General features: G+C 40.0%; 1 protein-coding gene across 3 annotated transcripts; it reads left to right on the top strand.

Annotated features, from left to right (window-relative positions):
• The first annotated feature begins 39,239 nt into the window (after positions 1–39,239).
• Positions 39,240–141,310, top strand: znf385a (zinc finger protein 385A). 3 transcript variants are annotated; one of them, XM_052106383.1, is made up of 8 exons: positions 39,240–39,684; positions 92,194–92,339; positions 102,475–102,585; positions 112,797–112,968; positions 130,709–131,038; positions 134,934–135,118; positions 135,276–135,368; positions 137,654–141,310. In XM_052106383.1, the coding sequence occupies exons 1-8, from the start codon at positions 39,675–39,677 to the stop codon at positions 137,879–137,881; spliced, it is 1,275 nt and encodes a 424-aa protein (XP_051962343.1). In that variant the 5' UTR covers positions 39,240–39,674; the 3' UTR covers positions 137,882–141,310. The 3 variants fall into 3 exon arrangements, with proteins under 3 accessions (XP_051962343.1, XP_051962345.1, XP_051962344.1); XM_052106385.1 differs by lacking the exon at positions 39,240–39,684 and adding an exon at positions 85,554–85,705; XM_052106384.1 differs by lacking the exons at positions 39,240–39,684; positions 92,194–92,339 and adding an exon at positions 98,620–99,172.
• The last annotated feature ends 2,869 nt before the right edge of the window (positions 141,311–144,179 follow it).

Genomic DNA, 144,179 nt, shown 5'->3' with positions numbered 1-144,179 from the left:
GCTGTACAGAAGATCAGGCATTAACAGACGATAAAACTATAATGTCTATAATGTCGATGAATCGAAATTACGACGAAATTAGATTAAGATTAAGTAATTAAATAATAATTGTATTAATAACCCCAGTGAGCAAGCTGAAAGCGACTGTGGCAAGGAACACAAAACTCTATAAGATACTGAGTAATGGAGAAAAATATCCTTGGGAGAAAACAGACTCACTGTGGGGGCCAGTTCCGCTCTGGCTAACATCATGAATATAATGTAAATATTACTTATGTATAGTTAAAGTCACGGTTTAAAATTATTAAACTAAGTAAGTGTTAAGGGTCGGTGTTTAAACATCGATTTTGTTTGAACTGTAAGATTAATGACCAATTTCTTTGAAGTTCATCTTGGATTAACTGCAGAAGTTCACATAGATGCAATTGTCCTTGTTAATTGGCTGATGAAGGCTTTTGTTGGCAATTGTTAGTCTATGGATTCCATTTCAAGATCGTAGTCCATCAATAGACCGAGGTGATGCAGGCAGAAATCAGGGATATGAAACGCAGTTCAACCTGGCCGGTAATTACGGTGAGGTTCGGTGTGGTCCATCCTAAATCCAAGGTTCAGACAAAGGCATCTGAAGTATCCCAAGTCTTATGGTTGGAGTTGGCATCAGCTCATCCTCTGAAGTCCATCATAATAGACTGAAGTGATGTTTGGCTGGCACAGGCTGCATTTAGTCATCATCATTCAGCGACACGTAGCAGTGGAGTCCAACACGAAGAAGGAATGGTGCTGGATCCAGCCGGTTCTGGTGACCTCAGGATAGGAGTCCCGAGGTTGAGACAGGGAAACAAATAAAATAATATTAGCACAGATGCCATTCAATTTATTGCAGAGTTATAAATCACGATCAATGTTTCTGATTTCTGGTTCCGGCAGACCCAACTAAAGCAGCCTAATTGTGGGTTGGAGGATAAATTAGGTGTATGCCTGGCTAAATAGATGGGTCTTTAGTCTAGACTTAAACTGAGGGAGTGTGTCTGCATCTAAAACAGTGTTAGGGAGACTATTCCATAGTTTAGTAGCCAAATATGAAAAGGATCTACCTCCTTTTGTGGATTTTGATATTCTAGGAACTATTAACAGGCCAGAATTTTGCGATCGTAATGAACGTGATGGAATATAGCGTGGTAGAAGGTCACTTAAGTACTGCGGAGCTAGACCATTCAAAGCTTTGTACGTAGTTAACATAATTTTAAAATGAATATGGAATTTAACAGGTAGCCAATGTAACGATGATAAAATGGGGCTAATACGATCATATTTCTTGGTTCTCGTTAGCACTCTGGCTTCTGCATTTTGAACCAATTGAAGTTTATTTATTGATCTTGCTGGACATCCTCCCAGTAATGCATTACAATAATCTAGTCTTGAGGTCATGAACGCATTAATTAGTTTTTAGGCATCAGCAACAGAGAGCATGTGCCTTAATTTAGCAATATTTCTTAGGTGGAAGAATGTTGTTCTACAAACATTGATAATTAGATTTTCAAAGGACAGATTGGTATCAAATATAACACCTAAGTTCTTCGCTGTTGAAGATGATGTAATAGTGCATCCATCGAGAGTCAAATTATATTGTAGTGGCTTATTTTTAGAGTTTTTTGGTCCAATAATTAGTACCTCTGTTTTGTCAGAATTGAGTAGAAGGAAATTTCTTGCCATTGAATCTTTTATTTCATTGAAACACTCTGCTAATTTCGAGAATTGTGAACTCTCATCAGGTTTTGAAGAAATATAAAGTTGTGTATCGTCGTCATAGAAGTGGAAACTTATTCCACGATTCCTGATAATATCTCCCAGGGGAAGCATATACATGGAGAAAAGCAGAGGCCCTAAAACTGATCCCTGTGGCACTCCATATTTTACTTTGGTTTGGTTTGACAATTCCTCATTTACATAGACAAAGTGGTAGCGGTCTGCTAAATATGACCTAAACCATGCTAATGCAACTCCACAAATGCCAACATAATTCTCTAGCCTATTCAAGAGAATGTTGTGATCTATCGTGTCGAATGCAGCACTAAGATCTAAAAGCACTAGAAGAGAAATGCAGCTGCGATCAGATGATAAGAGCAAGTCATTTGTAACTCTGATAAGTGCAGTCTCTGTACTGTGATGAGGCCTAAATCCTGACTGAAATTGTTCGTATATACTCTTTCTCTGTAGAAATGAACATATTTGGGAAGATACTAACTTTTCTAGTATTTCTGACATAAACAACGATTTGAAATCGGTCTATAATTAGCCAGTTCTCCAAAATCAAGTTGTGGCTTCTTAATAAGCGGTTTGATAACTGCCATTTTAAAGTTTCTTGGGACATGTCCTAAGCATAGCGAGGAGTTAATAATATTTAGAAGAGGTTCTGAAATTACAGGAGATACCTCTTTTAAGAGCTTAGTTGGTATAGGATCTAACAAACATGTTGTGGCTTTTGATGTTTCGATAAGTTTTGTTAGCTCTTCATAACCTATGACAGAGAAGAATTGAAGTTGCACGTGAGGAAAATTATTAGACACTGTTTTCTGAGGTGCTATGACAGATGATAGCATAATTCCAATTTTATTTCTGATTATTTCAATTTATCTGTAAAGAAATTCATGAAGTCATTACTCTTGTGCTGCGATGTAATATCTGGTTCTGTTGAGGCTTTATTCCTAACCAATTTAGCCACAGTACTGAATAAACATCTAGGATTGTTGTGGTTATTTTCTATGAGTTTACTAAAATATGCTGACCTGGCAGCTTTTAGTGCCTGTCTGTAGCTACAGACACTATCCTTCCATGCACCACGAAATACTTCTAATTTTGTATTTTTCCACATGCGCTCCATTTGAGTGTGATCATTGTACCATGGTGCAGGGCTTAAACAGAGGGTTGGCCTCCTACCCGTGGGTAGAAGGTGTAGTGCGGGGGGTGGCTAGAATGGCTTTCCCGCAGAAGAATGATTGTCACGACCACAACTTTGCCATGGTTATATTCTCGCAATGAGAACATGAACCATCCACAAACACTGCCTCACTGTGATCGCTGCCCAGACATGTGAGGCAGCGCCCGTGGTCATCTGATGCGGAGAGATAATGACCGCATCCAGGAATCACACAAAGATGGAAAGGTATCTTTATAAAGATGCGTCTTTAAAAAGACGTTCAACGTCAATGTGTGTGCTCTAATGGAGAAAATATACTCTTTAGCAGGAATATACACTCTTTTAGCACTGTCGAAGTGCCCATGGGTGAAATCTGCACTCGACCTGCAGAAGGAGAGAATGCCGCTGGAAATGCGGCATATATCCAACAAGAAAAAATGCATGTGGGGCACCATTGGCCCAAAGAATCGAGATTTTTGGAGTTTCCTAGTGTGACGCTGGCTTAAGATGCAACTGTACCATGGTCGTCTTATAATAATTTCTGTGGCTGTTGTAACACTAGAACAGCTTCAGTTACTGCAAGAGATAGTTAGATGTTAGATGCTCCTGGCAGGGTTGCTCTCTTTCCCCATTATTGTTCTGTCTTGACCTGGAACCGTTAGCAGCCGCGATAAGAAGGCAAGATGATTTTCCAGGGGTGGTGGGAGGTATGGTGCTTTTAAAGCTTTTGCTTTACACAGATATTTTATTATTTGTCTCTGACAATACTAGATCTATGCCTTGCCTCCACTGAATTATCAATTCCTTTTCTAAATGTTTGGGATACAGAGTTAATTGGTCTAAATCCGAAGCTTTAGCTCTAACTACGACCTGCCCAGTAACATCTTTTCAGCCGGGTGCCTTTCAATGGCCCAAACAGGGCATTAAGTATTTGGGTATTTTATTCCCAGCAAATTTATGTGATATAATATTGACCCTTTAATAAAAAGGTTTTCAAGCAATGTGGGCAGGTGGGCTTCATTACATTTATCTATGATTGGGAAGGTTAATTTATTAAAATGAATTGTATTCCAAAAATGTAACTACCAGCTACAGTGTCTCATGTAGATGTTCCCCTCTCTTATTTCAAGCAATTTGATAGCATAGTGAAGTCCTTCATTTGGAATGGTATGTGGCCAGGGAATATTTCATTAAGTTACATAGGCCGATTGACAAAGGTGTTTTAGGCCTACCCAAGATTTTGTTTTATTATTATGCGTTTAGTCATAGACATTTGGCCCATTGGTCACTCACACCTGAGAGAGACCCTCCCTGGTTTCGTATTGAACAAGAAGTTCTTGCCCCATTTCGCCATTGCAAAGCCTTTCGATCAAATTAATCAGAGAAGTTAAGTCACACCCCGTTATCTCGCATTTGCACTTGGTTTGGGCAAAAGAGTCCAGAGTGTTTAATTCAGACATTTATTGAAATGCTGCCTCAAGTATATGGCTGAACCCAGGGCTGGACTGGTAATCTGGCATACGGTCATTTTCCCGGTGGGCCGATGCACTTTGGGGCCGATCAGGAAGAACCGAGCATGCCAGTGGGTATTTGGCTTTTTAGGAGGGTTCTCGGAGAGTGGCTGTGGAGAGGGATTTGTAGATTTGTTGGGTATGTGTTTTATTGATTTTGTTTTAATTTTTTTATAATGTATTTGTTGTATTTATTTTATTTTGATGAGCTAGTTTTTTGGTGACCATAGTGCAAGGGATACAACATAAAACAAAATGTATGTTGTGTTAGTATGTTTTATCTTTGGAATTAATTAGATTGTTAATAAAAAAAATAAAAATACATTTGATTTCCAGGACTGTAAATCAAGGAAATTAATACAATTATAGTGAATAATATTTGTATATAAAAAATAATTAAAAGAAGTGCAGTCTGAAACCTTTTTCACTCATCTCTTGCTATATTTTTTGTCTCTCTGGCACTAATCCACAAACCAAACAACACAGGCTACTACTAAATGAAAGGTCCTGATCCATAGGGGGGAGATGGGGGATAAAGCATTGTGATTAAGATTGTATTAATGGGGCTGGAGTGTTTTAATCAGTGTCTGTGCTGCCATAATCCCCTGCCTTTAAGCTTCAGCTAACACTGTGATCCTCCTCCTCATGAGTCACATCACACACACTCGCGCAAACACACTGGATGGTCCGGAGAAGCATGAGGTCAAGGTACAGAGTTGGAGCACTATGAAACTGATAGAAACTTTAATGGGGAAAAACCGAAATCTCCAAAATGGTTGGTCAAGTTTATAATCAATATATTTTAAATCAGCAGTAGATTCTGACTACACAACTTTCCCTGTTTATATAGCTAATGCACATGCACATTCTCGAGTTGATATACAGGCAATGTCTGTATTTAAAAGGTGATTGGCTCTTTTACCTGTAAGTTGGGACTTCCTTTCTAAATGCATTGACTGTTGGGCATTTCAATTTCTCCCATTCATTTTAATAGGAGTGACCCATCTCTGCTAAATAGTCTCTGCCCTTAACATAACCATGATTTTTTATAGGAAAATAAGGAAACAAGAGAAGTGTATTGCAGGTTACTGACATTCATTTGTATTGCAAAAATAAATAATGAGTAAATTAGTAAAATGCACCTCTCTAATCAAAAACTTTAACCTTAACCTGACCAATAGTGTTCTAAAAGCAAATGAGATGTTAACAAAACAGACATCCTTTTTGTTGCATTATGATGCATTAGAGTAAAAGTGTTTTGATATTAAAACATAGCAGTGTGTGAGTAATAAAGAAAAAAGTAAGTGTTTAAAAAGTCATAATCAACCTTTGTACTCATGATTTCTAAGAAGGTGAATAAAGCGCACAGTTGTTGTAATGCCTCTAGTGTAAATTTCACCAGAAATCTGCAGCAAAATGTAGAATGCAGCACATAAAACTAGGTTTTTCCCCTTAGTATACTTGCTGAATGTGCAGAGGCAACTATAAAAATGCAATGAAGTAAAACGACAAATTATACTATATTATTGAGTGAGACATTTTTGGATGAGTAAATTACTCTGAGTGGCCTGACATACTTAGCAACAATGGCTTAACCAATGGAGTGTGTATGGGGCAGGATTACTTGTCTGACCGACCAATGAAGGACAAGGAATGACTTCAGGAAACCTGTTTAAAACATTTATATTTGCAACTCCATTTGATGTCACTAGTGGCACCGAAACGCTTCCTAACTAAACACTGACAAAATGTCAGTGCCCAGTTGCAATTAATCCCTTTTGAAACTCTAAATAATAGTTTTAAGGATATTATTATTAACTGTTTTCTAAACTTAAGGGGTCTGTTGCAACTGGCTGCAGGTGCTTAATTGTCTAATGTTTCTGCCATCATTCTTCCTCTCTCTAAATTCTGCTGGATCCGAGAGGAGATTTCCACAGCAAACAGAAGTGCACCTGCATGCGAGCTCAAATTCGACTAAAGAGTGACAGGGTGAGCAAAATTTTAAAGATGATCCACAGCAGTGGAAAGGTAAAGCAAGGTTAGAGTTCACAGAAGGGTGGAACAAGCCATTAAAATGACATTGTGAGGCAAGACTAGTCTCTGCAGAGCTTTGTGAGTGTGCTGGCTTGTCAAAGTTAAAGAGCTTCTAATAGGATGGTGATGCTGTTGTGTTTACCCTTCCTCCCCCCTCCACACGCCCATTGCATTGTGGAGGTGGCCCGGATTTGTGCCCCCACAATGGCTAGAGAGAAGGGACAGATGGGGGTCCCTATGGAAGCAGGCACAAAAAGAAAGCAAGATAGGAGGGCCCCACTGTGTGAGAGAGAGCCTGCAGTTCGCTCACACTGATTGCCATGCGAAGTAATGGAAAGTAAAAGAGAAATGGATGGGAAAAGTAAGGAAGCGATGGAAAAGGGGAGGGGAAAGGTCACAAAGAGATTTATCGAGATGTATAATCATCTATAAGCTATGGAATACAGTATAAGCCTGAATGTTCTAGAGCCCTTTATGAGTTTGAGGAAAACTCAGTGGAGGATGATGGGGGTTGCAGACTGTAGGATCAGGGCCACTATATGGAAAAGTCTTTAAGCACTAAGCTAGACTCATGCTATTCAGTTGATATTTGACAGAAAATGCCAATAAAATAAAAAACTAACAAAAAACACTTATCTGATTATCAATGATCAGTAAGGATTCTGAGTATGGATTCTAGCATTGCTCAACACATCTCAGCATGACATCAAGTAAACTGATGTATTAGATTTGGCTGAATGACCAAAAACAATCTATATGGCAAATAATGGTGTCCCTGTTTTTTTCTGCTTAGTCTAATACAGCCATTTAAGAACGGTCCTAGAAAGGATTTGCACACTTAAAACCTCTAAAAAAAGGTATTCATATACACAACTGATGCCAGATATGTTCTTTAACCTTTAAACTGGTCAACTGGCTTCTGTAATATATTAAATCAGCTATCCCCATGTTCACAAAGGTGCCCAAGCTAATATATATAAAATAAAAAAACACTGTTTACACATTTACTATAGACATGTTTCAGTCTTAAAACCAGGAAGTCCAACTTTGAAAAAATAGTTATTGCTTTATAATTGAATCCTAACCAAATTCTTCTTTTGTGTGTGAAATTTTTTGCTTAAAATGTGTGCTTGAGCTATCTCTTAAATAAATGCTGCCTGGTTTGATATTATTTTATTTAAAACACAGTGACATTCATACATTTTGAATTGGCTTTGGGGACTATATACTTTTTGGTGCCACTGTACAGTACAGTATATCACACAGGTTTTTCTGCTGATTGATACATGTTGGTTCTTGAATTATTTATCTATATTCTAATATGCTTTCTGCAACCCATCTATTTCACACATTGGTAGAACAAGCTTTTTTTTTTAAGTCTCTTTTTTTTTTTCCTGCATCAGAGTTAATCTAGGCCCTTCCAGGTGAGAACCCCCAGCATTAATTTGGCTCAGTGTGTCATAAAGGCTGAATGGGGTGGGAGTTGAATTATGTGTGAAAAAAAGGGGATGCTGAGCGGAGGTGAGGTAGGGTGTGTGGCGGAGCCTCTTCTGGTGTAAGATGAGGAGCGCTGAGGGGGAGGACCCGCGCAGAGCAACAGATGGGCCCCAATGGCGCTCTCAGGTTGTAAACTTTCTGTTGGGAACATCTGTCAGTTTGTCCATATGCCACATTAGGAGGGAGGAGAGAACACAGTCAGTTTGAGGGTGTGTGTGGAGTGTGGACACCTGTCATTACACTCTGATGAGACTGGAAGTGATGGACTATGTACCAGTATTGGTACATAATGGATATATTCGGAATAGCATCCTAGCATAACTCTTACTATGGCTGCAGTATAAAGTATAGATTATTTAATGCGATCAATGTAATGAAATCATGCCACACTGTAGCATACTTCTGTTTGAAAAGTTTATGGGGGATAATAACAATAACTACCATTTGATCGACTATATTTTAAATAGTATAATATATATATATATATATATATATATATATATATATATACACACACACACAAAAATAGTGATCCGCAATATCAGCCGTAATCATGTTCATGACTCACTATTTGCTTGTGATGCCAAATGTTAAAATATTTTCAAATCAAAAATATATAAATCAAATCAGGTTATTGTCACAACCATATACACAAGTGCAACAGTGGGTAAAAGTCTTGGGTGCAGTTCCGAGCAACATAACAGTTACGACAGTGATGAGACATATACAATTTACAATAAACATCAGATTTACACAACACATATTACAAAATAATATACACATACCAAACACAATATACAAATAATAATATACAATGTACAGTATACATACAATATAGAATACACAGTATATAATAAAAATAGTATATATAAAATATACTGTAGGTTGTATCGTGCTGTATTGACATTCAGGCTGTCGGCTGTTGCCAGTGTGTTGTTAAAACATAATATAATTTATGACAGTCCATTGTGAGATTAATAAAGTGCAGTGCTGATGTATATTGATCGTGAGAGATCAAGAGTTCAAAAGTCTGATTGCTTGGGGGAAGAAGCTGTCATTCTGATGCTGTGATACAGCCTGCATGATGGTAGCAGTGAGAGCAGTTTTTTCCCACACCACCTGGTATAATGTAGCATACTACTGTTTGATAAGTCTGTGGAATAATGGATACCATTTCACATACTATTTTTTTTTTCTAATTCTCTTTCATTTACAATTTGTGAAAGAGAAAGTTCCACACAACGATGAAACTATGCGAAACCATGGTTAAGGGGTCTACTCTGAGCTCCACCTCTAGCTGAGTGCTACATAAGTTTTTGTGAAAATGTATTATTTTTCTGTTTGCCCTGTTGAGAGCAGATAAAGAAAAATTAAGCAGTTGATCGGAGCTCAGTGTCCAGAGTGTTGCATTAGACTGTAATCCAGGGCATAGGAAGGAGGAGATGGGATAGCATCTCTAATCCCTCGCCTAACCATCTCTCTCTCTCTCTCTCTCTCTCTCTCTCTCTATAGAAGGCCTCACACACTGCTTTTTGCATATGGTACAATATTTGTATAAGAAAATACATTTCATCATAGATACTGCTTTCACCCACCCTACATCAGAACAGACAACCTTGATGTCCTTACTGCCTTGTGTATTTTCTGGCATTATCAGTGCACCAGCACTCCTTGATCGCAAAACCCACCAAACCCCCTGGTGGTAGACATTGTCTTTACCCACAGTTCTCCCTAACTCTACAAGCTCCACAGTGACAGATGTTATGGGGCAACAGTTGGTATTGAGAGGGAAGGGCTTAGGACCATCTGCCCAGGGTCAAAGTTTGGATGGAAGAAATTCTCACAAAAAAGAAAAAAGGAATAGTTGCAAGTTGAGCGACATAGCTAGAATAGTATTGAATGAATGTTCTGTACTGAAGGGCTGCGGTCATACTTTTGAGATAAGCAGAGTCATAAAACCCAACCTTCAGGGATCCTGCACAATGTGTCAATTAATACATGTGTGCTCTATATGACATACCACTATGTGGTCTAAATTAAAAGCAATTGAGTCTGAAGCATAAAACAACTGTTGACACTGCATTAAAAAAATATTTTTTTATTTAAACCAATATGTTATTTTTTCAGCACCATTAAAATACATGCAGCATCACTGGATATCAAATTAAACTTCTCCACCTCATCACGAAAGTGGGCAATCTTCATGTGAGCAATCTTCTTCTGGGTTAGGGGTAATGAGGAATAACAAACAAGCTACATTATAACTTTGAAATGATCAGCAATAAGGATGCATATGTCAGTATTGAGCTGACCTGTAATCACCTATTTGAAGACTATGGAACATTCAGCATTTTAAGGTGGCAGATTACTAGTATCAATATGCCTGAAATCAGTGCAGACGCTTTATAATGTACATACGAAACCTCTCGAGTTCCAGGTGAAAAAACTCAATGGCTGTGAGCTCTTCAAAGGTCTTTTTCAGGTGAAGAAAGCCACAATTGGGGGAGCGATTGGTATGCTCAGACCTTAGTGACAGGGACACTTGTTATACACATTCAAGTGCTACATTGTTCCCCACACAATTAGACAATGAAAGGAGTGCTCAAAAATAAAAGCTAGATTATAAAATATGTGTTGCAGAATGGAGCTCACAAGAGGTTGTCATCAGGTTCCCAGCCCTCTATTTCTTTGAGGCAGAAGAATCATCAGGCTACATTTGGCTCATTCTCACAAGGGCAGTGGACAAAACCTGCCTTGGCCATCTTAGAAGAGTGGTGGTGGTGTAGTGGTCTAAAGCACAGAACTGTTAATCAGAAGGTCGCTGGTTCAGTCCCCACAGCCACCACCATTGTATCCTTGAGCAAGGCACTTAACTCCAGGTTGCTCCGGGGGGACTGTCCCTGTAATAAGCGCACTGTAAGTCACTTTGTTTAAAAGCGTCTGCCAAATGCATAAATGTGAATGTAAATGGGAGAAGAGTAAATGGAGATGCTTTGCCTCCGCTTTCGAGACAGTCAATCCATGCAGCTTATCACGTGGCTCGCTGTGCATGACACCATGGAGACTCAAAGCACGAGAGGCTCATGCTACTCTCCGCGATCCACGTCGAACCTGCCCCATTGAGAGTGAGAACCCCTAATTGTCTCCAAGAGGAGGTTACCCCATGTGAATATACCCTCCCAAGCAAACGGGCCAATTTGGTTACTCAGGAAAGCTGGCTGGGGTCACTCAGCACGCCCTGGATTTGAACTCACGACTCCAGGGCTAGTAGACAGCATAAATACTCGCTGAGCTACCCAGGCCCCCAAATGGAGACAAGAGGTCCTTCCTCAGGGGAATTTGCCAGGGAGTGGCTGTCGCGAGGAGCGTGAGATCCAAGAAACAAGTCTGTGTGGGTCAAAACTGTGCCAGTAGAATGACTTGTTCCTCGTCCTCCCTGACCTTGCACAGCACCCATGCAAGTAGACTGGCCAGCTGTGTGCCAGCGTGTCTATCCCGAGGAGAGCCTCTGCTAGGTAGTACCAGAGCAGGTGGTGGGAGGTCTCTTGGGAAGCAAACAGGTCTACCTGTGCTTTGCCAAACCACTCCCAAATAAGCTGGACCATGTGGGGGTGGAGCCTCCACTCCCCGCTGAGCATGCCCTGTCATGACAGCGTGTCCGCTGCCGTGTTTTGCTCGGGACATGAGTTGGGTGCAATGACCTGAGTCACTGCTGGCTCCAAAGGAGGAGATGTCGAGCGAGTTGGACATGTGACAAGAGCGCACGCCACCTTGGCGATTTGTTTACGCTATCGTGGTGGTGCTGTCTGAACGAATAAAGACAGGCTTGTCCCAAAGTAGTGGGAGAAACCTCTGCAGGGCAAGAATTACAGCCAGCAACTCTAGGCAGTTGATGTACCAACCCAGCTGGCGCCCCGTCCAGGAGCCGGCGGCTGCGTCCTTGTTGCGCACGGCGCTGTGACCAGAACACGTCGGGACACCTGCTGTAGGGGGCTCCTGTCTGCAGAAAACAGAGGTCTGTCTAAGGGTTGGATGTCTGGCAGCAGAAAGAGGTGATGAACACACGGTATGTGCCGTGGCGTCATGCCCATCTCGGGACTCGAGTCTGAAGCCAGTGCTGAAGCGGTCTCATATGCTTCAACCAGAGCGGCGTGGCCACCGCTGAGGATGTCATATGCCCCAGGAGCATCTGTAACTGCTGCAGTGGAACCACTGTGCCGTGTCGGAGCAAACTTAGGCAGTTAAGCACAGGCAGCATGTGCTCGTTTGTGAGTCTAACTCCATGCCGAGAAAAGAGATGCTCTGAACCAGGGAGAGCTTGCACTTTTCCCAGTTGACCTGAAGCCCTAGACAGCTGAGGTGCCAGAGCACATGGTCCCTGTGGGCGCACATAGACTCTCGAGACTGAGCTAGAATTAGCCAGTCGTCGAGGAAATAGAGTACGCAGATGCCCACTTCCCTTATCGGGGCAAGGGCGGCCTCTGTGACCTTCACTAAGATGCGAGGGGACAGGGATGAGGCCGAAGGTGAGGACCTGGTACTAGTACGTCGGGCCGTCGGACGTGAGCCGTAGGAAGGGTCTGTGCTGAGTCAAAAGTGAGATGTGAAAGAATGTATCCTTCAGGTCTGCTGCTGCGTACCAATCTTGATGCTGGACACATGTTAGAATAAGTTTCCGTGCAAGCACCTTTGAACGGAGTCTGTGTGAGGCCCGGTTCAGAACTCGCAGGTTCAGATGGGCCGCCATGCACTGCCGGTCTTGGGTACGATGAAGTGAGGGCCGTAAAACTCTGGCTTCATTTCGGCTGGAGGGATGGCTGTATCGCGTCCCTGTGGGGCGAGTGCCTGGTGAACTAAAAATCGCGTCGCTGAGTCTGATGTTCCGGCCAGCCAGCACAATTGGACGCGTTCAAGCTCCAAGCAGGGGGCACTAAGGGGACGATCAAGTATGACGTATCTGGTGGGGCTTCGCAGCGGGTGAGCAAGTAATATTATGTCGGGGAGCAAAGCTCAAAAGCGCTTACCTTACTCCGTGTACCTGGCTTGGGGCGGGAAAGTGACTGAGGAGGAGGTCATATGGAGGCGTCCCCTTGACTCATCAGAACCGGCCTGCCGGGAGTCTACAGTCGAAGGCATGAAGGCGAGGGGACCGCTTCCATGGTGCCGTGACTGTAGGTGTTTGGCGCTAGACTGCCGTGAGAATGGCGTGTGGGTTCCGGTGTAGATAACCGAAGGAGTGAGGGAACCGCTCTCTTTTTCCTCGCAATGTGGGTACCACTGCCCGGGCGGGTAAGTGGTTTCCCTCCCTGCCCTCCACCGGGGGATCGAGTGGTCCATATACCAACTCCGTAGAGGCCATCTCGCTCCTTGGTTTTTCGGAGTCCAGTCCAGCCCCGTGCTCGCGCCGGCCCAGGTAAGCATAGCGGGCATCTGCGCATCAGGCTCAGACTGGACGAGCAGACCTGAAGTTGGCAGCCCAGTCGAGTCATCAGCATCAAACGCCGCTGTGTGGGATACATCAGACTGGCCGTGGGGCAAGCCGGTCTTGTGTCGGACCCGGAAGGAAGCAAACGAGCGTGCTGGGGGCGGGTGGTTTGTGGGGATTTACCCGGCGAAACAGAGCCTGGAGCACTCCCCAAATCACCTTCACATCACCAGCCGTACCGGCCCCAATCCCAGGGGAGTGGCTGAAGTGGCTTTCTTTCGCACTGAGAACATGAACCATTCATAAAACGCTGCCTGCGTGTGATTGCAGCCCAGACACGCGAGGCAGCTCTTATGACTGTCAGAAGCAGATTAAATATGTGCCGCATCTAGGAACTACACAAAGGCGGAAAGACATCATTAAAAAGACGCCAATGTGTATACTCTTTTAGAGGCTGAAGTGCCCAAGGGAAAAGCTGCACTGCCGTGCAGAGAAGGAGAAAGCTGCTGATACGCTCATAGATCCAACAGTAAACACTCTACAGAGGTGAGTGGAACAGAAGTGATCTCAGCTCGCTGATCGCACAACTGCTCAGTTCCAAAGAAGAAATCTGAATTAACAGATCAAATCAGAATCAGAAAAAGCTTTATTGCAAAGTATGTTTTTTACGCATACAAGGAATTTGTTTTGGTGTTGTAGGCGCGTCACACATTCTCTAAACATAAAAAACAAGTATTAAAATATAAGCAATATAAATATAAATATGTCCACACAGTACATTTTAAAAGTAAGAATAAAAATAAAAGAGCAGCAGAGTAAGTACAGTGGCATGTAGAGACAGAGGTGGAGTGTGGAGAGTGTCAGGGTGGGTACCGGGCCTTGTTGATAAGGCAAGTGGCGGATGGGAAGAAACAGTTCTTGTGGCGTGAGAGTTTTGTCCTGATGGACCTCAGCCTTCTGCCAGAGGGGAGTGTCTCAAAGAGATTGTGGCCGGGGTGGGAGAGATCAGCCACAATCTTTCCAGCACGCTTCAGGGTCCTGGAGGCATACAGGTCCTGGAGCGGCGGCAGATTGCAGCCAATCACCTTCTCTGCAGACCAAATGACACGCTGCAGTCTGCCCTTGTCCTTGGCAGTAGTAGCAGTGTACCAGATAGTGATGGAGGATGTGAGGATGGACTCGATGATGGCTGTGTAGAAGTGCACCATCATTGTCTTTGGCAGGTTGAATTTCTTCAGCTGCCGCAGGAAGTACATTCTCTGTTGTGCTTTCTTGATGAGGGAGCTGATGTTCAGCTCCCATTTGAGGTCCTGGGAGATGATAGTTCCCAGGAAGCGGAAAGACTCCACAGTGTCGATTGTGGGTGAGCGACAGATGGGGAATCCAAGTTTTAACCCTGCATCTCCCCCTTCATCGCTGCTTGACTTTGGTGAAATTAAGCTGTCACATGAAAAACATAACTTTTGTTGAATGAAAAAAATAAATTTTGGCTCTGGCAAATAAACAGCAGTACCACTTTCAAAAACGTATAAATAATACAAAAATCTTTGCTGGGTTTTGTCTCATTGCACAGTGCAGCACACTGAAGCTACTATATGGAGTGTAACAAACATGGTGACACGGTCATACACTGAAATGGTTGAACTACAACATTATGATGGCAAAAAACACATTTCCCCATTGACGGCCTTTCAAAAGTAACCATGACTTCAGGAAAAATGTTACTAAAGCTTTTTACTATATTATTGTAGATGTTACTGACATCGTTATTGGAGGGCCATTAAAAACATAAAATTGATTTTGTGTGTCCTTCAAGTGGAGTCGAAAATATTACGAGTTCTGAGGAAATGAACGATCAAGTGAAGTCGTACTTACATGTGGAAAACTCTGAATTCTAGATGTGAAGTTGGAAGGGGTGTGTCAAAAGGAAAGACGATGGAAACCAATGATTTGCAAAAATATTTCAACTTCTATATTTTACATAAAATTAAGTTATATATGACAGTCAACTAATGACTCACCCATCGTGGTTTGTTTTAAACAGATAATTAATAATTTGTTAGATACAGTGCATTAATAAAATCACACGTGTTGTCCATAAGTGATGCAAGTTTATTCACTTGTTTATTTACTGACAAAAAAAAAAAAAGAAAAAAAAGGCCTTTGCCATCATTCATAGTGTATTTAAGTTTAGCTTCTTCCGTATTTTGTTTCTCACTTAAATGAGTGACATGTCATTGTAACCAATGCCCAACCCAGAGGTAAGAGCTTTCCAGGTCCACTTGAAGGCTGCATTATATTCTCACTAACTGCCATTAGCTATGTTTCATCAACATTATAATGAACATTTTGGAATATCACATAAAAACTGCTAGATAGAAACACCAAGATGTGAATAAATCTCCAAAATGTGCATAACAAAAACATTTATACGCTCGCTTGAGGTGGATATTTTTTTTTTTTATATTCGATAAGTAGAAATGCACATAAACTATAGAAACACATTTACAGAATAAACTAATTTATTAGGAATAAAAGATACACATAAAAAAAGATGTGGCCGAATAGCTTGTTCATAACTGGACTAACCAGCGGGCCATTAACCATCGCATCTGAAATGATGCTCTGGTCATCTTGAAATAACAGTGTCTAGAAAATAAAGAGTTTGCAAATTAGTCAAAAAAAAACTTGAAATGTACAGAAGCTTTTTAACACTTTTGAAAAATATCTTATAGATCACAGTCATAATGAACGCATATATATATATATATATATATATATATATATATATATATATATATATATATATATATATATAGTGCTCCCAGAAGTGTGATGCGCTGTGCTACCAAATATGAGACAAGTTCTTTACAGTGTTTTGTCTGCATGCTGTAAATAGACAGTATTTTCACAACACATAACACTCACAGTGGCTACAATTTCTTCTGAAGTGACCATTTAATTATTTTGAACACACATTGGATGGAAACGTGGCTTTATTCGCACATTATGTTTGCGATATGTGTTTTTTCTTTTTTTTTGCACAAATTCACAACTTTGATGGAAACTTATGCTGTTCACGCCATGTCGTAATTACCGTAATTATGTGTTCACGTCCTCTTAGAACGTATCGGTTACCTAACGTAACCTCGGTTCTCTCTAGATGAGGGAACGAGTATTGCGTAAGCTAGCTTACGCTACGGGAAAGATTCATCTTTTCGGAGATATTGAAGCCAAAAAATTATCCTTAATTTTTGTATCCATTGTCAACGCAGTGCGGCAGCTGCAGACCTTGAGCGGGCTAGCTAGCGAGCTCATAGGTTGCTCTGCGGCAACTGCTGCAGCCTATAGACGAGCTTGGGCTGAACTCGCATCCAATGAGAGGCGTCCGCGCTCACTGCAACAAAGCCCGCCAAAATGGGCGTGACTAGAGTGCATATAAGCGTAGTTCGTGAGGCTGGAACCCTGGTTTTCATTGACTGAAGCGAAAAGTCGCCGCGTGGCGCGAAGCACGGCCGGCTACGCAATACTGCTTCCTCATCTAGAGAGAACCGAGGTTACGTTAGGTAACCGATACGTTCTCTTACGAGAGGTTCTCTCAGTATTATGTAAGCTAGCTTACGCTACGGAACCCATTGTCAACGCCGTCGCGCCAAGCATCCACTGTATGAGCCCCAGGGAATTAAGGGGGGACCCGTGGGAGCCCTTATGAGTAGGGAAATAATATTTGGCCGGCAAGAATGCGGGTCATTGATTGTGTAATACATAAGCACATAGTGGGAAGGAAACGACAGAGCGGCGGTGCCGGTCTGTGTGGAATGTGTCCCATCAGTGCAGCTCACCAGGGGAGCTGTAGCGTATTAAACCGCTAGTAGTTTTGCCTGCAGAGCGGGCACTTCCATATTGTAAAATCTGACAAAGGTGGAGGGGGAAGTCCATCCCGCTGCCACACATATGTCCTGAATGGAAATCCCGCTGGACCATGCCCACGAGGATGCCATGCCTCTAGTGGAGTGAGCCCTAATGCCCAACGGGCATGGCAGGTCTTTTGACGCCGTATGCAGCAGCAATAGCGTCCACTATCCATCTAGATAGTGTCTGTTTCGAGGCGGCGAGACCTTTGGTGCGCCCTCGAACGAAACGAAAAGCTGCTCAGAGCGTCTGAAAGCGGCGGAGCGCGCAGTATACAATCTCAGTGCTCTGACCGGGCAAAGGAGATTGGCGTCGCGTTCAGCTAACGGATGCTGGCAGCGCCGATAGGGAAATGACTTGTGCTCTGAAAGGAGTACCGATCACCTTGGGAACATAGCCGTGTCTAGGCTTTAAAATGACCTTGGAGTCACTTGGTCCAAACTCAAGACACGCAGCGCTGACAGACAGCGCGTGAAGGTCTCCCACACGTTTGACTGATGACAGGGCAGTCAGAAAAACGGTTTTGAGTGAAAGGTATTTCAAATCCACGGATTGAAGTGGTTTGAAAGGGGGGGCTTTCATAGTTTTGGAGAACTATAGAAAGATCCCAGATAGGAACCGATGGAGGCGCGGGGTTCATCCTTCTAGCTCCCCTGAGGAAGCGGATGACCAGCTCGTTTTACCCCATGACTGGCCGTGCAGGGGTTCAGCGAACGCCGCAACGGCCGCCACATACACTTTGAGCGTGGATGGGGATCTGCCCTTATCCAGCAGCTCTTGTAGAAATACGAGCAGCGACGACACCCCACATGTCCGCGGGTCCAGGTCTCGGTCGGTGCACCATTTTGAGAACACAGACCATTTTGACGCATAGAGTCTTCTCGTGGAAGGGGCTCTAGCGTGTATGATGGTGTTTATTACTCCTTCTGGCAGAGCGACGGGTAGTGGTTGATCACCCACGCATGCAGCCCCAGCCTCTGGGTGGGGATGCCAAATTGTGCCGCGAGCTTGAGAGAGGAAATCTGCTCTCACTGGGATGGGCCACGGCGCTGTCAGTGACAGCTGCGTAAGCTCCGGGAACCATGTCTGATTCTCCCAACGCGGGCTATGAGGAGCACCGAGTGACGCGTTTCCTGATCCTCTGCATTACCTGTGGCAATAGCGAGATGGGAGGGAAGGCGTAAAGCGGGCATCTGGGCCAGTCCTGGGCCAGCGGCGTCCTCGCTTCGAGAAAAATATTGGGCAGTGAGAGTTCTCTTTGGACGCTAAAGAGGTCTATCTCCGCTCTGCCGAATAGGTGCCATAACGTCTGGACTGTTTGAGCGTGCAGGGACCATTCCCTGGGGAATATTGTCTCTGGACAGTCTGTCCGGGCCGTCGTTCAGGTGGCCTGGCACGCGCGTCGCCCTCAGCGGCGCAGGTGGCACTGGGACCAACTCAGTATGCGTTTCGTCAGATGGAAGAGGTTCCTGGATCTGACACCGCCCTGACGGTTTAGGTAGGATACCACAGATCTGTTGTCCGAACGGACCAGGACGTGGTGACCCTGAATGACCGGGAGAAAGCGCAGCGCGCGTACTCGACCGCTATCATTTCCAGACAATTTATGTGAAGGAGCTTTTCCTGAACTGACCATAGGCCGAAAACCGAGAGCCCTCGCGAGACCGCTCCCAACCCGTGTTGGACGCGTCTGTCGAGATGACTTTTCGGCAGATACAGCTCCCATTGTCACTCCCCGCTGATACCATTCGGCCACTGTCCAGGGCTGCAGAGCTGAAATACAGGTCTGAGTCACCTTGATGGGCTGGCGGCCTGTGGCCCAAGCCCGGCGAGACGTGTGGGTGTTTAGCCAATGCTGTAGCGGGCGATGTGCAGTAAACCCAGCTGAAGTACTGCTGCGGCTGAGGCCATGTAGCCTAGCACTCTCTGAAATTTCTTCAGAGGTGTGAGGCTGTTCATCTGAAATGACGCTGCTAGTCGCTGCACACGCGCAGCTGTGTAGATAAGCGAGCCGTCATTGCCACTGAGTCTAGTTCTATTCCAAGGAAGGAAATTGCCTGACTGGGCTGTAGTGAGCTCTTGGTCCAATTGACTGCAAGGCCCAAACTGTTCAGATGACTGAGGAGAACTGTCCTGTGAGACAGAAGCTCCGTATGTGATTGTGCCAAAATCAGCCAATCGTCCAAATAGTTCAGAATTCGCAAACCCTGACTCCGCGAGGGGTGCGAGCGCCGCGTCCATGCACTTCGTGAAAGTACGGGGTGCTAAGGACAGGCTGAACGGAAGGACGGTGTATTGATAAACCTGGCCGTCGAAGGCGAATCTCAAGAATGGCCTGTGACGGGGATTTATCTGAATCTGAAAGTATGCATTTTTCAGATCGAGAGAAATAAACCAGTCCCCCTGGCGCACATGCCAACACAGGCGGAAGTAGTTCTGCAGGCCTTAGACGGGAGCACCAGCTTAGACCGCCATCTCGCGGAGGGCGGGCAAAGGTGCGGCGTGGAGTCTGTTGGGAGCCTGTTCAGGGGGCGGTGACCACTCGAGCCCGAGGCGGTCGACAACCTGTGTGAGGAGGCGCGTTAGTTCCCCTTCGACTCGGGCGGGTCCTGCTGGATTCCTGGGCCGAGGAGGAGGCGTGTGAGCCTGACCACTCCTCGCTGTCCGAAGCCATGATGGAACAGCCCTTATCCTCCGCTTCTTCGTCCGAGATGGCAGCAGAGCAGCTGCTCGGCGGCAACTGCGCGTCCCGAGTGGGCGGGGAGGGTGAAGGCGATGCTCGAGGGAGGGGCTCCGGCGAGGCAATCGCTTCTACCACTGGTTCCGGCAGCCTTTGAGAGCGGCGCTTTTACTGCGCGGCTGAATGGAAGGCGGCGCGGCTTCGGTCCTGAGCGCTCGAGTCGAACCCGCAGGGTCGACATCGGAAGCTCCTCGCAGAGATCGCATCCGCCTTCATCGAGGGGAGCTCTGCATGCCCCAGTCCCAGGCAGAGAGCGCAGATGACGTGGCGGTCTCCGGTGCTGAGAGGGGCGCGCATGAGGCGCAAGTGGAGCGAGGCATCTTTAAAAAGACGCTCAGTACTCTTTTGTGAAGTTCATAAGAACTAGCTTGCTTTAAAAGGATACGTCGCCGGATGGCGTAGCTCGCAGGACGGCTGAAGGTGGCGAAGACGGCCGGCTTCTTCGAGCGCTGTCCACGCTTGCTTGATGCCCCTCGAACGGCGACGCGGCTTCCAGTTCAGAGATGCGAAGAGCTCGCTGAAGAGATGAAAATCAGGGTTCCAGCCTACTGAACTACGCTTATATGCACTCTAGTCACGCCCATTTTGGCGGGCTTTGTTGCAGTGAGCGCCGGACGCCTCTCATTGGATGCGAGTTCGCCCAAGCTCGTCTATAGGCTGCAGCAGTTGCCGCAGAGCAACCTATGAGCTCGCTAGCTAGCCCGCTCAAGGTCTGCAGCTGCCGCACTGCGTTGACAATGGATACAAAAATTAAGGATAATTTTTTGGCTTCAATATCTCAGAAAAGATGAATCTTTCCCGTAGCGTAAGCTAGCTTACGCAATACGAGAGAACCTCTCGTAAGAGAACTCGTTATTACAACTTGTAAACATTGTAAACAAAGCTCCAATTTGTACCACAAATGCAAAATCATGCTGCAGCTTCAGCAATAGTAGTTAAGTAGTTGTCTCTTAATATTTCTGTGTAATAATTAATATAATTGACTATTATTAATATCTTAATAATGCAAGATTAATCTGAAAACAAACGAAAGACATACAATTTAATGTAGCTAGCACAGAGTTGGATACCATCTAATGTCCTGCTAAATAAACAATACATTTATTAATAAGGCATTTGCATAATGACTGTTACATGTTATTGCCATAGAAACGAAAAATTCCCAGGGCGTGAACAGCTCGGAATAGAATAGTGTAATTAGGGCATGGCTGAACCTATCTATAACTAATGTCATGTGATAATGTTCTCATGAGCCAAGATGGCAGAACATGGTTCGCGTAGGTTACTTCCGAGGGTACATGCGCCGTCAAGCAACTGCCAATGAGATGAATGGGACAATCAAAGAATGACTCTCTCCAGGTATTACACCTCCAAATAGACTAATTGCGCCGCACTATCTTCATCTTAAGAACCCAGCTGGGTGTGGCTGTTTAATTCTTTGGGTGTTCTTCGATGATGAGCCAACAGCTGATAGAGCTCAAATCTATAAAGTGCTGTAAAACAAAATCTTCAAACCTGGTTTTAATTACAATGAGAAATGAAGTAACCTATAATATATTAAATAACAAATATAAAGCAAAAAAAAAATTACAAACTTTTACTGTTTGCCAAAACAAAATGTCAATTTACACATAAAATACTCCTCACATTTACTTCACTGCAACAAGTTTATTTTATGCGATATATTTGAAATTGCAGGTTCACGACTCCCTCTGCTGGACGAACATAAACGCACAGAGACCTTTGATTGATGCTTTCCTTTCATATGCAAATGCTTTGTTTTCCCAGAGACATCATTTTAAAACATAAAGTGTGAATGACAAGTAAGGATGATATATATATATATATATATATATATATATATATATATATATATATATATATATATATATATATATATATATACACACACACACACACACACAAACAGTTGAAGTCAGAAGTTTACACCTTGGCCAAATACATTTAACCTCAATTTCAATTAAAAGTTAAATGTACTTTTTCACATTTCCTGACATTTAATCATAGAAAACATTCCCTGTCTTAATTCTGTTTGGATCTCTACTTTATTTTAAGAATTTGAAATTTCTGAATAATAGTAAACAGAATTATTTATTACAGAAATGTATTTCTTTCATCACAAGGTGTGTCAGAAGTTTACATACACTTGGTTAGTATTTGGTAGCATTGCCTTTAAATTGTTTAAGTTGGGTCAAACATTTGGGTAGCTTTCCACAAGCTTCTCACAATAAGTTGCTGGAATTTTGGCCCATTCCTCCAGACAGAACTGGTGTAACTGAGTCAGGTTTGTAGGGCTCTTTGCTCACACATGCTTTTTCAGTTCTGCCCTCAAATTTTCTATTGGATTGAGGTCAGGGCTTTGTTATGCCCACTCCAGTAACTTGACTTTCTTGTCCTTAAGCCATTTTGCCACAACTTTGAAGGTATGCTTGGGGTCATTGTCTATTTGGAAGACCATTTGCGAAGAGCTTTAACTTCCTGGCTGATGTCTTTATATGTATGATGCCATGTATTTTGTGAAGTACAGCAGCCCCTCTTGCAGCAAAGCACCCCCACAACATGATGCTGCCACCCCCATGCTTCATGGTGGGGATGGTGTTCTTCAGCTTGCAAGCTTCATCCTTTTTCCTCCAAACATAACGATGGTCATTATGACCAAACTTGTGTTGTTACCGTATAAAAATTTCAGCCGTCACAGATACCTGTGAAATTTCACAGTTCTCGATACCAAATTTGATACCACTAATGTGCTAATATGGTAATGTGCTATTGAAAACACTTCTTTAGCCTAAAGTTACATTTCAAAGTAAATAATTAATTAAAATATATCCATGTTTCCTTCGTGTTTCCATCGTGTTTCTTTTTGTGAAAAGTTTGGAAATTGCTCCCCAGTATGAACCAGACTTATGGATGTCCACAATTTTTTATTCCTGAAGTCTTTGCTGATTTCTTTTGATTTTCCCATGATGTCAAGAAAAGAGACACTGAATTTTAAGGTAGGGCTTAAAATAAATCCACAGGTACACATTCAATTGACTCCAATTATCCAATTAGCCTATTAGAAGCTTATTGGCTAATCGCCTAAAGGCTTGACACAATTTTATGGACTTTTCCTCTACTTAATGGCTTGGAAATTTTCAGAGTTAAGAGTATGTAAACTTCTGACCCACTAGAATTGTGATATAGTCAATTAAAAGTGAATCAATCTGTCTGTAAACAATTGTTGGAAAGATTACTTGTGTCAAGCACAAAGTAGATCCTAGAAGTAGTAGTCCTAAATTACTTGCCAAAACTATAGTTTGCTAATATGAAAATGTACACATTTAAATTGAATAATTTTTTTTAAATTAAATTTCAAATGTTATTAAATTAACTAAATGAAATGAATAAAGCTTAAATTTATTCAAGTTTTATTCATTTAGATATGTTAAATATTAAACAATTAAATTGTGGAATTGTGTTATGAAATTAAAATTCTTAAATCTAAACAATAGGCTAAACTAATTGTTGAGCATATTAAAAGGAAAATAAAGTTATAAAAATATACTTTAAAACATATATACCAAGTTAATAGCAATGTAATATGTGTATTCATGTTGATTTAATGTCAAAGGGTTTGAACAAAATGGGGTAAAAGAGTGGTTGACATGGCATTTCAAACACACTGCAAAAATACTTTCTGTGTTAGATAAGTCCTTTATTTAATAACAAAAAGGTTATGCCAAACGTATAAAATGTCATTGTGGTATAAAACTTTTGCTGCCTTGACATTTTTGTTTTACTTTTTGCCCCACAAAAATCTGTTTGTATCAATTGCAGTTATATTGTAGTTTAAAAAAATCTGGGCATGAAAATGTACATCATGTCACTGACCCTATATCACATACAGTGGCAGGATTTTGTTATTGCATAACAGGTTATAGTAGTAACCCTGCTTAAAAATCACACAGCAAATGCTTTGCAATGGAGACCTCATGGTCTAATCCTTAACAAGCCCCATAAACATTCCTGTGTTATATAGGGAGGAGGGGCAAGACATACATTAACCATAAAGTGAGATCATTGTGAGTGGCAGACTTTAATGATTTGTGGTGTGAGAGATTGGAAGCTGTTTATAACTGGTGGGTAGGGAGATGCCTTGTTGCTGTCACCATGTTCCTGTAACAGTATCTCACTCCGCCTGGCGGTCAAAATGTGCTTACTGCTTCAAAAATGGGCTCCTCCACCCCTCTTTGCCCTTCTTCTGAAGTGAAGCTGCTTGAGAGTGTTGGGTTGTGCGTCACAAACACATATTCTTGTCAGTGTGAATCTGTTAAGCAATCCAGAAGCTGAAAGTGAGATCACTCAAGTAGAATGCTCATATTAAATCCAAAGAAGTTTTTTTTAATCATTTGTTACTTTCGAAGAGTTGCAGCTGCTTGTTTTCTGTTTTATGGTGATGGGTTGACACTTAATATTCTGTCTAGAGTTTCAAATTAGACATGACATTTCAGACGAGACCCCACTCTGGAGCTGTCACTCATTTCCAGTCACTCACTCTGGAATTATCATAGATGTAAAGTGGAAATACATCGCCATCAGCTGTTGCTCTTCTTCTGTCTCATCTGTTTTCTGTGATTTGGCTCCAAAGCTTTGTAAAGTGAATTCACATGGCTGGATTTTTTAATTGTTTTATTTGCTATTAATTAGGGAAGTGGATGGAGAGAGAGGGGGAATGGGGTCAGCCGAGCAGGATTCGAACCCAGATCCCTGTGAGCACATAAGCTCCCTATATGTTGTGAGCAACACACTGTCCTCTGTGCTACAACTCCAACGTGAATGGAATTTTTCTGAATCCTTCTCCAGTTGCAGGATTCTGAAAGTTCAGGGGAGTCATCGACAGAAAATAAAGCGCAGTGTCTCCGTTTATTACTTTGGAGCTCTAATCTGAAAATCGTTTCTATGTGCATCGGCAAACTTGTCCATATTGTGAAATAAGACCTGGTCTGGATGTTCCTGTTGGATTTCATTGCAGCTAACCAGGGAAAGAGCTTGTATAGCTCCAAGCCACTCAGGCCTGCTCCATCTTCCCACCTGTTAGGTATGTGCCTCATGCTCTCTAGCCTGTGCCTCTCTCTCCATCCCAGTCCATGTTTTAATAGACTCTTTTTTTCTCCTGTTCTGTTTTTCTTTTCTATTCTGCTCTCTCTTTCCTGTTTCACTCTATTTTTCCTGTTCTGCTCTGTCCTACATATTCTGCGCTCTCCTACCTGTTCTGCTTCTCTTTTCCGTTCGACTCTCTCTTTACTTTTTCTTTTCTGTTCAGCTCTTTCTTTCTTGTTCTATTCTCTCTTTTCTGTTATATTCTCTATCCTTCCTATTTTGCTCTCTGTTTTCTGTTCTACTCTCACTTTACTTTACTGCTTATTCTTTCCTGTTCTGTTCTGAACTGAGTTAGCCTAATTTAAACTTGATCTGTTCAAATAATTCCATTGAACTTTGCAGTTTGGTGTTAGTTAGCAACAAGCACATTAGTATATTATATTTTTTACACAGTATGAGAAGTATGGTATTGCTGAGAGTTTACAGACGAATCAGGAAATGCTTTTGAGGTAAGCAACAAGCACTGATATTTCAGTAGTAATGGACTCATCTTTGACCTAACCAGAAAATCATCTATATCCCAAAATAACAGAATATTAATCACTATCATGTCTGTTACTTGTCTCATTTTGTGTAAAAAAATACATTAAAATAACACTTATTTTCAAAATTGACTGTCCCAATTTAGTCAAGTCAAGTCAAGTGGTTTTTATTGTCGTTCAACCATATACAGTTAGTACAGTACATAGCGAAACAAGACAACGTTCCTCCAGGACCATGGTGCTACATAAAACAACATAGGACAAACAGAGAATCACATGAGACTACACAGACTAAATCATATTTCTACATAATATTTCTGCATAAAGTGCACGTGCAAACGTGTGCAAAAAAGTACGGGACAGTACAATAAATTACTAAAAGGAACAGGACAATAGACACAGTAAGAGACAGTGCATGCCGACCAGTACACATTTAATGCCACGCAAAGCTTGCTGTGAAATGTAAATCCCATGCTTGTTTTGAGTAATACATTGATGGACAACTATTATTCACATAGTCCAAACACAATTTGATTAACTAAACGTAGATGGATTGTACACAACTAAATTAAATTGAGATCAAATTCTAAAGAATTGTATTGCATCAACTTATATAAATGAAGTTAATTGAGCAAGCAGTTAAAATCACGTTGAGTGAACACCATCCGCTAGAAGTCTCAATCCATTTGTACGTTTCATTACAATGTAATCATATAACTTTTTCATGACTGTGTTGAATTTCACTTGGACATATATATAATTACATTGATTTGAAGTGTACTGGTTTAGTATTTTCAGTAGAGCTGCATCCCCTTTTTCAGTGTGTTCAGCTCTCTCTCTTTACTGATCTGCCTTTGTGTTCTTCTCTTTGTTTTCTGTTCTGCTCTCTCTTTACTTTTCTGCTTTTTCTTTCCTTTTCTGCTCACTCTTTTCTGTTCTGTTCTTTTCTTCCAGTTCTGCACTCTTTTTCCTGTTCTGCTCTCTCTCTCTTTCCTGTATTGCACTTTCTTTTCTGTTCTGCTCTTTTTCCATTTCTACTCTCTTTCCTGTTTTGCTGTCCATTTCTACTTTTTCCTGCTCTCTCTTTCTGTTCTACTCTTTCTTTATTTTTCTGGGTTTTCTTTCCTGTTCTGCTCCCTTTTTCCTGTTCTTCACTTTCTGTTCTGTTCTCCTCTTTCCTGATTTGCTCTCTCTTTTCTGTTCTGCCCTTTCCTTTCCATGCCCCTCTCTCTCTCTCTCTCTCTCTCTCTCTCTCTCTCTCTCTCTCTCTCTCTCTCTCTCTCTCTGCTGTTTTACTCTCACTTACTTTTTCTGCTCTTTCTCTCTCAATTTTCAATTTAAAGTACTTTATTGGCATGATTGTATTTGTGTTTTCATAAATATTACCAACGCATTAATACACAAAACAGATAATGACAAGACAAATAATAATAATAAAATAGTAACAAATAACAATAAAGATAGAATTAAAATAAGGTGCCAGGAAATGAATCAAATAAAAACTATAATAACAATATACACTATACAATCTAAAATAAAATAAGCCTTTAACACAACATTATGAACATAAGAAAATAAAAGTTTCTCTCTCTCTCTCTCTCTCTCTCTCTCTCTCTCTCTCTCTCTCTCTCTCTCTCTCTGTCTCTCTCTCTCCTGTTCTGCTCTCACTTTCTTGTTCTGCACTCTCTCTCTCTCTTTCTCACCCAATCCCTCCTTCTCGTTTTCATCCTCTCCCCTTCCTGACACTTATTAAGTCCTCACTTATTAAGACCCTGGTGTGATTAGCTTCTGGAAACTCTTAGCTTGTGATTAGCTTGTTCTGTATTCTCAGTGTGGTGAGATTGAGAGGGGGACAGTGGAATGGACCAAGAGGTGGAAATGTACTTCTCAGTGACTCTGTGACTCTGGACAGGAGACACCTTCTCTTTGACTCCCATAATTGACCAAAGTTCATTGGGACTATATTTGCTTCTTACCCAAAGATCTGGAGTCTCATATGAGAATCAAGCTGCTCAGACGCACCATTGTTCATGCCAGCGAACATTCCTACAGGGAATTTGTGGTGTCGGGGTGCAACTGGAAAGACACTTGACGACAGACAGAGGAGAAGAAAAGACAGAAAGTGGCAGAGGAAGAGGATTTGATGTGGGGCACAGGTAGGGACATTCACTTATACCTAGTTCTGTTTGCTGTGTCTAGTAGACCTATATGAGAACAAAAATGGTTGTCCTTGGACCATCCCTTTTGCTGCATATGTAGAAATGTTCTGCAATACAGAATATGACCCTTTAGTGTGTTTACAGTGAGTGCCCAATCAACTAACATAAAATAACATTGAAGCTGAAGGGTAATGCATCATAATAATTTTTTTCAAAGCTAAAATTATTATAGTACTATGGCATTTACAAACATAGCAAAGATGTACTGCAGGACATAGATTAATAGTTTAGGAGATGTGATACATCTTATTAAAAACCCACAGTGCTTTAGTCTATGGCCAGCATCCAGTCCTCCTAATTTAGACATGTCAATCTTGTTATTAACAAGATTGTATTTCGTTTGAAGAAGTGTATACTTGAACATTCAAACAGACCCATCAGTAGTACTGTTTCTTCTACAAGCCAATTAGCACAGCCTAGCTATAGTTAAATTGTGTATTTGTGTGTATGTGTCCGCACATGCCTGTAGGTGTTTTGCCCACATCCATTAATATACCAATTATACACTGTCAAAAGTATAAATGGCCTGATCTTTTAAATGTACCTTTGTTCATTAGAGTTCTTTTTCTTCTAATGTGAAGGACATAGACTATAAAAAAGCAAAGGAAAACTTAGACTATCAGAACACATTCTGTGATTTTTTTGGGATGTATGTGTGTACTGTATATGTAAAGGTGTGTATGCGTGTAGGTGTCTGTATGTATAAGACTGTATATTTGCTGAGATGGATGGCTGTAGACATGGTATTAGGAGGCTTTCTGTCTTCTGCTGAAAGGTGTAAAATTAGCATCCCTGTGTGAGAGAGTGACTGTCAACTTCAACATTCCCCTCATACACAGAGCTGGAAAAGCACACAAACTATCTCTCGCATCCCTCAAGAGGTTCTCTGAAATCTTCTTATTGCAGAGGCACCTAACTGATATGGATCCACTCTTGATCAATATTCTAATTTTAGTGTGATCATCCATTGTCATGCAAAAGGATACTCATATACCGGCTGCTGGCTATGTGCTTTTCAAGGGCATTGAAGCAGAATGGTAAAGGGCTCACAAATATTTAATGAATATCAAAATTAAACCCTTCAACCTTGTACTCTACATGCATTATTATTACACTTTTCAATCTAAATTAGATGTATCAAGGAGACAATGTTGAATACACCAAATAAGGTTATATTGAAGTTATATAAAATCTACACATTTGATAATTGTAAATGTCAATTCATGCATGACTTCTATTTAACAGTGTAGGCAAATGCATGAACTATATTGTAAAGGTCGGCTCAGACTTTTCAAATAAACACCATGATTAACATAGATTGATTACAATTCCTACTGATAGATTATCGCTGTTGATCCTCTTTCAGTATTGGTCTGGGTTTTTATAGATATGATGGGCTGGGCCCTGGCTGTCCTTTGACCTTTCAGTACAGTCTCTAAATTCACCACCCCTGTGCCAACACTCACACTGCTGATCATATAGGTATACAGTATGTTCTCAGAGCACATACACTGTGGCTCTCTCAATAGATAAAAGCCAAGATCAGTTGAAGAGTGAAAAAGGAGGGAAAGGAAAACCTTCCCCAAATGGTTAACGGTCAAGTGTACTGAACAGAACGTGGCCTGTATTAAATCTGTGTAGGCGACATGAAAGGAAAGAATGATGTAGGTTTTTTGGTGCAAGGTGTAGATTTGTGTCATTTTAGTGCTTTGGAATGGTGATTCAAAGAATACATGTGTAATTATTATTAATTTTTATTAGAAATTGAGGAGCATACAATAATTTTGATTGTTATTAATTGGTGGCAGTGTATAGTATTCAATGCAATGTTAGCAAGTAAACAATACAGTTGTCTTGCAACTTCCAGCTTTGAAACTAAAAGGTGATGTCTGTCATTTTTTAGATGTTAAAATGTTTTTTTCTCCTATTTCATCTGAATATGAATATGCAGAGAAAGTTATTTTAGATGATTTCCTAAGTACATTTCCACTTGAGCACGGTTCTGCACGGAACAATTAAAAACCATTCTCATCCCAGATTTCTTGGCATGGTTAGCTAACGGTGGAGTGGTTTTGGTGAAGTTAATAACATTCAATGAAAATTAGGATTTGTTTAGTGTATCTTCATTGTTTTAGGTATGATTTAACACATTTAGTAAATAATTTTCTGCATGCTTTTTAAAGGTTATTAAAACTCATATTATGCATCCAGTATATTATGCATGCATTTTTGTAGTAAATGTCCTTTTTTAGTCTGGAAACTTTTACCTTTGTATGTGTTTGTGTCCGGTAGCATACACAATCCTCCAGCATATGATGGTAAACCTCTCACCCTCTTTTCTCTTTGCTTTCCTTTTTGTGATCTGGGCCATGTCTTTTCTGTGCTTTAGCAAAGTAAAAACCAGGGGAAAAAAACAGTCTTTAGCTGGAATATGTGATTGTCCTCCATAGATCACTCACACCGATGTTAACCTTTCACATTCTGATCCTAATTTCGCAGCACCACAGTGGAAAAAGTCAAATGCCAACTGGCATGGAACTGCACAGTTTCAAGAACCATTCAGTTCAATGGTGGAAAAGAATCTGATTTCTCAACCAGTGGTATGAATGTGGGGTGTGAAAATCTGTTTGTCCAATGCCAGATGGAGGAGATTTATTTATTATAATTTTTTGCAATTCTTGTTGTTCACACAAGTAGGGAAGAAATTACCTGCTTCACCTTTAAAAGTTTCCCAAACATTGCACCATCTGCCATTTTTTCATCGCTAACAAGTAAATGAATTAATAGAAAAATCAACTAGTCCGTGGCAGAAGGATTTAATGATAGTTTTATTCTTAATATCTCTTCCTGACTATTTTGCCTTCTAGCTCTGTTTTCAGCCCAGCAACGTGGACACTTACCAAAAGGTGCTACCACTAACACAATTAATAAATATATGTTCATTGGGAATTATATTTGGTCTGTTAATCTTCAGTGGGTAAAATAAATATTGAGAATTGTTGAAGAGGATGATGAAAGAAGTGTTGGTACACAGATTTTACAACTGAGCTGCACCCTATCCCTAGATATACTGTATCTATGTCCACTGCACCGGCCAACTCCAAGTCCATATTTAACGTTCTGCATTCTTGTGTCTCGTTAAAGCACATTAAAAATACAACCTCAGTATTCCAATATACCTATGGGCCTCAGGCCAGGCAGGGAAGCTTTCACAGAGTGCTTTTGGCACGTCACGTAAGCTCTCTTTATCTCCCTCGCTAGATGTTGCAGCATCTGAGCTGGTCCTGTATACAGTGTTTCATTTTGTATGCTAATTACAGGTTTGGTTAGCAGGGTTTGTTTGTTTCCCAGGTTTGTATCCCTGTTTTGCCCAGAAGGAGGTGGCTTGGTGCTTGCATGAGAGGCTTAGTTTGCAGGAGTAAATTTGGAGTCTGGAGTCTTTCCAGGCTGCTGTGCTACATAAAAGTATAAGTTTGCCCAGTGGGGTGTATGGGATGTGACACCCCAAGGCTCCATCTAAAAACAGTTCTCTAAATAAACAGTAATTCTCAATGTAATTTATGTTTTTACATGGATGTATGTGTTTCACTTCAATTTATGCTGTTTAATATACAGACTTTAAATGTTACATTTACATAAGCATCATTCTGTATAAACAGGCCAGAAAATAGCTATAGAGGAAGGCTAGATTTGCCATCTCTCCATTCAGAATACAAGAAAGTTATGCAATAATGGAGGATACATTATTTAAATTTATTTTTTTGACAGTGTAATTGTTAAGCTGATTTATGTTGCGCTTCTGTGTGATATCATGTGTGAACCTGCAGAAGGCAGCAGAGAGCTTTTCCGTTTGCAATGGTCAAGACTCAAGGAAACAAGAACCTTGAGGCTGTGTGTCACAGTGCAGGTTCAGTCTGGCTGTGGGCTTTTAAGGTTGAATGGTGGCAAGGATAGATATTCCAGGCTCTCTCTATTTTTCTGTTCTTCCATCTGGTTGCAGGGATATAGACAGATTATAGAGCTCACCCTTCAGCACCTGATGTACACTTACTCTTAGCCTGGCATGGCCCGGCACGGGCCTGTGTCCTTATTAGACATCTGCTGGTCTCCCAACTGAACCTGACAAAGTATCAGGTTTCGGGCTGCGATCAAATCAGGAACTTCGGATTTGTGTCAGGCTCATAATAAATGAAAATATAATTTAGCTATTCTTGTTGTGTTTTAATTTTAACGCTACACATTTTGTACACGCACTGATACACTCATTTATATAGGAGTCAGGGCCTGTAATAATGTGATCAGAATGGAAATACTAGTGTACAGCGTACAGCATAATCCATAGGATCTACTGTATCCACAATTTTCTGAATGCGTAAGTGTTTCACGATTCACTATGAAAGACTGTTTTTGCTCTCTGGTCAGTGGCAGTGCTTTCAGTTGCATTGGCACATGTTTTTAGTGGAAAATGTAAAGTGTAGGGTATTACATTTGTATTACATGTGAGTCGCTATGACCATCTTTTAACAGCGCCTCACCTGAGTGGGTTGATGACATGAAGCGATAGCCCGAAGTTATTTATGTTGATATAATTTCAAGTTGTTATTACTACCAACAGCTGCATAAGTTGAGCCTGAACAAATTTTTTACTCCAAATAAAACTTGTAGTTATTATTCTCCATCTGGATTGGTAATTTCCGTCATTTTTTTTTACTTTGCTACTTATGGAGACTGAAACCAAAAAAATAGTCCGGCGGCATTCAGTATCATTATCGTGCCATCTTCTGGTTCATTCGACACTCTGGAAATCAAATGTCAAATGAAGCACATTGTATTCTTGGAAACAATATTCAGAGCAGTGTGCTGCCAGATCTGGTTGTATACTGCACATTTTGGCAAATGTAGTCACTCATCGAGATACCTACGTAAATGCATACTGAAAATATGCACTCTGTGCATAGTTTACATACCGTATACTGCCGAAATGGTAAGAGTAATATTGTTGTATGCTATTACATAGACAATATTTGCATTTGTGCCTAATGGCTTAGGAAATAAAAAGAGAGGGAGTGCTTTCTGGTTTTAGGTCATAGGGTTTAGTAGGCTACTTAGTTTTGAGCATTCAATTTAATGCTTGTGCAGACCTGTAGTCACTAGTCACTATACACATTCCAGAGCCTAGGACGTCTATGTGTCAACTAAAATTTCTGGTCATAATAATAAATACAGCTTTTAAAAAAGCACCTGTTGAAATTAATGGCTGTACAACATTAATGCTATGTCTATGTGGCATTTTTTTTACATGCTTATGAGTTGTTTTTTTACTGAAAGAGTTTAATGTGTTTTTAAGACAAAGGTATTTTTTATGAAAGCCAGGTTGAAGCAGCTGTGTAACTGGTTTCAATTTAGCTAAAATGTCTTGATTGGGGTTTTAAGGCAGGTGTAGATTTAAAGAGAAGTGTAGATTTTGTTTTGGTGGCTGTGAAGGTGGAGACACGCTCCCCCTTCACCTCTCTGATGTTCACATGAAACCTACACCACTGGTTTAGTGGCAAGTTCTAATGTGACAACTTGCCTCATGTAGTGTGACAATATGGTTGATTGGGGCATGTTGTCACAAAAGGTCAACATGTGTTCAATGAACTGAATAATTTTTCTTGGGCAGGAATAGTGAAAATGTACAATAGCTATTTTTGTAGCAAAGACTTCAAGGTATGGAGCTATGCAGAAATTACATTTTCCGGTCTCCACTATATACAATGGTGGCCAAAAGTTTGGAATAATGTACAGATTTTGCTCTTATGGAAAGAAATTGGTACTTTTATTCACCAAAGTGGCATTCAACTGATCACAATGTATAGTCAGGACAGTAATAATGTGAAAAATGTAAAAAAAAAAAAAACTTTTGAACTACTTCAAAGAGTTCTCATAAAAAATCATCCATGTGCAGCAATGAGAGCTTTGCAAATCCTTGACATTCTAGCTGTCAGTTTATCTAGATACTCAGGTGACATTTCACCACACGCTTCCTGTAGCACTTGCCATAGCTGTGGCTGTCTTGTCGGGCACTTCTCACACACCTTACAGTCTAGCTGATCCCACAAAACCTTAATGCGGTTAAGATCCATAACACTCTTTTCCAATGATCTGTTGTCCAATGACTGTGTTTCTTTGCCCACTCCAACCTTTTATTTTTGTTTTTCTGTTTCAAAAGTTGCTTTTTCTTTGCAGTTCTTCCCATAAGGCCTGCACCCCTCAGTCCTCTCTTTACTGTTGCACATGAAACTGGTGTTGAGTGGGTAGAATTCAATGAGGCTGTCAGCTGAGGACATGTGAGGTGTCTATTTCTCAAACTAGAGACTCTGATGTATTTATCCTCTTGTTTAGTTGTACATCTGAGCTTCCACATCTTTTTTTGTCCTTGTTAGAGTTTTTGAAGACTGTAGTGGAACACCTTTGTATGAAATCTTCAGTTTTTTGGCAATTTCAAGGATTGTGTAGCCTTTATTCTTCAAATCAATGATTGACTGTCGAGTTTACAATTTTTGACTAAATTTACCTTAAGACATGCCAGTCTAATGCATACGTTGGCAACACAAAAACACAAAGACAATGTTAAGCTTCATTTAACAAATCAAATATCTTTCAACTGTGTTTTATATAATGGCAAGTTATTTTCTAGTACTAAATTAGCAATTTAGCATGATTACTCAAGGATAAGGTGTTGGAGTGATGGCTGCTGGAAATGGAGTCTGTCTAGATTTGATAAAAAATTACTTTTTGCAAATAGTGATGGTTCTGTTTTTACATCAGTAATATCCTGATTATACTTAGTGATCAGTTGAATGCCACTTTGGGGAATTAAAGTACTGATTTCCTTCTGAAATGGAAAATCTGTACATTATTCCAAACATTTGGCTGCCAATGTACATGTAAATTAAATTTGTGTCTTGGAAACAATGGTGTGCCTATGTGTTTCCTCTGGATTTGACAAAGCCTGACAGATATTTATGAATGTCATATTTACTTATGTCCACTTATTACACATTTATTTCCCTTGGATGGTACATGGAGGTAATTTTCCCAGTTAATTTGGAATCATTTTCAGAGGGTCCTTGTTGCCCTAGATTGGATTGCCCCTTGTACATTGAGTTTAAACCAACAATCTTTCCATTACCAAACCAGACCTTAACCCGCTATGCAACATCATTCCTGATTTCAATATTAGAATTACCAAAACTTACCAAGTTTTTCTCAGCTCTAAGATTTTCTTATAACAAGACTGTTGACCTTTACTTAATAAGTGTTTGAATTATTAGTCTAGGATGTTTTTCCTCCTTTTAGAATCCTGGCCAGTCAGGATTAGACCCTGTGGTGTCAGAACTGTAAAATACACAAAAGACTTGACTGATTGAAGATTGATGGAATCAAAGTCGTTTGGGGTGGGAAGTCTCTTAATCTGTTCTTAGTACTTCCTTCCTTCCATCCATCCATCCATCCATCCACACCTGTTCTTTGCCACGTTCCTAGGGCCACCCCTCTCTCTCTCTCTCATGCACACACACACACATACATACATTTTGGTACGGCTATCCTTATATGGACTCTGTAACGTAAAGCAGACGAGGAGTGAGGATCTACACGCAGGTTTATTAATCAACAGTGGGAACAAAACAAACAGGAACAAATGAAACATCCACGATGGGAAAACAGAAACTAAAACACGAAAACATTCAAGGGCACATGAACTGGGATGAACACGACAAGGACAACCACTTCCGAACATGAACAAAACATCAGAACAACGAACAACAAGTTTAAATACACAGAGACATGATGATAACAAACGACAATCAGGTGAGAACAATGACACCGTGATGAGGGTTGGGAATCATGATAATTGTGACGGCGACACAAGAAACACGGGGCAGACAACCAGGGATCGTAACAGACTCTCCATAGACATCATTATTTTTACACTGTACGGACTATAGAATCTATCCCCTTACCCTACCCCTATACCTAACCCTCACAAAAAACGTTCTGCATTTTTACATTTTTAAAAAAAACGTAGTATAGAATTTTTTCTAAGTGATTTGAATTATGGGGACACTAGAAATGTCCTCATAAACCACATTTATAATATAATACTCTAGTAATTGCCAGTTTGTAACCTAAAACAAAATGTCCTCATATACCACTCAAACTCACCCACACACACACACCACACACACACACACACACACACACACACACACTAAGCCAGTGGGTGCAAGAGGATCCCCATTCTTGGATTTCCCCCTCTCATCATGACATCCATTAAAGTCCTGCTGGGTCCCAGTCCCAAGTGGGTAGACAGCACATTAGCGCTTGGACCATTGAGCTCAACAAGGCCCAGCTCTGAATTATTGATCCCAACACAACTAATGAGGAAACCCTATCCCCTCTTTTGATGAGACACACACACACACACACACACACACACACACACACACACACGCACGCACGCACACGGTCACACTACCTTGTGCCGTCCAAACCAATACACTGTCCAGTGTCCACCCAGCCATCACTCAGTCTGCCAAGACAGGACCACCACACTCAATCAACCTATTTATCATTGCTTTGTAGTGATGTTCAATTCATGAACAAATCATAACTTTGAGTTGATTCTTTTCAATGAACTGGTTGAACGATTTCACAAATCAGACGGCATGTTTAGTTCGCAGATTGGTCTGATCTGGTTTAATTGGTTCTCGAGATAAAAACTTATGAAATTATCTTTAACACATACTGTAAAATTATAAATACATACAGTAAAATTAATACAGTAATTAATATAACTTCCAGGTCCAGTTGTTCTTTCGGAAATCAAATTTGCAGTATTCCTGTGTGATTTCAAGCTGACTCGTCTCTCTCTCCACTGCCTTAAAACAACTCTTATGCATTCCTAAACATTAAAAGCTCAGTCAGAGCTTTCTCTACTGTAGTGTGTTGGAGCCCTAAAATGTAAAAATATAAAACTATAGAACAGGTGTTGGTTTTACATAACACCGTTTAAAGAGTTTTAAAGGGATAGTTCTCCCCAAACTTTTATTTCTGTCATCAATTACTCACCCTCATATTCTTGTTCCAAACAGGTATGAATTACTTAGTTCAATTGAACGCAACAAAAGTTAGGCACAATGTTAGTCTGAGTCAGCATTCACTTTCATTGCATTTTTTCCAGACAATAAGTCCGTAACATCTTCTTTTGTGTTCCATGGAAAAAAGAAATTCATATGTGTATGGAACAACATGGGGGTGAGTAAATATTAATAAATAATTTTTTGGGGGGTGAATAATTCAATTTAGTAATACACAGCTAAACGTGTAAAACATCTTCTGGGAACATGTGATGACGTATAAGAACCACCCTTACAAAAATTTAGAATTCTGGCAAAATTGCGGCAAACTCTTCATTGTTGCCAATGGTTTGCTGCAGGTTCACTACTACTGGTAAATCATAAGCTCATTTGCATATGAAAATAATGAGTGGGAAATGTGTGGCAAGTTTTTCAGAACTCTAGATTCTTTGTAAATGAATCTGTTTTCCGACAGATAAATTTGAAACAAACTGTAAAAAAATAAAAATAAATAACAGTTCACACAAATGAGTTTGGACTTACTAATTCTAGTGCTTTGACATTTACTGGCTCATAAGGTCAACAAATGTGCATTTTGTCATTCTGTTACACAGCCAGATGCTTTGCATTAGCTTTGTTGCCATTTGCATTCACAGTTGATGAACCACGATGCGTGACCTTCCTCCTGACTTTTCCAAAGTGAATCATTAAACAAAGCTCAAATAATGAGCAGTTAATCAGTAAAGATCTGTATGAAGAGCTTCACCTGTATCAGTTTGTTTACCCATTGACGTATCAGGGCACATACACACCAGTCCATCCTCATTATGAGCTGTTTGCTCAGGTGCTGGTGTAATAGTGTGTATGAGTGCCCTCTGTGATCGGATGACATGCATGTGAGTGCTTGTGTAATGTACCAGTAGTCTTATGATAATGGAGCTTATATATCCAATTCTCACCCACCCACCTTTATTTTTTCTGTGTTTTGGTCTCTGTGCAGCATAGTATAGTAGAGTTGGAGTGACACATAGAGTGTGTCAGCCAACCTCCTTAGTATTCACCTCCCCTCTCACTGACTTACTGCACAAGACAGAGACAACAGAGAGAGGGGGTAAAAAAAGGAAGAAACAGGAAGATAAAATAAAAGATAGCAATTTTTCTAGCCTCTGGCTCATGTGCGTGTGAGCCCGACTGTGTTTGTGGTAGAATATTGCTTTTGAGAATTCCTTTATTGACACCTCTTTATTCTCTAGCTCTTGTAAAATGGTAGATTCTCCACTGCAGTGTGTCTTTTCTAAATTGGCAAGGTTGCCATCAACTCTGCCTGCAATGCTGTTGTCTGTGCAGTGCCGAGCCAAATTGTTTACATACCAAAGATGTTCTATTTTGAATTTCTTTTTGAAGTGATTTTTGAGGCGCATTTTATCCAGAGAATGACACATTCTGAAATTGGCCCTGTTGTACTAAATAACTGTGACTGCGACTTATGTCATTCTTTCTCCTCTTTTCTCACTGTTTGTCTCTCTCTCTCTCTCTCTCTCTCTCTCTCTCTCTCTATTTCTCCTCCCTTTGTTAGGTCCTCTTTTTCCTCCCAGTCTTTTCTCCTTGTCACTCCACGTCATCCCACTGTCAGTTTGAATTTAATTTAATCTCTCCTCATCCTTTTCCTCCTCCACTCCGTCACTCTCTATTCCATCTCTTCCAAACTCTACTATCCCTTTCTCCTCTCTCCCAGACTCATCTTTCTCTTCCTCTTTCGCTTTTGGGAAATATCTTGCAGAATTCGTATTCCTGCAACCGAAATAGTACATTCTAAGGAAAGATGAAGCTTGAGGGAAGAAATGTGGAGGGGTTCACTGTCACACAGTGCAGGAAGGAAGAGAGAGACAGAGGAGCAAGAGATATGGAGAGGTGGCCGCCATCCTGACAGCCATAAACAGACCAATTATGAGAGGGAGACAAAAAGAGATGGAGGGAAAAATCGAGAGAGATTGTAGCAGTGCTTCCATGCTTTCCAATCTGCAGGATGACAAGCGGGTGCTGCCTCTCCAATTGGTTGGGAGTTCCACCAATCAGAGTGCAGGCAGGGAAGGTGCCTTTAGGTTAAACCCAACCCCAAAAACAAGAAGAAGCGAGCAGAGAGAGAGAGAGAGAGAGAGAGAGAGAGAGAGAGAGAGAGAGAGAGAGAGAGCAGCGCAGACACCAGCTTAACTGCTACTAAGGCATCCCTAAGAAATGTTCCTCTTGAAGGGAAACTGTTCATCTGCTGTCTGCTCTAGAAAAACACTGTGCATCCTGGTCGGTCTGCAGGGAAACTGGCTCAGTCACTGACTGGGGCTCTATAATTTCTGACCCCACCACCCCCTCCCCAATCAGTTGCCCTCCCCCCACGTTGCCCTCTGACTCACCTGAGACAAGAGAGCAGAGTACCCGCAGATCCCTCCCCTCTGAGCACTGCTCGTTCACCTGGAGAGAGAGGACATACGAGACACAGGATGGACAACAGCTATGCTTTCTCTCACGCCGTGCTGGCTGCTTGACTCACTTCGGTTTGGTGGAGAAATACAGAGGAGCGCAGAGAAGCACTCGTGCTCTCCAGGATTAGAATTTTAGCGAGAGCCTGTACTGATCGCAGAAGCGAGGTTTTGCAGGATGATCTTGGGTAAGTTCTTCTTTAGTTCTTCTCCAGAGCTTTGGTATGGTGCTACTACTCACTTCAACCATGTTGTTTTAGTCAAAAATGAATTTAGAATGTTCAACTCTTTTTTTGAACATTTGAACTCCTAACTTCATTAATTCCACTGTTTTTAACTTGAGAACCTCTTAAGTGCAATGCTTGGGGTAAGCAATTTCTTCAAGATCAATTTGGGCTGACAGGGAAGGTCATAGGTCTAGTAGCGGGTGTCCGACAATAGAAGACTTTTCACCCTTTGGCTAGACTCCCATTGCCCTTCCTCAGAAGGCTTCAACATGCAAAAATTGTACAAGACAGGTTTTAGAGTCCAGGCACCAAAAGAACCAAACTTCTTTAGTTGAACTCCATGGTGGTACTTTATAACAGGATTCTTTGAGTTATGGTCAGGTTGTGAATATGTTAATTCGTTGGCTTTTTGCATACCTCTTTGCTTATCTTTTTTTGTATGAGATAGCAACCCTTTAATCCTCTTCAGCAGTTAATGACTTGTATATTTGATAAGTCTGTTCTGAAATTAAACCTGTACCTCTACAACTTATTCAAGTACACCATGAGAGGATTTACAGCTGCAATACTTGTCTTTTTGTTGCTTCTGCAGTTTCTCCATTTCTGTGAGGCTGAAGATATGTGTGTGTGTGTGTGTGTTACTAGAGGCTGCAGAATCTGAGCCAGCTCACACTCCTACAGGGGTTTTGTGAATTAAGCCTCTGCACTCTATTGTAACAACATAACTGTGTGGTGCGTGTGTGTGTTAGAGAGATAGTCGCAATAGTGCAACATATTTTAGATCATGTTAACTGCCTGTGTGCAAGTCTGTTTTAGTCTACTCATATGATACCTGATGTCAGAGTGTGTGTCAATGTTATGGAAGTGTTGCTGAGTGTGTGTTTATTTGTGTAATGCTCTGTGAGGGAACACCAGTTGAGACCACATTGTTTAACGCATGCCTGGGCTAATTTAACAGCCGGGCTGCTACACTTCTCGCCGGCATTTTCCTCAGGGCATGTTTTTCAGAGAGCCAAGAATAATGATTATAGGGATTGCAATGTGTGATCTGACTGTTTTCTCTCTCTCTCTCTCTCTCTCTCTCTCTCTCTCTCTCTCTCTCTCTCTCTGTGTTTGTGTGTGTGTGGGTGAGTTAAAAACTGTTAGGTTAAAAACTGGTAATTACAAGGGTATCGAGCTATAAATCAGGTATATGAGAAAATGTCTAGTGTCCCCATAATTCAAATAGCTTAAAAAAAACATACTAAACAATGTTTTTTTTTTTATTTGTAAAAATGCAGAAAGTTTTTTGTGAGGTTTAGGTTTAGGGGTAGTGTTAGGGGATAGAATCTATAGTTCGTACAGTATGAAAATCATTATGTCTATGGAGAGTCCTCATAAGGATAGCCGCACCAACATTTGTGTGTGTGTGCATGTGTGTGAATATACAATAATTACTACAGACAGAAATAATTTATAGTTGCGGTATATGGTTCTGCACCATAGTCAGCCTCCCGTTGCTGTATTCTCTACAATCGCTAGTATGCAGCATGTGTTGGCCTGTGAGATATCATCAGTCTAGAATGCTCTTTTCATGTCCAACTTGTTCTGTCAATGTCTAGTAAGAGAATTCACACACATCATAACACAAATGGTGCTGGCAACACCAAGGCCATGGGTTCAGTTCCCAGAAAATCTGAAACTGATTTGTATACTTTAAATGCACTATAATTTGCTTTGGATAGAAGCGTCTGCGACAATGAGTGCATATACATGCAAAACATTAACAACGCTGATAACTACCAAAAATCAGCTCATTCAAAAAAATCACCAGAAACAGATGTTTACATGAGATTTTAAAGCATTGTGTTATTTTCTGCTGTTGATGTAAAAAAAATATACAAGCATGAGCACAACACTCAACACTTGCGCACTTTGGATAATCTGGTTAGAATGCTGGTTTTGGTGTTTTCATGCAGCAAGTAATGCATGTGTGCTGATCGGTTTATGACCTTGACCTGATTTAAAAAAACTAAGACATTTACATGAACTTACACATTGTTGTCTTATTAAGCAGAATCGGTGCACATTAAAAATCAATTCTTGATTGCTTCTTAAATTTTAGACTCTTCCAAGTAAATTGCATTCCATCTTAAAAGAATAGTTAACGCTAAAAGGAAAACGATCTAATAATTTACTCACTCTCATGTCATCCTAGATGTGTATGACTATCTCTCTTATGCTGAACACAAATGAAGAATTTTAGAAGAATATCTCAGCTCTGTAGGTCCATACAAAGCAAATAAACGGTGACCAGAATTTCTACTCACCAAAAACCACAAATTGGCAGCATAAAAGTAATCCACACAACTCTAGTGGTTTAATCCATGTCTTCTGAAGAGATCTAAATATAGAACAGACCAAAATATAACTCCTATTTCACGATAAACCTTGACTTCAGCAGTCTCTAGGCAAGATTTAGATTTCTGGTTTGATTACACTTCCTAGGGCCATCTTGCACTTTGAGCATGTGTCAAAATCACAGTAAGTGTAATCTAGCTTGAAATCATGATCGAGCCTAGAAACTGCAATGGCAAGATGTGCAGTGAAACTGGTTATAGTTTGGTCTGTTCTCACCCAAAATCGATTAGATCACCTAAGAAGACATGGATTTAACCACTGGAGTCCTATGGATTACATTTATGCTGCCTTTAAATGCTTTTTTGGAGCTTCAAAGTTGTTGTCACCATTCACTTGCATTGTATAGACCTACAGAGCTGAGATATTCTTCAAATAATCTTCATTTGAGTTACATTTACATTTATTCATTCAGCAGACACTTTTATCTAAAGCGACTTACAAAATGAGGAAGATACAACACAAGTAATTAATCTTAAGGAGGCAGTAATACAAAAAGTGCTACATTACAAAGTTTCAATTAAGTATTAGCCAAGACAGATATTTAATTTAATTGTATTATTATTATTGTATCGTCAAGAGCTCTAGAAAAAGTTGCGTCTTCAGCCGTTTTTTGAATACAGAGATATACACCTTGGATGGCATGAGTAAATGATGAGAGAATTTACAGTTTTGGGTGAACTATTAGTTTAAAGGTGTGTGTGCTTTTACTTATATGCAAGGAGTCATGGAATTGTAATAGAGTGCTTGAATTTGGCCTCATTGAACAAACAGATGAGTGCAGACGTGCCACTCTGTTCCCATTAAAAGAGGCTGGAGTGATGTTTGTGACTGGAATGATGGGCTAATAGCTTCATTAACCTGTCTGATTATAGCTGTGTCTCTCCAATCTAACCAGTCACGTCTGACAGTGAATATTTTCAAGTAGGTTACTCAGTCTGACAAAGGAATGTTTTCAAGCACTCGTTACCATATTTCTGTCCATGTTGATTCTATGTTCCGTATGTTCCGTATTAATGGCATTCATAAGTGATTACCAATTATCAATGCAAACGTGCATGGTGCTGTTATGACCTTCTGTTGTAAGGACATGTCCAAATGAGGTTTTAAATATGTAGTTGCTTTGCAGACACTTTTTAGCTTTGTGATCATATTATGCTGTTAACGTAGACAAGTCGTATTACTTTTTTATTGTCAGGTCTCTGTTTGTATGTCATGCTGAGTTGTTTTCTGACATTGCTGCTTTGATGTTTTAGCTTTTTGATATTTTGAGCAAAGATCTTTGTCATTGTGGTGACCTTTAGATTGCAGATGCAGTTGGATCTCCACATCTTTGCTCTATTTTACACGCCAGTAAACAAAACCGATCTTACACACTCTGATGAACAGCACGCTAAATAACAGAAGGCGTTGTTAAATACTGATTAAGGGTGATTTGCTTTTATGAACTTCCCTTTTTGTGCCGTCAACATACTGTATGTGTTTCCAATGTGTGACTGCTCATTGACAGTCCTTATCTGAAGGTACTCTAAATGACCTTGACCAGATCTCTTTTCTCCTTTTAATTCTGCAGCTGCTTATAGCCCTTTACTTGACTTTTATTCTCTCATATGGTTTAATTCTCTCTCTCTCTTCTTGCTTCATGTGCGTGTGTGGGCACTTGAACGTTTGAAAAGTGAGCAGGTTGAGACATTTGGCCCCATTGGTGTTGATGACACAGTTGACTTTGATAATGGGACATAAATGTTATGCGGTGTCTGCAAACCCCCACACTCTTACTCTTATTTTTGTCTTGTTTTCCAGAAAAAATATCTAAACATTCTTTAGATATAAAAGATAGGCCTACATTTACTTGAGCGGCCACAATTTCGAACTACCACAATTTCTGCATTTTACAAAAATATTACCACAGTCATGTAATTTTCATGAGATCAGGCTAATAAATTTCACTACATTTTGTTGGATTTATCAGAAAACTAATACTTAGTATTGAAGTACTTAGTAAACTTATTATCTTATGTCAGTATCTCAAATAAATGCATCTTGTTTAATAGGTGTTTTGATGTTTGGACTGGAAAACAAGACAAAAATATAGATTAAGTGTTTTAGTGTTTTAAGAATTTCAGAATTTTTTGCAGTGCTGATAGAAGTACATGAACACACACACGGACTGTCTGGAGCCATGGCACACTGCCTGGCCCCAGTGTTTTCATTGGCAGGACTGAGACAAAGAGTGGGGTTGGCTGCTGAAGGAGAGGTGAGTCACCCGAGCAGCAGCAGTGCGATGCGCATTCACTGCCGCCTGCCTAGTGTGGAGTTTCCATTGTAGCCAGCAGTCAGAACATCCCCCACCCATACAAACCTGTACACCTGTCTGAACACACAGATTATAAAGTTCTTAGAGCCAATAATTTAAAGCAATTCAGCCAAAATGGAAAATTCTGTCAAGATTTACTTAGCAGAAAGTTTATTTTGCTCTGTTCCAAACAATGAAAGAGTATGGAAACAGCCACTTTCGAACTGTATAAATAAAATAGAACCTCCAAAGTGGCAAAAAGGACTTGTGTGCTATATTCCAAGTCTTCTGAAGCCATATCATAGATTAATTTTTTTTAAACGGACCAAAATTTGAGTCGTTATTAACTGAAAACCCTCTCCTCTGCTGTAACTCTCAAATCTCATTTGCACTTGTGCATATTCAAATAGCATAACATTACATTTCTGTTTGTTCCTCTCACAAACCTATTGTATGGGCTCAGGGGACTTGGAATACGGCACACAAGTCCTAATACCTTCATGGCACTTTTATGGGGCTTTTTGTCATTTATGGCACTCGACAGCATCCATTCCCACTTTTTTCAGTTTATGGAACAGAGCAGTGTGAACATACTGCTAAAAGTCTCCTTTTGTTTTCTACTAAAAAAAGAAAGGCATACGTGTTTGGAACAACAAGAAGGTGAAGAAATGATGACAGAATTTTAGTTATTGGGTGATCTATTTAACACTAATGTTTTAGTTCGGTACAGACCTGTCCAACCAAATAGAAAGGGAATATTTCTCGGTATTTACATGTAGCATCTCTTATTTGTTTCCTCCGCAGGGATCCGTTATGTTTTGTGACATATGGGCACAGTGCCCACGGCCATCTAATGTGTTGGCTGTCTCTCTGTCTGTCTGTCTCTCTGATTTCATGTTCTTGCAAGCACATCTGTCTTTATGAAACAACATCCTCTCAAGCTTCCTGTCTACCTGGTTCACACACACACACACACACACACACACACACACACACACACACACACACACACACACACACACACACACACACACACACACACACACACACAGAACACACAGTTTTCCTGCTCTTGCTCTCTCTTTCTTTTGCTGCAGTCAACCTTAACACTCACCTATCCCTAGAGGTTGAGAAATAAAATGTGCTTGTTTGAGCAGCTCAGCATTTTTTGTCTTTTTACCTACTCTGCATGGCTGGAAGAGAATGACACAGCAATTATAAAATCTGTCCTCTAAATCGCCATCCAGATATTCAAACACTATAGACCATTTCAAGGACTGTTCGTTGGTGACGTCAAGTGACGTCAATGTTCCGTGAACATTTCCTCCTTGTCAAAACATAGACCATTTAGCAGAGACGGACCACTTCAATTAAAATGAATGGAAGAAATTGGAATGCCCAACGGTAAATGAAAAAAAAAAATATCATCACCACTGCCTTTAAATACCGAGAGTGCCTCTCCTCAGGAGACCAGTCACCTACTGGCATCTTCACGGGTCCAGGAACGGAGCGTTTAGGATTCGGTGCGAGTTAGATATGCCACCAAACCCGCACCTCCGGCACGAGTTAGATGCGATTCCGGGGATTGGAGCGAGCGTCGTGGGTGGGCCAGGCCGCTCAGGTGAAGCCGGCGCAACACACATCTTGGACCAATAAAATGTTACTGCTTATTTGAAATATATTCTTTTTTTGTAATCTTGACCAAACATTTTGGAGATTTCTGTCTTTCCCCATTCAAGTAGATATGAACTGCACTGTTATAGAAAAATAGCTGCCCAAACTGCCCAAGAGTGTTCCAAAAACAGCCACCAAATGGTCTGACTTACCTTATAACAGAGACTTTGTTGAATGCATCTGGAAATACGTTTGGACTGTTCTAATTAATTTGTTTGTTTGTTTTACATTCTTGATATGGTCTATGTAGACATACACTGCATCGTATGACCCAACTTAGAATTGAAATAGTTATAGTCAAAAGTCACTATTTACCCGACGACTTCAATTTTGTACGCATAAATGCATGAGCATTCGAAAAGAGATCACATTGCTTCAGAAGCCTCCGAATATTGTGCGTGAGCTGTATCAATTCCTTTTACGGTGATTATATAGTGATTTATTTTCAATTCACAGATTGGAGCCACTATTCACTAAAGGCAAATAAACCCTGTAAAGATTTTTTTTTATCTTTTGTTCTAAAATAAAATATGCCTGCTGTGTCGATAACATATCACGTTGTCATCATGTCTTGTGATCAAAGTCATGACGTCAGGTTGCAGGATTGGTAACGATAAGACCCAATGAGGGTTGATGTTATCGATGTAGCTGCCATATTTGATTGTTTTTTTTTTTTTTTATTTCAGCCTCACTAGCGTCACCAAATGGAATTGCACAATAGGTTTTAAAAATCAGGGCCAGTTATCACCAACATTTTTATCTTACCATAGGAGCTCTCCAAAGAGTTCCTAGTTACAAAACTGCTAAGAGCAAGTTTTGTGTATATACTGTATATGTATACACATATATTTAGATTACAGACATTCACAGTTCATCAGCACTACACAGTTTCATTTTGCGTGTGGCCAGTGAGCGCAGAGTTGTCAAAACCTTTATCTCCGATGTAATTGGGTTGTTTTGATATGAATGAGAGGTAATGGCAACGCTCTCATTGTGAAATCGTCAGGTTTCGAACGACTTTTCTAAATTTGGCTAATTCGTATGATATTGTGCAACTGCACTCGTTTTAATTCTCATGACTTTCACTACAGCCAATAATGTCGCTGGACATAGTTTACATCTGATACGCAACAATTACTTGTTTCTGTCAAACACAACAGCTTCCTATCATGTTTACTCACTCTACTGAATGGTTATGTTTAGTTAAGTGGTTTGGGTAAGGGCATGATATTTATAAGCATGTACTTAACTCCTTGTGCACGAAACTCACGTTTTCTCCCACATTAGACATCCGGGAATTTCCATGTGATGAACTTGTACCATTTTATGTGAACAAAATTGTGCAACATCACACGAAATAGCCACCTCATAAATTATGTATGACTTTTCATGACATTGGGATGGGTAACTGCATCTCTAACTATATTGACATTAATGAAAACACCCTTGCTATCCAGGTGATACCTTTTTAAAATAATTAATAATAATATTCCAATGCATTGTTTTTAATGTGGATTGACGACAACAGTTATGTTTCTGACCATCTGGCCCTCAGAATGACCCTCTAAGCTGTCTTGGGTTTAGGGGCTACTTTAAGCAATAAAATGCTTCATGAAATACTATTTAATGAAAATTTCACTCCTAAAATTAGGAGTGACACGCTCCTAATTTTTAAGAGTTTAAGATATTTTTGTGAATATGGGTCCAGGTTTCCAGATCACTCGCTCCATCTGTAATAATTTATAATAGCAGAAATACAAATAGACAAAAATGAGACAATTGTTGACATGAAAGAGAGTAGAGCTATACAATTAATGTGGATAGCTTAGCACAGATTGAATTTTCACTGAAGATTTTGATGAGAAATATTTTAGTACATATTGAAATCACTTATATATGCTTGCAGACTTGTTATCTTGGCAAAACTGAATACAGTGTCTGACATTATTAAGATGTCTGCTGAAACTCTAGAGGAGGCATGTGAGATCAATGGGGTATATTTCTTATGAGACAAATCTGGGAAGCAGCAGTCTCCATTTGCTCTCCATTTAAACTCATTGCTGTCTAGGAGAAACCATTACATACAGAATTAAAGAGATCTCATTTATTTTTTCTTTCCTAACTGATATTTGTGAACTTCAATGCAAAAATATACTTTTGGAAAGTGGCTACCAACAACTCTGGATTTGCTTTGCTAAGAATGCTGAGGGCTTATTTTTGGCTCATATTTATTATTTTCAAGGTCTGTTTTGGCAGTCGTAGAACATTAAACTGTATTATGCTAAACTAAATCTACTTTTAAGCACTGTGGCGGCGGGGGCGTGGTCGAGCATTCATCTGGAAAGAGAGAAAGCAGTAAGGGTGCACACACCTGAGCCTGATAATGTCTAACACCTGTTTCTGGTTGCAGTAAGCAGTGAGGAGAGAATGGTATAAAGTGACACAAAGGACTGTGCTGAGTTGTCACTGCTGAAAAGCAAGCCTGTTGTGTGACCCTGAATGTTATGCTGAAAAGCCATTTTTAGTTTGTTTAATTAAAGTCATACCTTTGAGTTGAAATCCCAAGTTTCCCATTTCCTCCTTTCCCAACCAACGAACCTCCTCACAAACACTTATGCAGAGTTTATGCTGTGCTTGTTTGTTGTTCACCTTGTTCTTCCCATGCTGTTTCCTCTTTGACAGATAGTCTTCAGTTTGATTTTATTTGTGGTTCAGTAACCATAAAAGCTAAGCACCTGCTAGCGGTTTGGCTGAAAACAGTCTTTTCCCCTTTCACAACCTAATCAAAGCTTATGTTTGTATTCTCCACAAATGGCTTTGTTTATGTATGTAACAAAATTAAACTTGAGCAGGTTTTCTTGTCTGGGAAAATAGACCAAAGATATTGATGACTCATGTTGCACTTCACATTTTTTTTTTGTCTAATCAAATGCTCTCTAGAATGAGAATGTCCCTTCCCCCTAATACCACTTGCAACCAACTAACAAGTAGGAAAATGATAAGACATATAACTAAAGGCTGCTGGCTGTTTAAAAAAGGACATTCACTTCTATATTTGCCATCAAAACTTACTGTTTGGAAGGAAATGCTTCAATATGTCAAGAGATTTCATGGGATCTTTAAGAAATGGGGAATAGTGTAATAAAGTAGCAGGTGTGGGAATATTATTACTCAATAAAACAACGTGTGTGTTTTTCTCTTAGACAGGTCAGCTGTGTGCAGTGTAGGAGCTAAGTTTATGCTTTCTCCACATGTCATGTTAACTGCACTAGTTGTTCTCTCTACTTGAGCTCTAAAGCTCACCTAGATCTTGGTCTACCTCCCCCTCTCCTCTTCAAACCCAGCCATTACTCTTGGCTGGACAGACGGACTGGCTGGGTGCTAGAAGACTGTCAATAGTGGATGTAACAGACACTAATGAATTGGCTATAAACGGAACTCTGGGAGGTGGAAATACATTACTGGCTGTGTGTGGCCCAGAAGGCTGCAGGACTGGGAGATCAAATGGGCCCAACTGTATCTTCATCTGCACACACATGTTTGTTTCTCTATCATGTCAGGGACTACATTGGCTTCTGTTGTTTTTAATATGAGCTAATGATGATTGTGATGAATAATGTTTTTCTGTCCTCTAAACCAACAACTGCCCCTAAACCTAACCCTCACAGAAACCTTTTTGCAATTTTAGGTTTTCATTAAGACATCATTTACAATATTTCTTCTGCTGTAATCCTTGGAAATCTGACCATTGGCTGAAGGTGATTTTTACTGTCCTTTCGGGATATTTGGTGCACGAAATGCAGGCAAGACCTTATACATACAAACTTTTACTTATTTTTTATTGTATTTTTATTATTTTTTTCTAATTTATGTAAATAAGGACATACATTAGAACATAATTATAAACACTAGACTAACTCAAAACCTAACACTACAATAAAAAAAACAATTTAAGATGTATGCAATTCAATTTCATATCAAAATTCCTTTAATTGAATCGAGAAATGTTTAACAAAATAAAATAAAAAAATATTTTAAGTTTTATTAATTTAATGTATTTAATTAATTTTGTAATTAGAGGTGCGACAAAATAATCGTGATTTTCTTTTTCGTGATATTGAATCAATAACTCCAAATATCAATATTTTAATTAAAATTTTCCACATTAATATTATGGTGATGGGGAAAAATTCTCTCTTTGCCAAATCGATCCAGGAATTCAACAACAGTCATTTAGAAGGTGCAGTTTACACATAATCACCCTCCCTTACAACATTTAATTTTGATTTTATAGTGTCATATAAAAAAAGGCTAACCTTTTAGGTTAAATCTATTATACTTTGTGCATTGAAACTGTGTTGTAATAAATAATGTTTTTAAAAGGTTTTGGCTGTATTCATATATACAATAGTTTATTTTTTAGAAAGCCTAGCTAAATTGACCTAACCACAGAAATAGGGAGCCATTACTGTGTTATATACAAGTTACCTTGTGATTCCCATCCCAGTTTGTAAGTAAACTGAAATGAAAAAATTTGAAAAAAAAGTGAATGAATAAAAAAGAATAGGTAATATATAAATAAGGATTAATAAATAAATGTATATAAAATGTAATATGTAAATACATTGTCTGTCTATCTATCTATCTATCTATCTATCTATCTATCTATCTATCTATCTATCTATCTATCTATCTATCTATCTATCTATCTATCTATCTATCTATCTATCTATCTATCTATCTATCTATTTATCTAATTTTATATAGTCACATATATATATATATATATATATATATATGTAACAAATGTGTCTCCATGACTATAGATATACACATACATTATACTGGATCCTCTAATGGTTTAAGCATAATGTTGGTGCCAGGTGTCCCATAGAGTTGCTCTTTAAAGCTCATGGCTGTCTCTCAGTGGGATCCTGTAACACCATGCATTTCCTTGGAAAATGCACTTCACTCTTTGAGTGTGCTCAAATGCTGTGCTGCACATGGCTGGTTGGATAATGGCTTTGTGACAGAGCCTCCTTGTTTACTCTGTGGTTTATTTTGTTATGTAGACCAGACTCCCAAGAGTAAACAAATCATAAAAGCCTGAATATACAATAGCAGCTATGGAGTCATCCTTTGTATGAGACCCCAAGTGAATGATAAATGCATCCATCCATCCACAAACAACCTACATTTATTAATAGTTTGAGCTGAAATCCTTGACAAATTGGTAAGCTGTATGAATTATGAAGCTCATATCTATGGGTTTTGGAAATGAAGTGAGACTGGCGAGAGAGAGAACGCAAGAGTGAGTGTGTGTATAAAATATCGTCTTTAGATGTATATGGGTGGTATGACATTATTTCCCACTGTTGTTAATGTTTCAGATAAAGGGGAACAAAATCAATTCTCCTTGAAATTCTGGAAGGTCGATGCAGGGGTGCATGGAGGGAGCTGTGAGGGAGAAGGGAGGGGGTGGTGATTTGATAGCTTGCAGCACAGAGGGAGACATTTCTCCTTAAAGATGACTGACAAGCCTATTAAGACTTTTAATAATTTTAATGGACATATTCACACATTCAATCTAAAGCCCTTTTTGTTAAAAATAGTGGTCGACCGATATATCACAGAGGCCGATAAATCGACCGATATTCTGAAGTTTTTAATTATCGTATCGGCCGATAATTCTTCCCGTTTGGCCTATCGTTTCTTAAGGCGTGAGGGCACTGAGAATCACCTGCTTGCATTTGAAGGAGCCACCTGAGACATGTAAATGGCCAATCACAGTTTGTTTTGTTGTTATGTGCCATCGGGTTACTACAGAAATAGACCGGTGTGCAACACATTCTCATAAACGGTCCGCATATCAGAGCCACGGCACACGCGTTTGAGCTCAAAATGTTAAAGTGCTCGTCTGTTTCATTCTCCCTCTCTCTCAACAGTTCCCCATTTCTCCTTATGATCTTGTCTAATGATTAAAAAGGCAAATATCAATACCATTAGATAAAATATATATATATATATATCATATTTTTATGTATCATATTTGATACATTAGGCTTTAAAGGTCATTATCCTCCTGACACCCAACAGTTCATTTCTGTATAGGACAATTGTTATTCAAGTTTTTCTTAGTCCATACATGCTCCAGTGTTAAATTTTGGGGTATTATTAGAGGACTCCCTGGGCTTTTGAGAAATACCAAATGCTTGAGAGTTTGGCTTTGACAACTTCCTCTCCTTGGTCTATAAATATGGATTGAAATGTATCACAGTTCAATTCAGGACATCAAATACAATATAAATAAAATTCAATTCAATTAACAATACTATCAGTATTTTATGCACCAGACACTATATTGACATTTAAAAAGGGAAATTGTAAAACTTTTTTCATTGGGTGCTTATGGTAAGATGACATCATAATAGCTTGTAATGTAAAATAATGAGATATTTACAATGATGGAGCAGGCTGCATATATGAAAATACACACTTTAAATATATCTTACAGAAGAATTTTCAAAACACTGTGAATAAATTGTACACATTTTTTGGCATGAATGTAATGTAATGGTGATTAAGAGATATACCTCAAAAGCCTTTTGTATCATATTTGACACATGTAATTTCAACATGCTTTTACAATAAAATAATACACAACATTTTAACCAAGCACAAGTTGCTTATATTCAGCAAAATCTCATTTTCAAATATCAGTAACAATATAATCATTACTGTCACTTTAGCTTTATTGTAATAAGCTGTCATTTATCCTAACATAAGAGTAATTGTTTGCGGAAGCCATTTTAAATAGATCGATATAAACATTGAAACCACTTTTTTTCCACAAGTAATAACTAGATGGTGCCATAAATATGTGAAACTTAAATACCATAAGTGTTTTGGCTTTTCAGCTTGAACAGGAGCAGTCAAATGTTTTGTATCATATTTGATACATACAGCGTTATAGGGTTAAGTCTTCTGAATGTATACGATAGCTTCATGTAGAAACAGGCTGAATTTCTAAATCATCCACACTCAAACATAATTAAACTTGGTGCATGATGCATTGCACCAGGTTTGAGGCAAAGCGCTAATGGTTACGTCTCATAACTGGTCGCAGAAAGGCAAGTGAGCTATTCGTTTAAATGTAAATGTATTGTGTCTCCATTATAAAGAAGTTCTAAATAATGACTCATATATTCTAGTGACAGAGAAGTGGTGGTTTGAGCAAAAAAAAAAAGAAACTCAGTTCAGTCAGATCATTTTTGGCCAAATGGTTTTGAGTAGTCTCGCAGCTTGTGGGAACAAACTGTTGTAGTGTGATTGTTTTGGCCTAGAGACTAACATGACCCTCCATTTGTCTGGGGTTATGTGCCAAAATTCCATGTTCTGTTCATTCAAGCTCAAAATTACTAAATGTTTATTGTAAGTTCATCATTAAGAAGCGGGTAAAGGGTTGTTCTGATCTTCTAATGAGCTTTAGAGGCAGTTCCAGCAGGCTGGGCTCAGACCTGCCTCAGTGTTTCTTGTGTGAGTTTGAGAGGTAGATAAAGGGAGAAAATGTGTCTGCATGTGAATGTGGATCTTGACAGCATGCATATAAGCTTGAAGCAGTGTTTGGATCAGTGCCATAGAGTCACTGGCTAACAGGGAGCTTCCTTGGTTAAAAAGAAAAGTGATGCACCAGTCATGAGTTTGTGGTATGCACACCTGCACCTCTTTTCCCATTCCCCTCCTCCTTCATTTTGCGATCTGGCAAAGGGCAGACGATATGGGGGAGACTGCGCTCAGACCTGCCCCTGCCCTGGAGGTAAAAACACACACACGTGTGCGTGTGTGTGTGTGTGTGCATGCATGTCTTGGTGGAGATCAAGCTAGGTGCACCAGGCTGACATGGCTAGCCAGGTTCAGTGGTGAATCAGGAAACCTTTCCTGCGCTCTTGTTGGTGACGGACATGTCTGTGTGCATTGGCTGATATTTCAGCTTCAGTGCGGAGGTGTGTCCATGAATTATGGACACTGCATGGCTCCCTAACAGCCCATGTCCTTACAGATGCCTTTTTCTTGAGTTGAACTGCACAGAAATGCCCACACCAAAGAAATCTAGAGTGTTTATGGTGTTCCACTTGAGCTGCAGAGTCAGTTTATAGTAATGTTCTTTGAGTGTGCCCTTTTGAAAAGCCCATGCAGCAAGACGGGATGACTTGGGCTGTTTCCAAAGCCCTCAGTTGCTGTCTACCTAGGGCCCTATTAAATCTGTTTTATTTTTCCCAAATTTTGTGTTTACTGTTTAAATGTTTTACTGTTTTATGCATAAATAAAATTGTATCATCAAAAACTGTGTCTAATCAAATTAATAAATAAACCCTTAATCAAATGAAAATATAGTAACTCATTTTCATGAAAACATTGAGGTTAGTTTTAGTCAAACTAACCTCAATGTTTGTGGGCTGCACAACGTAGCTTCACATTTTAAATTAAAACATTGATAAAAAAGTAGTATCTGTATTTAATTAAATCACATTGCACACACACACTTTAATCATCACACTTTTGCCATTTCACGATTTGATTAAATCAATGTCAAATTGTAATTTATTTAATCCCAAATTTTTCAGATTCCCTAAATTCCAAGTTTTACTGTAAATTCCATTTTTAATTCCAATTTAAATTCCGTGATTCCTTCTGTATGTTCTGCATTGCGGAAATCATGGGCCATACCCTGTTGAATATACTTGGTCACACACTGTATGTTGATCATCTGTTGGCTTGAGTACACATTTTCTTTGTGTCAAGTGTCATGATGTTCCTATACATGTTATTAACATCCATAAGCCTGTCAGGACCAATCAGGGCACCTTTACCCCATGATGATCTTATGAGCTCTGTGCGGGGTGGGGTGGCATGATTTGGGCCACCTCTCTCCCATCACATTCTTATGAGTTCAGGGCGGATTTGCACAATTTGGGGCACCTCGCTTCCTTCACGAGCCAGGGGCAGGGTGGCACAATTCCGGGCACCTTTCTCCCATTGCGATCTTGAGAGCTATCTGAGGGGGTGTCCAATAAGATACCCTGTGTTGCCCCAGAGCATTGCCGACCTAGGTGCCTGCCTATATTGCCTAAGCCAGGATCCACTACTGCCCAGCCATGGTTAACAACATGGCTATCCAGGTAGAGCAGTACCAAATCAGTACTAACCATCATAAACCAGCTTGGACCAACATGGAAATGTATGCTGTTCTAAGCTGGTCTTTTCAGCAGGATATAGTCCTATTTCAACTCTCCAATAGCACAGTACTCCCCTGCAGTCTTATTGAGATGCGGCCAGTTGCTTAAGCATGTTGTGAGAAATCTGTGAGAAAAAAAGCAAAAGCAGCTTCTGGAAAAAGACGTGGGCCATTTCCATAAAATTAGCTTAGCAAATGGAATGAAAAAGCATACCCTGCAGAGCATAGACAACACTGAGAGCCGGTGGAGAATTCACAATCCTCACTCTGCAATACAGCTTCCATTCATCTTGAATATGTGGCCTTTCATGGAATTAAGCAAAAATATCCTTACAGTGGAATCGGAATTACAATAAAGAGGACATTATATGGCACAAAATTCGGAAAGCAGCATTAATTAAAGCTTCAGCTTGGTCGCCCCATTCCTGTGATTTTGTTGTCTATCTTTACATATTTAAGTGTTTCTATCTTGGGCGATGGGAGTCATTTGGCTTGAAGTACTCTAATAATCACAGGACAGACATTGCATATCTTCATTAGCGGATAAGCTGTTGGGAATGAATCCTGCTTGGTTCCTCCTCCACCCTAGACTCATTCCCTGTTTTTTCGTCTTCTGTCATTTCCACTTAGATTTTTTTCTTGCTTTGGAGACACACACACACACACACACACACACACACACACACACACACACACACACACACACACACACACACACACACACACACACAACGTCAGTTTGCAAAGATGCTAGCTTCTGTTAAGATTTTCTTTTGTTCCCTGAAGGTGCATCAGCAGCCCAGTGGGTGTACTGACTCAAGACAGAACAAATTAAGGTCACAGCAGGCAGTGGACAGCACAGAGAACCTGTTTTAGACAAATCTTCCCTGTCCACCTTCAACACATCAGCCATACTGAAATGACCAGCATTAATTTCCAGGCTGGTTTATGCTGGTTTGGTTCTGGTCTAGCAGGTGGACCTGCATAGCCATGATGTTTACCGGCAAAAAAAATAAACAAAAATTTAAAACCTTGACAGAGAGAGTCTTGCTGGTTAAGATAATAATAGTTCACCTAAATATGAAAATTGTGTCATCATTTGCTCACCCTTGTGTTGTCCCAAATCCATATGGAACACAAAAAGAAATGTTTTACAGAATGTTAACCTCAGTCACTATTCACTTCCATTGCATCCTTTTTACCATTCAATGAAAGTGAATGGTGACTGAGAATATCAATCTCCCTTTGTGTTCATATAGATTTGGAACAACATGGGGGGATACATGATGACAGAATTTAAATGTTTGGTTGAATTGTCCCTTTAAGAATCCTGGTGGGTACACTAGCACAACCGCATCCAATACATGACTAGCAATGCTGGTCTTTTCAACAAGGCGAGCGCCGTTGAGGCATGTCACTAGCTTTCTCTTGGGAGTCATAATCATTTAAGCAAGACCCTTCACATCCCCATCCTCCAGCTCTCCCTAGAGGCCCAAATTGCCTTTTATTTGAATAGAAAAATTATGAAAGGTGATCTTTGAACTTGAGTACGAAGAGAAAACGGGGATGTGAATTACATATAAAATGTGTTACTGCAGCTCTGGGGGTGTTTTTTGATACAGACCAGAATTGAGACAGAGTGTTTTACTTGTGAATGGGGTTGCATGAGTCATACCGCTCTCTGGTACTTGATAGTGAAGTTCTCCCACAATGCATCTATTTGGGGCTTACGTTTTTGACACTGTCTATGTACTTGGAGAACACTTACATAAGGCCTCCATGGTATGAAGTCAGTTAATTTATGTCTTCCGAAATCTCTACGCTTGATTCCTAAAATGACAAACAGTGTTTTAGGATTTGCTGTGTACTTATATACTCATTCTTTGTCAAATCCCAGTGAACCGGCTACCATTAACACCTTGGTGGATGGCATCGGACGGACCTTCCCTCTAGGATGGTATCCAATTCTGCCTGTGTGTGCGCACCTGAGTAATCCAGAGCTGCGGGGAGGATGACCTTCACAATGTGGAGCCTCAAAGGCTAATGCAACACGATAGACAAAGGAAGGAGAAGGAAAGTGGGATATGAAATGACATATTTAGCCAATCGCCCTGCTGATCACTCAGTTCCCAAAGGGATAATTCACCCAAAAATTTAAATTCATCATTAACCCATATGACTAGGGCTGCACGATTATGACAAAAATCACAATGTATGATTATTTCCCATTATATTTTAATCGCAATTATTAATGTCAATTAATAGAATGGGAACATTCTAGTTTTGTTTTGTTCCTCGATTGCAGTGTATTTAACAGCGAGCAGCGCAATATCTAACAAATCTAAAGCAATTCCAATCACTGACTATGATTTTTGCTTTTGCTCTAAAGCAAAGTGTCAGGTCTAGTTTCTTCAGCACTAATGTTCGTATGCTACCCCTCAGGTGAAGTTTCTTCAGCACTAATGTTCGTATGCTAATGTTCGTATGCTGATGAGGTCAATCATAAAGTAAGTCTGGGCATTAGACTGTTTAAAACTTGCACATTAGAATCGTTTAGTGATAGGACTATAGACTAATTTAAGCACCTCTGATTCGCCATTGCTGTTTCATTGCTCAACAGACATGTCAGGGATTGGTTAGAATACTCAACTGCGGAAAAAACATGTTGTACGTTGTAGATAGAAACCTTTGACGCAACAGGAGTAGACTTAAATGGAATGCAGTAATCGTCAGTTTTCACAATTCGTTAATTGCTACATCCATTATCGTAATACATTCGTGATCCTTAATGCATTCAAGTAACTATGCATCCCTACATGTGACTTTCTTTCTTCTGTGAAACACAAAATGAGAAATTAGGCAGAATGTTAGCCTTAGTCACCATTTACTTTCATTGTAGGTTAAAAGATGCAATCAATGCAAATGGTGACTGAGGATAACAGGCCACCTTATATCTCATTGGGTGTTCTGCAGAAGAAAGAAAGTCATAATGGTTTGAGATAACACCAAGGGTGTGTTAATGATGAAAAGTATTCTTATAACTCTTTAGAATGCATTATGTAAAACATACACCTGCTTTATTGCTTTATATTTGTACATTTTAGGTCTCCGACACAGAGAAAGCTCTGTCTGACCTTTTGATGGATATGAATGCCTAAGATTTGTTTAAAGGCAGTGGAAAGACATGAGTCAGCTTGCAGTAAATGGCAAATTTGATTTCTGACATTCTCATTGGCTAACAGATGTCTACATCAGAGTGCATTGCAGCAAATGTTGACTTTTGGACACTGTCACCAATCCTTGCGTTTTTCCTCTATGTCCTTGCAACATTGGGATTAACGTACCCTCTAACAGAGTGTATACTCAAAATGTGTAGGCATATACATTTGGAGGATGTTTTTGTCCAAAGCGACCACTAGTGCATTCATGTTTTATCAGTATGTGCATTGCATAGCAATCGAACCCATGACCTTAATGTTAAACTTCAGTTTCCAACATGCCAGTCAAACACCTCCAATGCTTGAACTTCCTGAACTGTAAATTTTGACCAGTATGATCTTAGTTAATCATCTTATCAAATATTAATTGATCTTTGATGGAGGAGATAAGTGAAGGTGCAATGTGTTATGTGTTATGTTGATTCAGTGTTTTGCAATGAACTCTTTGTATGGTTTTATCAAATCTCATCAAACACACCAGCTCGCACAGGTGCCACCCTCCCCATGCCACAACCTTCAGCTCACAAAACCAATGACCTCTAAAACTGCCTCTTTTCAAATGCTCCTTTTCTCACTCACTTTTATTTATGTGCCATCCATTCTCTTCTTCTCCATCCCATTTCTCTCTCTTTTTAATTTCTTTTACATCTCTCTTCTCTCAATCATCCCCTCTGTTTTTGTCAGAAACAATCAGTGGATTTTTCAGCTGACTGCCCTGCATTGCCGCAGTCACAGAGGTGGATGGTAGTAAAGGGAGGGGGGGAAACAGATAGAGAAGGAGAGGGGTGACAAAGCGCACAAGAAGCAGGGACAAAAGGGAAAGCACAGGGCTGTTATGATTCCGAATCCTTTTCATATATGTCCTATCTGGTGCCCCACAGTGAGGTGACAGAACCGCAAAGCTGCAATCCATTACACATGCAGTCGTTCAACTGTCTCTCTCTCCCCTTTCCCAGCTGGCTCACAGAGCTTCCAGGAGCTCTGCTACTATTTCTCCCCTCCTCACCCGACTCTTCACTCTGGAGAAAAATGCGCATCTTACATTCAGAAACCATGTATCGTAGTCCAGCCGGCAACCCAGGGAGACCTCCAAGGTGCATTAAATTATATGTGCATGTCCTTTGCTACAGAGAGACATTGCATCCTCTTAAAATAGCAGCAGGGAGAGGCAGAGTGAGAAGACAGTCTCATTTAAAAGACAAGCATTTTTGGTCCCAAGCAAATGTTTTGTGTTGGATGCTGGTTTGCTGGTATCCTTTCCAGGCTTCTCAACCAAACTAGTAAGTGGGTACAAAATTTAAGTTTTAGACTTTTAGCCAAAATTAAAGTGTTTTTGTCTTGTTTTTTTAAAAAACAAATGTTCACTTAAAACAAGAAACATTTACTGGAGAAGCAGAATGACAAGATATGAAGTCTTTTTCAACGAAAAGTTGTGTCAATGTAGTGACACTAAGGATTCACTCTTGAGAGCCTTAATCACCTTTGCTTTATTCAGGAAAGGCCAATGAAAATTGCCAAGTGGAATTTGCATGTCACTCTCCGCCCCGGACATACGGGTATAAATGTAGATGGCGTGCACCACTCATTCATATTTGTGCTGAGGAGCCGAGAAAGAGTCCCGGCCATGTCAGCGGTCGGTTCAGTGCCGTGGCAGGAGGAGTCATTTGTTGCTGAATTGGACCACTACACTGGTCACGTTTTATGTCTCAGCGCATTGTCTGAATATTTTAATATGGCTTTCTGTCCTCTTTGCTGGAATAATGCACATTTGATATCCGTTAACAGAACCGGATTTCACGAAAATGTGCTAAATCTAGACCAGCACAAAACCAACACTAATTTGGTTAAACCACATTGGACCACCATGGAAATTCATGATGGTCTAAGCTGGTCTTTATAACAGGGAGATACTATAGAGAAACCAAAATGAACAGAGAACTTAGTTCAATATAATATAGTATCAACACAGATAGACAGTGAGAGAGAAACAAGGGAGAGTGCTCCTTTCTTTCCGCTTCCATTACTGGTTGTTTGCTCTGTGGATAAAGCCTGGCATTATTCTGGATCAACAGTCATGTTACACACATATGCCAACCATGGCCAGAGGTACACATCAATATTCATTGAATTAGAAACTCTGACTTCTTCCATTTGTTCCACCCCGGCTAAGAAGGGAATTACTCAAAGGATAATGGTAGATAAACCGGCCCTTCAGACAGGCCAATTGATTGGAATGGAGGTGATCTCTAAACAACTGTAACAGTGATAGATCTAAATGCTTAATACAAACACATGGGCATTTAAAACAGAGATCTGATGATCTTTTTATTTGTGGGGTGAAGGCATTATTGTGAGAATCACTGGGGATGTTATGGACTCTGTTGCTGCCTGTTGTGGATGCTCCACGCAAGACCGATTACACAAACAGACCGATTTAATGGCCAGCCTGATCGAATTGCAGAATGATGCCAGAACGACTTGTCCTCAATGCCCTTCATGGTGCAGGTCGATTGTGCAAATGAGATCAGCTTTAAGACTTAATAAAATGGCTTGACAAGCACAGTTTTCTGTGCCGTGTTACCATATTTCCTGTTGAAACAAGTATGGACAAGACATTTTGACTGGCTCATCCATAAAAATAAAAAACGCCAACAGGCTTAAGTTACATGAGTTACTTTTGTTACATAAACCCTGATTGGCTGCTTATTGGTTGGTTGCAAACAAAGGGTATCCTCATTCTAGAGAGCATTTGATTGGACAAAAATCAAATGTTGTGGTGCAACATGAGTCATCAATAATTTTGGTTAGTTTTCCCATTGGAGAACATTTAAGTAAGTATATACTCTACAGTAAATGACCTCGGAGCTAAAGCCACAAAACTTTTGATTTTGATCATTTAGATTTCTGTTTAAGGTTCCTCTTTGAGTTAATATAAATGTTGAGCTTATGAAGGACTGCAATCTTCTTACAGCGGTGCTAGAGAGCTTGCTAATATCCTCTCTGCTATGAAAAACATGCAGCAGCCTCCTCTTAATCCACATAAGTTGTACAGCATCATTGATTTCATGGCTGTCTGAGTGTGAGCAGAAGGGAGACAGAGAGTAAACATGTTTCTCTTTACTCAGTCCATCTGACACAGTCAGAGGAGTCCTTAATTATCACCTATTAATCTTACATTAAGGGAGAGGGATGAACAAATGAAAGAGAGGGAGTGGAGAAATACCAGCAAAAGTAAGAGGTTAGTACAGCTGTGGCCTTAGTAACATGAATTATGCATTTGAGGCAGTGAACGGAAAGAAGAAGCCTCCGTACGCCTCTCGGAGTTGCCGGCTTATTCGAATCATCATCTTAATGCATGATGAGCTATGCAAAACCTTTCATCTGTAAACAGTTTTCCCAAGCAAATGACATGAACTCTTAAAGCAATAATAACAGTTCACATTTGGAACATTAGGCGACTCTCAGTTAAGTCTCACAGTTTCATTCATAGGTCCATCGAAGATGTTTGTGGTTGTAGTTATATGTCATTCATGGTGGAATGGGATCATCCTGCAGTCGTATGGGATTACATGATAAGACTTTTTTTTTTTTTTTATCATTTAGAGGTGGGTGCTAGTTTGTATCTCAGTTACCAATACAACCATAATGTATTTTGTACAAATGTCTCTCAACGAGATAAAAATAAATGCGGCCCAATTGAGGATGGTTTTCTGCTCCTGAGAAACAACAAAACCATTGAAGCGTTGTATATGTAAGGTGCACACAAACTCACAGTGACAGCATATCATTGAACATTTTCCATGTGACTCCCTCTATATCTCAACCATATTCTCTCTCTCCATCTCTCTCACCTGTTAATGTATACACTTCACTTTAACACATGCTGCACTCTGCCACTGTATTACTTTATCTCCAAAGTAATGGAAAATCAAGAAATAAGGGAGAGGGGGGTATAATTGAGGGAGAAAAAGGTGGAAAAAAGAGAAGAAAAACAGAAAAGAAGAAAGAGGTGACTGATTGGGGATGCATGGCATGTGGAGGCAAGATAACCATCTATTCTGCAACCCTCTTCCAGCATGCTGTTTGCTCAATCATCATTTACTGCACAGAGACAGAGGAAAAGGAAGAAGCAGAGGAAGAAGGGAGGAGTGCTCAGTGATGCAGGAAAGAGGAGGTAGAGAAGTTTGAAAGAAAATGGGGAAAATTACTCCAGATACAAAGGCAAGCAGTTAAAGATGCTGCAGAGATGACGCACCAACTGAGGTGTGTCATATACAGTACATACATCAAATAAGCAGTTTAAATATGAGAAGAATAAGAGAAAATAAAGAATAAGAGAATAAAATAAAGACATTATAATAAGAAAATCAAAACATAATACGCATGGAACAGTCATAAAAACCAATTACAGAGAAAAGAGAATTTAAATTGTTTAAAGAAAGGCTCAAGAGCAGGGGTGTCAAACTCGGTTCCTGGAGGGCCACAGTCCAGCAGAGTTTAGCTTCAACCCTAATGAAACACACCTGAAGCAGCTAATCAGGAGTGCTTGAAGATTACAAGGAGGCATTTTGGAGCAGGGCTGGAACTAAACTCTGCAGGGCTGTGGCCCTCCAGGAATGGAGTTTGATACCCCTGCTCTAGAGTACAAAATTAGTGTGCTGACAGCGTTTGCACAGTAAAACCTCTCAGAAAAAACAAACAAACAGAAAAGTTGTTTTTGAGCATCTTGCCATGATTTTTAAGACTTGTTTGTAATACTTTGTCAAGTTAAAAGTTGGCTAGTCCAACTTTTAAAAAGTGTGTCTTGAGACCTCTGGATTCTATTCCATTCCATCTATTTTTAAATGCAAGTATTTTGTTCACTTTTCTCACCCTCATGTTGTTCCAAACATGTCTTTCTTGTGTGACTTTCCTATGACTTATTCTGTGGAACACAAAAGGTGATGTTTTGCAGAATCTTAGGGACCGACATTGTCAATCGACATTCAATTTCATTGTATGGAAAAAAGATGCAGCTAAAGGATATGTGACTGAGGCATAACATATTTCATAACACATACTTTTGTGAACCAACCCTTTTATAAAGGTTGTGCAGGCAAAAAGATGTAGTTTTGTACATTCCTATGAACTTTCTGTTGTACACTTTCTGTGTGCATGCACAGAGAATTCTTCCACAGTGTTGTATAATAGTCCAAGACACACCCTAACAGTACACAAAACACTGCTCTTATCCCACTCTTCCAAGTGGAGACGATTGACGAGAAGATTCACCACACCTACACACACACACACACAAACACACACAAACACACACCAGCTCCAGAAAATTCCTGATACTCAAAAATGTGAGTGTGTGTGTGTGTGTGTGTCCAGTGCAATTACTCAGATGATATCAGCTGTCAGTCAGCAGCTCACAGATGAAGCCCCGGATCTTTTACATGATAATGGGATGCCACATTCAATCAGGGCATTGTATGGCAGAGAGGGGGCAGTTGACTCATTAAAAAATACATCACAATAACAATGATGGAATCTGCATCAGCAAACCTCCTGCTTTACACTGCATTGGAGCTCTCCCTTCACACTCTCCATTCCTCTCCTACCTGTTTTCTGTCTCGTTCTGCAGCACTAAGTAGGGGTACTAGATCACTGCAAAAAGAAAGTTTTTATCTAGCCTGTTTTTGACTTGTTTTTCAAGTAAAAATACTTATAATCCTGAAAACAAGTCCTTTGCACCAAAAAACAAAACAAAAAAAGAAGTCATATTTGTAAATCATGATAATTTTCCAACCTCATTCTGCCCTCTGTCAGAAATGCTCTATTTTGGTGCTGCTTCTATTTTAACACTTGACAGTAAACTTCCACAGTTCTGATTGGCTCTCTGCTCTTGACCGACCTTCTCTCTCACTGCTTTCTCACTGCTCACCACTACTGGGCAGGTAAAGCAAGCATTGATGTGTTGTTGAGGCATTCAGATGCAAATGTCTATCACAGTATGACATCACAATATGGAGGAATTGGAGAAGTTGTTTTGGCAGCTTAGTTTCAACAAATGCTCTTTTTGCAGTGAGAAGGACATTTTGAGTTCTGAAACGTACAGTATTGTTTACAATGTTTCAATGAACTCTTTTACGTTAAAAGATTGAGGACAGTTTTATTCCTCATGTCATGACCCCTTTAAAGATAACGTATCTGAAAATTTGTCTAAATATCTTATGAAATGTAGATTCCCAGGTAAACTACTCTTGTTTTTAAGGATTTTTAGATATTCCTACTGGAAAATGACAAAAGGACTTAAAGAAGAAAAGGATTGATTTACAATGAGAGGTTTGGTGCCTTGATCCCGCCGCTGAATAAAAAAAAAAAAGGTTACTCTGAATTTATATCTCACAGTTCTGTCTTTATTTCTCACAATTGTGACTTTATAACTCGATTTGTGAGAAACAAAGTTGCATCAGTTGCGCGATATGAAGTCAGAATTGCGAGATTTAATAATGTCTCATAATTGCAACGATAAATCTCACGATTGCAAGTTTATGTCTCCAAATTGCGATATATAAACTCAATTATGAGCAACAATGTCAAAGTCGGGAAACAAAATATAAAGTCAGAATTACTTTTTTTTTTTATTATTATTATTATTCCTATGCAGGATCCGGCTTCCATAGTGAGGAGAGGAGAGGTTTAACAATGATTTTAATGTTATACATTACCAATACCTAAATGTATACATTTCTCAGTAGAGGAGACTCACTTTTTAGCTGGACTGCAAGGTCATCCTTGCCAGTACACGTGACAGAAATAAACATGTGTTACTGCAGTCATTTTGTGAGCGTGAAAGAGGTGTACATGAAGTACACATTCAAGGTTAAATGGGGATTAGTCCCTCCTGGGGCTGTGAATGTATTTTTTAGGGGTTAATAATAGCTAGCCTGGTCCTTTACTCGCTGTTCAGTGTGTGATTAAATCAACAGCAAATGAATGTGAAATGAATGTCCTTTTGCAGACACTAACTGTTCTCGAGTGAGATATATTAGGTGACTGTGTGGAATTGTAAGATTCATAGAAGCAGGTCAGGATCCCCCCTTCTCTGTGTTCCTCTGCTGTTTAATGCATGCAGCCTTTGGGACCTTTATTTTCAAAAATAATGTTTTTTCAGACTAACCCACATCCCTGCTTGTTTTCACTATATTATATCTTGCTTTTTCACTCCAGATTGTCTTTCTTGCTGTCAGCTTCTCTCAGCTTAATTGTAAAATTACAGTAACATATATTTTTGCTGCATTTGTGATGAAAATTAAAACATGTTTTAACATGTTACCATGGATTAATGCTTACCTGCCTTGTGCTTGCTGTCATTTAGGTACGTCTGAGAGATCAAATTTCTGGTTGTTCAATTTTGGTGAGTAGAGTCTTTTGTAATCAGTGGTGCTTGCTAAACCAAGTACTGTATCAATATTACCGTTGCTCATACTTTAGGTTGGGGTATACTTTCCACTATACTTTTTATGTTTTTTCCGCATGTCATTCTGTCTATCGAATGGTCAAGTGCTCAGCCTGTCAAAGTATACTCTTTTTACCACAAGCCAATATAGACACAATTGACATATGCACACTGTTGTAATGGATGCAGCAACCACTCAGAACACACTAATAATGTCCAGGAAACTACTCTTTGACACTTTGGAAAGGATTAGCTAATACTGGGGAAGTTTTTCAAGTCCAACATTAAGGTAGCTAGCTTTACACGGGCAAGCACCACTCACGTTTTCTTCAGAAAATGTACAATTCCAGTTGCACATAACATATACATTGTTGTTTGTCTTCAAAGTAAGCATACAAGTCTCCTTGCATTAAGGACAATCAGATTCCCATGGACAGAGACCAATGGCGAGTGACATTCAAAGAGCCCAGAGCACTTAAAGAGATTGGACTGAAGGCACTAATGGCACATGGATAGACCGGTCTGCTGCATGGAAGATACACTCGTTTATCATGCCACTTCATTCACTTCATAAAAAACACACAGCCACTCTACAGATATGAACCTTCATTTCCTGCCTTGAACAAACCCTCCTCTATTATTCATGTCCTGTGTTGTGACTTACTGAGACATTGTGTACTTGGTTTGCAGTTTTTCCTTTTAGTGAGACGGTTGCTTACATGGAGTCCTCCAGGAACTGGTAATAAAACAGGCAGAGGTGGATCATCTTACCCTTGTTCCTCTCTGCTATCTGTGTTGGAATCTCAGGGCCTTCTTTCTCTCCCTCTGCAGATGAATTTGGGCTAATCCAGCCATTTGTGCTAAGTGATAGGATTTCATACCTGAGGGCAGGAGGCTTTGAGAGAGCTGGTAAGAAAGACAGGATGGCCATTGTTGTTCCTTGGCGTGAACCCCAGACCTGAACTATTTAAGGGCGGTGGAGGGGAGGTTATGGATGGATTGGGAAAGGATAGATGGCAAGAGCTGCAGGGGAAGTTAAGACAGTTGGAGAGATTGGGAGTTGTCACTTTCCAGAGCACTAGTCAAAGCTGCAATGATTATTTTATAGTGGTAGGATACTGACAAAAAAAGTACCATTAATGTTTTTTGACATGGTACCATGGTAATGTCATGTTTGTACCATGTTTGTTTTGATTGTTATTTTTGTTGGGTGTATTACATAGTACTACCGTGGTATACTTGGTAGAACCTTGGAGTACCAATACCAGATTAAGTATACCATGGTATATTTCAAAGTGCTGTGGTATTACCACCTGATACCATCTCTATTCCATAGTATCACCACAGTATTCTTTGTAAGGGAAATATGAATGTTATTGCACTTTCAGGGCACTGGTCCAGTGTAAAGATAACTGTGCTATTCACAGGGTCGTGGCAAAGATACTTGAGACTGATTTAGGATCAGCTGGTTGAACTCTGAAGGACCAGGGCAGCACAATAAACTAAACGTTCCTTGCAGTTGTACTATAGTAATGTCTTTTTGCAATTGCCAGTGAGTCTATGGATAAAAACAGCATTTGATTATTAGCTCTCCTCTCCTTCTTGAGCAGATATCCCATGTCAGATTCACCCTCAGCACTTCATGCCAACTTTACCATCCTTCAAAGTCTCTTGTGTGGCCTAAAGTAAGGAACATTCACAAAGATTACAGATGGATAAGAACAGATCATCTTACACTTCAAGCTGGCCTTCAGCCATACATGGGCGATTTATAATAATAGTAAGAAAATGATAGAACTTGATAAAAAATAGCTCAGAGAGTATAAATGTCAGGGAGATTAATGAAAGCTAATGTCACGGGAATCAGCGGTGTGCTTATAAAGGATATCTGTCAGTTTCACGGCCCTTTAACATTTTGTTGAGATCACTGGCCACATGTAATGTGGACACACTTTGGCACAAGTCAGAAGAATGCATTTGAGTACAATATTTGTCACATTCACACACATGCATATATTTTGCATTAGTGATAGAATAGTCTGTATACCCTATTGAAAAAAGCTAAGACCAGCATTCATAAATCATTTTATTTGCATTCATAAATCAATAATAAAAAAAATAGAAATCCACATTGGACTTCTCTGACTGTGTGCTCACGCACACATCTCATGGAGCAGTGGCGTAGCTATAATATAATATATTACCCAATGTGTTACAGCGGCCGTCTCAGATTACATGTGCACTCTCATGAATGAGGAAACAAATGTGCAGTTTAAATAAAGAAAGTTTAGTTTGGATTTCTGCCTCATTGTTCAAAATTGCACACATCTATATAAGCAATATTATGTATACTGTGGAATATATGGAGAATACACTTGGAAAGGTAGCCAATACTGTACTGGGCCTTTGCTCGCAATCAATTATTAATTCAGGTTATTATTCGGATGATCTGATCACAATTGGCCAGTCCTAAATACAGGTCTAATCTGGGTCAAAAATATTTTGTGATCAGATCATAAAAACCGCATATGAAGGTAGTCAAAAACACGTGACCACATCGCATTTGAGGTATAAACAGTACAGTAATCAGTCCTGAATGCATCCCAGCAGCAGTGAAGCACCACCCATCACCCGTCAAACAGTGTAAAAGTGATGTGTCTCACCTGACCACATGTGATCGAATCATTCGAGACGGTGTATACCAGGTGTAAACGGGTCCATTATTCTTATTGACTTAATAATTAAGGTAACAAACAGTTTTTTATTAACCAAACCTCCTTAAATACACCCTGAATAAAAAGATTGTTTGGAAAAGATTTTGAATCTCCTTGTGTTCAACACAATACATTACGCATCAATTTCTCATCCACAATTAATGCACCCACCTCCCCCAATCAATGGACAATTTTGAAGCGATTGCCCCTCAAAAAGGTTTAGAGCCCCTGCCATTCAAAATGTCTGTGCACATCCCTGCTTACTTCAATACATCTATTTGTATTTCCTGTAAAACTGTGTTTCAGCCCCTGTTGAAAACATCTATTAACATACTAGAACCTGACGAGTAATACCACAGTTATATGAAATAATACACAAAAATTGCCACTTTGAATGCACTTGGTGTATGATTCATCATGAATCAAAAAAGGCTTTGAAAAGAGGCTGTTATTGATGGATGGGTGAGTTTAAAATGATTTTGAAAGCAACAGAAAAGCCAATGCCAGTGTATGAGCTCCAGAGCACAGTGTTCAGTGCTGTTTGTGATCTTACATACGAAAGAAGCATTTATAATGCCAAAGCAGCATAAATTGGCAACCTGATATTGTAGAATCATGTTACTATATTTATATTTCTACAAATATATTTTTACATAGTTCGTTGTACACAAGGAGTCACTAGGATTTCAAAACAAAGGGGGCTGAGTCCAAAACATCAGGGGTTTAGGGGCTTAGAAAAATACAAATAAAAACGTATAGTGTTTGTTGTGAAAAATGTTTAAAAATATTATCTACAACTCCCACAGTTGTCATAAAATGTAAATTTAACAGATTCCTCCTAATAGATTATTTAATATAAAACTGTAACTTAGTTCAATGGAAAGGAGGAGGCAAGAACCGGTTTGACGATATAAATAATATTTTAATGATAAACTTAAACAAAAGACAACTATCTCTCTCTCCCACACCACCGCCCGCAATCGGCCTTTATCCCTCTCGGAGGCTTAATTAGCCTGAAAAGGGACCGGGTGTGTAGAATCACGACCCAGCCCTGCCCTCCGCCCTGCCACAAAAACTACAACATATTTATACATTTTACATCAAAATACCACGGTTAAGATTGAAGTGTAATAAAAAAAAACGTAAACTCTCTTTTCCGCCTCAGTGCTGTTTATAATGTCGGGCTGTCTGTTCAAGAGGTTTGACTTTCTCCACAGCACTTAAAACTAGATTATTTATTATCATCTAGATTATTATTGCTAGAAATCAAATAGGTTGCATTTGTCATCTGCACCGTGATATCGAGGGAAATCCATTTAACTTGCGTAAGTAATCCGCTCAAAGCTAGGTTGTTGTGCACGCTCGGCACGCTAGAACGAAGCAGAGCAGATCACTTCAAGTGTGCAAGTGGTAATGGTTCATGCCATGCTCATGCCATAAAAAAGCTTTAATTGCGAAGCGCTAATGTACGTTTCACTTTTAGACAAAATGCATATTTAGAGCGTATAATCATCGAACATGAGATGAATATCATTTAATCCACTCAACGCCTAGGCAGTTGATGTTGATCTAAAAGACACATCTGTGCTGCATGGCTGAAGCCTGGTTTTCAGAAAACATTAAGGGCTAGAGCAAAATTATTCACTTAGCCCATAACGACGCCTCTGGTTTTATATGTTTCAGCAGGTTCTGGTGAAATGAACACTAGAGGGGCTAACAAAAATTACTTTTATTCACTTTAACACTAATCACGAGTAAAAGGGCAGATTATCAGTTCAAAACACTTTTTGCCTTGTTCCTCATGCAATGTGATATTATGACACCATAACAGTTTTACTATAATTCATGACTGTAAAGTGATCAATGGAAAAGAGGAGGCAAGAACCGTCTTGTAAATATAAATAATAGTTTAATATAAAACTTAAACAAAAGACAAACACACACATATGACGGACATGTCCGTAAATGATCTCTCTCTCCCACACGATCCTCTGCAGTCGACCTTTATCCCTCACGGAGGCTTGATTAGCCTAATACGGGACCGGGTGTGTAGGATCACGACCCGGCCCCGCCTTCCGTCCTGCCACATTCCTCCCTCTGGGGAGCCCCCGGCCTGATGTACACCCCCCTTCCCTGGGGGAGGGCGCGCTTTAAGCCTAGTCTGCCGGTCATCCCCATCTACCTGGACGAGGGAGGGGACAAGGGGAGGGAAACAGAAATAATTAAAATGGGGGGGTACTTCCTGTAACAGTGTAGAACCCCCCTAAAAAAACACTGTAAAATTTAAAAGAGCAGGAAAAGCCCAACGCAGAGTGGCAGTGAGAGAGAGAGAGAGGAGAGAGAGATGACAAAAAAAAACTCTTACTTGCCATTTCTCCGATACGCCGTAGCTTGCTCCTCGGCCACTCCTCCATCCTCTATCGGACAACAGCCACGCCTCTCTGGGCGGATCAGAGGCAGTCATCCATCCCCTGGCGGACGGAACACCCGCCGCATTCTCGGGGGAACAGCAGGGGTCTTACCCGCCCCTGGCAGTGGTTCTCCCGCTCCAGGTGGTCGGCAGCCCCTCCCCGCTCGCGGTCAGCGGTCTCAAACCCCGCCGCGTTTCAACGGCTAGTAGGGAACTCCTCTGCTCCTGGCAGCGGCCCTGACTGCTCCAGGTGGTCGGTTAGGAGCCCCTTCTCCCCTCGTGGTCGGCGGCCATTGTCCTCTTTCAGGCGGCTGGGCTCCTCGTCCCCCGGCTGCTCCGTTTGGGTGGACGGTAGTGGCGAGAACTCTACTACAGCGTATCCCTCCTCCTTCCCGGGATTTCGGCAACAGTGTAAAGTGATCAATGGAAAGGAGGAGGCGAGAACCGGCTTGTCAATATAAATAATAGTTTAATATAAAACTTAAACAAAAGACAAACACACACATATGACGGACATGTCTGTAAATGATCTCTCTCTCTTCCGCACGATCCTCTGCAATCGACCTTTATCCCTCACGGAGGTTTGATTAGCCTAATACGGGACCTGGTGTGAAGGATCACGACCCGGCCCCGCCCTCCGCCCTGCCACAATGACTTGTAAGGCAGTATATCAGAATCAGCATGAGCTTTTTTGCCAAGTATGCTTTCATTCACAAGGAATTTTTCATGTTGACGGAAGCTTCTAATTAAGCAATATCACACGAGTAAGAGTGCGCTATGGTCCTACATCAGCACTGCTGTGATTTGGCTGTGGGTAATCACAGCTGATCTGATATAGGACCATTTTGCATGATTGCGTGTGTGATATTTCTTATATATTACAGTTCAATGAACAAGTACATTTTTAAAAATGAGGAAAAACTAAGTATGGTCATAAAAACGGAACTACTTTCTAACACAACGGATCAGAATCTGCCATTGCTGGTTCAAAACAAATGATGCATCCAAGTCTTCGTTAGTAATTCAAAAATGTCACTTCAGAAATAGTATCACAGCTTGTGCTGTTTCTAACAAGTTATTGGATAAACAAGGACGGATGTGTGTGTGTGAGAGAGAGAGAGAGAGAGACGGAGCGTGTGCAATCACTTGTTGCCACTCCCAAGCAGACTGTCAGCTTTCTGAAGATCAGATTTCTGTGGAAAATTGTGTCCAAGCAGTGGTTTTTCTCCCTATTTCACGGTACATTGTGTGCAAGAGTCGATCACTATAGAAACCGCAATGTCCTCCACCATTTTAAACAGCACCCATTGTGTAATTAATCAGTCTGTTGTGTCTCTCAGCTGTGACGAGTCATAATGCTGAAGTTGTTCATTTAAAGCCATTTAAAGCTATTTCCTATACGCGGATTCACTTCATGTCACCTAACTGGCTCATATTACACACAAAAATTATATTCTGCCACCACCTGCTGGCTAACACATGTAATGTAAAAAAAAAGACACATATGCACAGCTCTTACACTTTAGTTTAGAATGGCACGAACGCAAGCGCATTGATACACACAGTGAAGCGTCGGAGTGCTGATGGTGTCAAACCATCAGTGCTCAGAGAACATCTCTCTTCCAATCAGATTTGAGAACCGGAAATAACTGTTGAATATTATATAATACAATAAAAAATACAAATGAAATAATACAGTAAATGAAAATATATAAAGAAAAATAAAACAGGATAATAATGTATGAACAAATACACAATATGCAGAAATATAATTATGTGCAAAAGAATAAACATAATGTGCAGAAAAGATAGGATATGTTAAATAAATATAAATATGAATGAATTAGATATTAGATATTTCAAATTAGGTATTTTAATGCTTTATAAATGTATTACATAACATTTACAAGCTTGTTCAAGTGTGATCAAATTGTGCGGTAGCTCAAATCATAGTGTTGCAATTGCGATGCAAAGGACCAGGGTACATAAGAGCATGCAAGTTGCGAAATTAAACATGTAATATCGTTTTGTAAAAATGTTGCCAAAATCATGTTATTTGACTGAGATCAGACTGAAAAATATACCATAATTTGCAGGGTCAGAGGGAAGTTGAAAAAAGGTCATGAATAAATTAAAATATATTTTTATGATGATTTTCCACAAATTAAGTTCTAAACATAAGAACAGGAGGAGCTTGATTATATGAACCTGCGAATTAGATTTAAACGTTGTAAAAAACATACTTTTCAGATCCTAAAACACAATGAAACATGTTTAGATTGTATTCTAATCCCCTGTGTGATTTGACCTAAAATATCAAATATCAACAAAGCTCTGCCTTTTCTTGTCTTTTATTCGCTTTATCCCTCTCTTTGTCACTATCTCTTTCTTATGAGCAACCTAATTTATGCTCTATGGTGGTTGATAGCCAATTTTCTAGCCAGCTTCAAGCAGTTCTTGTCAGGACTTGATGAGGAAGTGTGTCTGAGTAAATAATGTTGATCCCGCCTCCCACAAGCCATCCTGCCTCTCAGCCATTCTCGCTAAACATCCAACATCGGGCCCCACTGTGGTGCCAAGACCAGATTTATCAGAGGATTAGAGTGTGCATCTGTTTACCTGTTTGAAACACGTGCACAGGGCCCTGGGCCATGAAGGGTCAAGCTAATGCAGGGGCCACAGAAAAGGTGAATATGAAGAAAGTACCTGTAAACTTCTTTCCAACTTTAGTCTGTTTCAGAGCAAGGGTAAAGGTTTCTGCTTGACTTTTTCTGGCTTGTAACTCTGGAAACAGACTCAGCACTTTTCTATGAGAGCCAGTCAGGTAGTTAAAGCCTCGCAGCCTTGATTCACCTGATTATTAGATCAAGGCTCGGTCCATTCAGGGGCTTTTCGTCCTGAGCTGTCTATTATCTCACTGGGGTGTCATTACACATGTATTCTGTAATTACTTCACCTTTTCTTTCTGTAAGTATGTATGTATGGCTATGTCTGTTTGTGTGAGTATTGAGGAAAATTATGTATTGTTGAGTATTCTTGTCTGTCCCCCTAACATGTGAGCAAAACTCATGGGAGGTGAGGGAGAAACATGGGTTGGTTTGCAAGGCCAGTTTGTTTGTACGGACGTACTTTTGACAGTTGAATCTCCATTCAACATGAGCTCATTTAACACCGCTTCGATTTAATCTAATTTAGGGTGTGTTCACACTTGGCAGGTTTGGTTCGATTAAAATGAACTCTGGTGAGATCGCTCTGTTAGTGCGGTTCATTTGAAGAAGTATGAACGCTGCCATCCAAACCTTGGTGCACACCAAACATGTGGACTGAGTCCCCTTGATCTCTTGGTCCGCTTCAAAACAAACTCTGGTGCTGTTCCTTTGATATGAACACAGCATGGCCAAAGACGTCTAAATGGACCAATAACAGGAAGTAATTTGCCTTTAATACTGACCTCAAGCATACCTGTTTCTTCTCATCATCGGAACTATGTTGACCATTACAGTTCGGTACAGTTGCCGGAACTGCCGTCATCCGTCCTTGCAGCATATCTTCATTTGTGTGCGCATCGGAGGAATTCCTGGTGCTGTTTTGACTCTTTTACACATTATATTATCTCTTCGTTTGTTCTCAGATGGTAAAAGTACCACTATATATATATATATATAAACAACCAACCAGCGCATTTAGCCCAGCAGCCAGCATTGTTTTGGATGTTCGGCAAGTTCCGTCAAAAAATATACATAATAAAAGATGTCCAATCAGGTTGTGACCTTATTCTTATACCATTTGTTTTGTATCTTTTGGTTCGGTATAAAAAATGCCAGTGTGAACGCTAAGCGAACCAGGACTAAATGTATCATTTTCTTTTTTGTTCCGGACCAAGAGATCCAAGAGAACCGAACTACAAGTGTGAACCCACCCTTAGATTCTGCAACTGGATTTGAACCAACTTTGCAACCTTAGATGGACTACTCAGGACACTGAAGTTTTTTTATGTTTATTATATGAAATTTTATAAATCTTTTATTTAATATGTTTAAAAATGTTCCATGATTTGTTGATTTTATGAAATGAACGTTAAAAAGTAGTTTGCAGCTGCAGAACACTGTGAACTTGGGGCCAAATACAGTAGGTGCAGCACAGCTTGTTTTGTCTGCTCTATATGAGAAATAGGCCCTTCGAAAGGAGTATTTTGGATTAATATACTCACATACTTCATTCAGAATTTGAACTTTTTCTCCTAAGTTTAGGACTGTACAAGCATCCAGATCTTTTATAGCAAACACTGTGTTGTCAATTCAAATCTCAGAGGCATGGGAAGTGAAAGTAAATAGCCTTTCACTTTCATTGCATCTTTTTCCATAAAATAAATGTGTATGGTGACTGAAGCTGTCATACTTTATTTATTATTTCTGTTTCTGTTAATTGTGTATCTGCATATCTGTATGCAAGTATGTACTGTATGTTGTGTATATGGGTTACTTTTTCTTTTTTATCAGATGCTGCAACAAAAATTGCCCTTTGAAATGACAATACATATTTAGTACTACCTCCAGAATATATACACACTCACTGTAACCCAATGTATAATGCAGGTTGGATTAAATCAAAATAAAATAGTACAATTATAGCACCCATAAATTACATTTGGGCCAATATGATGGCATATCTCGCATAAACGTATAATTTGTGACATTTTAAATCACAGGTCTTTTATTACATACATTCTATATCTCTTCGCTGCTCTTCCACTGTCTCTCTCCCTCACGCACACTCAAACTTAGAAGTGCAAATCGTTTAACTGCTTCACACAGTTTTTTCCTCTTACTCGCTCTATCTGCTCAAGGGATAGTTAACCCGAAAATGAAAATCCTCCCACATATTTTTTCATAGTTGTGTGTAGGGACGTCACAATGTGAATATTTGATGGTACGATTATTGTCTGATAATAAAAATCATGATTTCACGATTTTTACGATTATCTGCAAATTGACCTATTATGCAACAACTTCAGTTTTATTGCAGCATTTGTTAGGACATTCAGTTAACATATATATTCCTACTTCTTAGTTGAAAACAAGTAGGTAAAGTACTTGTATTTAAGTACTTGTACAGAAGTGCTCCTCCTGACACCAAAGCGTACTGTACCTTTTCAACAAAAAAGTATGTATACCCTGTCAATAAATACAAATACAATTTTATATAAATTAAAAATAAGTAATCAATAACAACTATAACTTAAACCATATGTTTAAAATAAAACGGTGTGATCGGCCGGATTATCACAGCACTTTTACCCTCACTGAAATCTTATTCCTCTAGGAAATACTATTTGGAGGCATCGCAATCACAATATAAAGGGTAACCCCTCCTCTTTTAAATTTAAAATAAACAACTATTCTGATTTATACAGTTTCAATTCAGTGTTTGACTTTACCAAATGGTAAGTAGTACACTACATATCATATTTACTGTGTTTGTAAAATGATTACCTTCATCTGGGCATGCATCTCTGGATGGTGATCACTCAGGTGCTGGAACATATTAAACGCGTTCACCGCTTTTGCTGACATTTTTTGACTGCGAGTTTTGCATACTGGATACCTGTCTTCAACAACTCCTGTATCATTGTTTAGATGTCAAACTGCTCTCAAATAGCTGATTTAATTCGCTTCTTCATTGTCATGTTTTCATTTTTAGAGTTTCACATGCGCTGAAAGTTCACATTCTGCACACACCCCACCTAGACCATCGCCTCGTGAACTCCGTTACCATAGTAACAGCCTCACAGACCAGCCAGGCAGAGGGCAGGACACAGGCACAACGCAAGTAGTTAGACCCACACTGAAAGACTCATTTTAAAACAGACAACGTGTTTGTTTTTTTACGGTTTTTAACCGTAGCTTCCAAATTCTTACGGTTTAATAATGTGACCATTTTAATCACGGTTAATTGTGAAATCGGGTAATCGCAACATCCCTACTTGTGTGACTTTCTTTCCTTTGTGGAATAAATAAGGAGATGTTAGGCTGAATTGGCCTCAGTCACATTTTACTTTCATTGTATAGAAAAAAGACACAATGAAAGTAAATAGTAACTGAGGCTAACATTCTGCCTAATATCTCATTTTATGTTCCGTGAAAGAAAGAAAAACAAGTCATACAGGTTTGGAACAACATTAGGTTTAGTAAATTATGACAGAATTTTCATTTTTGGGTGAACTATGTTTTTAATATTCAGCTGAGACTGAGTGTTTGTGTATGTTTGTATGTATGATGATGTTTTGGATAAATGTCAGACATGCTGGGACACATACCAGCTTTCCGCTCCGTGCTCAGCTGTAGCGTCTCATAGTCTTATCACATCTCTTTGTTCACCTTGCTCGCACACACACACACACACACACACACACACACACACACACACACACACACACACAAGAACCACAGACATTTGGCCTTGTGTCTCACCTCCACATGACGTTATCCAGCTCATAAAGCAAGGCATGACAGCCAGGGTTTGAGGCTTGAGTGCTGAGCCCATGCACTAAGGTATGCAGTTGGGAAGAAGATTTTATCTCCCTGCACAACTTCTGCTTAACATAAGATACTCTTGGGAAGGAGTTTGGACTGCAGGGCCTACAGATCGAGAAGGGGAGACTAATTGATTAAGAGCTGTGAAAAAAGGATAAAAGGGATTTATATCCCGTTTGATATCTGCAGAAGGGTCAGACAGCAAGGACACAGTAGCACCTCCTTGTGGCCAAATATAGTTCTGCCTGCCTGCCTGCCTGCCTGCCTGCCTGCCTGCCTGCGTGTGTGTGTGTGTGTGTGTGTGTGTGTGTGTGTGTACAGGTTTAACCTCCATTCTGGGGACCAAATATCCCCACAAGAATAGTAAAACCTGAGATCACCTACACTGTGGGGACCAGCCAGCGGTCCCCATGAGGGAAATGGCTTATTAAACATACTAAACCAAAAAGGTTTCTGCGAGATAGAAATTATTGTTAGATCTGTGTAAAATCTTTGAAAAGTCTTTGGAAAGTCCCCATGATGATATAAAATGTGTGCGCGCGCGTGTGTGTGTGCAGTGATGTTTTGCTTAAATCAGTCCTGCTTTTAACATTGTTTATACAAATTTAAATATATACAATATACATATTTTAAATCTTTTTAACAGTATGGAAGGAGTTCCAATCTATGTTGGGTACTTGTTGGCTGCTTTTCTTTATTATTTGGTCCAAGTCATCAATTTCAAAAACTATTTTACATTTTTATAACATTTTAGTTTTATAGTGAAATATATTCATATGTTGGCTCAATTATAGTTTTGTCTACAAAACTAATTTCAAACATTTAAGCACAGATCAAATGATTTTTCAGATCACGAGAATAATTTCAGTAAAGTGACCCTAAACTTTTGAACAGCAGTGTCCTTTTTCAAATATAGTTGGCAGCATACAGTGTATAATGCACAGTATGCAGTGCGCTAGTATTCCAGTTTAACATTGTATACTCTATAACAGTTACATGCACTCACCTTAGCAAGGACGGTGAGGAAGGATAAAAAGGGCACTGATTTAAAAAATGTCTTATATGGGGATCTATATATATAACATATATTATGCGAGTAAGGTAAGCTGGTGGAGTTTCTGGTGCCCCCTAGGACATGATGGTGTCCTGCTAGGGTCACGCAGACTGCGTAATATGCATATAGGGAGCAGCGTTACTGTGGTAGCCTAATGTTATTTTTCGGAAAGTGATTAGTCTAATGGCTTATTAGTTTCAACAAAACCAAATAGGCTTTGGCTGAACCTGACAGCTCCTTCTGTTTATGTCAATATTCTATAAAAAACTAATTACATTTCTATCACTGAAAGTGACGTGACCGCTCCCATTATAATTAATAAATCTGTGTACACTAGTGGTACGTGATTTCAGAAATGCGTTAGCAATTGAGTATTATTCTTTTGATGATCTTACAACACAATACATAGAGTGGTCTCTTTATCTGACCTGTTACTCGTCTGAGGTAATGGTACATCAGTGTTCTGTGGCGAATTCAAAACTGCATTTTTTGCTATCTTAAAGGACACTGCTGCGGGAGGGAACGCCACTCGAAAGCTCGTTCAAAACAAAGAGGGCCCTTCCACAAAACAAGAAGGGTACATTCATTCAGTAATGCAATGTTTTCTTCAGAGTACCCACTTCAAGAGCTCTGCAGTTCGGAGTGAGCATAGGGCACAGGGAGGATCACTTGCGATTGGAATCTGCCCCCGATCTGCTGTAGTGTGCACTCTTAAAGGCACCTCTGCTTAAGTTTATTTAATACACCCGTGATTTACAAAGAAATCTCATACAGTAATAACACTGTAAGGGAAAGGAGGAGGCAGGAACAGGCAGAAGAGTCAACATAAATTTAATGATACAGTATAACTTAACTTAAACATAAAAACACAGCGGGCTGGCATGTCTCTCTCTCGAACTGGCACCTCCGGCTCGTTTTTATCGCCCTCCCGGCTGTTTAGGACAATTCAGCGGCGGCCGTGCATCCTCAAGTACCGGCCATGCACTCCTCCTCGTCACACTTCTCCCCCGCCCGATTTAGCCCGGGGAAACCTCCAGCGTGACGTACTACCCTTCCTTCTCTTCCTGGAGACCTTCTGCCAGCAGGTCTTCTCTGTCTCTCTGGAGCCCTGGGAGAGACGAGGAGAGGGAGAGGGGAGAGGGACTTGCTCGCCAGTCCCCAGACACGCCATCACCTGGTCCTCAGCCACTCTTCCACCCACTGGCAGATGACAGCCGCTCCTCCCCTGGCAGACAGCAGTGAGTCCTCCGAACCCTGGCAGACGGTAATGGCTCCTCCGCTTCCTGGCAGACGGCAGCAGTTCCTCCGAATCCCCGCGGTTTGCAGCGACTCCTCCGTCCACTGGTGGAGAGCAGTGGCTCCTCCGCTTCCCGGCGGATGGCAGCGCCGAGGACTCAATGACAGGTTTCGGCACCAATATAATGGGCAAAGACTCAGCTTAAGGGAAAGGTGGAGATGGGAACAGGCAGAACAGTCAACATAACTTTAATAACATAAAAGAACAGAAACATAACATAAAACACATAGACGCACACACATAGCAGCCGCGTGTCTCTCTATCTCTTGAACTGGTGCCTCTGGCTCATCTTTATCCCCCTCCTGGCTGATTAGGACAATTCAGTGCCGGACGTGCATCCTGATGGGCCGGCCACACCCTCCTCCTCATCACATCACATTATTACTGTTATTGTGAGATTATGATGAGATTTTAATTTAATATTATTTACTATTTTAATTGAATTATTACAATTTCTCCCCTTTTCTGGATGACCAAAAGGGCACCTTTAGATTTGTGAACTCTTGCTGCCCTCGGTCTGTGCACGTCAGTGCTGAAGAATGTTTTATATACTTATTTTTAAATGGAAGGCAACATACAATACATACAGTGCAGTATGCTAGTTATCCAGTTTAGAACTGTATACTTTTTCAAATACTGTTACAGTAAAAATATTGTCAACAGACAGAAGCATACAGTATACTGTATACTGCACAGTATGAAGTAAGCAGTGCACTAGTATTCCAGATTAGCATTGTATAAGGTTTCAAATACTTAAAATATATGGAAGGCAGCATACAGTATATACTGTACATTATCCAGTATGCTATTATTCCATTCTGAATATAGACAGTGTTCTTGAATAGTCTTATCTTGTCTTGCTCATTATATGTTTTCATTCCTTGCAGTTATATGTACTTTTCAAGCAGAGCAGTATGCATAGGTGTTCTCTTGTATTTGTTGAAGGACTTGTGTTTAGGCTAAAAGAAGCCAGACGAAGTGCAGAGCAGTGCCGAGAAGTGTGTTCATTCTAATTAATTGAGAATCTTAATGAGTAGCTTTCTCCACAAACCTGGAGCCATTTTAATGTGCTCTCGCTTAGTGAAAAAATGAAACCACTGGGTGTGAGAGGCAGCTGGTGACCCAGACACTCACTGCCGAGCAGTCACTTTGGATAAAAGTGCAGGGATATGCCTTTATAGCATAGGTTTATAAAGTGGCTCTAAAATCTAATAGGATTAGCCAAATAGACAATACATGCACAGCTTTAGCTGAACATCAGCAGAATTCTGCAATAATACCTGAAGTTGCTATATTGCCTGGCAATTGTAAACAGCTCACAGTTACTCCATGCTCTAACGAGACACGGTAGGACAATTTTCCTACAATTCAAGTAATAGCTACAGAATCATAGCCAATCAGATCATATTTTATGTTTACTATACAGGTCAATTAACAGTCTGTCATGATTAATTTATTCTGCAAGTTAAATCATAGTGGATTGTTGAGATAAAACAAGCAATATTCATCTGGTCATATGATCTCAACATTGCGACACTCATGAATGTGTACCCAGTGCCATATGTAGAATAAAGCAGCCTTTTTTCTAAAACTGATATCTTTATTTATTTATTGAACATTTGTGTCTTTTATCATATTGCTGTTGCTACTGTTTTATAAAACAATAAGCCAAACAGGCTTTACGTTTCAGAGATTTTACTTATTGCTTTAATACGATACTTTTTTTTATGTGTGTCTGTAAGGGTAGGTTGGTTTTGATGCTGAATTGCGTTGGCGGCCAGGTAAGGGGCTGGCCGTCTCTCTCCCTGTCGCTCCGAGACAGGCTGGAATAGTGAGCAGCGCTGGGCTGCCGTCACAGTAATTGGCCCTAAATTGGTTAAATGAATGAGCCATTTCTGCCTCCTTGGTCACAGCTGAGGACAGGACTGACACAGGATCACGTCTCAAACCGGACATGTCTGATAGCATACAGATGAATTTAGAAGAAAATAAGAAATTAATGTACTCGGTAGGGTTGTTTCATGAAATGTGTGTTATTTTTGTTTTCATCAGCAGAAGGGATTACCTTTTGATGACTTTTGGTTAGAGAGCTGATTTAATTTTTTTCCATATAATTGGACTGTAGACACTTGAAGACAATCCTTGACCTTATAACCAGGCTGTAATGTTTGGCTCTCTTAGATTTCAGCTAATTAAATCTCTCCTGACACCAAAACCCAGACGTCAGCATTGCACAACAAAAACTAAGACTGGAAATATAAAGTGCACATCTACATAAAGTGGTTCACTTTCTTGTTAGCCAGAACAATTTGGTAAACAGGCATCTGTTATAAAACAAATGTAAATGCATAAAAAAGATAAGTCTAAAACATTATTGAGACACATAATTGTCAGTTACGAACATGGTGTGCTGTGCTGTCCCGGGGTGCCTTAATAATTAAAACATCTGAGGAGCTGTGCATTCAAAAGCAAAATAATGAAGATTTACAAACAGTTTAGTGTCCCTTTCTGAGTATCTGCTCCAATAAACAGCAACTGTTCCCACTTATAGCTTTCATTTGATGGTTAAGTGCGATGGCACCTGTCTACTGTAATACATGCAACAATAACACATGCCTTTATGTTCTGTACATACAGTGCAGGTGGTTTTTATTGATGGGATTTATATTTTTTAATATCTGTGACACTTTATAATGTTGAAATTCCCGACCATCTTAAACTGACTGGAGCATAAACTTTTGGATCAGAAAAGAAATATATAGTGTCCCCAAAAAGTATTTGAAGAATTAAGACACACTTATATATATATATAAGACAGCAAAAAATTTAACCAAAAGATTTTCATAATTGACTTCATATTGTACATCCACTAAATATGACCCTGAGACCAGCTGGTTAAAAGTAATTGCAAAATTAGCATAATTGTTTTTGCAGATGCCATTTTTTATTTATTTTTAAAAATTTTTAATCCATTGACATTCATACATTTTGAAATGTAACTTGCCTACATACTTTTTGGAGACACTGTAAATGTAGTTTGGTTATTTGTTTTGCACCTGAATTGCATTAAAACTTTATTATTGAGTTATTTACTTATGTGAAGCGATGCCATGTATATCTGTTGTTACTGACCTATTTGAGATGTGGCCCTACATTCAGGATTTGTCTTTAGGATCAATCTAAAGCTCATCTGGATAGTCATTATTAAAATACACAGCTTGAGGGAGAGACCAGTGGATTCAAAGGGGACTAAACATCTATCTACATTTCTCTTCTCATTAAGAGTTTCACTCTCTCCTGGATCATCTGAACGACAGGTGCTCAGTGAGGGGCTCTGTGGGACCCTGGTTCTCACTCCTCATGTCTCTTTCTCACTCTCTCTGCAATTTGTTCAAGGTCACTGCCACTTGACAGGAGACATGTGTTCATCCAAAAACCAGCCGTACACTTCTTCCTTTAACCTGTTCTCTCATCTCTCATTCTTTCATTCATCCCATCCCTCCTATGTATCGCCACTCATAGTCTGCTTGTTTTTATTGTGCTTAAAGTATGGAACGGTGGAGAGAAGGAGAGCGAGAAACTGATAACAAGCTACTCATATCATTTAAAATTATTAATATCATAGCTACCAAAGTATAGTTAAACTACAGTCAAGCTACTTTAAAAAATGCTACTAACAAAATTAGCTAACTACAGTACATTGAAAAAGGCAATAACATTTAAGGGGGAAAATATTAAAGTATAATATTTAATATCAGATGACATTATTTAATGCTCCAACCAAAGCAGTAATAATTGAGTGAAAGTGACAAAGTGATTTTTGAGTGACAGAATAAAATTTAACAGATACATTTGTTATAAATACAAACATTAAAATGACAAAACAACATGATTTAGGCAGTCAAATTTGTATTTATACAGGGAACTTAATAAATCGGTGAGACATTTTATTTTAACCTGTTTATTTACTGTAAATGCGCCGTCCGATGGTCAGAGAGGACCATTTAGGAGAACACAGTTGATCTTTGACTCAGCTCACTTAATTGTAGAGCTGACAAAAAACAGAAATGTAGCATTTTATTACACCACACGACAAATTGGAAAATAGTAGCTTGTTAATGGAAAAGCTACTTTGTTTTAGAAGTAGCTGAGCTACACTAACGCTAATGAAAATGTAGTTAAATTACATAAGGGATAATCTACAGTCAGCCAGTCATTATCACAAACTGAACCCTGACAGACAGGGTAGTCAGTCTTGAACAGTGTTGGGTAATTTACTCTAAAAAAGTAATAATTACTAACTACTAATTACATCTTCTACAGTGTAATTAGATTACTGTACTAATAAATCTGTCTGAAAAGTAATTGCATTACTTATTACTAATTACTTTCTTAAACCCTTATCAACCTTGACCTCGATCATTATACAGAAATATCAGTCCTTTGATGGTGCGGTTGACCAATCAGAATCAAGAATTGAGTATCAAGTACTGAGTAATAGTTTTACTTACAGTAGTTACTCCCCAACGCTGGTATCGGAGACATTCTGATGTTTAGCTCATCTCCCTTGAAAGCAATCTATGTATTCAAATGTGCTATAATGTTGCCCATGGGAGCAACCTGAGCCCATATATGATGTGCTGTTCCCTTGGGTGCCTCTGCACCTGAAGCAATGAAGTCACTGTTTGCCATTCAAATGCAACCAATTAAACTACTGACCTCCCAGTTTGGAAGTGATCGGCCAATTAATGAGATGGAGTTCAGTGTGAACCTGATGTGTGCGTAGTCTTAGTGCATGTTTTAATGTTAACATCCTTTTATATTTCAGTCATCGCTCTGTCAGCTTTGACCTCATGATGATCATTCTTTATCTCCAAACCATTTCATTTTTATCTCACTCTCTGCCTTCCCAAAATTGCCAGGCCTCTGCAAATGGCAAATGAACAGCCAAAGAAATAGGATTGCCAAGCTTCAGTATTAGAGAGAGAGGCAGGCATGTCTGATTTTCCATTTATCAGGCCCAAACAGGCTCAGAAGTATTTGAGTTTGTTGAATCGCTTTCCCTCGCCTTTGATCTTCCAGTGCCCTTCTCTCTATTTATAAACCCCTCCTCCCCCACTCTTTATACTGCACTTCTTCCATATCCAAATACAGCCCTGGATCATTCTCTCCCAAATCCTCTTCCAAAACCCACATTGAAGATTCACACCAGCTCTCTTATCCCTGTGTGTATTTGTCCCTGGTCCTTGGCTACAGTGGCACTGGATCTCTTCCCTCGCACTGCAGGCTGTTTAAACTGGGTGATTATGGCCTCGGCATGTGTTGCAGGATTCCTAGCATGTCACAGGCTTTTAAACGACAACCATTGCTCAGCCCGGTCGTCCGCCCCCCTTCCCCTACTCCAGCCTGATCAGGTTCTTGCAGCTTGTTAGGAGATTCAGACTCACACATTGGGAGAACAACATATCTGCCTGCGCTTCATGGGTTTGATGAGGCTGTTAAGCCTGCATTATCATCAAGGCATTTTGTCCGTCAGCAAAGGATCTGCTGGTGTTGTGGGGTCTAATCAACGCTCTTGTTTGAGTTAATGTCAAAGCCTGTGATCTTAGACAGCTGTACTTTGTAGGTCTTTATTAATTTATTTTTCATGGAAGACACACGAAAGCGCTGTGCACTAACTAAACACGAATGCACTGCTCGGTTCTGTGCTGTAAGTATGAGTTCCAATTTATTTGACTATTTATCCTGCGTGCATGTGTGCGGTCATAAATGCACTAAATGCATATCTAAATCAGGGTACACCTCAGACATTTATTGTTTTTATATAAAGCTAACTAAAATTACTACAGACTAACCCTAAAATAAAACATTTTGCCACATGTAGCATGCCATTTTGTTGTAAAAAACAAACAAACAAAAGAGAAAGAAAGAACATTAATCAGAGAGTACCCTCTCATTTTTATAAAACAGGCACGTTTTGTTCGGGTCATATGAAGGAACTTTGAGGAAACTTCTTGATATTCTTGACTGAAAAATACATGATATTTATAAAAATAAAATAAAAAAATGTACCTTTAAAAATATGTTTGAACATACACCACGACATTTTTAAAGTCATACAATTTATTCTTTATATATATATATATATATATATATATATATATATATATATATATACACTCACCTAAAGGATTATTAGGAACACCTGTTCAATTTCTCATTAATGCATTTGATGATTATGTAATCAACCAATCACATGGCAGTTGCTTCAATGCATTTAGGGGTGTGGTCCTGGTCAAGACAATCTCCTGAACTCCAAACTGAATGTCAGAATGGGAAAGAAAGGTGATTTAAGCAATTTTGAGCGTGGCATGGTTGTTGGTGCCAGACGGGCCGGTCTGAGTATTTCACAATCTGCTCAGTTACTGGGATTTTCACGCACAACCATTTCTAGGGTTTACAAAGAATGGTGTGAAAAGGGAAAAACATCCAGTATGCGGCAGTCCTGTGGGCTGAAAATGCCTTGTTGATGCTAGAGGTCAGAGGAGAATGGGCCGACTGATTCAAGCTGATAGAAGAGCAACTTTGCCTGAAATAACCACTCGTTACAACCGAGGTATGCAGCAAAGCATTTGTGAAGCCACAACACGCACAACCTTGAGGCGGATGGGCTACAACAGCAGAAGACCTCACCGGGTACCACTCATCTCCACTACAAATAGGAAAAAGAGGCTACAATTTGCAATAGCTCACCAAAATTGGACAGTTGAAGACTGGAAAAATGTTGCCTGGTCTGATGAGTCTCGATTTCTGTTGAGACATTCAGATGGTAGAGTCAGAATTTGGCGTAAACAGAATGAGAACATGGATCCATCATGCCTTGTTACCACTGTGCAGGCTGGTGGTGGTGGTGTAATGGTGTGGGGGATGTTTTCTTGGCACACTTTAGGCCCCTAAGTGCCAGTTGGGCATCGTTTAAATGCCACGGCCTACCTGAGCATTGTTTCTGACCATGTCCATCCCTTTATGGCCACCATGTACCCATCTCTCTGATGGCTACTTCCAGCAGGATAATGCACCATGTCACAAAGCTCGAATCATTTCAAATTGGTTTCTTGAACATGACAATGAGTTCACTGTACTAAAATGGCCTCCACAGTCACCAGATCTCAACCCAATAGAGCATCTTTGGGATGTGGTGGAACGGGAGCTTCGTGCCCTGGATGTGCATCCCACAAATCTCCATCAACTGCAAGATGCTATCCTATCAATATGGGCCAACATTTCTAAAGAACCTTGTTGAATCAATGCCACGTAGAATTAAGGCAGTTCTGAAACACAGTATTAGTATGGTGTTCCTAATAATCCTTTAGGTGAGTGTATATATATATGTGTATATATATATATATATATATATATATATATATATATATATATATATATATATATGTGTGTGTGTGTGTGTGTGTGTGTATGTGTGAGCGTGTATTTATCACTTTGTGGGGACCAAATGTCCCCATAAGGATAGTAAAACCCTACATTTTTGACCTTGTGGGGACATTTTGTCGGTCCCCATGAGGAAAAAAAGCTTATAAATCATACTAAATTATGTTTTTGAAAATGTAAAAATGCAGAAAGTTTTCTGTGAGGGTTAGGTTTAGGGGTAGGGTTAGGTTTAGGGGATAGAATATAAAGTTTGTACAGTATAAAAACCATTATGTCTATGGAAAGTCCCCATAAAACATGGAAACACAACATGTGTGTGTGTGTGTGTGTGTGTGTGTGTATGTGTGTGTGTGTGTGTGTGTGTGTGTGTGTGTTTTAAAATGTATGAAACCATTGTGGAAACAAAAATTACATTTCTAAAATCTTGATACATGTATTTTAAACTAGATTTTCTAAATAGTCCTCATTTTTATCATCTCGGAAATTTTTTTTTTGTCAGTGACCGAGTTAAAACCCAGCTATTGGCTGTAGTTGTTTTTAAGCTAAGCTTATGATCTTCTTTGTCCCCTAACCCTACACCTATATCTACCCCTACACATTTGCATACATATACACATACACTTGAATGCACTACCTCTGTCATAATAATTTACAGTGTGAGCTGGGACCTGAAAGTTTTCTTTAATTTAATGAGGTAATTATACACTGGGGGCAGGAAGCAGCCTGGACCTGATTTATGCATGCTAGCCATGATTTTTTGACTCTACTGCAAGGACAACTGTCCTCCACACTCACAAACACATGCGCTCACTCCCCCAGCACTCACTCCCCCAGCACTCTGCTGTGCTCGCACTCAGCTCTATGTTTGTCCCTCTGCCCATTGGCTGTCACCAAATCTGTGTTGTTTCTCAGTTGGCATGTGAACAGACTAAATGGGTCTGGGTCCTCTCACCCTCTAATGGGATCAGTCACATATGTTGTGAATTATGTTAATACTGTATTGCAGTGACAGACACACACTCGCCACTGTGGCAGCAAGAGTGGCAGTTAACATTAGCACACCATGCAGTCTGCCGAAAAGCATGCGTGTTGAGTCTTGTTCATGGAGCCAAGGGGTCATACCATGGTTCAGACATTAAGTGACTCTTTGCACAGATGACGTTAAAGGGGTACTTCGCCCAAAAATTTTAATTCTGTCAATATTTGCACTCCATGTCGTTCCAAACCCGAATGCTGTTTTTTTTTTTTTACTGGAACACAAAAGAAACAAATTTGAAGAATCCACAGATCTTGCCATAGAAGCAAGTAACCAGAGCTCCAAAAAGGACCATAAAAGCAGTCCATGTGACACTATTCCTATATTCCAAGTCTTCTGATACTGTGCCATAGCTATGTGTAAGGAACTGACCGAAATTTAAGTTGTTATTCACTGATAATCTTCTCTGTCGAAGATTGCATATTGTGTCCAAAATTAAAAAATGGTACGTCAGGTTGGATACAACATGGGCAAGAACCGCTACCTTTGTGGGATCAATGACACTGACACATCACCTTTAACCTCTTACCCCGCGTCCTTCTGTGTGGACGTTGTATTTTGGCTTCACAATATGCAACGCATAATTCATTCAAACAGACTGATCTCAGTTCAGAACACTCTGGGCTCTCAGTAAAGGGTTAAACTTTTGACGTACAAACTCATGTAACTAGACTTGTCATGGTATCATGATTTTCACACTGGTGCGGTGTTCACGTTCAAACTGACTAACACCGGTATTACCGCTGGTTGGACGCTAGGTGTACTATCGGGTGATTTTCGTTAAGCAATAGCCTGCACAATAGCATAAGGCAGCTTGAATTCAAACTTTGAATTTCAGAATACATTTTTTATTTTAACTAAAATTTCAAATGAAACTGAAAAAACTGAAAGGCAATTAAAATGTGTGTGAAGGGCAACATCTCTTTGGCAATGAACCAACTTCCGTGCATTCTCTCCATAATGGGCTACCGATCAGGTATTTAGTTGTCTGGGCAAATACATCACTTATTGTGGGTGTTTGCGGGTTTAATGTTGGTGTTTTATTGCCTTTCATCCCAAGACCCAGTTAAGCTGCTTCAGAAGAGGAATGACTTTAAATGTATGAATAAATTAGTTTTGTTCCCTCCTAGGGCTGGGCGATATGCCAGAAATATTTTCTCGATATTTTTATATAAAAAAAACAAAACAACAAAAAAACGTATATAACCAAATTTCCATTTACCGTCAGGCAAGTATCCTCCTATGACAACGGTGGAAAATTACTAGTACATATTATGATCTAAAAACAATTCTAAATGTAAACATGATAATTCTAATGATGATAATAATCATCGCTGATTCCTCAGGTGGATCAGGCGGTCGCGGTGACACTTACGTCGTCACTGACGGCTAAGGCCTACGCATTGCTGGACGTGCCGCTTCCGCCCTGCATTCCATAGCTGTCCTGCAGGTGTACCAAGCCAAGGCACTTAAAGAATTGCACAAGGGTGGTCCTGACCTGGGATTGATGCATGAGCTGCACTCGGCAACCGATCTAAACCTTCCGGGCGACGAAGAACATGGCGCAGTCTCTCGAGCAGGTGATGTCCACCCTGGTGGTCGAGGAACACCACCTTTGTCTCAACCTGGTCGAGGCGAGAGAGGTTGACAAGGTTTGATTCCTTGACGCCACCATTTCCCAGGTTGGCCTGTTCGGCGACACCATCGGAGACTTCGGGCCGGGCCGGGCCTACCAGTACAAGGTTCTCCAATATAGAAGGAAATTCAACTTTGAAATGCTGTTTTATTCGTTGCACTACATCTGTTTTAGCTCAATCATCAGTGCTTTCCACATATCCAAAATTGTAATGCTCATTTTAGCATTCAAATGTGTTTTTTATCATAAGTTCGACAAATATTCCAATTTTTATTTGACAACCTTAGGATGAACAATCTTGACAAGAGCTGTGTAACGATTCTACCAAAATGTATCTTTTTGTGTTCCATGGAAAAAATAACAGCATATGTGTTTGAAACAACATGATAGGGAGTAAATAATGACAAAAAAAACAAATTTTTTGGGTGATCTATGCCTTTAAGACACACTGCGGTACTTTTGAAGAGAACTGTTTGTAGCTAAAGAGAGTGTTTATGGTGTGCTTCATGTGACCTAGCTGAGCATTGCATCAGGGATGAGCAGTGACCACAAGCGACCATTGGCACTCACGCCCCCCTTTTCTCTTTCTCTCTCGTTCTCTCACCAGCAGTCCTCTAAACCTTCTTATTCTTCCTCTCTTTTTCCCTCACTCTTTATCTGCCTGTGTGCTGTGCAGCAATTGAGGAGTCTTGCATGCCTAATTTGAGTAAATGATGCCAGTGCTTGTCCGGGCCTGAGGCTGCAGCAGAGGAGAGCAGGAGGAACAGCTGGGGCCAAGCTAAGAAAGCATATCACTCCAATTTTATCTATCTTTCTCTCCATTTCTTCTTCATGACACATCATGACATATGCCCAAATCAGCCCTAACTACAGCACAGTATAGATGTCCTCTGTACAGTGTTAATTTGTGGAAAGGAGTCGGTAAAATAGACACATCATGACAAAAACTGAATGATTGTAATTACAATAAGCATACTCTTTAAGAAATTATGATATCAAAAAGCATTAACACAGTTGCATGCTAGTCAGAATGTATAACGCAGATTAGGAATCCGCTGTTGCCTTAACAATGTGCTACGTCTAATGCAATATCCTTAACAGTCTCTGAAGCATGAACATATTTAAAAACACCAAAATGTTTTCTATCATACAAAAAGTACTAAAAAGTAAACTAAACTACAGTATACTTGTGATGCACTATTATTTTGGGCGCTCAGGTTTCACAACAAGGACAGTGTTCACATGTTGTATTTTGTTTATGTTGAGAAATCTTTTATAAGTTTGAATTAACAATGGTTTATACGTTTTGGCTTCAATTTGTGGTTAAACATTCTGCTTCATTGTTTTGCATATTAACATGAACATAAATAAACCTATAGTTTAATGATAATATGCCCAAAATTTAAAGGACATTTTTGTCAAACGACTAAACGACAAACTATATAAATTAACACTGCCATTACATGAGGAAACATCTCAGAAGTGCTCAGAAGTACTGGAGAATTCAGGAGAGAGTTGAAGCTTGACAAGCAATCTTGAAATAGAAGCGGAGAAGGGCGAAAAATTATCCAAGATTAAGAAGGAGACAGGCTGAGAGAGAGAGAGATAGAAGGGAACAGTTTTAACACTGGAGGGAAATTAAGGCGAGGAAAATCCAGGAGCAAAAATTAAGCAGCTTAAAGTAGCTGCACACTAAAGCTTAATTCTGAAGAGAGGGTCTCCTCACACTCATGCAGGAGGTTGCGCAGTGTGTAAAGTATATGACAAGACAGGCTGACAGAGAACAGAAACTCATGACATGGATAGAGAGAGATAGAGAGAGGAGGGGGCTGTTTCATAACTGATGGCTGATATCTCTCAGACAAGTTTAATGCTGACAAAAAGTGTTTCCACACAGCCACCCCTGAGGTTCACCTCTGTATGGCTTCAAAGCCAATATTTAAGCAAAGGATGGTTTATTCAAGCTTGACAGCATATATTTAACTTGGTGACAAGATTCAAAGCTTATCTTGCAGGTTCAAAGTAAGAATTGGCACATTCGCTTGTTCTTTACCTAACTTAATTTTTCTATTCTCTACAGGAAGCATCAATCGAACAGGGGCCATCCCCACATTTCTGCGGACCCCAACGGTGATCCAGCCTCATCTGGATATGAAGCCCTTCCTGCAGTTTCCAATGGAGACCGCTCCTCCACACAGCGTTGGGCTCTTCCACAATTTCAATGCGGTGAGATTAGGTTTCTAAAAAATAGTCCCTTCTTGCTGCATCACACCTTCGCAGTGTTTAAATATTGTGTGACATTATTTAGTTATTCCTAAAAAAGTAACAAATTACGTTGTTACATTTCAACCTTGTATGTAAGGGGCTGTTCAGACCATTGTCAGAAATGTACTTTTACACATTGGGGGTAATATTTTGTCCCTGGATTTGATTTACTGGAACATTTTTTACCTTTATGAGGGCAAATGTGTTTCTAAATATATAAAACAAACTGTTTCTCATCCGTTTATATCAAATACTTAAATTTAATCAATTCATTATGACAAATTCTAACCCAAACTCTTACCCTTTAAACTGACCCTTCGCTAAGCAACACCTTAAAAGTGTTTCTGACCAATCCTGTTTTAGCAACTGTTACCCTGCCACCATTACTCTGACAAAAAAATCTTTATATAAATCTGGAGAAGAGGGCTCATTCCTAAATGATCATATAACATCTGCAATGACACCTACATTTGCTCCAAGGTAAATTAAAGCTAATAATTGAACGTTAATTTATTTATGCATTGATTCAAGTCATAGCAAAAGTGATAGTAAATAAACAGTTCACAGCATCAAAATGAGTGTGTTATGAGACGTTATAAACAGCTCTGTTCACTTATGCTAATGTTAGTAGAAGTGTGATGGCTATTAAATGAAGTTTTTCTCTTTTCTAGTGACTGTAATAATCGGTTGCCTTGATTCTGATTCCCAGTCTATACAGTTTTTAATCAAATTACTGTGTAATTTAACAATTTCTTTTACAGAAAACTTCCGATAAATATGCATTGCAATGTCACTCTTCATACCAACCCACGTAAAAATATTATCCATTACATTTGTGAAAATATTTAGCCAAAAAACGCATTGTTCACATTCATTCCAATGGGGAGTTCTGCAGAGATGGTCAGAGTGAGCAGCCATAACCAAGAAGGTTGGAGCTTCAACATCAACCATGCAATCATATTTATAACTAGGGCTATAATGGAAAATATTAAGAACTATATAAAAAAGAGAAGAATTCAATACAGGGGCACATTTTTGCCACAAAATATTAAATTATGTGGGCATTTTTGTCACTTTTCGTGGCATATTTGCCCTGAGCCCCCCCTTAATTTCTGACATCAGGAATGCATTAGACATGCATTTTTAATAGTTGAACATGGCACTCCTTCACGAGATGCTGAAAAAAAACCCAGCAAAATGCGTCTAAACAAAGATGTCCGTCTAGCTCATGTTTACATAGAAAAACAATTGAGAAACAGCACAGATGGACGCAATTATGTGTTTGATGTGAACATGTTACTTTGCGATACTTATCATCAGCTAGAGCAATCTAGCTTTGTTGCTCCTTATGCTGTTCTCTTACAATGTAGATATGATGCCAAGCACTGTGGAGGCCTACGGCAGCCTTCTATTTGTCTGTAAATAAATGACATAAACAGAAAAGTAACATGCATTATTGATTTGAAAAAATAACTCTGGTTCCCCTTCTGTCACTCACTGACGTTGTGTTGATGTAGTGACACTAGGGGTTGCTCCTGAGAGCCCCGAACACGACCCATTCTTTGAGAAAAGGCCAATGAGAATTGGCGAGTGGAATTTGCATGCCACTCCCCTGGACATACGGGTGTATAAGGAGCTGGAATGCCCAATCCATTCAGATTTTTTCTTCAGAGCAGAGCTATTGTACTATCAGCAAGCTGAATACTACTGCTGTTCCATTCACCTCTTACGAAGTGTAGGCTGTTGGATATACGGCGCATTTCTAGCTGCTTTCTCTCCTTCTGCACGACAGAATTCTCCCCTGGGTGCTTCGACAGCGCTAAAAGTGTGTATATTCCTGCTAAAGAGTATATTTTCTCTATTAGAGCACACACATTGATGTTGAACATCTTTTTAAAGACGTGTCTTTATAAAGATGCCTTTCCATCTTTGTTTAATTCCTGGATGCAGTCGTTATCTCTCCGCTCCCGATGGCCTCACATGTCTGGGCAGCAATCACACTGAGGCAGCGTTTGTAAATGGTTCATGTTCTCATTGCGAGAATATGACCATAGTAACGTTGCAGTCGCGGCTTTCCTTCTTCCTGTTCCCCAGCATGCTCATTTGCTCCCGTCCGGTTTCGAAATGAGACTGAGACTGATGCAGAGCTGATTTGGACTGGAACCCTCCACCCTCCCCTGAACACTAGCGGCTTGATGATTGGTTTCTGGGTTTGGGGCGCTCACGTCTGGGAAGCTTTACAAAGCTATTTCAAAGGCTCCGTTACTCCAAAGAACCACAGTGAGATCCATTATCTCTAAATGGAGAAACTTTGGCACAGTAGTGAACCTTCCCAGAAGTGGCCGACCTTCCAAAATTCCTCCAAGAGCACAGAGTTGACTCATCCAGGAAGTCACAAAAAAGCCAAGGGCAACATCCAATCAACTGCAGGCTTCTCTAGCATCAATAAAGGTCACTGTTCATGACTCCAATATCAGAAAGACACTGGCCCAAAATGCCATATATGGAAGAGTGGTGAGGTGAAAACCACTGCTAACCCAGAAGAACATTAAGGCTCATCTGAATTTTGCCAAAAACACACCTTGTTGATCCTCAAACCTTTTGGGAGAATGTTCTGTGGACTTATGTCGAAAGTGGAACTGTTTGGAAGACAGGGGTCCTGTTATATCTGGTGTAAATTAAACACAGAATTCCACAAAAAGAACATCATACCTATGGTCAAGCATGGTGGTGGTAGTGTAATGGTGTGGGGATCCTTTGCTTCAGAGCCAGGACGACTTGCAATAATTGAAGAAAATATTAATTCTGCTCTCCTAAAGGAGACCATTCATTCATCAGTCCGTGAGTTGTAGCTCAAGCGCAACTGGATTATGCAGAAAGACAATGATACAAAGCATAGGATTAAGTCCACCTTTGAATGGCTCCAAATAAGCTAAATTAAAGTTTTGGAGTGGCCTAGTCAAAGTCCTGACCTGAACCCGATTGAGGTGCTATGGCAGGACCTTAAACAGGCAGTTCATGCTCGAAAACAATCCAATGTGGCTGAACTAAAGCAGTTCTACAAAGAAGAGTGGGCCAAAATTCCACCACAGTGTTGTGAAAGACTGATTTCCAGTTAGCGGAAGCGTTTGGTTGCAGTTGTTGCTGCTAATGGTGGCACAGCCAGCTATTAAGTTTAAGGAGGCAGTTCGTTTTTCAGATGGGTTATGTAGGTGTTGGATAAATTTTTTGCTTCAATAAAAAATATATATATTTGAAAACTGTATTTTTTGTTTACTCAGGTTGCTTTTGTCTTATGGTATATCTCGTTCGAAGATCTAAAACATGAATGAAATGAAAAATATTCACCACACTACGTTTGAAACAGCTGGCTTGTTTATTTGTTTTTGCCTGACTGCTTTCCATTAGAAGTAGTGAATGTATGAGTTCTCTCATGTCGCTGTGACTTATAGCTAATCATTTTGATTAGCATGCAGCCAATTTCACTCTCTCAGCACTTCTACACTGAGTCAGATCTGCACATTTCCCAGATTGCATTCTGTTATGTAAATGAGGATGATGGTCAGCAAATTGAAAGAGAAAGGTTAGTCATTTTAGCCTGTGTGCTTATGCTGTCCCGTCCGCTTATATTTGCCAACCAGTTCAGAGCCTTCTGGTTAATATGTTCCCTCTCTTAAATTCACTACATGACTCAATTATTTGCTTGCACTTGTTTCCAGTGTGAAACATGGCATACCCCCTGGCTCTGACTCGTAACACCAAGAAAGCAAAAAACATTCAGCTCAATAAATCTACATCACACTTTCCCTTCCAATTTAGCCACGTTATTATTTTTTTGTAAAAGCCAAGGGATGTTTAAATATTCTGAAATATGCATGAGCTCATAAAAGAGACATCTAAGGCATATAAGAGCTTATCTACTGTCTCTTTTACTCATGCCATTTGTTTTATATTCAAATCACTGAGCTGTAATTTTTTGATTGTGCCTGTTTGCCATTGCAGCAGGCTATAAATCAGAATGTTTAAAGGCTCCATGAAGGCTTGTATGTGAGAGTGACTGCATGTTCAGAGGTAGATTCTTCTGATGGCCAGTTGGGGGCGATGTTGGAGAGGATGGAAGGACAGGCTGACCTCCCGCTAGGACACTGCTGAAAGCACACTGCAGTGTTTACGCCATTGCCTAATGGAATAGTGGCATTTACAAGAATTCTCCCACACAAGTAGAAATGTACAGGCATTCATTGAAGGATTAAACTAACAGCTGCTCTATGAGTCATGTGGTTTATTTAAGTATTCGTGTTGATATTAGTACAGATTATGCTATTGAACATAACTTTACAAAAAGTTATTTTGTATTTGCAGTTTGATTTAAGATTAAAGATTTGTATAGAAACAACATCAACACTCCTGGGTATGCTTTTGTTCCAGAAATTATTATTTTCAGAAATTCATTAAACCCAAACATATGTGCATGATGTAATGCATCATGCAACATTCAGGTCCATTTAAAATCATGTCTCCACCCAACTTGGCACAGAAGAAGGAAACAAATGTGTAAATACCAAAAGACTTGATTGTGTTGTCAATGACTGTGTTGTTCGGTGGAGCTCTACAGCAAAGTCAAGCAGATGGGTTGTCAGTTATATTAGGGCTGTCAATCAGTTAAAATTGTTAAGCAAATTAATGCCATGTTATGCTTACCCCCAAATTAAAATGGTTCAATATAAATTATACATAATAATTCAGATAATTATAAATATAATATATAAAATAAATATAATATTTTAGATTTACGTATATAAATTGCATTATTGTGGCAGGCTAGTAAAACATTAATTAGACAATACAAAAAGTGGCTTTAGAAGTCAATATACTGTTTTATTCCACATCATTTAACAAGCACAAAGTCAATAGCAGTCCATTTTGAAATTGAGTTGGTAACTCTGTCCTGTTCTCATGGGACATGTTCTTGCATTCTGTCTTAGTTATTTTTAATTGTTGGTCAGTGTATACATGCTTCAGACGGATGATTTGGGGTTGTCTCACTGGTATTAAGTGCCATAAACTCCATGTTTTAGGATGCTGTGTCAAGTTAAAAGTAGTAGTAGTGGTAAAACTATTAAAATCTTGTCTCGAGATTGCTGCATTCTGTTCTGCTTCGTCCAACCATCAAGAATACATCCTCATTCTATGCCTGTGCTGCTTGTGAGGTTTGATGAGGTGCACCGACTGCCCCCTTAAATTGCTTAAATTGCTCCAAACTTTTATTACAGAATTTAAATACGGGTCAGGGGACATAAATTATTGCGTTGATAGATTTTTTCTTTATATAATCAACACTAAATGAACGCATTAAATCTGCAGCCCTAAGTTATATATTTTTCACTTCTCTACGGCTGAGTGAATTACCGCACCTAATAAACATAATATTAATCAGTCTATTTAACAGACTTTAAAATTTAAAGTATTTAAAAATGTGTGCAGGTTTGGCCAAAATAATCACTTCATAATTTTTTCAGGCGAGTATAGAGCTATGGCAGCTGAATGGCTCTAACTTCCATTCCTTTGCTATGTACAGTCCAGCTGTAATTTGACTTTAATGTGTTCTGGCCTCTACCTTCCTATCTGAGTCAATGTGCCTGCAGGCAGAGAGGCACCTGAATAATTTATACGAAGCAGCTGGTCATGGCGTGGACGAGCCTCTCCAGACTCTCACTTATTGTGCAAAATCAGCTATTTCTGAGGTGTTTATTAGGGCGACTCATGCACCAACTTGTTGCCTTTTACATGCAGCATCCTTCGACTCAAGCCATCCTCCCTTTCTCTCACTTGAAACAGGCAGCCTTTATTCGCACAACTCTGCGCCCGTTTTCTTCACTGAGTAATGTAGCTCCACATGGACATTTCGAAATATTTTGGCAGTGTGCATTTTACCTCTGATGACCCCCCAAAACAATTACTCTCATTTTCTTCAGATCGGTCTTAATAGCAGCAAGATATAAATCACAAGGCTTAAATGATTTAAGATATTTTTGATTTTAAGTTTTAATAATTGAGGCCCAATTGCAGATATATTGGTTCCACATGAGTTTTAGAGGTATGTGACTAGAGAATAGTCATGACGGGGGAGCCGAAGGAGGGGTGAATTCTGCAGCTTGTGCATAAGTGCTTTTGATAGAATGAGGGAGTGGAGGGAAAATTTGGGGAGTGAGAAAGAGAAAGGATGAAGAGAAAATAGAAGGGAGTGCATGACATTCTCAGTGCATCTGGGCAAAATCAGTGACTATGTAAGACAGAGAGAAGAAGGAGATCGGTTGAAAGACGGCATTTATTATAGAAAAAAGAAAAAAAAAAGAAAGAAAATGAATACAGAACATCCAACCAGGAATCTAGTCTTGGCTTGCTGTAAAGTGTCAGGATGGAGGAATGGAAGGAAGGAAGATGACATTTTGCAGTGGAGAGTGAGAAACTAACCCCCAATGGCAAGAGTTTCAGTGTAACAGCTGACTGTGGAAAAGACGAACAGAGGAATTCAGAGGACATCAATTAATCATCCAGATCGGTGCATCCAATGCAATAGCCCAAGAGTTGTTATTGGACCTTGAACAGTGTACACAAGTGTGTTTGTGTGCATGTTCACGTGAGCGTGGGAGAATCAGGGGGAGTGCTGAGACAACGAGGATCCCCTCTGGATGAGGGACACACTTGCACAAACCCTGCCACACACAAACACCAGCTTCCTTACGGGGAAACCAATGCAGCTGAGAGATCCAGGCGGTGTTGAGGATATGAAGGTGAGTGTGCCTTGCAGCTATGAGGAGCTCAGGCAGGTAACAAAGCAAGGTGCTTTTCTCTGTGCCTCAAGCACGAATGGCAGAGACTTGCATCTGCTTCAAAGGATGTTTTATCTGACTTGGCACCTTCTTTGCTGGGAATCTTCTGTGCATTTCTGACTTGTCAAAATAAATGGGACTGAGGCTCTTTTCTGTGTTCCACAAAAGACAGAAAATTCATATAGGTTTGGAAAAACATTAGGATGGGTTAATTAGGACAGAATTTTTATTTTGGTGTGAACTATCCTTTAATTTGGTGCTTTTTTAACCTTAGAAACTTGTGACACTGTTTTAACATGTTTTATGGGAATGTTTCCTTAAAGGGTTCATTTAATAGTCTGGGCTTTTTACAATATAAAGTATCTGGCTATTTTTGCTATGTTTATCAGTTTGTGGGATGTGGTTAACTTTTTGAGAAGCAGAGGGAGGTCATATGACAGATACTGTGCTTTGCTTGCCAACTAGATTAATATAACATCCAATGTTATTTGCTCACAATACGCATAGACATTGTATCAGCCCAAACCATAAAGATACAACAGCATGCTGTCAATAAAAGATCAGCAATTCTTCACATACTAACCTTTAGTGCCTCTTCCAGTTGGTTTCATGATTAGTGGTTTTATTAGTTGACCTTGTGTTCATAAAGCTGCATCATAACATCATATGAGTTGAAAGAAATTAATTGGTATAGTCATGAGCCACGTTGTCTCTCGTCTAAATCTGAAGAATAAATATTTAGCACCAAAACAGCAGAATGGCACTTCAATGCAATGCTATTTTTACTTTATATCGCAGCACAATGGACACCCAAGATTTTGGTCTGATGACACATTTTGACTTCAAACTTGTGTATGCTATGAAATCTTAATTAGAAGGGCATTGTGAGTTGGGACTTAAAAAGTGCTGTCGCAGCGTTAAAAAAAGACACAAGCCTTTCATACTAATCTCTTTCTTATGAGAGGCCTTCACAAAGCTTTGATCCCCCCCCCCCCCCTCCCATTTCCTGGCCTAGACTGTTAGTACTGCCAGTTATATCTGTTGATGTGTTCTTGCTGGAGGTGTTTTGATTACCCAGCTAACTGCCAGCTTCACTTAATCCTCTGGAGATTCATGAAGGCAAAGCCATAGAACAACATCATTGTGGCTATTCCAGTGCAGACTTTCTACATGCACAATTGCATCAGGGCCCTCGACGGTTACTGCAGAGTTTTTCGGCCCCGTCTTAATACAGATAAGAGGGGAAAATTTGAGGAAGTCCAGTCCAAGGCTCGCTTTCCCACTGATGCTGTGCACTGTCAATATTTTTCACATCTCAACCCTCGGTGTATTTACTTCCAGCAGGGGGGTTGCCTGGATACGATCTGTGTGCAGATTTTCTAAATATTTTTTGTTTGACTAAGAGAATATTCATTTCAGCCTATTCCCCCTTTTCCCAGCCAAGAGAGGATGTTGCAGACTGGCCTGCCATAATCTATTCTTCTGAGGAGTAATTCTGAAAGATCAATATTATTTTTGAGAGGTTGAACATTATGTTTGCATTAAGTAACTATTTTGAAAGTTTGTAAGAATATTTTGTACCATAGTCAGTTCCTCTATGTTAGTTAAAAACAAAACAAAATATTATTTTATGATAGTCAAATGTTTGCCAAGAAGAAAATCTTCTCCATTCTATTGTGTCTAAATTTGTTACATGGATGTTTCAGCCAAAAAATTTTATTCTTTCATCCTTTACTCACACTTAAGTTTTATTGTATTGAAAGAAAAAAAAGATGAATTGAAAATGAATGGTGACTGAGACTAAAATATGCCATAACATGTAATTTTGTGTCTGAAGGCAGAAAAAAATGAGTACTGTTTTGGACAACATGAGGGTGAGTTATTTATATAATTTTATGGTGAACTATCTCTTAAACAATACAGATTAGCGAACTGTTTGTATCGTCTGAACATGGCACACCAAAACACTCAATAAATAAAAAACAATTATATTAAAGAGAAAATTAACTTGTGTTAAAATAATTGGTGGGAATGCTATGATAATGCAGAACACTGAATGCAGACCACAATTCACCAAATAATGTATGGACTACAACCATCAGACTTTGTGCTTTAAGCTCCTCATAAACAGAGGCTTAGCTATTGGCGCTATTTAAAGCCTGATTCCTCACATGTTGGTGACTGATCTAAACCCCTCTTTTACACTGCAAAGGTGTCACAGTAGCTCATCTAAAGTGTCATAAATACCAAGAAAAGCTAATTGCATTTTTAGTTGTAAAAAATGCCATACCATCAACAGAAATGTTTATTTTATTAGCCCTACTCCTTAACCCCAAACCTAGACCTAACCATCAGTGGGGGTAAAAATTTAATTTTAAAGTGGAAATGATACCTCTGAATCACGTTAACTATCGTTTATGTGAACCACGTAACTTTCTGGTTTCCTTTGAAACCGAACCCATGTCTCGGAGATTGTTCATGCAACGTGCAACACATTTGAATTGATGCATAAATGCCTGATGGAGGATGCTGCTTGTCAGTAATTCATCAGAATGTGGTTGATTTCAGGGTACATGAACATTATGGAGCAGCATGCTGATTTCCTGTGTGATCATGTTGTTTCAGTTGGGTATTGCTGGTCTCGAAATCTGACTAGTTGAAAGTGCCCAAAACCCCTTTAAACCAGCAAATAGTCCTGCCCCACAAGACTGGTAGACCAGCTAAGAACAGCAAATCAGCTTAGGCTTGGTTTAAGATGTTTTTAGCAGGGTGATTAATAGGATATTATGTTATGAATTCTTAGTTACAGGAGTGTTGATAGTTCTGATAGATCATATTTATGTACAGTAAATAGTTTTTATCATTTTCAGTCCAAGACAAATAGGCTACACTTATAAATGTTTTGTTATGCAGTCTAATAGCTTATTTAGCTATGATCTGGAGTAACGTCGTAGGTATCTAAGGTATCGGTAAGTAATTACATTGTCTTTTTTTTTATTAGCAAAGCCATTGATATTTTGGAACTGTAGCTGTACAAGAGATGAACTACTCACCCAGACTTGATCTCACAGATGTCCTGACATTTTGCACCACATGGCTACCAGTTGCCATGTTCTACTTCCACTGTACTGGCATCTAGACCTCTCCATCAACATGATTAATGACCTTGTCTGCCTAATGGGAGTTGGGAAATGTGGACCAGAGTTTAGTTTCACTCATCCTTTTTCTTTTCCCTTTCCCTTTTCCTCTCTTTCTGTATTCAGATGGATCCTGTTCAGAAGGCAGTAATCAACCACACCTTTGGAGTGCCATTGATCAAAACCAAACGACCAATAATCTCTTGTAACGTCTGCCAGATCCGATTCAATTCAGAGGTACGGAGCTGACATGAACTGTTTGACTTCATGAATGTTCTGCTTGGTATCTTAATCAAATGGCTTTTTGTTGTTGTTAAAGGGGTAGTTCACTTAAAAATTTTAATTCTTCCAACATTTACTCTCCCTCAAGTTGTTCCAAACTTATATGACTTTCTTCTGTGTAGCATAAATTGAGATGTCAGGCAAAATTTACAGTCACCTTTACTTTCATTGCATTTCATTTTTTCCATACCATGAACATGAATGGTGAAAAAAAAGAAGAAGAAAAAAAAGATACTGGTTTGGAAAAACATGAGGAAGTGTAAACGAATAACATTTTCAGATGACCTATACTTTTAATGTTTAAAGACATAATTTGTACATAGCTCTTTTACTTTTATATTTATTTTGGGTGTTAAAATTAGGCTGCTGATATCCTGTGCATACTTTGCTTTCTAGTCCGGAAATAGCCAATGGCAAATCCTCTTTGAAGTACTATATCCGCATAGCATGTCAAAGTGGCAGCTTACAGTACAGCAAGAAGTGTTTTTCTTTCTATGATTTTAAAGAGTTTTTAAATAAAATTCCACTTGAAATAGAGTGTGAATTAATGCCTTGAGCATACAGAGAATATCAGCCAGGAATAGCATAATAAATTCATTTAATTCCAAAACTCCATCCTACAAAAACAACGTTCATTTTTTCCATGTTAAACTTACCACAACTTACTTCTTTTATTGCATGATCCCTATCGTGCATTTTGTCATTCCAATATTTTTCACACATCAATAAAAGCAATTATTTTGGTTGTTTATGCACCAAATAGCTGCTACGCTCATTGAGGGAAACTTCAGCCTAAACTATTCTGGGTTGAATTCAGTTGCAGCTGTGACAGACACTGTGACATGTATGAGATTAGTAACAGAGCAGGACCTGGGAGTGCCCCACTAGCCTACACTATTTTTACTGACAAGAACTGTAATCATGGGCAGAAAGTGGCTTTCTTGGTGTGAGCCTGTAATAGCAGGCTTACACTCAAGCAGATGCATGGCCCTCTTAAAAACCCAGTCGTAGACAATAAAAGACAAGGAGAAGATGGAGAGGACAAGCCTGCCTGTGGAGACCTGCAAAAGTAGCTGTTTGAGACAATACAGCAATTCTGTAAAACAGCTGGTCTTAAAGGGATAGTTCACCCAAAAATGAATATTCTGTCATCATTTCTTTGAAAATTATGGAACACAAAAGAAGATGTTCGGCAGAATATTAGTCAGCATTCACTGTATGTAGTTAGGAAACTAACAGTCAGCCTAACATCTCCTTTTTTTTCCACGAAAAAGAAAGTCAAACAGGATTGGAACATGAGGGTTAGAGCATTTACATTTTTGTATGATCTTTTTGAAAGTTTCAATTGAAGTTATGTAAAGCAATTATTTCTTCATCATCTGTGTGGCTTTGCTTTGGTGTACGTGCCCAAGACATGGTTTGTTATTTGATCTATAAATTCCATATCCCAGTGTGTCATCCAAAGAAGCCCTTTTGTTTACAGTCCTGTTCATGACCCTCAAGTTAAACAAGCTTTGACACATGTACGAGTGTGCTTGTAAATACTAATGGATGCTGTCCAATAAAACCATAAGCAGCTGACCTTTGATTGGCCAACTCTGACACCAGCACCTGCCCTGGATTGTAAAACACACAAAAAATGTCAACACCCCTGTTTTTGCAATGTCTTCTTGCCTGCCATCATTGCATTTCATGACACACATAGACATAAACACACTTGTGACGCACATACACAACCATCCATCCAGATCACATACCTACAAACACATTCTTTTGTCATTAACCTGACAATTTAAAGGGATAGTTCACCCAAAAATACAATTCTGTCATCATTTACTCACCCTCATTTTGTCACAAACCCATATGGCTTCCGTGTAACACAAAAGGAGATGTAAGTATGTTAGCAGCAGTCAACACTTACATTGCATCTTTTTGTGAAAGTGAATGTTGACCAAGTCTAAAAATCTCCTTTTGTGTTCCACAGAAAAATTAAAGTCATATGAATTTAAATCAACATAAGGGTAATTAAATGGGAACTAATTTACTTGTTTTTTTTAAAATGGCATGCATCAAATGTGTAAAACATCAAAGTCAGCAGTGACTGAGAGATCTAAAAATTGCACGTTCTGATGGCTTATTAGACATTGTGCTGCATCTTTCATGTATTGTTGCACTGAAAATTATTCAACTGTGTTAGGAGACTGAATTAAACAATGCCATATTTCATTAAATAGTTAAACAGAGCAATGAAGGTACTTTCGCTTCCCCTACTAAATCCTGAATGAAGCAGTGCATTTGTTACTTGAAAATATCTAATCCCTGCCTCCCTGCCATCATCATTTCACGCTCCATTATGGATTCATGGATTCCTAACCCCCGTTGTCAAAAACCGAGCACATTTTTTGTGGAAAAAGCAGAGTATTAGCTGCCAGCATAAATTATGTTATGCATTCAACAAACAAGGAGCTTGCAGCCGTGTTATGCTGTGCTGTCGCAGGCAGCATGTGTCCCAGTGTCCCTTCTGCTCTAGCGCAAGATGAAGGAATAACCTTGCCACGCTGCAGAAGTGATGTCACTATATTGTGTCACCGCTGCTGCAGGACAGGGTTGAATGCGCATCCCTCCCCCTCCCCAGAGCTGCAGTAGCCCTCCACTTTCACAATTTCCATCATTCACTGGCTGGCTTTCCATCACTAGGGCAAATTAACCTTCCATGTGTGGTGTTGAGCCCGGAATGACCAGCGCTGTCAATCTTCTTTGTGTAATGCGTTCTCATTTTACTGTGGAAAAATAGAATGCAATGTCATTTAGCTTGCAAATCTTTATTAAATCACACAACGTTATTGGTTAGAGATCTTCGTATGGCATTTTATAAAACAGTTGTATCTTCTGGCATATTTAAAATGTAAATCTTGCCAATCAGATTGTATTTCAGGTGCATTGCGTAGCCAATGTCATAGAAGTTGTCAAACAAACATGTATTCTAAAGCCATAAGCAGGGACCATGCTTTCCAATGATTTTACAATGGGATTTTTTTTATTTATTTTTTTTTTTATTAAATTAAGGTGCATCATTAAAGGGGTCAGACAATAACAGAATAATCGTTGCATGTAAAAATCCCATCATCACACAGAAGTAACTCGCAACATCAACAAAAAATAACCTCTGTTCATTCGACATCATTACTTTGTACACAAGTTCGTCATTGAGATCCATAGTGGACAGTTTGCAGGGGATAAATCCAATTTATTTCCCCATCTTTTTAAGATAAGGTCAATGGCATTTTTCTATTCTATTTTGCCATTACATTAAAGGAATAGTTCACCCCAATATTCTGTCATATTACTCAATTTCATGTCAAATTACTTTTTTTTTTTCTCAAAAAGGAGATTCTTAATGAAAATTGCAGTCTTTTCAAAACAATGGCAGTGGATAGTGCCTCTCTTTAAAACTTAAAAAGGGACCCAAAGTATTATAAAAGTTGTCCAAGTGACTCATGCATCATATTCCAAGACTTCTGAAGGCATACAATCCCAAATGTTATTTTTTGTGAAAATATTTATGTCCGTTGGGCATTTTAGTGCATGAGAGAAGCTTGTTAAGTGTGTCCCACGCACCTGCCCATGACCATGACTGTGAGACTGTTGGTGGTTTTCATTTTGTTGTGGTAACTGTATTTATGTTTTCGTATGTTACGTTCCATATTGTGGTTCTATGAGATGAGGACCATCTGGACTCTTCATGACGTGTCCTAATTTGTCCTTGGAAAAGTGTTCTCACTTTGTTTTTTTCCATCTTTGTGCTTTGAAGATTTCATCTTGTGCTCTCAAATCCAACTCATATATATTATGTAAAACGCTGCCATTTGGGCAATATTCTATAGATATTGAGCACTTCATTCTTATTGGCACATCATGGATTTGGCTTAGTGCTTGATTTGTATTCATATTAATGGCTGAAGTATTCATCACACATACTATATGCACTCTTGTAAGTCACTTCATTAGGAAATTCACCAATTCACCTGAATGCAGTTTTAAACATAAAACAGTCATCCACTTAATTTTCACAAAGATTTAAACTTGCGACCAAAATGGATGATACATATTTTTAAAGGATTTAGTGACTTATTAGTCACAAAATCATACAGACTGCCACTCTCAGACTGTTGCAAAAGTGTACTTGGAATCACCCATATTGACATCTCTCTAACTCATGGTTATAACTACCACTATAGACTGCTCTGAGACTGATGATTGCATATGGTTATGGTATGAACTATGTTTTTAATTTGTTCTTGTCCATTCTAGCAGCTTTACATTCATCCACTCATATTTCTTGTCCTGACATTCAAATGTTATATTTTATGTTGTGTGTGTAACATTTCCATGGTGCTCTGAATCTTTTTCTCATTCCTCCTTGATCCCAGAGATCTGTGCTCTCTTGGCTCTTTGTTTTTCGCCTCCTTATTGTCCCTCATTCTGATCTCAGTATTTTAGACAGACAGGTCCAAACCCCTAAAGGCCTTGATTATAGACCACCAACTAGATTAGGCTCTGTCATCACCAATTACAACCCACAACCTGCCACCAGAGACAGGGAAGACCAGCCTAAAGCCATTCCCTCACTTCAAATGTTCCCCAGCTGCCTCTGTGGTTGGTTTGAGTATTTCTGTATCTGCTGATCTGCTGGAATTTTCACACAGAATATATGCCTTAGATAGCGGGGATAGGCTCTAGCAAGCCCCTATGACCCTACATAGGATAAGCGGGCATAGCAAGTGGATGGATGGATTGATGTATCACCAGCAAAATCAGTACAAATATATCATGAATATTTGATGTATATTGCCCACCCCTATCTTTTTTAATGGTGTGAGAGTCTAAGCCCTGGATGACACTCTGGCATGGCTCTCTTGGTCCAGCTCCCAGTGTCTACAGCAACTGTTGTCAATTCATTCTCAGTTTCACACGGCAGATAATCCAGTCACTTAATAATCATCATGGTTGCCTTGATGGGATGCATTCCGAGGCCAGGGCTGTTTTGGGCTCTGGGAAGACACTGCTGGGTGATCGGTTTGAAGTGTGCATGTGGAGATACGTGTTATGCAGCGCCTCCCAGCATGTACATTTCAAACAGATCACCCAGCTGCCTGCTCCCCTGTAATGAGGATGCAGACTATAGGCGACAGCTCCTGTATGAGCATTTCTGGAAATATCTCATCATGTGTTCCTACTAGCGGTCGAGTCAAAAACTTGATGGATGACTGTACCAGATTGTGCCACATGAGAGAAATGGAATTGTTTATGCAGATTAGAGCTTCACAATAGTCAGCTGTTTTGTGTTTTTCTTAGCTTGATTCAATCAAGCTGTTGTTTGTACACTGGCCACTGAGGCAGCTAAATTTATCCTTTCGCTCCTCAATGGTCTCATTTTCAAATGGAAATCTTTGACTCTATTTTTTACAAATAAACATTAATGATGAGAATATGAAAAAGGCCTGAAATTCTTTGAAGTGACTGCGAGAATCTAAATAATTTCAATTATAAAATTACTATTAACTTTATTATGTCAGCTATTTTGTATGCATATTAATGCTGTATTTTAACATTTAGATCATGGCTCTCCCCCTAAAATTCTTTCTAGATAGTTTTCTATTTGCAAGCAAATCCCTGAATGAGAGATTTGGTTATACTGTCCTCTTCTGTCCTCTCGTTGCACTGTGAGTGAGATAATTTTTTTCCCCTTTCAATTCCATCATTGTTGTTTTTGTTTGTTTGTTTAGTGTTGTGTAAGTAGAATTAATAATAAAAAATAAATAAATAAAACAAAAGAAAAAGGAAAATTGTTAAAATTGAAAGTAGATTATCTGGTCTGGGCTGTTTTGTTATTTTTTGTTGTTGTTATCTTTTGTCATGTTGGTGAGGTCATCTAATTTGTACATTTTGTTATTATTATAAGAATGGGGTAGGAGTTTATAAGATTTTTTTTTTCTTCTTCCTACTCCTGTTCTTTTTGTCATGGAAAGTATTTTTGTTGTGTTTGTTGGATTTGTTAAATTGCTGTTGTGGCATTTCGTGTTGCATTACCATGAAAAGAGAATTCATAAATAAATGAAAAATTAAAATGAAATTATATTGCTTTGTTTGATAAAATATAACAGCATTTCTTGAGCATATGTGCTAACTGATGCACCATGACTCTGACTAATGTTTAAAATAATGATCTGAACTCCTCTTTGTATCTCAACCACCCATTATCTGACACATAAATAAGGCAACAACAGCCATAAAAACATCCCCCTGTTTATAAACTATAATCTCAAAAGCTCAAAAGCTTTCTCAAATCAATAATCGCTATAAAATTATCGCGATATAGGATTATATCATCAACCCCCCTGCCGACGGTCTGTGAATATTTTTGCTTTATTGATTTACATTTTTTACAAAGTAAATAAATTAGGGCTGTCGATTTAACGCGTTAATTCAGTGCGATTAATTTGACAAAAAATAACGCGTAAAGAAAATTAACGCAATTAATCGCACTTCCCCCAGACCATAATAAGGAAGAGTCCTGATAAATGCAAGCTTGTATTACCACCTGTTTACTCCAGAGGACAGTAAGTGAAATTTCAGATGTATGAGCAACACACAGTTTATACGGTGAAGAAAACACTTCAGTAGGCAGAACAACACAAGCATGCGTAACGTTCTTGCGTTCAAAATACTTGAAGAAGCACAAATGCGAACTAAGGGATCTCAAGATGTGTTTAAAGATTGAGTGTTAAACTGTATTTAACTTGACACAGTGACCTAAACATTTTATGTTTATGATGCAATGCAACCGAGACACTACACAAGCATGTCTGATGCAGGGTGTGGCTGGATTGAGATGGTGCAAAATTTTAAAATTTTCCATAAATATTTCATCACGAATAAAATCAAATAAATTTCCTTCAAACTTATTTATAAGTACTACCTCACTAATTATTTTCTTGTAGAGAGATTTATTGTGATGTCGATATATTCTGTACATTTTGTGGTCTGCAGGCGGAAAAAATGTTTTATTTATTTTGGAGTTGTCCCTACTCAACTTGTTTTTGGTCTGATTTCTGCAAGATTATTAGAGATCATATCATTCCCAGCTTTCAACTTTGTTTTGAAGATGTTTTATTCTGTTTTTTTTTTTTAGCTTAGACATAAGGACTCTTCATAAGGAATATTATTTGATTAATGTTATTGTTGGCAAAGTTTAGTATTCATAAATGTAAGTATGGTGGTTATAAACCATTAGTTTAAATTTTTAATTCAGAGGTTCGGCAATACCTAAGAACAATTTACAATTTGAGTAACAAGAAAGCTATAAAGTGTATTGAAATATGTAAACAATATAATATTTTTATTAAACTGTTTATTTATTTACTTTACTTTTTGTTGTTGTTTGTTTTAATATACCTCTTGGCTCTAGATTTTTATTAAAGTTTTGTAAGCATTAATAAAAAAATATATATAAAAATGTCTGGTGCAGGTGTAAATTGACGGGTTCTTAAACAAGCCCTCATAATAAATCTCCAACTGACTGACAAATTCACTTGCGAAATGGATTGTTGTGAACTGTATGCCAATGATTGACTTATGATCACTAATATGGTAATAAACAATGCATTGTATTCTAAAGCCACTTTTTGTATCGTCTTATCAATGATTAACTCTTCTGCCACTAGAATGTAATGCATTTAAATTATCTGAATATTTTTTATTAATATATATATATATATATATATATATATATATATATATATATATATATATATATATATATATATATATATATATATATATATATATATATATATATATATATATATATATATATATATATATATATATATATATATATATAATTTTTAATATTTAAAGATAACTATGTGTAATTATATATTGATATAAATATGTATAATCATTATATATTGAATTATTGTTATATGAGGGGCTTTCTCAGCAAATATTTGTATATGCGATTAATTGCGATTAATTAATCGGGACACCGTGTAATTAATTCGATTAAACATTTTAATCGATTGACAGCCCTAAAATAAATGTATTGAAACAAAACAAGACAAAAACATGAGACATTTCTAAATTCAAATCAAATGGCACTTTAATCTAAATGAAAAAAGCAATTAAAATAATAAAGTGATTAAAAAATTATATGTAACTACCTCTCCAAATCCAAACATTTACCATCTCCAACAGCACCATTTTCAATCACACAAGCATCCGTCAACAACAACAGGTGGAAAATTACTAATAGCCTACAGATTAAGAACTTAAGACAATTATAAATGTAAACATAATTAAAATCATAATGATAAAGCCTAATAAATTTCCCTTGTATTCCCAATATAATGCTGCCAAATATGTGTTCTTATTGAATTTGTGTTTGTATTGTGGTTTGTTAATACAGTTAATGCTGTCTAAAGAAAATAAAATAGAACTCAATTTTAGGTTCAAGGTGAATGTGTCTTGTATTGCTTTATGATTTAATTACTTTCGTATTTGTTTATTTGATACAAAGATATACATTACTAAACATGCAGAATTGTGTTCACAATGCATTCTAACCGCAAACTGGTCCATGGAAAGAAAGCGAACTAAACTCACAGCACCTCCTGAGATGATCAGAGATCCTTTGCAGCATTCTGATAGACAACATTATTCTTGCAAACAGTTTTCAGAAGAATTAAACAGACAAAAAAGAGTGTTAACTCTTTACATGCTCTTGTTCAATGAGACAGGCTCACGCTACATGCCTACATGTGTGTGTTCCACAAGTTATGCTCATACTGCACACCTCTGAACAAACTGCGAATCAGACACAAGCATTGACCACTTTTCTTTTGTCTGTTCTTGAAAATATAATACAGTGTGTTTCTTCAAGCATGTGTTTTGTGACTGACAGCATTTCTTGTCATGTGTCACTCCGAGACATCTTATAGGTCACCTGCCTGTTGCGGGTAGATTAGCAAAAATACTCGCTCATGGAATACATTTGTACGAGGAGCTTACGAACTGGATTCAGGCTCATCACATTTATCTGGTGCCACTGTTTCATATATTTGCCGTTTTCCCAGGTCCATGGTTTTGACATTTGCCGATATTGTCAATCATCGTCTATCAATTGAGTGTTGCAATCGGCATCGGGATCTTCCGATAACATCGTCTTATCGCCCAACCCTAATACTGTAGGAACATTCTTTGTAAACCTAACATTGTGCTATTGAATGATAGTTTTGAATCTTGCATTTAAAGAAAAATGTATATGGTTTGCAGGAGTCACTGCTGTGAAAATGTTTCAACACTTCGTCTCTACTTACAAACTAATGGCTATTTCTGCATCTGAAATGAAACTCAGCAATGGAAGAAATTGCATGAATTAACTTTAAAATAGTGGTAAATGGAGTTTTTGGATATTGCATATACAAGGAATAAAATTACGTAATTATTTGAGAAGAAATGTATCCCTGAACAGCTGAAATCCACAATATATTTGGTACATGCATGAGTGTGTGTGTAAATACAAAGGTATGTGTGTATGTGATATAGTGTTTATGTTCATATGTGTATGCTGTGATAACTCTATGGAGGTGGGTTAGAGCAGGCTTAATTTAGACTTTTTTGCTGTATTGCATCTTTACACAGAATTTTAAGCAGGCACAGAGCAGGATTAACTCAGCTGTGTAAAGACGTCTTAAGATATGTGAATGTGTTATCTATCAATATTGCAGAATAGTACTTTGTCAAACTAAAAATGTTGGAAAAATTTATCGAAATTTAATCACAAGAAATGAAGAAGAAAAAAAGACCACAGAGACAAGGATTAGATGGTGCAGGCTAGTCAAGCAACATTCCTTTGGATCAGTTCTCCCTTCACATGTAAAGCAGACTGAGCCACACAATCACAGGATGCACATGCCGTATGAAGCCAAAGTCTTGAGACAAGTATATAGAGATAAAGAGGTTCAAATCTTCCCAACCTGATTCTGTGATTATACTTGTTGTGTACAGATTAAGTCCCAGCGTGTCTCTTTTGGATTTGGAAAGATGCTGTCATAGAATGTTAAACAGTATTGTAACACTCTCTTTTGTCCCTGTGCTCTTTACAGAGTCAGGCAGAAGCCCACTACAAGGGGAACCGCCATGCTAGGAGAGTCAAAGGTATCGAGACCTCTAAGAGCCGCCCACAAGAGAGTGAAAAACCTCCTCCTGGGCCCGTCTCTTCTCCTTCACCTACAGGACCCCTGCAGGCCAGATCAGACACTGACCCCAGCAAAGCAGGTAAGAGCTTGTCACTTGTAATTATAAACACAACATACTGTACTGCATTCAATCATGTTTCTAGGCAGCACTCTTTACTCAATTCTCCTAGAAACTCTCAAAACATGTGCAATTCAAGAACAATGTTAATTCTCCCTATGAGTCAAAACTAGGACATAAAAAGACCACCAAATTTTCAGTCTTCTCTAAGTGTGTGGTCTGACCTCAGTTTTCATGAAGCAGCCAATCGAACATTCCCATCGCTGAAGGTCTGGGGTCTGTCACAGGGCAATTAGAGAGAGATACAAAGACAACATCCCTCATGCCCAGCACAAGATTCAAAATAGCTTTTAAGCTATAAAGTTTAAGATGGAGTATTCATTTGTTTTAACTATGAAATGTATTGAGGAAATCTGGGTGAAGGTCTAAAACATTGGCCTTCCCATGCAGAGGCTAATTTTACTGGAGTAGCGTGACTTTTACTGTCACCACTACATGGCACTTGTTTTGCAGCTTTATTAGGAAGGCCTAGCTGATGTGTTTCTGAAGCTGTGCGTACTGTTATAGGTATTTGAAGCCCATTTGTCAGAATACATTTTGGGATTAGGAGGGCTGGGTGGGAGTTGGAGATTGTGGATATAAAAAATTCTGAGGTCTGTGGATTAACAAGGGCAGGATGGAAACATTATAGCTGATCTTTCTTTAATGAAAAGTGATTAAATGCTGGCAGATCATTTTCATCGTGAGACAAAAGGGGGGCACAGAGTTTATTATGTGGCAGAGGGTTGGTGAATCCCTCTTACACCTGTTCCCTGCCATTCATTTAGACAAGGACTTCTATCTGTCTTCTATCCACTTTCTCTCTCTGTCTCTCCATACACTTTCCATTTTCTCATCATTCCCCAGAGCAGGATCAAACCATCTAGTATGGTATAATACTTTTGTGAGAGGCTTTTAAACAAGAGTTTAGATTCCTTTTTTAAACTACATCCATGAGTGCCAAAATATATCTATATCAAAACATGTCAACCAATTATTTAATGCATTTTGCAACCTTTGAACTATAATTATGTGCAGCTTCTCTGCATATAGCCACCTTTAAACTCTTGCTGTTGCGAGTGTGGACAAACACACACTCACACACACACACACACACACACACAATACTGGACAATACAGCTGGTTTAAGCATGTTGCTTTTCACTTAAAAGAATAGTTCCCCTTCTGTCGCTCTCTCCACGTTGTGTCAGAGAAGCGACATTAGGGGTCTCTCTTGAGCGCCGATATTCACCTCTGAACTATGAAAAAAGGCCAATGAGAGTTGGCAACCAGTATTTGCATGTCCCGCCCCCGGACATACGGGTATTTAAGCGGCGCAAATACGGGAGTTCATTCAGAAAATTTCTTCGGAGCCGATGGTCGTGTTTGCAGACTGCTGTGTTCTACACACCGAGTTCCTGCTATCCTCTGCTGCATGCTGTTGGATTCTACGGCGCACAACAGCGGCTTTCTCCTGTTTGCATGGCTGTGCACTTCCTGCCCCTGAGCGCATCGACAGTTGCAGATAAGAAAGATCTCTCACGAGTTCTTTCATTCATAAAAGAGTGATTTTATTTAAAAGAGTAATTTCCTCTAAAAGAGCAAAAAACACAGCAGCATTGAACGTCCTTTTAAGGACGCGTCTTTATAAAGATGCCTTTCCGTCCCTGTGTTGTTCCTGGATGCGGTAGAGTACTCTCCGCTTCCGACGGCCACAGGCGTTGTCTCGTGTGTCTGGGCAGTGATCACACTGAGGCTGCGTTTGTGGATGGTTCATGTTCTCATTGCGAGAACATGACCATGACAACGTTGCAGTCGCGGCTTGCTTACAACCGTAAGCAAGCCACTCCAGCCGCCCCCCGCGTCGCTCCTTCTTCCCACGGGATTGAGGACGATGCGGCTGGTGATGGAGGCGATTCGGGGATGGCAGCGGGTGCAGCTCCGCCGGGTATGCCCCCTCGGACCACCCGCGCCCCGGCACGCTCGTTGACTCCCGTCCCCGCTCACAGCCAGTCTGCCTACCCTCTTGCGATGGAAGCAGATGAGTTCGCTGCGACATCAGAGGGCATGGGCTCTGATGCCGAGGGCTCCTCTGGGCTGCCGCCTTCGGGCTTGCACGCCCAGGAGGAGGCCGACGCACAGATGTCCGATATGCTTTCCCGGGCAGCCAACAGCGTGGGCCTGGATTGGAACCCTCCATCCTCCCCACAGCCATCACGGCTGGAAGATTGGTTCTTGGGCGTGGGGCGCCGCTCACAGCCTCGCCCCCCCCCCCCGGTTCCTTTCTTCCCGGAGGTGCATGATGAGCTGACGTCTTCGTGGAGAGCACCCCTCTCCACTCGTCGCACCGCCACCTGCTCATCCGCCCTCGCCACCCTCGATGGCGGAGTGCGCCACGGGTACACGGAGATCCCCCAGGTGGATAGAGCTGTTGCGCTCCACTTATGTCCTGGAAGCACTACCACCTGGCGGGGCCACCCTGTACTCCCTTCCCGGTCCTGTAGAGCAACATCCTTGCTCACCGCGAAGGCCTACAGCGCTACCGGACGCGCCGCTTCTGCCCTGCATGCCATGGCTCTCCTGCAGGTCCACCAAGCCAAGGCACTTCGCAACATGCACGGGGGTGGCCCTGATCCCGACACGCTGCAGGAACTGCGCTCAGCGACCGACCTCGCCCTGAGAGCGACGAAGGTCACAGCGCAGGCACTCGGGCAGGCGATGGCCACTCTGGTGGTCCAGGAACGTCAGCAATGGCTGGACTTGGTTGAGATGCGTGAAGCTGACAAGACTCGCTTCCTCAACACCCCTGTCTCCCAGTTCGGCCTCTTCGGCGACACCGTTGAGGACTTTGCCCAGCAGTTCTCCCTGGTGAAGAAGCAGACGGAGGCCATTTCGCACATCATGCCGCGCCGCAAGCTTGCCGCCACGGCCCATGCCCCACCTGCTCGCCGAGGGCGTCCTCCCGCGGCCAGAAGACCTTCTGCTCCGCCCCAACCTGGGCCCAGCTCTCAACCCCGGCGTCGAGCAAACCGCAGGAAGCATACGCCCCCTGCCTCACGGACCCCTTCGAGGACCCGGAAGGCTCCCAAGCGTCCCTGAGACAGCGGACCCAGAGGACGAGAAGTTAGCTCCGAAATTCTCAATAAAAGATTCTCAATAAAAGAGCTATTTCCTTTACCTCTGGGTCACATGGCCTGCAAATGCCGTTCTAACCGCAGTTTGCTTTCAGGTCTCAACAGTCTCGCCGCTCAGGATGCAGCCCCACGACTGTTGCCCGGCTGGCCGGTTCAGACGAGTCCAGAGGAAGCCAGCATCAGACCTCCTCCTCAGTCACGAACCCGCCCCCTGCCGGGTGCGCGGAACAAGGTAAGTGCTTTGAGTTTATTCTCAGCACCAGAGCCTCGGGACGCCACAGCGCCTCCCGACGCCGCGTTACCTGTTCCGCACCGCTGCGAAGCCCCGCCGGGCACGTCCAAAATACTCGTCCCCTTGGTGCCCCTAGCACGGAGCTTAGAGGCATGGCTTTCACTGCCCAGCTCGTCACGGTGGCTGCACTGGACCATCCGACTCGGTTACGCAATTCAGTTTGCCAGGTCTCCGCCCCCCTTCGTGGCCGTTCGTTCCTCCGCAGTGCACGCCGAACATGCCCACTCCCTGCGCGAGGAAATCGCCTCCCTTCTAATCAAGGACGCGATAGAGCCTGTCCCTCCGGCCGAAACGAAGAAGGGTTTCTACAGCCCTTACTTCATTGTACCCAAGAAAGGCGGCGGCATACGACCGATCTTGGACCTGCGAGTTTTCAATCGGACCTTGTCCAAACTCCCGTTCAAAATGATTACCCAGAAACAAATTCTATCTGGCATCCGGCATCTAGATTGGTTCGCATCGGTAGACCTGAAGGACGCGTACTTCCACGTCTCAATTCGCCCTCGACATCGACCCTTTCTACGGTTCGCGTTCGACGGCCAGGCGTATCAGTACAAGGTCCTCCCCTTCGGCCTGTCTCTGTCCCCTCGCGTCTTCACGAAGGTCGCAGAGGCGGCTCTTGCCCCGCTACGAGGAGCGGGCATACGCATACTCATTAACCTCGATGATTGGCTCATTTTGGCCTCCTCGCAGGAATTACTATGCGCACACAGAGACCAGGTGCTCGAGCACCTCGGCCGTTTAGGGTTTCAGGTCAACTGGGAAAAGAGCAAGCTCACCCCGGTCCAGAGCATCTCTTTTCTCGGTTTGGAGTTAGACTCAGTCTCAATGACAGCACGTCTCTCCAACGAGCGTGCTCAGTCAGTGCTGGAATGCCTCGCTTCTTTCGAACCAGGCACCGTGGTCCCTTTGAAACGTTTCCAACGGCTCCTGGGGCATATGGCATCCTCCGCGGCGGCCGCGCCACTGGGGTTGATGCATATGAGACCACTACAGCATTGGCTCCAGACTTGAGTCCCGAGACGAGCATGGCGCCATGGCACGCACGGCGTGGAAGATACCCCCGCCTGCCGCCAAACCTTCAAACCCTGGACAGACCTCTGCTTTCTACGGGCAGGAGTACCCTTGCAGCAGGTGTCCCGTCGCATTCTGGTTACAGCCGACGCCTCCAAATTGGGTTGGGGCGCCGTGTGCAACGGGCGCGCAGCCGCAGGCCGGTGGAACCGAGGCCCGCTGCGCTGGCACATCAACTGCCTAGAGCTGCTGGCCGTTTTTCTTGCCCTGAAGATATTTCTTCCGTTGATTCATGGCAAGCATGTCCTAGTCAGGACAGACAGCACCACGGTGGTGGCCTACATAAACCGCCAAGGCGGAGTACGCTCCCTCCACATATCACAGCTTGCCCGTCGTCTCCTCCTTTGGAGTCAGCAGCGACTGGAGTCACTGCACGCCACTCACATCCCCGGCAACCTCAATGTGATAGCGGACGCGCTGTCAAGGCAAAACTTGCCCGGCGGAGAGTGGATGCTCCACCCCCAATCGGTCCAGCTGATTTGGGACAGGTTCGGCAAGGCCCAGGTAGACCTGTTTGCCTCCAAGGAAACCTCCCACTGTCCGCTCTGGTATGCCCTCACAGAGGCTCCCCTTGGGACAGATGCTCTGGCACACAGCTGGCCCGCGGGGCTGCGCAAGTACGCTTTTCCCCCAGTGAGCCTTCTTGCACAGATGCTATGCAAGGTCAGGGAGGACAAGGAGCAAGTCACTCTGGTGGCCCCCTACTGGCCCAACCAGATGTGGTTTTCGGATCTCACGATCCTCATGACAGCCCCTCCCTGGCGAATTCCCCTGAGGAAGGACCTTCTTTCTCAGGGACGGGGCACGCTCTGGCATCCGCATCCAGACCTCTGGAATTTCCATGTCTGGTCCCTGGACGGGACGCGGAGGATCTAGCCGGCCTACCTTCGGCCATCATAGACACTATTAACCAAGCCAGAGCCCCTTCGACCAGGCATCTTTACGCCCTGAAGTGGCGTCTGTTCGCGGACTGGTGTTCTTCCCAAGCCGAAGACCCGCAGAAGTGCGCAGTTAGGTCAGTGCTCGTGTTTCTTCAGGAGAGGCTGGAGAGGAGGCTGTCCCCCTCCACCCTCAAGGTGTATGTTGCGGCTATCGCGGCCCACCACGACACGGTAGACGGCAAGTCTCTTGGTAAGCACGACTTAATCGTCAGGTTCCTAAAAGGTGCCCAGAGGATGACTCCCTCCCGGCCTAACCTGTTTCCCTCCTGGGATCTCTCGGTCGTCCTTATGGGACTCCGGAGACCCCCCTTCGAGCCGCTTGACTCAGTTGGACTCAGGGCCCTCTCTCTCAAGACCGCCCTGCTGATCGCGCTCGCTTCCATCAAGAGGGTTGGGGACCTGCATGCGTTCTCTGTTAGCGAAGCTTGCCTGGAGTTCGGTCCGGCAGACACTTTCGTGATCCTAAGACCGCGACCGGGCTACATGCCCAAGGTTCCTCCCACACCCTTCAGGGATCAGGTGGTGAACCTGCAAGCGCTGCCCCGGGAGGAGGCAGACCCAGCCATTTCACTCTTTGTCTGCTTTGGGGGACAGCAGAAAGGGAATGCTGTCTCCAAGCAGAGACTCGCCCACTGGGTTGTCGACGCCATTTCCCTGGCTTATCACACCCAGGCCGTGCCCCCCCTTTGCGGGTCCGAGCCCACTCCACCAGGAGTGTTGCGTCCTCGTGGGCACTGGCTAGGGGCATTTCCCTAGCAGACATTTGTAGAGCAGCGGGCTGGGCAACACCTAACACTTTTGCGAGATTCTACAATCTCCGAGTTGAGTCAGTATCGTCCCGTGTTCTCTCAGGTACCGAGCCCGTAGAACTCCACGATCTGACCGGGTGAATCGCTTGCACCCAGCGCCCTTCCCCCTAACCAGGGGAAACAGTGCGCCTTCTTTCCCAGGAGATCCCAGGTTTGAGACACTGGTATCAGCGGATCACGTACACGGCTCAGCGCATGGCTCTTTTTAAGTGGACCCCTAGTGTCGCTTCTCTGACACAACGTGGAGAGAGCGACAGAAGGGGAACGTCTAGGTTACGTATGTAACCTCCGTTCCCCGATGGAGGGAACGAGACGTTGTGTCTCCCCTGCCACTTAAATACCTGTATGTCCGGGGGCGGGACATGCAAATACTGGTTGCCAACTCTCATTGGCCTTTTTTCATAGTTCAGAGGTGAATATCGGCGCTCAAGAGAGACCCCTAGTGTCGCTTCTCTGACACAACGTCTCATTCCCTCCATCGGGGAACGGAGGTTAAATACGTAACCTAGACGTTCACCCCCCAAAATAAAAATAAAAAAAACATTCTGTCATCATTTACTCACACTCATGTCTTTCCAAACCTGTTTGTCTTTGTTTCTTATGTGGAACATAAAAGTAGTTATTTTAAAGGATGTCCCATTCAATGATTTCAATACAAAAGCAGTTTAGAGGGACTCAATTTAAAGTCTATAAAAGGACCCAAAGTGTCATAAATGTGTAATTTCCTTTCAAATTTGAACCATTATTTGTGTTAAAATCTCGACTTGCTCCATAGATCTCCTTTGTACAGGCCCGTAGACAGGGGGGGTTTGGGTAGTTGAAGTCATGGTTTAAAATTATTAAACTAAGTAAGTGTTAAGGGCCAGTGTTTAAACAAAGATTTTGTAAGAACTGTAAGATTAATAACTAATGTCTTTGAAGTCCATCCTGGATAAACTGCAGACGTTCATAAACAGTATCTCACAAAAGTGAGTACACCCCTCACATTGTTTTAAATATTTGATTATATCTTTTCATGTGACAACACTGAAGAAATGACACTTTGCTACAATGTAAAGTAGTGAGTGTACAGCTTGTATAACAGTGTAAATTTGCTGTCCCCTCAAAATAACCCAACACACAGCCATTAATGTCTAAACCTCTGGCAACAAAAGTGAGTACACCCCTAAGTGAAAATGCCCAAATTGGGCCCAAAGTGTCAATATTTTTTCAATTATTTTCCAGCACTGCTTTAACCTTCTTGGGCATGGAGTTCCCCAGAGCTTCTCAAGTTGCCACTGGAGTCCTCTTCCACTCCTCCATGACATCACAGAGCTGGTGGATGTTAGAGACCTTGTGCTCCTCCACCTTCCGTTTGAGGATGCACCACAGATGCTCAATAGGGTTTAGGTCTGGAGACATGCTTGGCCAGTCCATCACCTTCACCCTCATTTTCTTTAGCAAGGCAGTGGTCGTCTTAGAGGTGTGTTTGGGGTCGTTATCATGCTGGAATACTGCCCTGCGGCCCAGTCTCCGAAGGGAGGGGATCATGCTCTGCTTCAGTATGTCACAGTACATGTTGATATTCATGGTTCCCTCAATTAACTGTAGCTCCCCAGTACCGGCAACACTCATGCAGCCCCAGACCATGACACTCCCACCACCATGCTTGACTGTAGGCAAGACACTTGTCTTTATACTCCTCGCCTGGTTTCTGCCACACACGCTTGACACCATCTGAACCAAATAAGTTTATCTTGGTCTCATCAGACCACAGGAAATGGTTCCAGTAATCCATGTCCTTAGTCTGCTTGTCTTCAGCAAACTGTTTGCAGGCTTTCTTGTGCATCATCTTTAGAAGAGGCTTCCTTCTGGGACGACAGCCATGCTGACCAATTTGATGCAGTCTGCTGCGTATGGTCTGAGCATTAACAGGCTGACCCCCCACCCCTTCAACCTCTGCAGCAATGCTGGCAGCACTCATATGTCTATTTCCCAAAGACAACCTCTGGATATGACGCTGAGCATGTGCACTTAACTTCTTTGGTCGACAATCTTCTTATAGCCTAGGCCATCTTTATGTAGAGCAACAATAATTTTTTCAGATCCTCAGAGAGTTCTTTGCCATGAGGTGCCATGTTCAACTTCCAGTGACCAGTTTGAGGGAGTGTTAGTTGGCTGATGAAGGCTTTGTTGGCAATTTATTGATAGTCTATGTATTCCAATTTTTTGAGTGTTGCCCATCAATAGTCAAAGGTGGTGCAGGCTGATATCAGTGAGGTGCTTCGCAGTTCAACCAGCCAGTTATTTCGGTAAGTCCAAGGTTCAGGCAATAGCATATGATGTATTCCATGTCTTATGGCTGGAGCTGAAATCAGTTCATCCTCTGAGGTCCATCGTAATGCGTAAAGCGTCTGGCTTGCACTGGCTGCATTTTGTCATCATCACTCAGTGACACGCAGCAGTAAAGTCCAATACCAAGCAGGAATGGAGCTGGATCCTGACGATTCTGGTGACCTCGGGATAGAAGTCCTGAGATTATGACATGGAAAAATGCCATTAAATTTTTTGCAGAGTCAGAGTCCAGCAGACTTAACTAAAGCAGCCTAATTGTGTGGTTAAGAATAAATTAGGTGCATGGCTGGCTAAATAGATTAGTCTTTAGTCTAGACTTAAACTCAGTGAGCGTGTCTCGTCCCAAACAGTGTTAGGGAGACTATTCCATAGTTTAGGAGCCAAATAGGAAAAGGATCTACCTCCTTTTGTGGAATTTGATATACTAGGAACAGGACAGACAGGCCAGAGTTTTGCGATCTTAATGAACGTGATGGTTCATTCATAGCATGGTAGAAGGTCACTTAAGTACTGTGGAGCTGTACAGGTGGCCAATGTAACAATGATATAATATGATCATATTTCTTGGTTCAAGTCAGCACTCTGTCTACTGCATTTTGAACCAATTAAAGTTTATTTATTGAACTTGCTGGACATCCTCCCAGTAATGCATTATAATAATCTAGACTTGAGTTCACGAACGCATTAATTTGTTTTTTTCGGCATCAGCAACAGAGAGCATGTGTCGTAACTTAGCAATATTTCTTAGGTAGAAGAATGCTGTTCTACAAACATTGGAAGTTTGATTTTCAAATGACATATTGGTATTAAATATAACACACAAATTCTTCTCTGTTGAAGACGAAGTAACAGTACATCCATTGAGAGTCATGTTATATTTTAGCTGTTTATTTTTAGAAGTTTTTGGTCTAATAACTAGTACCTCTGTTTTGTCGGAATTGAGTAAAAGGACATTTCTGGCCATCCAATTTTTTATTTCATGGATACGCTAATTTGGAGAATTTTGAAATTTCATCGGGTTTCGAAGGACTATACAGGTGAAACTCGAAAAATTAGAATATCGTGCAAAAGTTCATTAATTTCAGTAATTCAACTTAAAAGGTGAAACTAATATATTATATAGACTCATTACAAGCAAAGTAAGATATTTCAAGCCTTTATTTGATATAATTTTTATGATTATGGCTTACAGCTTATGAAAACCCCAAATTCAGAATCTCATAAAATTAGAATATTGTGAAAAGGTTCAGTATTGTAGGCTCAAAGTGTCACACTCTAATCAGCTAAACACCTGCAAAGGGTTCCTGAGCCTTTAAATGGTCTCTCAGTCTGGTTCAGTTGAATTCACAATCATGGGGAAGACTGCTTACCTGACAGTTGTGCAGAAAACCATCATTGACACCCTCCACAAGGAGGGAAAGCCTCAAAAGGTAATTGCAAAAGAAGTTGGATGTTCTCAAAGTGCTGTATCAAAGCACATTAATAGAAAGTTAAGTGGAAGGGAAAAGTGTGGAAGAAAAAGGTGCACAAGCAGCAGGGATGACCGTAGCCTGGAGAGGATTGTCAGGAAAAGGCCATTCAAATGTGTGGGGAGCTTCACAAGGAGTGGACTGAGGCTTCAAATGTCGTATTCCTCTTGTCAAGCCGCTCCTGAACAACAAACAACGTCAGAAGAATCTTACCTGGGCTAAAGAAAAAAAGAACTGGTCTGTTGCTCAGTGGTCCAAAGTCCTCTTTTCTGATGAGAGCAAATTTTGCATCTCATTTGGAAACCAAGGTCCCAGAGTCTGGAGGAAGAATGGAGAGGCACACAATCCAAGATGCTTGAAGTCCAGTGTGAAGTTTCCACAGTCTGTGTTGGTTTGGGGAGCCATGTCATCGGCTGGTGTTGGTCCACTGTGCTTTATTAAGTCCAGAGTCAATGCAGCCGTCTACCGGGACATTTTAGAGCACTTCATGCTTCCTTCAGCAGACAAGCTTTATGGAGATGCTGACTTCATTTTCCAGCAGGACTTGGCACCTGCCCACACTGCCAAAAGTACCAAAACCTGGTTCAATGACCATGGTATTACTGTGCTTGATTGGCCAGCAAACTCGCCTGACCTGAACCCCATAGAGAATCTATGGGGCATTGCCAAGAGAAAGATGAGAGACATGAGACCAAACAATGCAGAAGAGCTGAAGGCCGCTATTGAAGCATCTTGGTCTTCCATAACACCTCAGCAGTGCCACAGGCTGATAGCATCCATGCCACGCCGCATTGAGGCAGTAATTAATGCAAAGGGGCCCAAACCAAGTACTGAGTACATATGCATGATTATACTTTTCAGAGGGCCGACATTTCTGTATTTAAAATCCTTTTTTTTATTGATTTCATGTAATATTCTAATTTTCTGAGATTCTGAATTTGGGGTTTTCATAAGCTGTAAGCCATAATCATAAAAATTATATCAAATAAAGGCTTGAAATATCTTACTTTGCTTGTAATGAGTCTATATAATATATTTGTTTCACCTTTTAAGTTGAATTACTGAAAGTAATGAACTTTTGCATGATATTCGAATTTTTCGAGTTTCACCTGTACATTTTGGTACTGTCGGCAAAACAGTGGAAACTTATTCCATGATTCCTGATAATATCTCCCAGGGGAAGCATATAGAAGGAGAAATGTAGATGCCCTAAAACTGATAACTGTGGAACTCCATACTTAACTTTTGTTTGATTTGACAAGTCCTCGTTTAGACAGACAAATTGGTAGAAGTCTACTAAATAGGACCTAAACCATGCTAATGCAAGTCCACTAATGCCAACATAATTCTCTAGCCTATTCAAGAGAATATTGTGATCTATCGTGTCGAAGGCAGCACTAAGATTTAAAAGAGAAATGCAGCCACAATCAGATAAAAAGATCAAGTCATTAGTAACTCTGATAAGTGCTCTGTACTGTGGTGTGGCCTAAATCCTGACTGACATTGTTCATATATACTATTTCTCTGTAGAAATTAACACAATTGGGAGGACACAACCTTTTCTAGAATTTTCGACATAAACAGGAGATTTGAAATTGTTCTATAATTAGCCAATTCTCCAGGATCAAGCTGTGGCTTCTAAATTAGAAGCGTTCGGATGCGTGTCTCTAACTCATTAACCTTCTCCGTCAGCCTGACTAATTCCTTACATTTATCACATGTGAATCACTCACTGCTGATGGAAGAAGTGATAGTAAACATGTGGCATTTAATGCAGGAAGCAATAACATGACATGCCATGGAAATTGTTTGTTGTTGTTGGTTGTTCCAGAGCGGCGAGGGTTTGAGATCGATGTGAATCCCTCACGCAATTGTTTTTTGTTATGGTTGTTCTTGATAAGCGGTGCTTTGAGATCGATGCAATAATCTGTGTAACACAGAGGAGAAAACGGGTGCACGTGGAAAAATGTACGCAGCTGAATCGCGATAAGAGAATAATTTGGGGGAAAACATAATGCATGCTGAAAGTGGCTGATATTAAAGATTAAAAGCTGAAAACAGATAGATAAGAGATTCTAAAAATGCTAGCAGGCTACAAACACAGACTCGAGCTCCAGGACATCCTTTAAAATGTTTCCTTCTGTGTTCTGCAGAAAGAAAGAACAATATGTGGGTTTGGAACAACATGAGGCTAAATGATGACAGAACTTTCCATTTTGGGTGAACTATTCTTTTAATCATTGAGTCTGGTCAAGCAGCATGGTGTTTCTGTTGATGATGGTTGACCATGGAAGTCTTGCTGGTTAAGCTAGTTAAAAAGACTGGTGGAGCCAAGGATCCAAAACCAAATATACGCTGTGATCATCTACAGTATGATAGTGTTTTCAGCAGGAAATTCCATGCAGTCAAACTCCTCCCAAAATAGATAGTGTGGTTGTATGTGAATTTGTCTATTCTGTATGTGCATTCCCACCGACATCTTGCTCATCATCTCTGTCACAGTGCAACAAGAGGACAGAGGAGGACTGTATAGCCATGTCTCTCACTCAGGGATTTGCCTGCACATAGAAAACTATCTAGAGTCCTAAGGCCCAGGAAGAATTCAAGGGGGAGAGTGCCAAAACAAACCGGCCATGATCTAAATGTGAAACCAGATACATTTGAAAGAATGCAGTTTTCCATCCAAAGCTCACTGCAGTGACCCCAACCCCTAGCAGGTCGGTCACTAGGTTGCTTATGTATCCCAGCAATCGCTTTGTTTTGATGCCTTCCCTTAATATTAGTTTCACAACAGAGCCTTCATTGAGCTGCTAACCCTTAGAGTCCTAACAGCTGCAGTTCCATATGGACATTGGAAGCCCTATGAGTGGAGGAGAAATAAGTTTATCTGTTGTGACTGCACAGTGTAGGGTCATTCTGCAAAAGTTAAGAGATAATTGGCTTGTTTTTCTTAATTTCTTTTTTCCCCACTCCAGTCTGTGTGTGTGTGTGTGTGTGTGTGTGTGTGTGTGTGTGTGTGTGTGTGTGTGTGTGTGTGTGTGTGTGTGTGTGTGTGTGTGTGTGTGAATTCACAAGAGGAGAATTCCCACGCTTCATGAGAAACACTAGACAGTGGTGGACTTGGGCTGTCATAGATGTAATTTATTGATGATTTTCTTTCACGCATCACTAGAGCTAGCTTTTTGTCTGAAGAAAACAATACTCACCAATGCAGTGCAGTCACCTTTTAAGTAGTTTTAGTTTCATTCGCCTAATGCATTTTCCCTAACATCATTTGAACACTACTGAATTTTAAAGGTATAGTTCACTCAAAAAGGAAAATTATCTTATAATTTTCTTACCCTCATGCCATCCCAGATGTGTAGAACACAAACAAAGATATTTAGAAGAATATCTCAGCTCTGTAGGTCCATACAATGCTAGTGAATGATGATCAGGCCTTTTAAGCTCCAAAAAGAAGATAAAGTCAGCATAAACCTAATCCATCAGACACTACACAAAATCATACACATGAGACTATGTTGGATGGAACCTAAAGAAAGAGACATTTTAATTTAAAGGCTGACATTTTTCATTTAAATGGTTTTTTGTTAAATATCTGAGTAAGACAGAACAGTGAAGGAAAAGCAGCCAAGTGTTCAGCATACATGGGAACTATTATATTATTTTTATATTATAATATTAGTAATATTATTAGTAATATATCTTACTGTAATTATTCTAAAATTTGGAAAATAGTAATAATAAAGAATGAGTAGGTGTCCATAAGTGTTACTGGAAGTATGCATGTACACAAACACTTAATTTTGGCAAGACCCTATCAACCCTATATTAGGTGGTGCACACTACATTTGGGTGGGATGCGTTTCACAGTTCCGCCTGTCAGAAAAACACAGGGATATCTTACCACACTATAGGAAATAGGCAAAAGTCCAGCCCTCAGATTATTGTTTCAGAGGGACAATGAAAATTGTCCCTCGGGGGGCAAAGGAAACAGTGATTTCACTGCTCAGTTTCCTTGCAAGCATCTTGTATGTTTTTGTCATTTTACACACACTTGACCACAATTTTTGGTTTTTTTAAGAGGTTTTTTTTTAATAAACTCTCAATTCAATTGTATCCCTCTCCATAAAAACATTTAAGAAAAACACTGTCAGGATTTTATTCACCATGGCACTTTCAGTCCAAAAGCCTCTGCTGTGATGGCAAATCCTGAATGGCAGGTAGATAAGAGCTGGTAAGAACCAGTCAGAGCTCTCTTTTGACAGGAAACAGTCTTCTTTCTACACTGGAAGTTACCAGGCAGATTTCTCTCTTTGGAACAATACAAGGGGGAGCAAATGATGACAAAAGTTTCACTACAGAACTAGGAAGCTGATTGAGAGATGCCCTCTATTTCTTCTTTTGCACTCTGTCTCTTTCTCTCTCTCTGTTTGTGTAGCAGATGAAAGTCTGCGCTCTATTTATTTTGGGTCCAAGTTGCTTTCAGAGGCTATTACTACATTGGAACTGACTAACCATAGTCTGTGACTTGTAGTCTGTTCTGAATGGCCTGAACTTTTCACTCTGAGCTAATATTCCCAGTACTCCTTTCCACTACACACCCTTTCCATTTCAGGCACACACACACACACACACACATGCACACACACTGTGTGTGCTGAAAAAAATGTATGTCTGGCTGTGTGCATGTGGTTCGCGTTAGCAGATCATATTTTGAGGAGGTGGAGAGTGCGTAATGGGAGATTTCAGAATCCTCCAGCCTCTGGACGTTCACCATCCACCACCATCATTGACATGCCCTTTGTTCACTGCACTGTTCGCCCGTCTGCCCTCCATTTATTCTGTGCTCTGCATATTTGAAAGTGAGATTGCACAACATGGACTCTTGAAAGACTAATATTTAATGCTTAAATCACACACGCCTTCCTTCAGCTGCTGAAGGAGTTAGACACTGTAAACATGAGAAAGTAATGATTTAAATATTTTAAAGAAAAGTTTAAAAGGGCAACCCTAAATATTATGTCCTAATATTGCTTTAACCATTGCAAACCCAAAGTGTGCATTGAATGCGATTTTAGCAGAATTACAAATGAACATATTTACAAACTTGACATACAGACCCTGCTGAAAAGACCAGCTTAGACCTGCTAGAATTTCCATGTTGATCTAGGCCGAAACTGTGAGAACAATCTCTCAAATTCCAGACAGTTAAGTCAACCTGCTATTAATGCTGCTCAGGTTTCACGGTCATTGACAGAACTATGGTGGAGAAGGCAACATAGTAAGGGTCTGGTTGTAACCTGTGCAGGTTGATCAGATGTTCAAGGGGTCAGGTAGAAGAGAGGCCACTCCTACCCGCATCATCAATGATTAATGAACCCTGAAACAGGATGCTTGGATGAGCTCTGAGACTAATTAATTATGGAGTGCGGTGCATTCATTTGCCTTGCTCTGATCGCTGTTCTCCAGAAACATCTTGCATTTAACAAAGCAGGCCTGTTTACCAAATAATCGTCATAATTTTTATTGAGTCTGAGTGTAGGCATGGTGATTCTGCCACTGTATCTCAAAGACAAGGAGTGGTGACAGCAATAGACAAGATTTAGCTGGAAATTTATGGCACTTCCAAGCTTCTTCTGTGAAATATGGAGACACGAGTAAAGGGATAAATGCCTTTACTCCTAAAAGTGTCTACACAACAGGAACTGTAAAAACCTAACTATAAACAATATGCAAAGTTATAGTTAGATAAACCGCTACTAAAATGCTATCTAAATGAGCTAAGAATGTGAAACATAGATCTGGTGTTATATATTATTATATATAAATAAATACGAATGTTGGCAAATGTTCAACTTTGATGGATAGTTGACCCAAAAATTCATAATTTAATCAGAAAGTTAGCCTCAGTCACAATTCCCTTTTATTGGATCTGTTTTCCATACAATGCAAATGAATGGTGACTGAGGCTGACATTCTTTCTAATATCTTATTTTGTGTTCCACGGAAGAAAGACAAAAGGGTGAGTAAATGATCAAAAATGTTTGGGATGAACTACCCCTTTAAAATAATGGTTAGGTTTAGGGTTTGGGTAAGAACCTGTATGGTTAAGGTTTGGGTTAGGGGTAGAACTTCCCGTAATAACATTGTTTGTTGGTTCATTTAGTTTAATTTAGTCTCAATATGGGATTAAAAGTCATACATCTTTGTAATAACCAGACATGAGACATATAGAAATGTAAAGATCACTTAGTTGGTCAATGGTTCCTTTGGTAAAAAGTAAAAAAAAAAAAAAAAAAAGTGAAATTTGGGGCCTGGGTAGCTCAGCGAGTAAAGACACAGACTACCACCCCTGGAGTCAAGAGTTCAAATCCAGGGTGTGCTGAGTGACTTCTGCCAGATCTCCTAATCAACCAGATTTGCCGGTTGCTAGGGTGGGTAGAGTCACATTGGGGTAACCTCCTCGTGGTCACTATAATGGGGTTCTCGCTCTCAGTGGGGTGCATGGTGAGTTGTGCGTGGATGCCGTGGAGAATAGCATGTCCTCCACACGTGCTATTTCTCCTTGGTAACGCGCTCAACAAGCCACGTGATAAGATGTGCAGATTGACGGTCTCAGAGAATCTCAATTGAGATTTGTCTTCCGCCACCCGGATTGAGGCGAGTCACTATGCCACCATGAGGACTTAGAGCGCACTGGGAATTGGGCATTCCAAATTGGGTAGAAAAGGGGAGAAAATAAAAAACTAAACAAATCAATTTGTTCAGGACTCACAAAAAACAATTGTGAGTCCTGAACTCTCAACTCTGTATGGTATATTGCTGAACAGCTCTCTTATTTTACTTGAGAAATTATTAGTAACCCTTAATGGAATATTCCAGGTTCAATTCAAGTTAAGCTCAAACGACAGCATTTGTGGCATAATTTTGATTACCACAAAAACTGTTTCAGTTCATCCCTCCTTGTCTTAAAAACAATATTCAAAAATCAAGTTACATTGAGGCACTTACAATGGAATTGAATTGGACCACTTTTTGGAGGGTTTAATGTCAGAATTTGTGAAGCTTATAATTTTATAAAAGCACATTAATTCTTGTGTTAAATCTTTTGTATAATTTCAGCTGTGTAGTTTAAATTGGAGTTTTTACAATAATTTTAGGGTTTGCAGCATTATGTTGTCAATGGCAATGAAGTTGACACAATTTTATATTATTTTACAAATAAAAGGTTAGTGAGGGAACACTAAAATCATGTTAACATGCAGATTGATTACAGTACGTCTTGTGGCTATACTTTTGAAACAGTATGAATTTTAACATTTATGGATTGGCCCCGTTCACTTCCATTGTAAGTGCCTCACTGTAACCTATAATTTTGCTTTTTATTTTTTAAATGTTCATTTCAATTTAACATATAAGTAAAACATGTTTAAACACTTTTTAATGTGGTCCATAAAAAGGGTGTTTATGCACTGCAAGACAAGAGGTTTTAGAGGAAGCTTAGTGTAGAAATTGCAGGGAAACAACACATTTCTGTGGTGTGAACTGAATGCACTCAAATTCCAGAGCAGCAGCTTTGTTATTTCCAAAGATGAAAAAGTAAAGCCAATTAACTTCCATAAATACTAAATGTAAATGTTATTTGGTTGTTTGCTTTGCTTTGCAGATGAGATGTGGCCCACACCACAGTTAAACGGATCCATATTGGCCCCGGGGCCCTTGGCTGTTTCAGCTTCTCCAACCCCAGATTCCCCTGGCTCTTCTGCCTGTCCCCTTCTGACCACCCCTACAACCCCTCAACCGCCCCCAGCCTCCTCCTCATCCCCTGGCTGTGGCTCCACAAACCCAGAGCAGGCAGGCACTGGTGCCTCTGGAGCACCATCTGTCACCCCCAGCAACCCTGAGACTGAAGAGGACAAAGCCAAGAAGCTGCTTTATTGCTCACTGTGCAAAGTGGCAGTCAATTCGCTCTCTCAGTTGGAGGCCCACAATAAAGGTGAAGATTCATTCAGTGGCAGCTCATCTAAATTCAATAACTTACTGTGCTGACTTGTTACACAAAGCATCTGTCAACAGAGTAAAGAGTCTCCAATGAGCGGTTAGAGGTGGATAGCTCATACATCATTTCAAATGCTCCTATTTGAGAGGTCTTATTAGTCCAAAGCTGTGATTTTTACTGATGGGGTTTAAAGCTGAAGTGAGTCATTCCTGTGCCACTAGTGTCACCAAACGGAATTGCAAAAACAGTCAATTTGTTGGACAAACCGATAATCTCGCTCCAAACGCATGCCATTTTTTGAGTCATGTAGCTGCATGTGTTGGACTTTTGTAAGCAACTTTTGAGCCACAATGTTTACTTTTTCTAGAAAATCAACCTACAAATTGTTTACTTGTATGTAGATGTCTCTGCATATTAAGCTGGGATAGAAGAAAGTATTTTAGCATCAAAACAATTACATCACCTTTAAACATAATTTTGAGTTGAGACTGTCAAATGCAGTACAGGTGTCTAATTGCAACAAATCCAGCACTTTCCATTAGTCCAGAAGAAAGGGCAGATGCCATGTGTTGTACAGTGTTTCTACATTGTCTTAATGTTACTGCATGACTTTCTCACGGGTCTCAATACTGCTGCAATTACCACTGAAGACATCATTATTTTAAGAAATCGCCTCACTAAAAAATGCATGATTTATCTTTTTCTGGAAGCTGCAGAAATATGCTTTGCGTAGCTCAAGGCAACTAAAAAGAGAGCACTAGCAATCATGTCCATCACCTAACAACCCCTTTTAACTCCTGAAATCAGTTAAATCTATCTTTAGAAGCTTTTGCATTCTCATGATTTATACACAACTTTATATCACTGCTTGGCTTCTTTGGGTTTGCCCCAAATGTGTGCATAAAAACGAATAAGGGAGATTATTATAACATTACAGTGTGGCTTGTAGTATTTTGGGTAGTGTTTGATTTCTACAGCTATACTGAATGCCTGAGCAGAGATAAAAGTCATTCTGATCTATTATTCAGTCTGTGTCAACAGAAACAACCCTGTTTGAGGAGGCAGAGGTGCTTGTTGAGGACAGTTTTTCTCTGATGCAAGGCACAGCACACAACTCTATCTGTTTCTTTATTATTGATCTACTCTTTTATTTATCAGGGAAAACAGCAGTCACTCTCTCCTTGTAAATATGGGAGGGAATATTTAGCAAAGAATGAATTGCGCCCAAATATTCAGTGTTGAATACTGAATCATCTCTTTCTAATCATCAATAAAGAGAATCATCTCTTTAAAATCACCTCTTTAAAAACGCATTATAACAAATGTTATTCTTCATCATTTTATGAATTTCTGCTGCTTAGATCAGTAAAAATATACACAAACATCTTTTTAATAAAATGTTGTTTATTGCCTGTTTTCTGTGGGGGTAAACTTGTGAAGTTAATTACGACAGACAAATAGTGTTGAGATACGTGAATAAGGTGCAATATATTATTTGCCTAATTTACATAGAAAGCTGCATATTTCAGTGCATTTAGTGTTTGGTTGAACTGCCTTAATGGTGGTTAAGCAGCGCAACTGTTTAACGAATTTGCCTAGTATGTTTATAGCACCTGATTAGAAATGTCTCATTTTCAGATTGTTGGTTGAAAAGCCGTTTTTTTCCACAGGCCAACTGAAAGGAATGCCTTCACATAAAATATTTGACAACAGTTTGTGTTATCTGAAAATTCACACTTGGTAGCCACGTGCAGGTCTAGTCGTTCCTCTTGGAGCATAACTACAGTATGTTTTAAAGTTAACACTGCAAAGAGTGATAACTGAACATTTCTGAGAATAGGGTGAATTTATAACCATGGCCTAAGTTTAAGAAAGAAACATGGAATCATTATACTCCATTACCAAAATAAAACTCTAAACCAAGGCCAGACAATCATATGTTATGCAGACAAGCACAGATATAGCTTGGCTGTGGAAGGAGATTTGGGTTGAGAAGCTAGAAGCATTTGTTGTTTGATAATACTGCAGCTGTATGTCTAAACTCAGCTGTCGATTCCTGCATAATCTCTTTATTTATTTCTCAAATGCCAATTACTGCCAGACAGGAAGGATAGGAATGTCCATTTTATGATCCAACTGTAAAATGATGTGCAAAATAGGAAGAGTAGCCTACATTTTTTGACAACACAGGGGTCATTCAAGCATGTGCGGCTGGTGAGCCCAGTATAATAGCGTTAGATGACCCCAGCCGAATCTAATACTCTGTGTAGAGAAAACATAGAGCGAAAAGGCCTCGGCATGTTGCTTCCTCCCCTCAGGGGTGTGGGAAACTACATGACGTCTTGTGGGGTGTTGGGGGGGTTACGTGCAGTCTGATGCCTAGGGACACCTAGTGTCACTACATCGACGCAACGTCGAGTGAGGGACAGACAAACACTGCTATGCTGGTCCACTGTCTAGACCAGAAACAAACTAGCCCCGACCAGTATAATCCAGCCTGGAAATGCATACTGGTTTAAGCTGGTCTTTTCAGCTGGGTTTTGCCATATCTTGTCCGCTCAATGTTCTCTCAAGTTATGACACAAAATCTGGGGTACAACGTAAAAATTTGGTCAAAGTGAAAGAATGATACTTGCATTTGGTTTGGCAAGAGAAATTATAGATTATCTCAATTATATATATTTTTCTTTTGTGTTAATTAACAAAACACAGACATTATCGTTCTGGAGTCCAAGCATGTGGATGTCACATGTTTTTGTCCATATCTTGGCTGCATTTGGTGAAGCCAATAACATGATGGTTACAACATGTTATTGTGTTGCATGGCTCAGAGCAGGAAATTGGAAATTAATTAACTTCATTGTAATAAAGACTGGTCAATTTATCATTCTCATAAACTCAGTTTTCAAATTCAGTTTTGCAACAAAGTTTTGAAATTAAAAAATTTCAGCAATGACAGTACTTGATTTATGAACTACCCTGTACAAATAATTAAATCTGTATGTCAGTGTTTTACATTCAAAAAGAATATTATGTGCAGATGCAAAACTTACCAATATATGGATGGTGTGACTTCCTTTCAGAATGGTGATGAAATTGGAAACGTGAAGACAGACATAAAATTGTCCTTGTCTCTGACAGGCCTGCATGAGCGGCTGCATTCAGGGGCAATTCAAAAAGGAGGATTCAAGTTCCCTCTAGTGGCAAAAACTAGATATTAAAATGCTACATTAAACTGTATACAGTGGCTGCAAAAGTATTTGGACAATGAAGGCACATCAAATAAAAATTATTTGAATGTATTTGTTTTAGAATGTATTATAGCCACACACACACACATATACTATATATATATATATATATACATACATACATAAACACACACACACACACACACAGTATATATATTACAAACGCAAGCAAAATATATATATATATATATATATATATATATATATATATATATATATATATACATAAAAAAAGTGTGTTATGTTTTAAATGATAAAACAACAGTTATTGTTTAAAATTAAGACAAAGTACTTGAATGCTCTCTGGTTGTCAAACTTTGTGGATCATGTCCATAGTTAATGTGATGAGCCACACCTGTGGTTACTCTGCAAGGACACTTGTGTGAACTTGAGGGAAACTGACTTTGTACATTCACTAAAGCGCAGCTTGGGACCATTTGGTTGAAAGTCATTTTAAAGTTACTTTTTTGAAAAAGTTTGAAAGTGTAATTTTGTAGTGTAGTTTGCAGAAGCCACACTGAGACATTTATTAGTGCGGTAAGTGTCCAAAAGTGCCTGTATACTTTTTTTGGGACCTCTGTATGTGCATAAATATAATTATACTAATCTATAAAACCACCTCTGTGTTTCATTATTCTCAGGCACTAAACACAAAACCATTCTGGAAGCCCGCAGTGGACTGGGCCCCATTAAGGCATACCCTCGCTTGGGTCCGAAGCCCAGCAGCGAGCAGGGAGGAGGGGCAACAGACCCCAACACTCAGGAACGTACCTTCCACTGTGAAATCTGCAACGTGCGGGTCAACTCAGAACTGCAGCTTAAACAGGTGCACACTTTGGACCAATACATAAATCTATATTTGATTTGAAATAACACTGATCTGTCTACTTTTAAAGGTTCAGCATCTTGTAATAGGCGTACTTATTGATAATGAGTTATAAGATTACATTAAATAATTTCCTTTATGTTTGGTTTGTTTGCAGCACATATCAAGTCGGAGGCACCGGGACGGAGTGGCAGGAAAGCCCAACCCCCTCCTGAGCCGACACAAGAAGCACAGGGGAGCTGACCTTGCTGTAAGTGGTAACCAATTTTGGGGTTTTAGTTACAACCTTTGGATCCTTTTAGCATGGCACAATTGACCTTCCAACACAGTTTAAATGTGCTAAATGCACTGAAAGTCCTATTAATAAATTGAATTGCTAATTCTATTATGTAACTTTTTTAATGTTAAAATAATTTCATAACATGCAGAGAAAACTATAAGTAAGCCATTTGTTGGTTAATTTTCTCAAGAACTTTAAACACTATGTCTCTGTGGCACTATAGCGTGGATATTTGGAAGGCTGTTTGTTTAGTAATTCTATTCAATGGCACTTGTGGCACAGAAATTGCAAACATCAGTTTAAAAAAACTTTTTGCAGACAAATATAAACTGTCCATATGCATTAATTTCTTCACAAAAATCCCATTTTAATTTTTCAAAATATGAAATATGAAAATTTGGACTGATAGTGAAGGAAAAGCAGCAAAAATGGCCATACTACATGGGAACTCCATGGGAGTGGCTATTTTGAAGAACCTAAAATTGTATTAAATAATTCAATAATTCCCATACTTAATGTACAGTTGAAGTCAGAAATGTACATACAGTACATCTAATACATTTAAACTCAGTTTTTCACAATTCCTGACATTTAATTGTAGAAAACTTGCCCTGTCTTTGGTCAGTTAGGATCACTACTTTATTTTAAGAATGTTAAATGTCAGAATAATAGTAGAGAGAATAATTTATTCCAGCTTTTATTTCTTTCATCACATTCCCAGTGGATCAGAAGTTTACATACACTTTGTTAGTATTTGGCAACATTGCTTTTAAATAGTTTAACTTGGGTCAAACATTTTGGGGAGCCTTCCACAAGCTTCTCACAATAAGTTGCTGGAATATTGGCCCACTCCTCAAGACAGAACTGGTGTAACAGAGTCAGGTTTGTAGGACTCCTTGCTCACACACTCTTTTTCAGTTCTGCCCACAAATTTTCAATCAGATTGAGGTCAGGGCTTCGTGGTGGCCACTCCAATACTGTGACTTTGTCATCCTTAAGCCATTTTGCCACAACTTTTGGAGGTATGCTTGGGGTCATTGTCCAATTGGAAGACCCATTTGCAACCAAACTTTAACTTCATGGCTGATGTCTTGAGATGTTGCTTCAATATATCCACATAATTTTCCTTCCTCATGATGCCATCTATTTTGTGAAGTGCACAAGCCCCTCCTGCAGCAAAGCACCCCCACAACATGATGCTGCCACACCCATGCTTCACGTTTGGGATGGTGTTCTTCGGCTTGCAAGCCTCACCCGTTTTCCTCCAAACGATGGTCATTATGGTCAAACAATTCAAATTTAGTTTGATCAGGACAAAGATCTTTGTCCCCAAATACACTTGCAAACTGCGGCTGGCTTTTTTATGATGGTTTTGGAGCAGTGGCTTCCTTGCTGAGCAGCCTTTCAGGTTATGTCGATATAGGGCTTGTTTTACTGTGGATATAGATATGTGTCTACATGCTTCCTCCAGCATCTTCACAAGGCCCTTTGCTGTTGTTCTGGGATTGATTTGCACTTTTCACTCCAAACTACATTCATCTCTAGGAGACAGAATGTGTCTCCTTCCTGAGTGGTATGATGGCTCTATGGTTCCATGGTGTTTATACTTGCGTACAATGAACGTGGCACCTTCAGACATTTAGAAATTCCTCCCAAGGATGAACCAGACTTGTGGAGGTCAACAAAAAGTTTTTCTGAGGTGTTGGCTGATTTCTTTTGATTTTCTCATGATGTCAAGCAAAGAGGCACAGATGTTTGAAGGCAGGCCTTAAAATAAATCCACAGGTACACCTTCAATTGACTCCAATTAGCCAATCAGAAGCTAATTGGCTAATTGTCTAAAGGATTCACATAATTTTCTGGAATTTACCAAGCTGCTTAAACGCACATTTAGCTTAGCGTATGTAAACTTCTGACCCACTGGAATTGTGATATAGTCAATTAAAAGTGAAACAATCTGTCTTTAAACAATTTTTGGAATAATTACTCATGTCATGCACAAAGTAGATGTCCTAAATGACTTGCCAAAACTATAGTTTCGAATATTAAAACTTTGGAGTGGTTAAAAAATTAGTTTTAATGACTTCAACCTAAATGTATGTAAACTTCTGACTTCAACTGCATGTTTTTCATCCTTTTGATAACTTTTTTAATATTCTAAAATGTGGAAAATAATAATCATAAAGAATGAGAAAGTGTGTCCAAACTTTTGACTGGAAGAATATCTAACAACAAAGTTTTGTTTCTTTTTATAGGATCTCACCAAAGCATTAGGCGCTGGCCTCCTGCCTAGTCCTCTGGCTGTTGCCGCAGCGATGGCTGCTGCCGCCTCCTCCAATGCGTTGGGTCTCCGCGCAGCGGCTCCCACCCCCCATCCGCATCATCACCTCCTGCAGGGTCCGCCCCTCAGCCATGCCATCTTGAGACCAGCTCCGGGGCCCATACGCACCTCACATGGGCCAATCCTCTTCTCTCCGTACTGACTCTACGCCCACCTCCTTAGCCAACCACAGCGAGTCGGGAGCCTCACCTCCAAAAGCACACTGTGAAGAAAATTATTATATTGAAACACCACAGCAATGACACGAATCAACTCATCAACAATAAAGTCAACTTTTAAAACAAGTAGAAAGGGGGAGAAAAGTGAGAGAAACCAAGAAGGTCTTGTGAAAAGGCTTTCTAACCCTGTTTCCATCACCCTTTACTGCCTCCTCTGTTATTTTTGGATTGAGTGATTTATTCATTGATGGATGGATGAATGGACAGATGCAGGGATTGTTGGAATAGAGCAATATTGTATGCTGAATGCATTTGATATTCTTGTTCATTCTATTCTGATCTTCCCTCTATTTATAAACACATACTGTGAGGTAGCAGCAGTCACATTGTAGCCAGACATGCTGAAAATGAATTAGGTAACTTTATAGAGACCCCAGAAAACACATACAAAAACACAAAGACTATAGTTAACTGTTTCTGTACATGCTGTAAGCTACAGTACCTTGTCATTCTGATTCTGCATCCTAAACCCTATGCACCTTGACAAAAATCTACAGAAACCCTGTTAAATCAGTATGTTAGCTGCTTGTAGTAGTCTTCGCTGTATTCAACTTGTTCCCTGTCTGGCTTTGGCTTCAGAAAGCATATTTACAAGAGGAAAACACTTCAATCTTCAATGCAGTTTCACCAATTTCCATATCAAGTAGGAAACTGTGGGTAGGCATGGTCTAAGGATGCCCAGTTCTTTCAGAATACTGGCCTGATTCTAGTTTAGTGAAGCATCTCCACCAAATCTAGTGTTTGAAGCAAAATACAGTGGACTGCATTGTCAAAAAGGTACTTACCAAAAAGCCAGATCTCATACAGATTAGTTGCATCTATATAGGGAAAGGAGAGATGTAGAAGAGACACAACATATCCCTTTTGTGTAGCTTTTACATCCCTTAGTGCTAGAAGCAGGTAATGTGTCTGACTGAAAACACCCCTGACCCCTCTTAGATCTTAGAAGACCAGTAGATGTCTATTTATTCTATTGTGTAGCGTAGTTTAGATTAAAACATCAAAGCTGGCTGACATAGAAAATATTCAGAAATGTATGTAGAGGATGATGTAACTGTTAGTAAATGCTAAAATAGATGGACGGGTACTTTGGTTCTCAGAGAAGGCAACAAACCTAAGCACACATTTGGATTTACAGGCTCAACTGTTCATTTGGTCTCTCTATGTTCTATGGAAAATGGAGATTATGCAACCCCAGTGAAAAAGTCTGAAAGCTTTTGACAAGCAATATGGCCCCCTTTTAATTCTCTGTCTAATTTTCTGCCTACATCCCAGCAAAGGACTGACACCACAGGACTGCCAGCTACTCCAACAGCATGCTAGAGAGTGTATAAAAGGAATGGAGTTTAGTTAAGAGGATGCAAGGTCACAGAAGACATGACTGTGCAATGCCCCTTTTTGGTATGAACTTCCTGTCGTGAATCTAAAGCCATGCAATGCATATTATTTTTGTTATTTTATTAGGAACAATTAATGCTAATGTTTTGTTGTTATTTTTTGGTTCGTTTTCATAGCACACTGTTACGTTGAACAAATATTGTTGTGGAAATTCTGAGAAAAAAAAATCTAATAAAAACAGGAATATTTTTCTATGGAAGATTGAAAACCTGCACTTGGGAGAGATCGAAATGAGGTGGGATGTGGACTAACCATTGTAGATAATGTATTTGGACAAAGTGAAGTACTCATGGATGAAAAAAAAAAACAAGCAAGGGTACACTTCTCACACCAAGTACTTTTGGAGATACCTGGTGCCCTTCCATTGACAAGCAAAGTGCAACGATGTCTTACTGTTGTTTGAATATTGCAATGCAATAAGCAATTCAATTTTGTAATTTGTTGTAGATGAGCATAAACCTAATGTACTGGGTTTTATAAATGGTTATGTATGCCTGCTGATAGGCTTCCATTTCCTTCCACAGAGATATTAGCCTTTGCCGTACAGAGGGTGGGAATTTTGAGCAAGAAATTTGTACCCAAAGGGACTTGGCCCTTCATATTAAAGGGTCTTATCAATATCAGAGTGGGAGACAGGGTATAAATCTAAAGCAAACAACGTGTAGTCAGCCATAGCCTTTTTCAGATGTTGATTAGCTTAACCTTTTGTTTGTTCGTGGCATTGTTGCATTGTGTAAGAAGCAGGTTTTGTACATCATGTTAATGCCATTACTTCATGCTAACTATGGTTAGCATCCACCATTGTGCTTTTGATGGACTTTACCTCTGTTTGGCGATGTATTTAGTTTTCTCATTAGTACTTAGGCATTAGGAAGGGTGCTGCAGTTCATATTGGTGTGTATCGTGTAGTGTTTTGTGTGTGTGTACAGACAGAATCTGGTCTGGGAAATGAAAGCTTCAATAGCATAGGGGCTAGCAATGGACTAAATGGAGCTTCTTGCTATGAGCAGCATCTGCCTAATCTAACTATCTGGGATAGTTAATCCAAAAATGTTTATTCTGTCATCATGTACATACCCTCATGTAATTTTAAACCTATATGACTTTCTTCCGTGGAACTCAAAAGTTCAGCAGTTTAGCAGGGTGTTAAGCATGTTAGCAGAGTCCAGAACATTCTGTCTGACATCTACTTTCATGTTCCACAGAAGAAAGGAAGTCAGACTGGTTTAAAACCACATGTGGATGAGTAAATGACAAGAGAATTTCGATTTTTTTGAGTGAACTATCCCTTTAAACTGCAAAACTGTAATCAGACATTTCTATCCCAAACTTAATTATAATAACAATGAGAGGGCGATGTATTCCTCTGATTTCAGGGGACAGCTATTTTAATAACACCATGCGCACTGACACATTCTATAGTTTGAAACCGGGTGTACTGTCCACTAAAAAGCTGAGCCCAGTATCACAGCTAAAACAGATTCACTTAAACCCATCAGTCAACTCTGTAAAGGCCATGTTCATCCTGTAGTCATCCCTGAAAAAAGTGTAATCACTGTACAGAATTGTCTAGAGCTCTTTGGTAGATTTGTTCAACCTTTCAGGGCAGGTGTAATGTTGCTGGTGGTCTATTTTAGCCTTAGCCTTATTCCACCCTATAGGCCTCTCCAGAAGCGGACGCGTAACGGAGAAGCTTTGGTCAAAACCTTGTCTTGCCATTAACGTTATTTTTTAATTGAATTGTCAGATGGGAAAACAGTATGTGTGATGGAACATAGCAATATTCAACCCATACTGGCTACTCTTGTTTATTGCAATAAGGAAATCAACCAATAGATGCATATAAGAGTAAAATATTATAGATGTAATTTAAATGAAACACAGAACATTATGGAAATACTGAGTTTTCACATGAGGGGAAAAATAAATAAATGTCTAAAAATCAATAAAGAATATTAAAACTCATGACTTGCACTTGTTTTGTGTTTTTCTGTGCCACTGGAGTCACCAACCGAAACCCTTTCCCAATCTGTCATTGGTCGACAAACATACAGTCCCGCCCTAAAATCACGCCATTGTTTGTGCCAATATTACTAGGGTGGGATGTTTAAGCGTACCGCAGTGTTACACTTTTCAGGGAAAATATCGAAAAAATTACACACATCACTTTAACAACTTTTCTCTGTGCTGATGATAATTTGTATTTATTTATTTTATTTTTTAAATGTCTAAATTGATGTTCTTGTAATGGTTAAACCCCTTAGCTATTATGGTAGCCTACAAGTCTCGCCGATCATTTAAAACATAAAAACACCGAGGCTGTAAGAGCGAAGGGAGACATTTCCGTTTGTTGTTTTTCTATAGTAAGTAACTGCATTTGCAGAAAATTATTTAAAAAGCTTTGCATCCACTCATATGATAATTGAATCACTAGATGTCGCTCCAAGACCAATTTGCTCACTGGCTGTGTCTTGTTTGGAAGGATGCGTCCGCCGGAGGTCGCATTTGTCGGCCGCATGCGTCATCGATGCTGTCTCGTTTCATTTAAAAAAATATATATATATTTTTTATCTATTGTCAATGCCTTTTATGTACAGGTATATGCACTTACATTTATACAATGGTTAACCTTTTTGGTATTCCCAATAAATACAAAAATAAATAAATAATGAAAAGAGGACGCATCCTTCCAAACGAGACACAGCCACTGTCACAAGCACCAAAACAAAGTGATCAAACTCAGTGCCCTGAGGAATTTTATTTCAATCTACTGCATTAACCAAATATTGTGTTAATAGTAAATTATGAACGTGCTTTTACATTAACTAGTGCTTTTTTTTTGTTAGCCTATTATTATCATAAGGGAGCACAGATAAATCTTCTTAAATTTAGGCCTATGTCATAATACGGTCTGAAAACAAACTGACACCAGCAAAAGTGTCATTATACTGTTTGAACTTTATATCAGTGTGTTCTGCCCATAGAAGTTTAAGCATTTTAAACAATGGAAGAATCCTGAACATGTAGTATAGGCTATAATATTCATCAACCCCTGCTCACAAATTAATTTTCCACCTCTTCATCTGTTGCTTTGTGATTCCAGCCTGTAGTATGACGGTATTGTCTATGAGGTCAGAAGAACATGAGCTATATTAAGAAAAGTTCTCTAAATCTCTCTCTTCTTCCTTAGGTGATTTGAACTTTGATCTCTGTTCATGCTGATTACTTAAAGTTTATTAGTTTTTATTAGACACATCATTCAAAAGCTATGGCAAGATAAAGTAATTCACTGACTCACAGCTTTGCATTGAGGACAGTGAATTACTTTAATTCCAAATGGACATGTTCCTTTGTGGAATTTCACTATCCATTTTATTATTATTTTGTTATTTTTCATTTTCAAATAAAGTAAATCAAGACTGGTGTAATATGAAATAACATTTCTATCACAGTGTACATGATATTTATATTGCACAGTCAGATTTATTGCTTTGATTTTGTGGTGGCTACCTATCACTTTGTGTGCTGAATGTTACAGCCACACTTTAGAAATTCATATCAATCAAACATATTCAAATAGCAATACAAACTCTGCAAGGAGTTCTAATATAGAGTGATCTAATAGAGTTATATGGCATTAACAGCTTGTGTGATTTGCATAAAAGAAGATAAAAAAAAAGAAGCAGCCAAAGCAACAGCATCCAGGGGTGGTGAGCATCTGCCTTTGAGATAAATTACACAGATAAAAGGAGTTTAACAAGTATGGCTTTGTAAATAAAATTATACCAATGCTGCTGTCTCCTTAAGCTTAAAGAAGGCCAAGAGACCAAATCATAAGGTACACAATGATGTGTACTAGACAAAGAATTGGTTATAAAATGTAGAGAACGATGATGCAAAGAGTCTAGGCAGTGAAGTATTGAGGAGACAGCATGTATGTTAATAATATCCCCATATTCTAGAGCACTTAAAAATGTAGCATGTACAAGCATTTTCATTGCTGTTAAATTAAGGCAGGCCCTCAATAATAAAAACCCAGCCTAATCTTCAGCTTCTTCACTAGGTGCTCAATATGCACTCTAAAACAGAGCCTCTCGTCCACCCAGTTACCCAAGTACTTATAGGATGATACTTTTTCAATTGAGTCCCCTACTCAAGTATGAATGGGAACAATATATGAGGTCTGAGAGTGCCCTCTGGAGAAGATCATGAATTTGGTTTTCTTAGCATTAAGCACCAACTTAAGATCATACAATGAGACTTGCAGGTTTTGAAAAGCCGTATAGAGCTCATCAAGTGCCTGGCTCAGAGAAGAGGCAACTGAATAGACTATTCAGAATCAGAATCAGAATCAGCTTTGTTGCCAAGTATGCTTACACATACAAGGAATTTGTCTAGGTGACAGGAGCTTCCAGTCAACAACAATACAAACAATACCAAAAACAGCAGCAAGACATAGGTAATTAAAAACAAAAAAGAACACAAAATAAATAATTATACATATACGTACATACACTCACCTTCATACATACCCACATACACACACGTAGTGCAAATCTAATACAATCTGTATATAAAGAACAAAAAACAGTATATTATGTACAGAGCAATGTAAGTAATGGCAGAAGTGGATATGTTGGATAATATAAATTAAAATTAAAATTAAACTGTGTATTGCACATAATTATTGCTCAATGGGGCAATTTAATTGTTCATTAGATGGATGGCCTGAGGGAAAAAACTGTTCCTGTGTCTGACGGTTCTGGTGTTCAGAGCTCTGAAGCGTCGGCCAGAAGGCAACAGTTCAAAAAGGTAGTGGGCAGG

Source organism: Xyrauchen texanus, chromosome 35 (genome assembly GCF_025860055.1).
Source record: "Xyrauchen texanus isolate HMW12.3.18 chromosome 35, RBS_HiC_50CHRs, whole genome shotgun sequence".
Lineage (NCBI taxonomy): Eukaryota > Metazoa > Chordata > Actinopteri > Cypriniformes > Catostomidae > Xyrauchen > Xyrauchen texanus.
The sequence above is the reverse complement of the archived record's forward strand: the minus strand, read 5'-3'. Positions and strand labels throughout refer to the sequence as shown.

Bases quoted from the DNA above. Each gene is read 5' to 3' on its own strand.
- znf385a (XM_052106383.1), top strand. The intron at 102,586-112,796 runs GTACGGAGCTGA...TGCTCTTTACAG, and splicing joins AGATCCGATTCAATTCAGAG to AGTCAGGCAGAAGCCCACTA. The intron at 135,369-137,653 runs GTAAGTGGTAAC...TTCTTTTTATAG, and splicing joins ACAGGGGAGCTGACCTTGCT to GATCTCACCAAAGCATTAGG.